Source organism: Capra hircus, chromosome 8, assembly GCF_001704415.2.
Source record: "Capra hircus breed San Clemente chromosome 8, ASM170441v1, whole genome shotgun sequence".
NCBI lineage: Eukaryota > Metazoa > Chordata > Mammalia > Artiodactyla > Bovidae > Capra > Capra hircus.
This window is the reverse complement of record NC_030815.1, coordinates 47,667,409-47,811,587: the sequence shown is the minus strand read 5'-3', so window position 1 is coordinate 47,811,587 and position 144,179 is coordinate 47,667,409. Positions and strand designations below refer to the sequence as shown.

General features: G+C 39.6%; 1 protein-coding gene and 1 pseudogene across 1 annotated transcript; both read left to right on the top strand.

Annotated features, from left to right (window-relative positions):
- On the top strand, window positions 22,437–22,718 carry LOC102169383 (annotated as a pseudogene).
- On the top strand, window positions 54,772–136,381 carry TMEM2 (transmembrane protein 2). Its single transcript, XM_005683745.3, has 24 exons — window positions 54,772–55,294; window positions 72,217–72,559; window positions 78,524–78,664; window positions 79,233–79,794; window positions 83,223–83,392; window positions 87,230–87,418; window positions 89,149–89,318; window positions 90,633–90,842; window positions 91,146–91,351; window positions 91,494–91,563; window positions 94,598–94,726; window positions 96,511–96,599; window positions 102,551–102,682; window positions 104,309–104,344; window positions 105,082–105,237; window positions 107,728–107,905; window positions 110,147–110,362; window positions 114,452–114,660; window positions 118,704–118,886; window positions 121,162–121,381; window positions 124,745–124,843; window positions 127,845–127,999; window positions 131,779–131,882; window positions 132,218–136,381. Exons 2-24 carry the CDS (start codon window positions 72,229–72,231, stop codon window positions 132,412–132,414), a joined length of 4,152 nt encoding a protein of 1,383 aa, XP_005683802.1. The 5' UTR covers window positions 54,772–55,294; window positions 72,217–72,228; the 3' UTR covers window positions 132,415–136,381.

Here is a 144,179-nt window from a genome sequence, read left to right as displayed (position 1 = left end):
CCATATCTAATTTTATTTCATAATTTGAAATAAATTTGTGGTCAAAAGCATTTCTTACTTTTTGGTATTTTGGGTTTAATTTTCTTCTATGTGAGCTGAAACTCTATTACCCATATATATATAATTTCAAGTATTACAAACATATAGAATTAATGTAATCTTTAGCATTCAAGGGCTCCCCTGATAGCTCAGTTAGTAAAGAATCTGCCTGCAATGCAGGAGACCCTGGTTCGATTCCTTGGTCGGGAAGATCTGCTGGAGAAGGGATAGGCTACCCACTCCCGTATTCTTGGGCTTCCCTTGTGGCCCAGCTGGTAAAGAATCTCCCTGCAATGCAGGAGACCTGGGTTCAATCCCTGGGTTGGAAAGATACCCTGTAGAAGGGAAAGGCTACCCACTCTAGTATTCTGGCCTGGAGAATTCCATGGACTGTATAGTCCATGGGGGTCCCAAAGAGGAGTTGGACATGACTGAGTGACTCTCGCTTTCACTTTCACTTTTCACGTTAGCATTTCTAAGCTAAGGTTGGAGGTTTAGAGAATGGCAAGCTATCTCCTGATGTTATTAAAGGATGAATATTCCAATTTTCTAAGATAGTCTCTTGACCCATGGCCTCCACATTTTTCTTGTTCTGTTCTTTTTTTAATTGCAGCATAATTGATTTACAATATTGTGTTAGTTTCTGATGTACAGTAGAGTGATTCAGTTTTACATATATATAGATAGATTATTTTTCCATTATAACAAAGATATTGAATATAAATACAATAAGATTACTATAAGATATTGAATACTGTTCCCTGTGTTATACAGTAAGTCCTATTATCTATTTTATACATAGTAGTTTATATCAATTAATCCTATAAATTAGAATATTATCCCTTCTCCCCTCCTTTTCCCCTTTGGAAACCATAAACTTTTTCACATGTCTGTGAGTCTGTTTCTGTTTTGTATGTAGATTCATTTGTATTATGATTTAGACTCCACATATAAGTGGTATTATATATTTGTCTTTGTCTGACTTCCTTCACTTAGTATAATATTATCTAGGTTCATCCTCATGGCTACAAATGGGAATATTTCATTTTTTATGACTGAGTAATATTTCACTGTGATTGCTCTCTGTCTTGGCAGCACCTCCACTATTTAGTTACCTGGATTCTATTCTTCCCTGTCCTTTAGAGAGAGACCTGGATTCTATTCTTTCCTGTTCTTCAGAGAGAGAGAGAGAATGATAGAGCAAATGGGACAAAATGTTAAGCATGAATCTGGTAAATGATATGCAGATGTTCTATGTAGTTTTCTTACTGTTGTTGCTACTTTTCTATAAGTTTGAAATAATTTTAAAAATGAAATTAAACAATCAAAGCAAAAACATCATTGGCTTCCTCAGAATGAAGTCCAAAGTCCTTACCTACTTCTTCAGGCTCACCTCCTGCTATTTTTCTCTCTGGTGTTTAAGCTTCAGTCATAATATATGTGTGCACTCAGTCGCTCAGTTGTGTCGGACTTTTCGTGACCCTATGGACTGTAAACCACCAGGCTCTTCTGTCCAGGGAATTTTCCAAGCAAGAATACTGAAATGGGTTGCCATTTCCTACTCCAGGGCATCTTCCTGATCCAGGGATTGAACCAGCATCTCTCACCTCTCCTGTAGTGGCAGGTGAATTCTTTACCACTGTGCCACCTGGGAAGCCCTTAACACATGATTTCAATTCATTATCTTTACACTTGCTGTTCTCTAAGTTAGAATGCTATGGTCTTCATCTACTTTCTACCTAGAAAACTCCTATTTATCCTTTCATACCCAGTATATAAACCCTCTTGAATGATGCCTATGTTATTTGACATACTTAATTACCTGACTTTCCTGGACTGTGTTTCTCATTTTGACTCTCGTGTCTGAGAAATGGAATATTTCCCACCGTATCAGTCAACAACAGATGTCACAGTCATCGACAACTGCAGCCACGACAGATGGTGAGCTGGCAGCCCTGAGGGATCTCAGGAAGGAAAGAACACTTGTCATCTAGCAAATATCATGGAGAAGACAATGGCACCCTACTCCAGTACTCTTGCCTGGAAAATCCCATGGACAGAGGAGCCTGGTAGGCTGCAGTCCATGGGGTCGCTAAGAGTCGGCCATGACCGAGCGACTTCACTTTCACTTTTCACTTTCATGCATTGGAGAAGGAAATGGCAACCCACTCCAGTGTTTTTGCCTGGAGAATTCCAGGGATGGAGGAGCCTGGTGGGCTGCCATCTCTGGGATCACACAGATTCGGACACGATTGAAGTGACGCAGCAGCAGCAGCAGCAAATATCAGATTACAGCCACTTCTCACAGTGAGCCCTAAGGAAACTGGCCCCAAATAGCTGAGAGGCAGATCAAATGAATGACTTCAATGACTGCAGACTCTTGCATCTTTCCATATATAGAAAAGTTCTAAATTCCTTAACTTGGGTTATCTGACTTTCTTTAATCTACAATAATCTTTTGACATTGGCTACCTGCCCTTTGTTGCAAAATTTCTACATGTAATCTGGCTCTTCCTCTTGCCTCCTCCCCTTGCTTCCTCAGAGCAGTTCTCTCAGAGTTGCTTGAGAAGCTGTTTCTTGGTCTTGAAGTCTTAAAAAAAATTCCTACCAAATAAAACATAACTGTCTGGCTTCCCTGGTGGCTCAGTGGTCCACCTGCCAATAGTCCACCTGCCAATGCAGGAGACATGGGTTCCATCCCTGATCTGGGAAGATCCCACATGCCACAGGGCAGCTAAGGCCGTGTGCCACAGCTATTGAGCCAGCACTCTAGGGCCTGGGAGCCAAAACTACTGAAGCCTGAGTGGCCTAGAGCCCATGTTTTGCAACTTTAGAAGCCGCTACAATGAGAAGCCTGCACACCACAACTAGAGAGTAGCCCCTGCCTGCCACAACGAGAGAAAGCCTGTACAGCAATGAAGACGGAGCACAGCCCAATATGAAATAAACAAAAAATGTTTAAAAGATCCTGTTTATATATATTAAAAAAAATAACTCTCAACTTTTAGGTCATAATTATTTTTTAAGTTTACATGCCCTTTTCTCACACGGTATCTCTGCTACTAGACTCAGAGTTCTTAGAGAACAGATTCCCCCCATGTCTTATTCATTATTGCACTCCAGATTCTGAAATCCTGATTTCTGTCTTCCTGTGCTCAGAGATACATATTTAGTTGCTAGGCCATGCCAGTTCCTCACCTTTTGCCTTTTGAAGTAGCCACAGTGACTCTTCATGCGCTGCTGCTTCTGTTGTTCCTAGCTAAAACTTGGCTCCTGGCTGCTGTCCATCTTTTGTTTTTTTTTTTCTTCCTCCACGAGAAGGAAGTGAAGCTTTACTGATGAGGAGCTGAAAGCCAGTGGTCATCATTTTACTGTAAAGATCTCCCCACCCTAGTGACGTCTGTCCTTTACTAGGAGACAGAAACTTTATCTCTTGGAAGTCTCAATTTCCCCATCTATAAAAAGGGTACACTTTAGTCTAACATCTCTTATAAAAGAATTAAATAAGGGAGAAAATAATTTTTCCTCTACCCTTCTGCTTTCTTGGCTGAGATTCCTGAAGGGGAGTAGAATATGCTACCCCAAAATATGCTTCTTTGGCATAAGGGTTATCTTGAGTAGGTGATTTCTAAGAAAGAGCAGACATAGGATAAACTCAGAAAACTAAGTATTAGAAGTTACATTTTTGCAAGAGACAATTATGTTTATAAGGGAAATATTCATTTGTGAGAATGTCTCCCTCTCAGGAAGAGAAAGATGAGATTCTAATCTCCAGAAACTATGAATGCAGAAGTTTCTGCTTAAATCTACACAATAAGTATACCCTTGTTTACCATGGTTTTCTTGGTAAACTCCCATAATCAGCCTCCTCCAACTCCTAACATCTTTGTTTTGTCTTTAGCAGAAGATGGTTTTTTAATGGGGGCTCTTGGCCAAGAATCTAGAAAGGTAGAAGGAAAATTATTTTTTCTTCCCTATAGCTTTCTGTAATAAAAGATTACAAAGACAAAAACAAAGAACATGAATAACATGTATACCTCCTGTATACATAGGAGAAACGCAGGAAATCTGATTAACTCTTCAAAATGGCCCAGTGCTAAGTCACTCAGTCATGTCCAACTCTTTGTGACCCCATGGACTGTAGCCCTCGAGGTTCCTCTGTCCATGAGATTTCCCAGGCAAGAATACTGGAGTGGGTTGCCATTTCCTTCCCCAGGGGATCTTCCTGACCCAGGGATCAAGCTGGCGTCTTCAGTGTCTGCTGTATTGCAGGTGGATTCTTTACCTGCTGAGCTATCAGGGAAGCCCATCTTAAATGCCATCTTCAGCTAGCGACATAAGAAAGACGTTTGGGGCTGAGTATTGTTTTTGTTGTTTAGTTGCTAAGTCATGTCAGACACTTTTGCAACCCTATGGACTGTAGCCCACCAGGCTCCTCTGTCCATGGGATTTCCCAGGCAAAAATACTGAAGTAGGTTGCCATTTCCTTCTTCAGGGGATCTTCCCAATGGAAGGATCAAACATGCATCTCCTGCTTTGTAGGGAGATTCTTTTACTGCTGAACCACCTGGGAAGCCCTGGGGGAGCCTGAAATGAAAGGTTACCAGGAAAACCACTGTAAACAAGAGTAAGAGTGAAAAAAGGAAAGAATTCCATTATTCATTTGGGAAAGAATGAAGAGGCTGGCAGAAGCGGCTGGCTCACTTGTGGATGTGTCTGGTGGTGAAAGTAAAGTCTAATGCTTTAGAGAACAGTATTACATCAGAAGCTGGAATGTTAGATCCATGATCAAGGTAAACTGGACATGGTCAAACAGGAGATGGCAAGAGTAAGCATCAACATCTTAGGAATCAGTGAACTAAATTGGACGGGAATGGGTCAATTTAATTCAGATAACCATTATATCTACTACTGTCGGCAAGAGTCTCTTAGAAGAAATGGAATAGCCCTCATAGTCAACAAAAGAGTCCAAAATGCAGTACTTCAGTGCAGTCTCAAAAATGACAGAATGATCTCTGTTCATCTCCAAGGCAAACCATTCAACAGCACAGTAATCCAAGTCTATACCCCAACCACTAAGGGCAAAGAAGCTAAAGTTGTCTGGTTCTACGAAGCTCTATAAGACCTTCTGGGCTTCCCTGGTGGTTCAGATGGTAAAGAATCTGCTACAATGCAAGAGATCCATGTTCCATCCCTGGGTCGGGAAGATCTCCTGGAGAAGGGAATGGCTACCCACTTCAGTAGTCTTGCCTGGAGAATTCTTTTGATAAAATAGTAAAAGATGATGCTGTTAACGTGCTGCACTCAATATGTCAACAAATTTGGAAAGCTCAGCAGTGGCCACAAGACTGGAAAAGGTCAGTTTTCATTCCAATGTCAAAGGATGCTCAAACTATCCTACAATTTCTCTCATTTCACATACTGGTAAGGTTATGCTCAGAATCCTTTAAGCTAGGCTTCAGCAGTACATGAACTGAGAACTTCCAGATGTACAAGCTGGGTTTGGAAAAGTCAGAAGAACCAGAGATCAAATTGCCAACGTTTGTTGGATCATAGAAAAAGCGATGGAATTTCAGAAAAATATCTACTTCTGCTTCATTGACTATGCAAAAGCCTTCAACTGTGTGGACCACAACAAACTGTGGACAATTCTTAAGGAAATTGGAAGAGCAGATCACCTTACCTGTCTCCTGAGAAACCTGCATACAGGTCAAGAAACAATAGTTAGAACTGGGCATGGCACAACGGACTGGTTAAAAATTGGGAAAGGAGTACATCAAGGCTGTATATTGTCACCCTGCTTATTTAACTTATATGCAGAGTACATCATGTGAAATGTAAGGCTGGATGAAGCACAGGCTGGAATCAAGATTGTAGGGAGAAATAGCAAGAACCTCACATACGCAGATGACATCACCCTTATGGCAGAAAGCAAAGAGGAACTAAAGAGCTTCTTAATGAAAGAGAAAGAAGGTGAAGGTGAAGTCACTCAGTTGTGTCTGATTCTTTGCGACCCCATGGTCTGTAGCCCACTAGGCTCCTCCATCCATGGAATTTTCTAGGCAAGAGTACTGGAGTGGGTTGCCATTTCCTTCTCCAGGGGATCTTCCAAACTCAGGGATCGAACTCGGGTCTCTTGCATTGTGGGCAGACGCTTTACCATTCTGAGCCACCAGGGAACCCCATGTTATCTCACAAAGAAGGAGAAAGAGGAGAGTGGAAAAGTTGGCTTAAAACTCAACATTCAAAAACTAAGATCATGGCATCTGGTCCCATCACTTCATGGCAAATAGAAGGGGAAAAATGGAAACAGTAGGAGATTTTATTTTCTTGGGCTCCAAAATCACTGTAGATGGTAACTGCAGCCATCTTTCAACATCTTTCAAAAAGTTGAAATTAAAAGATGCTTGCTCCTTGGAAGGAAAGCCATGACAACTCTAGACAGTATATTGAAAAACAGTGAGATCACTTTGCCAACAAAGGTCCATACAGTCAGAGCGATGGTCTTTCTAGTAGTCATCTACGGATGTGAAAAATAGCATAAAGCATGAGTTCTCAGTCATGTCCAACTCTCTGTGACCCCATTGATTGTAGCCCAGCAGGCTCCTCTGTCTGTGGGGTTTTCCAGGCAAGAATACTGGAGGTAAATAAAGACCACTAATTGCCGAAGAATTGATGCTTTTCTGGAGAAGACCCTTGAGAGTCCTTTGGACTGCAAAGAGATCAAACCAGTCAGTCCTAAAAGAAGTCAACCCTGAATATTCTTTGAAAGGACTGATGCTGAAGCTGAAGCTCTAATACTGATTCATTGGAAAAGGCCCTGATGCTGGGAAAGATTGAAGGCAAAAGGCGAAGGGGGCAACTGAAGATGAGATACATTGATAGCATCACTCACTCAATGGACATGAGTTTGAGCAAACTGTGAGATAGTGAAGGACAGGGAAGCCTGGAGTGCTGCAGTCCACAGGATTGCAAAAAGTTGGACATAGTTCTTGCTTAGTGCCTGAGCAAGAACAAAAGAAAAACACTGTAAACAAGAATGAGGTTGTTATGCAGATTTAAATGGAATCCTGTCTATTGGTAAAGAGTTTCTAGAGATTAGAAGTCTTATCCTTCTCTTCCTAGTAATAAAGCGAAAAATCCTTACAAATGGAGATTTCACTGTACATGTAAATATCCTTCACAAAAAGGCAACTTTTGCCCTGCTTTCAGAGATGCTCTGCTGTCTACAGCTTCTCAAGATAAGATAATCTTTATGCCAAAGAGGTATATTTTGGTGAGGCAAATTCTATTCCCTTTCAGTTATATGTTATTTTCTACTCCCTTTGCTTAGGCTTTCTATTAAAAGAGGTCATTTCATTTAGTCCTTTATGCTGATTTGTCAAAGTTCATCAGTTATCAGTAGAAAACTAAGTTAATTTTTGAGCATTATATGAGTCAAAGACCAGTGTGCTCCTTTGGATTCTTTGTGTTTTCATTCTATGGAGATTTTAGAGTAGGGTAAGCTTAGCACAGTTTACAGTGATAAATGACTCTTATTCTAAAAGTTCCATATTTTCATTTCTTGTCTTTATGACCTTTTAAGACAATATGTTTTGTGGCTAAAAAGTGCAGGGATCTCTTGAAGAAGAAAAACATGGACACAGGCAGTAAAAACACATTCTTTTTGAAATATCCTTGTGAAGATTGAGTAGTTTCTACATTGACAAAATAGATCACATGCTTAAACTTTGTCTGTTGGAAACGTAAGAGGTATGATTCTGGAATGAATGCCATGTCTTTCTTATTCAACGCTTGATTCTGGTGCCTCAGACAGTGCCTGACCGTGCTGTCCATGAATTTAAGATTCTTTCTTTGTCAGGAAAGAAACTGGAGATGAAGCAGGGAGATTAAGAAAGTAAAGTGAAGGTTTATTTAATAAGGATATATTTCAGGGGAAGAGTGGGCAAGCAGGTGCAGAGCTGCAGCCCCAGGCCTCCTTGACAAGCTGGCTGTAAGGAACATAGAGATGAAGGAAGGGGTGGAATAATTACTGGGGAAGGAGGAGTTTGGGGATCATATTCTCTGATTTTTCATCTCAGCTCCCATTTCTTGAGGAGAAGAGGGATCCTTGTCCTTATTCAGCTTAGATCAGAAGCCTCATGGCATTGGTACCTGATGGGTACTTGTTATCTGTAAGGCTAATTTTATTGCAATGAGAGCATAATGAACAATGGGTTACATTTGGACACAGGATATTCCCACCTTTCCCACCTTTCTCTGTCTGCCACTTGGTTCCTGCTTTCCTCTTTCAGTCCAGGGACCCCTGCTGTCCACAAGATGTATAATTTCCTGCCACCTGGCCCCTGCCCCCCTTTCTCTGCTCATACCTATCCACCCGCCTGTTTTAACAAACCTAGTAGGAGCTCAATAAATATTTGGTGAATGGATAAGTAAATGAGGTGAATAAGCTCATTTGCGGAAATGTCAGAATTTAAAGAACCTAAATGTATTAAGGCAAATGAAGGCACCTCTGAAGAGACAGGTTATTTGAAGTTCAAAATTTTCCCATTTGGAAACCACTTGATGGTTCTGCTTGATCTATAATAAAGATGATCAGTTGTAACTAGCACAGGGCTTTTCATTTGGATATTCTCCAAATGTTTCTGGAATTGAAGGTGGTAACAATATTTTTTGGTCCCTTTGTGTTCCTGCTGTTTGTTGCACACTATAATTTTTGAGTCAGGGTTTTCTAGAGTAGTTTTACTGTAATAAAAGGCTGAATTACTGACAGTCATCTTGTCTTTGTCAACATTATACAGTTCCCTGTCCTTGTCAGTGTTGGGAAAATGATACTGCTAACATTAGTATACATCGAGTAACTCAAAGTTATGTTGTATTAGTCTTCTGGTGCATATACTCTATTCACATTTTAAATAATTTGCAGTTATTTTCTTATTTTCTTGTCAAGTTCCTGTTTATCTGCTTGTCTTAGATTTTTTGAACACTTTTTTGTCTTTTTGCTTCTCTTCAGTCTGAAGAACTGACAAATGACAATGGGGGACGGGAAAAGTACTCTATAAATCATCAAAATGCAATGTACTACATATTCTTAGCATAAGCTGAAATGGAAAGTAAAAAAATTGCAAACAGAATCAATTCCTTTGGGCTTACACTGGATTGACTGCAACACAGATACTGCTGTGGGTTGAAGTCATCTTCTAATTTGGCATGACTATGTCCACGGGGAATGGTGGAGTCATGATACAGCAGCAAGGTTCTGGGAGCAGGCCAGCATCTACATCTGTTCTGAACTGTAAGTGGACTGGGAAAACGCTTTGAAAAAAAGCCAGAGAGGGAGGTGAAGGAAAACACAAAACCTTTGCCTTCAAAAGGCCATGGAAAATGATTCAATCAATTGGAGATTGAATTTAGAGAAAAAACTTTATAGAAATAAAATAGATACAATTCTATGTCTTTACCCATTAAGTCTCTTCTTTTACTATTAGAATCATAATACATAATATGAGCACATCTTATTAGAAAGGACCAAACAGTCATTCAGACTTCGGATAAGTCTTAGAGATTGAAGTACAATGCATTATAGTAACAACTTCTAGACCTTAAACATACTTTTAGTGGATCTCTTTCTCCCAAATATGTGACTATACCATCTTGCAGAGATCCTTTATTTATTTATCTATTTTTATTGTTTGCATTAAGAAATATTCTATCAATTGTATGTCATAAAGATCAGGGATAGAAGAGAATGTGGCTGATTTACTGGAAAGAGTTTGGAAACAGACTGGCCTCGGTTCAAATTTAGACTCCATCATTTCCTGTCTGAGTGACTTCATGCAAGTTGCTTTCTGGCCTTCAGGTTTTTCACCTGCAGTGGGGATAGTAATTCATAAGGTTGTTGTGAGGATTAAGTGAATCCCTGGGTGCATGGAAAGCATGGGATAAATGTTAGCTTGTTTTCTCTATTTTCTGTCAGCTCCCTTTTCTTTTATCTTATTGTCCTGCAGACACTGTTGAATATCCAGAGACTTGGTTTCCAGAGAAGGTCTTTTTGTCTGATGGGAGTCAATTAAACAAACACGGCTTATCTAAACCTGAAAATGTTTTTCTCTAACTAGTAAAGAGTGGCTAGAAAAACCAAGAGAGAAAACAGGCTGCATCAAAACACATACAGAGGGAGATTCTAAGTTTACATGGAGAAGCTGGGGCAAGGATCAAGTGCGCTATTTAGCCAAAATGCCAAATTCTTTTTGGAAAGACTTTCTGAAACAGCAGTTGAATTTCAATAAGCGGCAAATGGAAGCTTCAAAATAATAGAAATTATAGAAATAATTTCTGCATAATTTAGGAAACTTACTGTCACACAGGTGTATGTTCCTCGGTTCTTTGTCTCATCACAACAAAGATTTGCAGTGACGGACATTACAGCCCCTCGGCATGTCACAGCTCTCAGGTCTCGGATAGACTGTGTTATAGCTCTCAGGTCTTGAATGGACCATGTTATAGCTCTTAGACAAATCAGTGTTACAGCTCAGTGTTACAGCTCTATTTTATTTAGAAGATAGCAGGAAAATCCATCTCTGAGGCGTGAGGGCACGTAGATCCAAAGACACGAGGAGAAGAGCGCCCCAGCGCGGGGGAGAGAGAGAGAGAGAGAGAGCTGGCTTTGGCTCCTCGGTTTCTGTTTCTCTCTCCCTGGGCCTGTCCTATGTAAATTGGGCCAGCCAGGAGTGTTGTTTGTCTTACCTGAGGTCCTCACTCCCTGGTCCTCGGACCTTCTTTTGTTCTATTTTCGCAGGCTTTTCCCTTCCTTGTCTTTTAGCCACCACCATTTTGGACTCCTTTTCCCTATTCTACCTACCTAACACTTACGTTTCTTAAATAATTTGTGAGATGAATAAAGAGAGTAACAGGTCCAAGAGCCCTACTCAACTTCTTTGAGTTACTGTAAAATGAGAGAATTGAAATGAAGTTGATTACTTCTAAGGTTGCCTTTAATCTAAAATTCTAAAAATTTGAGGAAAGTAGTAGTTTCCTTCTTGAGGAAGCTGAAGAGAGTATTTATTTTTCCAAGGTCATCCAGTTAGCAAAAGGTAAAGCTTAGATTTAACTGGAATTCTGATTCTAGCTCATGCTTTTAACCCACATCTATATTGACTGCTAGTATATAGTAAACACATTGCTTACTGACAATGAAACAATATTCGATATAGTTCAGTCGCTCAGTCATGTCCCACTCTTTGCGACCCCATGGACTGCAGCACGCCAGGGTTTCCTGTCCATTACCAACTACCGGAGCCTACTCAAACTCGTGTCCGACTCATTGAGTCGGTGATGCCATCCAACCATCTCATCCTCTGTCGTCCCCTTCTCCTCCTGCCCTCAATCTTTCCCAGCATCAGGGTCTTTTCAAATGAGTCAGCTCTCTGCATCAGGTGGCCAAAATATTGGAGTTTCAGCTTCAGCATCAGTCCTTCCAGTGAATATTCAGGACTGATTTCCCTTAGGATTGACAGGTTGGAACTATATTAGCAACAGAGAAAATTAAATCTTTCTGAAAAATATTCTCTAAAATAAATGGTTTAGTGAATAACTGTACATATCAGAACTGGGAAACTTTTCAGTGCTCTGGACTGTGAACCCCAAGGGTAAGCAATTTGTCTTTTTTTTTTTTTTAACTTTGGCTCCTGCTTGCCTGGTATAATAGGCATTGAGTAAATTTTTATTGAATGAAATATATTGTATAACCACATTATAAATCATTATAAAGGTTTTTAGGCTAGTAGCAACTTTCTAGCTCATTTAATCTACCTACCTCCCACCCTGCTACTTTATAAAAGGAACTGAAATTTGAAGAGTGGAATAAGGAAGCAGTGACTAGCACCCAGGGCTCCTAAACAATCCAGAGCTGTTTCTACTTTGTTGCAATATGAATCATTTGCTTCCTGACAGTGTATTCAATGCCTGTCTCCTCAGCAGCTGAGATGCTCAGGTCTCAAGTTTATGGCCTCTACTTTTTTGCCCATTGTTCATCCTTGAAAAAAAGCTGAGGGCATAGCAGGAAATGCCAGCAGGCATGAAACAAAACTCTTTTGAGAGAGAACTAATTTTGCCTGGCGTTGGAGAATTTGCTTGCCTTTTTTCCAGCTGTGTCTGAACCAAGATGGCTGGATTTACAAGAGCCAAGAGGATGTTTCACCGTCTGCCTGTTAGTGGTGGAATTGCCCTTTCTGCTCCTCTAACAGGGTTTCGGAAGACTAGGTGGCTCAGGGCCAGTCCGCTGAGGCGTTCCTGCTCCTCCTGGATTGATCACATGTTGCTAATGGAAAGGAAATTCTGTGTTGAGCTCCAGAGCCACGGGTGACAAATGGCTCACATGCATGTTCAACAGGAAGTATGATCTGAACAAAATTGCACACTGTTGCAAACTTTCTCCTAAATACATGTCACCACATTGGGACAATCAACTGAGAAAGACCAGACTTTAAAGAAAAGAGACAATTTTTTTCTTAATTACGAAAGTACTACATCTTTATTATAGAAAATTTAGAAAGTGTAGACAAATACAAAGAATAAAATAAATGCCAACTATTAGATTATTATTCCAGGGGAGTAATCAGGAAGTGCTTTTTTAAAATGTAATTTATTTATTTATTTTTGGTCACACCACAGTTTGTGAGATCTTAGTTCCTCAATCGGGATTGAACCTAGGCCCTTGGCAGTGAGAGTACAGGGCCCTAACTACTGGATTGCCAGGGAATTCCATTTTATATATATTCTTTACAGATTTTAAAACATATATATATATGGATTCTACATGTAATATTATGTTCTTTTTTTCTTAAAATACATCATAAACATTTTTGTATAGCATTAAGTCTTATTTAACACTATTTTCAGCAGTTTTGCATAGTCATTTTATGCTGATAACCCTATTGCTGGGTATTTAAGTGCTCTTCAGCTTTTTTAAAAATGTAATGTGGTGATAAACCTTAACTGTGATTGTATTCAAACGCAGAGTCTTTAATTCAACAATTGTTGAATCATAGCATGACTAGTTTCTAGTTTTAAAGCTTTGGTATCTACTGCTGAATTGCCTTCCAGTAAGGTTATGCCAATTTACATTCCCACCAATGGTGTATTAGAGAGCCAGTTTTTCAGTGTCGCAACTAACACAGGGAGTTAGCTTGTACAATCTTTGCCGATAGGATAAGTGCAAAATGTTAGCCTTTCACCTTTACACTTAAATATAGATGGTTGACCACAATACAGTCCCTTAATTTAAACCAAGCTAAAGTTACAAAGAGGGCTTCCCTGGTGGCTCAGTGGTAAAGAATCTGCGGTGAAGGAGACGTAAATTTGATCCCTGGGTTGGGAAGATCCCTTGAAGAAGGAAATGGCAACCCACTCCAGTATTTTTTTTTTTTTTTGGCTGTGCCAGGCATTAGTTGTTACAAACATGAGCTTCAATCTTTGATGCAGCATGTGGAGTCTTTAGTTGTGCCATGTGAGATCTAGTTCCCCGACCAGGAATCGAACCCAGACCCCCTGCATTAGGAGTACAGAGTCTTAGCCACTGGACTACCAGGGAAGTCCCCCACTCCAGTATTCTCACCTGGGAAATCCCATGGACAGAGTTTAGGCGCTACAGTCTATGGTGTCGCAAAAGAGTCAGACACAATTCAATCACTAAACAACAACAAAAGTTACAAAGACTCATACACAGTCAGGTTTGTTCCCAAAGACAATCATAGCTGAGCCACTTCTGTATACATAATTTTTTATCTTGTTTCTTGTACAAAAGCCATGATGCCATCCCAGACACAGATTTTCAGCTTGCAGCTAATAGTACTCATCTTGGAGCATGTAAAGTTCTATTATCTTTTTTTTTTTTTTCAGAGAAGAAAAGTGGTTATTCTGCCTTTTGCAGTTATGATAAGGATATTCCAACAAATATTTATTTCATGAGTATGAAAAGTAGGCTGCCAGTAAAGTCGGGGTAAGTTCTTCTGTCTAACAATATTTTGATAAGAATGAAATGTTTCATACAGTAGAGGTATTGTTGGAGTAGACTTTTTTTCATTTTCTGGGAAGAAAAACTTTAAACATTTTTGTGGAATTATTTATAAGTTGTTAGAGAGGAACAAGTCATTCTGGTTGGTTGGACGGTTTCAATAGTCAGGAGTAAGTATGGCTAGGTTGTTGTGCTCAAGAGAATGACATACTCATCTTCATATTCCTAATGCCTATGGCTGTGCTGGAAAACATGTTCTCAGAATTCACTACTTCTCATGAAAGCCGGTACTTGAACTGAAAACAAAACCATCAATGGTAAAGGAGAAAAAAAGTTTATTGTATATCAAAGAAGAGGAGATGATTAAAGTTTTATTTTAAGTAAACGCATGTAATGTTATCTACCTTTGGTTTCCCCAATATTTGCAAAATCATCTTTTATAAAAATATATGCACTATATTTCCAAAGCATTTATAGTTTTTCACTTGGATGAAAAATGTTTGCAATTAATAAATACTTTATTTAATATTGAATGTTTACTCTCTGTATAGATAGAAAGGTTTTTCTATAATTGCAACAAGGGGAGAAAATGCTAAGAAAGATGATTTCGTTTGTTTTAAGATTTTGGCTTTTCTTGCGTTATGGAAGATCTCACTATAACACAAATGCTGTAGCTAAACACTTTGTTGTTGTTCTTCAGTCACTAAGTCGTGCCCGACTCTTCGCGACCCCATGGACTATATTCACCAGGCCTCCCTGTCCCTCACCACCTCCCAGAGTCTGCCCAAGTTCATATTCATTGCATCAGTGATGCCATCTGGCCACTTCATCCTCTGATGCCCTCTTCTCCTTCTGCCCTCAATCTTTCCCAGCATCAAGGACTTTTCCAGTTAGTCATCTGTTCGCATCAGATACCCAAAATACTGGAGCTTCAGCTTCAGCATCAGTCAGTCCAGTGAATATTCAAGGTTGATCTCCCTTAAGATTGACTGGTTTGATCTCCTTGCTGTCCAAGGGACTTTCAGGAGCCTTCTCCAGCACCACAGTTCGAAGGCATCAATATTTTGGCATTCTGCCTTTTTTACAGTCCAGCTCTCACAACCATATGTGACCAGTGGGAAGACCATCGTCTTGACTATACAGACCTTTGTCGACAAAGTGATGTCTCTTCTTTTCAACATACTGTCTAGGTTTGTAGTCACTTTCCAATCGTCTTCTGATTTCATGGCTGCAGTCACTGTCCACAGTGATTTTGGAGTCCAATAAGAGGAAATCTGTCACTACTTCCACCTTTCCCCCTTCTATTTGTCATGCAGTAATGAGGTTGGATGCCGTGATCTTAGATTTTTAATATTTAGTCTTAATCTGGCTCTTTCGCTCTCCTCCTTCACCCGTATCAAGAGGCTCTTTAGTTCCTCTTCGCCTTCTGCCATTAGAGTAGTATCATTCATTTGTTCACTTATCTGAGGTTGTTGACGTTTCTCCTGCCTATATTGATTCCAGCTTGTAACTCATCCAGCCCAGCATTTCCCATGATGTGCTCAGCATGTAGGTTAAACAAACAGAGTGACAGCAAACAGCCTTGTTGTACTCCTTTCTCTTAAACCAGTCAGTTGTTCCATATAGGGTTCTAACTGTTGCTTCTTGACACGCATACAGATTTCTCAGGAGACAGGTAAGATGGTCTGGTATTCCCATCTCTCTAAGAGCTTTCCACAGTTTGTCATGATCCACACAGCCAAAGGCTTTAGCATAGTTGATGGAATGTAGATAGATGTTTTCCTGAAATTCCTTTGCTTTCTCTATAATCCAGCGAATGTTGGCAATTCTTCACCTAAACCCTTAGCTGAAGAAAATATGTTGAAATGGACAAAAGAGGGAGGGATCAATGGATCTGAATTCTGATCCCACCTTTATGACCAGTGAGGGAATTTTGGACAACCCAATTCTGAGTCTCAGTTTCTGATCTGTAAAATGGTGGATTTGGAATTATTGATCTCTTCAGGTCAAGGAGTTCCTGACTCTATTTATGATTTGATAAAGCAGTTTAGCCAGGTGGTATCAAATTTGGCTGATGTCAAATCTAACTAAAGCAAACATCATTTTGCCAAGTATCTCTTTATAGAAGTAGTTTCTTTTTCTTCTGTTCTTTCCTTTCTCTTTTTGGCAGTATACTATTTCCATCTTTTTTTTTTTTGCTGCACCAAGCAGCTTGTTGGATCTTAAGCCCCCAACCATGGATCGAACCCATGCCCCATAATTATAACAGCAAAGTAAAAGAAATACGAGTCTTCATATTCCCTGTAGTGGAAGCACAGAGTCCCAACCACTGGACTACCAAGGGAATTCCCCCCATCACTTCTTAGGTGGTATAGATAGAAATACACTCTTTCCCTTTTCTTCGCTTCCCAAGGGACATCTTTTGCTGAGAGAGGGAATGGAAAAGATGAAAAAACTGAATTATTGCTATAGAAGCAAGCACAGGGAACTACTCAAAGAAAGAAAAAATAGGGAAGAGGAGAATTGAGAAGGAAGGCTGGAATGGTGAGTGTTTTAAGGAGAATGATTCAAGAAGTTTAAGCAACTGACACTGGGGAAAAGGAAGGAATAGGTGGGTGTTTACTAAGGAAAATGTTTGTAAAGGTTTGCTCTGTGTTGTGCAATGAGACCCAGAGTTAAGATCTGTATAACTCTTGGTTGCTCGCTGGAGCAAGATTGGTCTTTCTTTTAGACATGACAGTGTAATGAACAAGGACATGAGATAGTCCTATTGTTTTCAGGTTAGACTTATGAGCTAGAGAGAGTTACTTCAATTGCAGCCATCACTCATAAAATAATGTTATGAATAAATAGGAAGAAAATATTATTATTATTATGTACCAGCCCTTACATTTTGTCTAATATTTTGAACAATTCAACAATGTGGGTTTTTTCCCCTTCATATAAAATTCTGCCTCTGGAAATATGAGCATTTTTATCTTGAAGCATTGCATGCCTATTTTTAGGAGAGTCTCAAAGAAATATTGAATTGAATATGCACAAGTTTGCAAATTTCTGCAATATTCAGCCATTGTTGTCTGTCTTCTGCCAGATTAAAAATCAGTTAGGTAATTCTGTATTATATTAATATTACATTGTGAATGGTAGCTGTAGTTAAATCTATGAATAAAATGAATATAAAAAGTATGAATGCATTCTTCCATATCAAATATTTAATGAATATTTAAATGATAGAAATACAAATTTTCATAATTATAACAGCAAAGTAAAAAAAAAAAAAATGAGTCCTCACATTGAGCATGAATATTAAAAGCCAAGGCAAAGCTTCTAGTATATAGAACTTGGTTCCTTCACTTGTACAAAGTTATTCAGGAATTGGTCTAGCTTGAAAAGAGAACCAGGTCTCTTGACCCCCAGGCCTTGTCCGACTTTTGTTGCGTGACCTACTTCAAAGATATGTCCTCAACTCTCACTCTTTATCTATTTTGTCAGCAGCCCCTAAAAACAGTCATTCAATTATAATTATATTCTGTTTTCTCATCAGGGATAAGGCTGAACTCAGGATCTTCTAGGTGTTGAAAAGATCAGGGGCATTTTTAGAAGAGCTTGAAGTTCCACACAGGTGCTGTGGCAACCTACCCTCAATCATACCCACACTGGCTGGGTTATTACTTCAGAGAGAAAGAAACCAAGAGCTAGAAGCAGAAGTACTTAATAATAAGCCTTTGGCTCTCTTTGCCTGATAGGCAATGGTGCCCTCTCCTGGAGAGCAGAGCATTTCCAGAAAGGGGACAGAGAATCTGACTGCTGATGGCTTTGGGTACTCAAAGAAATCATTCTATAGCACCTAAGATCTTCCACCTACCTCTGTATTTATTATGAACTTTATTTGAGTTAGGTAGAAAGCAATATACTTATATTTGTAATTTAAAATACAAATTTCTATGGCAGTCTAAAATAGTTTACAATATTCCTTTTATGTATACTTCATCATATTATCCTTTTAGGCATTTTTCAACATAAAAAAGGAATAAAATTAATCATTATGAAGTTTAACAATAATCATAAATTTCTTCAGAAGAATTTGCTTCGTGTGATGTTAGTATAAAGCTCATAAAAACCAAGCTATTTATATTAAGGACACATTTCTTTTAAAAATGGTATTGGAGAAGGAAATAGCAACTCACTCCAGTATTCTTGCCTGGAAAAGTCCATGGACAGAGGAGCCTGTGGGCTGCAGTCCATGTACATGACTGAGCTTGCGTGCATGAGGGTGGAAGGGGATGGGTTGGTGGCAATAAACTGGTAGAACTAAAAAAAAAAAAGCTAAATAAGAAGATGAAGCCACATATGCACTTCAAAAGGACATAAACTATACTTTTAAGTATTATCTTCAGATTTCCCTTACCAACAATATATTCAATGTCCAAATGCCATTGTAGAAAAATGACTAAAGCAACTGTGTAGAAAAGGTTTGCGTATATTGTAGAGAAAATGTGAAGATTCATTCCAAAAGTCTGCAGTGATAGTTAATACCTGAAAGGCTTGGAGTGTCTACATATAATTTAAAATTATACACCTATTATATTATGCCACTGGAGTTATATCTTAAATAGTATTTGATGTACAGAATTTGTACCTTTAAGTTCAGTTCAGTTCAGTCACTCAGTCGTGTCCAACTCTTTGTGACCCCATGAATCGCAGCACGTCAGGCCTCCCTGTCCATCACCAACTCCCGGAATTCACTCAGATTCACATCCATCGAGTCAGTGATGCCATCCAGCCATCTCATTCTCAGTCGTCCCCTTCTCCTCCTGCCCCCAATCCGTCCCAGCATCAGAGTCTTTTCCAATGAATCAACTCTACACATGAGGTGGCCAAATTACTGGAGTTTCAGCTTTAGCATCATTCCTTCCAAAGAAATCCCAGGGCTGATCTCCTTCAGAATGGACTAGTTGGATCTCCTTGCAGTCCAAGGGACTCTCAAGAGTCTTCTCCAACACCACAGTTCAAACGCATAAATTCTTCGGCATTCAGCCTTCTTCACAGTCCAACTCTCACATCCATACATGACCACAGGAAAAACCATAGCCTTGACTAGACAGACCTTAGTCGGCAAACGCCCTAACCCTAAGATCCTAGCCTGCCTGCCTGCCTAACCCGCCTACCTAGCCTGCCTGCCTGGCCTGGGATTTGAACTCCTGACCTACGGACCCTAGCCTGCCTGCCTGCCTGCCGAACTGCTACACTACCGTGGCTTGCTGTACCTTTAAAGTGACTTTTAAAATTTATTATACTTCAGAAATTTCACTTCTGTGCTTTTTAATAGTCTCTGACTATGTGTAATAGCATTTATTTGTAATTAAGATATTTATTTATAATAAGAGCTTCCCTGGTGTCTCAGTGGTAAAGAATCCACCTGCCAACACAGGAGACTCAGGCTTGATCCCTGGATCAGGAAGATCCCCTAGAGAAGGAAATGGCAACCCACTCCAGTATTCTTACCTGGGAAATCCCATGGACAGAAGAGCCTGACAGGCTACAGTCCAGGGAGTCACCAACAGTCAGACATAACTTAGTGACTAAACAACAGTAACAACAATGTATAATAAATGTCTGATCAGTCATGAAAGCTAACTCATAAATACTAGTGTAAAATAGATACATTCTAAATACGCATTTGTTTAACATATGGATATTGGATTTTTAAAAATGACAGTTTTAGAAATCCCCCATGTTTCATCACACTCCCTCTCTGAACTTCATCTACTTCTTATAAAAAGTATTCTGCTTATTCAAGCAGAATTTTGCTCCAATCCCCTTCAAATTCTTTCTTTCATACGTATAGTGGATCCACAAGTTTATTGTGTACATGCATTAAACTTTTACAGTTTTAACTCAGTTCTAAAATAGCATCTTCATCATATACAAAAGTAGTTGAGAGATGCTGCTGGAAAGGTGAAACCATCCACATGTGCTAGAGTCCTCCTTCTATTCCTTTGTGCAGGACAAATGTTGGTGTGTATCTGTTAGGAGGGTCATGTCCTCCAAAATACAGGTCTATTGCTCCAGCTTCTTTATATTTTCTTTTCAAATGCATCACACTGTAATTATTCAGCACTCCCATCAAAAATATGAGTAATTCTTAAGATCTATGTCAATGTGTTTTTAAAAGTTATTCTACATGGGAGAATAGTAGTTTGGGGGGACTTCCCTGGTGGTACAGTGGTTAGGACCTTAGGCTTCCACTGCAGGGGTCTGGGATTCTATCCCTGGTCAGGAAAACTAAGATCTCACAAGCCAAGCAGCCAAAAAAAAAAAAAAAAAGAAAAAAGAAAGAAGGAAAGAAAGAAAGAAAAAAGTGGTAACTTTCAGTATGATTGCTGGGAAATCTTGCATATTCATGCATGTTCAATATCTTCACATATTTAAAAGGAAGGTATCTATTCTTGTAGTGTCTTATTAGTTCTTTTATAAGATATTGTAGGCATTTGGAACAGGCCTCTCCAAGATGTGCCACCTTAGCATGTGGATTATTTTGATCTAAAGGCAAAGAAGACTCTGTGAACTCGAGAGAAACTACTGCCCTTGATTTAACTGGGGATTTTTCCCAGAAAAAAAATGTTATTATCAGAAATGCATTTTATCTAAGTGGCCCCAGCTATATGGCAAAGTAAACATCTAACAAATACACGCTCTTTTTTTTGGCCAAGTGGCATGTGGGATCTTAGTTCCTCAATTAGGGATCAAAGCCATGCCTCCCTGCATTGGAAGGGCAGAGTCTTAACCGCTGGGCCACCAGGGAAGTTCCCATCTTGTCTTATCATTCCATGAATGATCTTCCTGGCTTTGGAAGCCCCAGGCCTCTATTCCATTCCTTGGCTCAGGATGGCAAATATACGTCATTTTACCTTTCTGTCTAAACACTCACGTGTGGAAATCTTTGATTCTCTTATGTATGTTGGATTTCCGTATGTACAAAATTAAATTTCATTTTCTTTTGTTAATCTGTCTCATGTCAATTTAATTAATTCTTAGACTATTTAGAAGAATCTAAAAGGAGAAAAGAAAGTGTTCTTCCTCCCAAACAATATTAATGATGTATATTATTAATACACCCAGTGAACCAACAGAATCTTGTGATGCTAGGGCAACAGGCACCCCAGACAGCTCTTTCAGAGAGAAAAGTCTCCTGCTTTAATCTGAGTTATTAGTTGACCATCTATACAACGCTAGCTTCTGAACCTGAAGTTATTTACAGAGTAACTTGAATGATGCTACAAATTAAGATGCAACTCAAACTATATTCTACACAAAAAAATAGATGCCATTTTCTATTTTTTTAAATTATTCTGTTCTTAATCTTGATGAATACCTAGGTCTTTTGTGCTGGTATAAACATGTATTAGCATAATAGCCAAAGTTGATAAATCATTTGACCAAGAACCAGATTTGAAGAGGCAATCTGTATGCCATTCATGACTAGACTGCAGCAAAATAACCATACCCACTTTGTATTTTCCTTTCATGCTATCATTGCCAACAGAGGCTGCCATGATCCCACAGCCCACCACTGACGACTACTGCATTTTGAGACATGAAGAATTTGCAGCAATTAGCCTGATATCACTGTGCGGGAAGAATTGCTTCCATCTCAGTTTTTAACTTCCCATACATGTCATAAAACATTTCCATACGAAAGGACTCTCTTTATCTAGTAAAATATTCTAATTCAAGGGCCTACCTGCCACAACAGTAGATGGCCTAGAAAGCAAGTGCAGTTTCAAACACTTGGAACTGGGGCAAGGCAACCTCTCTATTGGCACCCCTGCCAACCTTGCTGAAACACTACATTGAATTTCCTTAAAGCAAGAGAAAACAAAAGGCTTTTATATTGCCTTGTATTTTTACACTAACGGCTTCTTTTGTATAGTTCTATGTATTGCATAATTAAGAAAAAAAAAGGCTATTCACTCTGAGAAGAAAATTCTTTTAAAAATGTTGTTTATTTTTCTGGATTTCATTGTCCTCACTTTCAGATCTCATTCCCCTCCAAGTCCTTCAACTCTCCCCCAAATCACCTCAGTAAAATAGTTCGATTTCCCCAGAACATTTTTAATAAATAAGCAAAATGTTGCAAGCCTTGTAAAATATAGCATATGATGAAAAATACTGTTTTCTTTTCATGAGAAAAACATTTTTAAAAAAGATTAAAGCTTAATATAGACACTAATAATCTTACAAATCTATATATTAGGTGTCAATGAAGTGAAAAATATTTTACTGTGATGGAAATATGCTACACATTATACTTTCTTCATGCTCTGTACAAAGAATGTGGTATCTTCAAAAATAGAACAGATAGGTCTCCGCGGTGTTCAGGGCCTTGCGGCGTCCTCTTCGGTCCGAATTGTGCTTCCGGTGCGAGGGTCACGGACAAGATGGTTCCGCCGGTACAGGTCTCTCAGCTCAACAAGCTCGGCCGTTACTCCGCCCTGTTCCTCGGCATGGCCTACAGGGCCAAGCGCTACAATTACCTGAAACCTCGGGCAGAAGAGGAGAGGCGGCTTGCAGCCGAGGAGAAGAAGCGGATGAGCAGAAGCGCATCGAGCGGGAGCTGGCGGAAGCCCAAGAGGATACCATATTGAAGTGAGCCTGCCCTTCTCCGGAGCAGTGTGGATGAATAAAGTTTTCTGTGCTCTGTGGAAAAAAAAAAAAAAAGAACAGATAGAAAATGGAAGCGTATGTTTAAAAAAGTGATCTGAGGCAACTACAAGTATCACATATGCTGAAATTTGGCTTGCTCTACTCTTGTTAAAGTGCTCGGGCAAATTTAAACCCTCACAACATTTATATATCTCACATGGTTGCATAAATATTCAAAGACAAGCCACTAATAATATTAATAAAAATAAGTCTCTCTGTTCTAGCAAAGTGTTAGTCTCTCAGTCGTGTCTGACTCTTTGTAACCCCATGGACTGTAGCCAGCCAGGTTCCTCTGGCCATGGAATTTTCTAGGCAAGACTGTTGGCGTGGGTTGCCATTCCCTTCTCCAGGAGATTTTCCCAACCCAGGGATCAAACCTGGTCTTCTGCATAGCAGGCAGATTCTTTACCAGCTGAACCACTAGGGAAGCCCCTAATATCCTTATTTGAAAAAAAATCTCAAAGCTATTGGCATGTTATCAGAAATTATTAATGTTATTTAAAAAATTATTAATGTCATTAAAAATTGAAAGCCCAAGTACAAAACTGTTGAGCTTTGCCTGTTAACAACTTGGAACATGTACTGCAAAAAAACTGAGGCATAGCCTGTCAAACCTTTAAAAAAATCAGCTTGAAAAAAATATTTAGTGACCTAACCTATATTTCCCTTTCATAGAGGGAAGTCTAAGGGCTTACAGATACTACTATTATTTCTACAAATCCTATTTCAAACTGTCACTAAATTTCACAGCTTGATTCTTTCTGTTGAGGTAAGATATGAAGGGACTTGTATTCATTTCAATCTGTTTTATTTTTTTAACAAAGAAATGACCACACCATGACTAATTTTAAACATTATGAACTTCTAATTTTTATTTATTTATTTTTAAATTTTTTTTGCCATACCACGCAGCATGTGGGATCGTAGTTCCCCAACCAGAGATGAACCTTGTCCCCTGCAGTGGAGTCTTAATCATTGGACTTCCAGAGAATTCTCCCAGGTGAACTTTAATTTCTACAGTTTAATTTCAAATGTAATGTTTCCTACTGAGAGATTTTTGACAAGAGGTAAATAACAGGTTTAAAAGAAGTTATATTGAATGTAGTACTTTTCCACCATTCTCATTTAGGGTGCTCATAAATTGGGGGTTTGTTTAGGGAGTGTCATCTTCTAACTCAGTTTACTCAGCTCATTCTGGGAGGCAGAAAATTCCCTTCTCTGAAAAGACTGCAATAAACTTCACTCCATGGCTATCATTTAGATAGTGCTGTAATATTATTATAACGTGTGACAGTTTATGTGTCCACATTTGTTGATTCATTTAATTCTCTTAACAAGTCTAAAGTAGTGAAAACAGACACTATTGACCTGTTTTACAAGGTTCCAGAGGTAAGCTAACATATGCAAGGATACAGAGCTATTAAGAGGTAGAGGTAAGCTTTCAACTCCTAATTTTTGTGACTTCAAACCTCAAGCTCTTTCTACAACCTTAGAGTAAAACGTTCTACATTCCTTTTTTTTTTTTTTGTCACATCACGAGAGATTTTAGTTCCCAACCAGGGACTGAAATTGGGCTATGGTAGTAAAATCACAGAGTCCTAACCACTGGACTACCAGGTATCTCCCTGGATTGCTTTTTTAAACTTGAGATATAATTGACATATATTAGCAAATTTAGAAAACTCAGCAGTGGCCACAGGACTGGAAAAGGTCAGTTTTCATTCCAATCCCAAAGAAAGGCAATGCCAAAGAATGCTCAAACACCCACACAATTGCACTCATCTCACATGCTAGTAAAGTAATGCTCAAAATTCTCCAAGCCAGGCTTCAGCAATACATGAACCGTGAACTCCCTGATGTTCAAGCTGGTTTTAGAAAAGGCAGAGGAACCAGAGATCAAATTGCCAACATCCGCTGGATCATAGAAAAAGCAAGAGAGTTCCAGAAAAACATCTATTTCTGCTTTATTGACTATGCCAAAGCCTTTGACTGTGTGGATCACAATCAACTGTGGAAACTTCTGAAAGAGATGGGAATACCAGACCACCTAACCTGCCTCTTGAGAAATCTGTATTCAGGTCAGGAAGCAACAGTTAGAACTGGACATGGAACAATAGACTGGTTCCAAATAGGAAAAGGAGTATGTCAAGGCTGTATATTATCACCCTGCTTATTTAACTTATATGCAGAGTACATCATGAGAAATGCTGGGCTGGAAGAAACACAAGCTGGAATCAAGATTGCCGGGAGAAATATCAATAACCTCAGATATGCAGATGACACCACCCTTATGGCAGAAAGTGAAGAGGAACTAAAAAGCCTCTTGATGAAAGTGAAAGAGGAGAGCGAAAAAGTTGGGTTAAAGCTCAACATTCAGAAAACGAAGATCATGGCATCTGGTCCCATCACTCCATGGGAAATAGATGGGGAAACAGTGGAAACAGTGTCAGACTTTAGTTTTTTGGGCTCCAGAATCACTGCAGATGGTGATTGCAGCCATGAAATTAAAAGACGCTTACTCCTTGGAAGAAAAGTTATGACCAACCTAGACAGCATATTGAAAAGCAGAGACATTACTTAGCCGACTAAGGTCCGTCTAGTCAAGGCTATGGTTTTTCCTGTGGTCATGTATGGATGTGAGAGTTGGACTATGAAGAAGGCTGAGTGCCGAAGACTTGATGCTTTTGAACTGTGGTGTTGGAGAAGACTCTTGAGAGTCCCTTGGACTGCAAGGAGATCCAACCATTCCATTCTGAAGGAGATCAACCCTGGGATTTCTTTGGAAGGAATGATGCTAAAGCTGAAGCTCCAGTACTTTGGCCATCTCATGTGAAGAGTTGACTCATTGGAAAAGACTCTGATGCTAGGAGGGATTGGGGGCAGGAGGAGAAGGGGACAACAGAGGATGAGATGGCTGGATGGCATCACGGACTCGATGGACATGAGTCTGAGTGAACTCCGGGAGATGGTGATGGTCAGGGAGGCCTGGAGTGCTGTGATTCATGGGGTCGCAAAGAGTCAGACACGACTGAGCGACTGAACTGAACTGAACTGAGTTTTAGTTGTACAACACAATGATTTGATATTTATATACATTGTGAAATGATTCTCACAATAAAAAGCTAGAGACTTTCATAAGCAAACTCTTACTGCTGCCAACACCCATCACCCCCTCACTGAACCCTTCTAGTGGGCCTGAGTTGTGGCCTTCCTGGATCACAAGGAAAGGAAGGAGAGATAGAGGCAAGTGTAATCTCAGGATGCTCACTAAAATTTCGGCAGCTAGGTACGTGCTGTCACAGTTTCACCTCTAAGGAGTAAACGTTGGTAAGTTTAAATAGATTAGGACTGTCCATTGCACAACTCCTTCCTGTCATCCCATCACCATAGCAACCCACTTGACAAATAAACAAAAGTTTTATCAGGAAAGCTTGTAAGAAAGTGCCAGCAAATGGAACCTCCATTCCTAATTCCAAAATTATTTCCAGGATCTCAACTGGTGTTTAGTCTCCTTGCTTCCTGGCATCCTGTGACATTCAGCTGTCACCCATGAGCACTGGAAACGTCCCAGGTGGATCCCAATACTCCAGACATTTGGCACCAAAGGTGTCACATGGTTTTTCCCATGAATTTCCCAATATCCAGGCTCCATAGATAAGAATGATGCTAGCATTGCATAAATGCTTCCGGTTAAAAAGAAAAAAAAAATCTGTCCTAATAGATTACACACAGTTCAAAAAGGATTGTCATCTATCACTGAATGGCCCTTATGACAACAATGAAAAACAAAACTTACTGAGCATTTTTTATATGCTAAGAAGTATGCTGAGAGCTTAACATGCACTGTATTACTTAATCCTTACAGCCATGTCATGAGACAAATATTACTCTTATCCCCATTTTACAGATGAAGAAACTAAGTCCCAGAAAGTTAAAGTGACTTGCTAAAGCTCACTTCATTTGTAAATTAAGAAGCTGAAATTTTCAGCGAGACTTACAGCAGGATGTTGGTTATAAAAGCATTGTTTGGGGAGACAAAAGGAAGGACATAGGGGCTAAGAGGCAGTTGCAATAACCACTGACTTCCTTCCTTAAGTGTAAACTTGATTTCATTTATACAAAGCTTCTATAATTTGATGGGAAACAAGTGAGACTGAGATGAATCATGAATGGGCCCTAATTTTATTTGGATTGGTTAATTGATCAAATATTTTGTTGTACTGTTGTGTAAATAATGCTCTATGAGAACATCTTTTTCTGCCATGCAAATCAAATGCAAGAATCTTTCAGGATGTACTATGTAGACCGTGCTACAAAGTAGTTTCTTTGCACTTTAAAAGGAAGTAAGAGTAGATTGAACTTTTCTTTAAAATATGTTTATCCTTTTGTATTTGTGTTTTAATAGCCATGAAACAGTTCTTATAGGTGACCTTATTTTTGTGTCTTTTGTGTTATTTCTTCTTTCATTTCAACCTGAGAGCCGTTTCAGGGATTTTTCCCATGTGAAGCTACTAAAGTCAAAATAGTTGTTGGTCCTATAAACACTTAGTATGCTATGACTCGGAGGGAGACTCCTTCAATCCTGTGATGAAACTGAAAAAGAGTTGCCTTTCATACACAGGTTTCGATACATTACCTCCTTTCTTTTTCCTCTACTAAAAAGTAGCAAAGACATTTTAATGGAAAGCAGTGAAAGATACCCAATCTGGGAACTTTCATTTGGGTGCCTCTACTGGGTACTTTTTTTCATAGAAGAAAATAAAAACACAGAAGCAAAGAAACTAGCAAACAAAACTGTATAACTGAATTTCCTTACTTTTCTTTCATATATCATTTAAAAATTTTATAATTAGTTTATTGATATAACACATTCATTAAGCATACATTCACTCACTGATTTTTCTTTAGAGTATATATAGTAGACCTTATCTTTTAAAGCAGTTTTAGGTTCACAGTCAAATTGAGTAGCATGTACAGAGGTTTCTGATATACCCTCTGTCCCTACATGTTCATAGCCTCCAACATTATCAACATCCCCAACCGGAGTGATACATTTGTTATAATTAATGAACCTACACTGATACATCCTTATCACTCAAAGGCCAGTAGTGTTAGCTGTTGTTGCTCTACATTCCATGAGTTTGGACAAATGTATAAAGACACCTATTCACCTTTGTAGTGTCATACAAATTAGTTTTCCTGCCGTAAAAATTCTCTTTGCTTTTCCTTTTCATCCCTCCATCTCCCTTAACCTCTGGCAACCACTGATCTTTTTTACTATTTCCATGAATGTCATATAAAGTCGCATAATTGGAGTCATATAGTATATAGCCTTTCAGCTTGGCTTCTTCCACTTAACAACATGTGTTTAAGATTTTCCCATTTTTAATGACTTGATAGCTTAAGTATAAAAATAAAATATAAATATTTTAAATATATAAGTAAAATAGTATTTAAAAATAAAAGTTTGAAAATGCAGAATATATTTTTAAAAGGATAATAGTGCCTGAATACAGAAGAGTTAAAAGACATAGTATAGAACAGTGATCTCCAACTTTTTTGGTACCAAGGACTGGTTTTGTAGAAGACAGTCCCTCACCTCCTACTGTGTGGCTCAATTCCTAACAAACAGGCCACTGAACAGCATTGGTCTGTGTCTTAAAGGCTGGAGACCCCTGGTGTAGAATGACATAGAACTCCCAAGATAGTCATCTTTTGAAAGGCCTGCTTGCAAGGCTGGCCCATGGTTGACTCCTGGGAAATTGGATTTGGAGGGGAGTTCCACCATTCTTTTATAAGAGTGGCTCACTTTCCTTAAACTGCACACAATATGGTTTATACTGTATACCTGTTTTCCTTCTGAGGGTCTGGAATTTTAGTACATCCTAGGCAGAGAGAGCCTACATGAACAGCCTCAATAAAAATTCTTGTGGTTTCCTCCAAACTTCACCCCTTGCACCTTTTGCCTTTGCTGATTTTTCCTTATATTTACTTACTATGATAAATCACAGCCGTGAATATGACCATATGCTGAGTGTAGTGAGTCCCCTGAGCAAATCGCTGTACTTGGAAGTGGCCTTGTGGACCCCTCACACAGCCTCCTTTACTAGCTTTTTCCAAGTATTATGTGTATTTACACTCAGCACAAATTATGACAATAAATAATAATAACACAAATAAGTGATAGCTAGGAGTATTACTTATCTGGTGACAATCTGGTAGATTTGATCTTATGCTTAAAGGACATGGAACAGAAAAATGGCACTAACTACTCTTGAACTTCATGAATACTTTCCAAAGTGAATGCCCCTAAAATAACTGCAAATAAGTCCTGAACTTTTATTTATAATAGAACAATGCTGTATACTGCTTAGACCCTTCTAGCCGACTTGAGTCAATGCAAATTTACACATAACAGCCAGGTATATTCTCAGATATCTTTTGTGTGTTGGGGGCAGGGGAGGAACAACACCATTCTGGGCCTTTGAGAAAATGTGTTCTTGCCACTTCCTGTGTTTAAAGAATTGTAATGTATTAGTATCCGACAAGACCCCATTTGCGATAAAAAAAAGTGAAGACAACAGGATGTACTTTTTTCTTGTCAAGGTATAACTTTCACACCTGGCTAATCAACTAGAAAGTTTGATTTTTGCATGTCTTGGGAAGGAAAAAAAAAGGTCCTAGATGACTTTGGGGTTGTATTCTGTAGTTTTTACTTACTTTGGCTGGCTTCCTATATACAAATTGAAATTGTTCTGCTGGGTCCCCTGGTGTTCAACTACCTTCCCTGTCATGTTTATCAAAAACAGATGAATGCTTAGTTATCTCTCCAGCTCATATGCTCAGTGATGTGAAAGACTGCCAGGTGCATGTTGGGCTTTGGGGGCCTTGTGCAATAAATCACTTTGCAGCAGGTCCAGGTTGAGGTGTGAGCAGCCTTGTCACTTGGGCCCTATGACCCTACAGTCTCCATGGTTTTGGAGTTTTCAGCAGCAGGAAAAGAGGCTGTATGGATTTTGTGGCAAAGAATCACAATTCAGAGCCTTGGGAATTGGGAGCAAGTCCATGTTATTTGCAGTAGAGAATCACATGCCTTTAAAAAAGTATCCTGCCGTGCTTTCAGGCCCTAGTAAAGACAGAAAGTCTGTCAGTCGTCACTAAGTGAGCCCACAGCGAAACATCTTATCATGCGCTGCAGCTGATCAACCAAGTCATAAGAGAAGCAATACCTCACAAAAAAGGCACTACATCCAGGATTGAGCATAAGCAAGACCAGAGGGCACAAGTAAGCTGCATGAACAGTAGCCCAAACATCCCCACAGTACCTCCCACTGTTGCTTCCATACTGCCCTCCTAGCTCACACATAAAGCTGTATGGGGGATTTCGCATGACCAACTGAAGGAGGAGAAAAGAGTCTGGGTTTGCTTTGCATATGTGAATGCAAGCTGGAAATGGAGGGTGGCTTCTCTACAGTTCCCTCAGAAGTGGCCTTGAAAGACAATGTAAATAGAAGTGGAGTGCAGAGTGGTACACTTGAACATTCATTTGATACAGAAAGAAAAATAACCTGAGGTCAGAATATATATTAACTCAAGGGCAGTGGCAAATAGTGTAGCCAGTTGGCCAGTGATCTGGATGGAATGATAAATAAGTTAGGAAGTTTGCAGACAAAGAGGTCTGGAGTAGAGGCATATGGATAGACACAGGAGTGGGCATGAAGTGTATCAAATGTTAGCATCTACCAGAGAGAATCTACAGAACAGACACTTACCAGTCAGTGGTAGGAGATAAGATGCAATGATTAATCTTTTCAATTTGGAGGGAGATTCTGGCATATCCCTTACAGTTGGGCTCCTTGAAATTTTGTAGATATGGCAAGCCCTGAATCTTCACAGGTTTTTTTCCCCCCCCTCTGGAACACATGTATCTTACAAAGCCCTCTGAAGTGCTAGCCATTTCTCGCTCACCCAGTTCAATCAACACATCATCACCAGTAATAATGGATCAATGTGTTGTTCTGTGAGATGCTCAGGTTGTCCAGACTTCTTTGGACTATAATGTAACAGGAGAGTTAATATATCCCCAGGAAGAAACTGAAACTATGTATTTTTGCCTGTTACATAAGAATTGAAACTTTCTGTTTCTTCTTTTCCAATTGAGAGAAAAGAACACATTTGCAAAGTCAAAGTCAATTTCTGAATTGCCATTGTCCCAACTACTGAAGAAGCTTACAATAATGTACATAGAAATATTGTTTAAACACTTATTTATTTGGCTATGTTGGGTCTTAGTTGAGGCACAAGGGCTTAGGTGCCCTGCAGTATATGGGATCTTAGTTCCCTGACCAGAGACCGAACCTGTGTCCCCTGAATTGCAAGGAATGTTCTTACCCACTGGATCACCAGGGAAGTCCCCTGTTCATTTATTTGGCTATGCGAGGTGTTAGTTGTGGCCCTCAGGATCTTTGATCATTTTTTGTGGAATATAAACTCTTAATTGTGGCATGTGGGATATCGTTCCCTGACTAGGGATTGAACCCAACCCTCTTTCATTGGGAGCAAGGAGTCTTAGACATTGAACCACCAGAGAAATCTCACAAGTAGTGTTTTTCTCTGGGATATTTGCAGATAGCCAATATAACATATGTACATTCTAGCACAAGTTTTTGGGTATATAGCTGTCTTGGAAAAGTATGATAACTGTCTAGAAATTCAAGGGTTACAGATACTTGGTAACCACAGCCAAAGCTGAAGTAAAATGTGGACAGGAATATTTATGAAAGTAATATAAAAACAATCAAGCATTTAAGCTTGATCCACACAAAGATATTTTTATATTCTTCCAGACTGGAGGAAAAAAAGAGACTTTAGCTGCTGACTCAGCTATCATTCCAAAGTAAGGTTTTATTGGTTTAGACCTCAAAGGGCTTGTCTCAGCATCAAGCTAGATCATCATCTGTGCTCACAACTGATATTGCTGAGTACATGTGTCCAACAGAAGTGTCTACCAAAATCTATTGATAGGTCCTCTTCAGTCTGTATTCCTGAGTCCATATTATCTCCTCAATCAAAACTATCACATCTGGCCTGGCATCTGTGATTAGACTATTATTTAGTTGAGTTTTTAGTGTTCTACAGTTATCCTATTGGGTCCACTCTGCAAGTGACAGACCGATGAATTAATGAAATGTGATAAAGACTACAATCCTTAAATACTGTAGGGCCTAAGATGCAATATAGCTGTGTGTTAGTTGCACAGTGGTGTCCGACTTTTTGCGACCCCATGGAGTGTAGCCCACCAGGCTCCTCTGTCCACAGAATTCTTCAGGCAAGAATACTGGAGTGGGTTGTCATTCCCTTCTCCAGGGGATATTCCTGACCCAGGGATCGAACGCATGTCTCCTGCACTGCAGGCAGCTTCTTCACTGTCTGAGCCACCAGGGAAGCCCAAGATGCAATATTGTTTGTTTCTTAATAACAGGATATAGACAACATCTGCAGCCTGAGAAAGTTCAAAGAAATCTAAGGAATCAAAATCTTTGGGGATGTCTGCCCAGATGTTCCAGCTCATGTGTCAGAGTCCCTAGTTCCCCGAACAGAGCTCTGACCTTAGTGTAACAGAGTTTCTTTGGTTAGGCTTTTAATCATCTCTGATGTGCAAGTATTCTATTAAGACACGCTTGGACCCTGACTTTCTATACTTCCCAGCTTCAGGAGATAAGAACTTCTCTGCAAGAGGCCCTCCTCCTTTCACATCTGACTTCCAGTGCCTTGTTTCTTACCTTCAGTTATTCTGTCTTTCTATAGAACAATAGTTCTTAGCAATAGCTCTTCAATATGGCTACCCTTACAGCTTCTACTTCCTCCATGTGTCCCATATGCCTGGTTCATCACGTCTGCTAGTGTGTTCCTTTCTCGATTCACTACCAGTAAAAGTTTATGACAGAGATTATCTGTGCTCCACTGATGGAGTCCTTATCTCCAGTCTGGCCAATCTGGCCAGTGAGTGATCTGGCTCTAAATCCCATTTTATCATCTGTTCTTTCAGAACTTTCCTGGTACAGCCCAGGTTCTCCGGAAGCAGATGCTGAGACAGTTAGACTTGCAAGATATTTGTTGCCGTTAACACTTTTATAAGGAAGGGGAAGCAGAGGGAGAAATTTATCTTTGATGTAAGCCTGACAAAGTTTCCAGCAACTCAGTTGGCAATGTTGGAGTGAATTACTGTTACAGTTGTTCATCAGTGAGCAAAAATGGGTAGGCCTTTGTAACACTTGTCTGTCAGTCATCAGATGCAAGCTGCCCCTCAGATAAGGAGCCACTCAGATAAGGCTCTCTGCAGCCAAGGCAGACCCAGAGGGACTGATATTCAGAGGCTGTCTGCTGAATGCCAGACATGAAGGAAAATCTGAGCAGTGACTCTCTACTACACAGACTCACCTTTCTTCATGCACTGCCCCCAAACTTCTCTCTCTTCTATTCACTTTTTCTCTTTCCTTCTTACTCTGTAAAATCCTAACCTGTCCTCCAACACTCCTCTCCATGCCCCCAAGTCCCTCCTCCATCTCCAAGAGTGGAATCCAGGAGATAATGGGAGAACCATTTCTTTGTTTTGTCACGTCCTTCTTTTAGTGGCTTCTAAATCTAAGCTGGGTTAAGACTGAATTGGAGAGGAGTAAGGTTTTAAAAATGATTCCTTATATTTGCTTAGGATTCACAAAGCCCTTTCAAATACATTTTTGAATTTTACTTCTCATAACTGCTCTGTGAAGAAGCTAGCATTATTCTCATTTTACAGAGGAAGAATTTGAGGTCTAGAGAGATTATGTGACTTACAAACTATGCAGGTCCTATGAAGTATTGGACCCAGGTCTTCTGATCCCAAGTCCAGGACTTTGGATGCTGTGTCTTAGCTACCGTATCTCCCTTGCAGTGGGAAGTGCAAGTCGCTGAGTTGTGTCCAACTCTTTGCGACCCCATGGACTCTATATATCCGTGGATTTCTCCAGGCCAGAATACTGGAGTGGGTAGCCTTTCTCTCCTCCAGGGACTCTTCTCAACTCAGGGATTGAACCCAGGTCTCCTGCATTGTGGGTGGATTCTTTACCAGCTGAGCCACAAGGGAAGCCCTGTACAAGGGAAGACCAAGGAAATGACAAGGCATTATTTGCATAAAGAAGATAAGAGCTAACAGTATTCTGGTACCAATGCTGGAGACCAATGTCGGGAGTGGTTTCTCACATAGTACCAAGTACTTTTCAGACATGCTGACGTGGGTGTTCTGCAAGTCAACTCAACTCTGACACTATCTACCTAAAGATAATGTCATATTCCACAGGTTAAAAGTGCAATCCTACAAGACTGCCCATCCCCTGGGACCTCCCTGGTGGTCTAAGGGTTAAGACTCTGCACTCCCAAAGCAGGGGGCCCAGGTTTAATCCCTGGTCAGGGAACTTGATGCCACATGTTGCAACTAAATATCCTACATGTTGCAACTAAGACCTGGCACTGCCAAATAAACAAATAAAAATATATTTCTTTTTAAAAGCATTAAAAAGACTGCCCCACACCCTCCACTTCACATGCCAATGGCAGGTCCAGTTTGTCTTCAGAGCTTCTGACAGGCCAGCTATAGATGGGAGGTTCCCAAAACAACCCCCTTAGGTTGAGTCAATTTGCTAGAGGGGTTCACAGGACTCAGAGAAAATATTCTACTTACTAGGTTACTAGCTTATTATAAAAAAGCATGTTATTCAGGAACAGCCAGATGCAAGAAATGCATAAGGAAGGTGAGAGGAAGGGGTGCAGAACTCCCATGCTCTCCTCGAGCTAACCATGCTCCCTGAATCCCCATGTGTTCACAAACCTGATCCCTGCCTGTTTTTATGGACGCTTCATCACACAGACATGGTTGATTAAAGCATTAGTCATTGATGACTAATGATTCAACCTCCAGCCCCTCTTCCCTTCCCCAAGACAGGGAAGTTTCAACCCTCTAATCCTGTGGTTGGCTCTCCTTAGGTTTGGTCCCAAAGGCACCTCATTAACACACAAAAGATACTTAACTCTCATCACTTAGGAACTTTTAAGGGTTTTTGGAACTTTATGCTAGGCAAGAGGATAAAGACCAAATATTTATTTTTTATTATAAATCATAATATCACAGCTAATGTTAGGTGGGTGATTGCTGTCTCTCTCCTAGGACCCACCAGCTAGATGTTCATTCTACCCACATACTGGGTAGAATGAACTGGGCTCTTCCCAGGTGATTCTAGTGGTAAAAAATCCATCTGCCAATGCAAGAGACACAAGAGACATGGGTCAGGATGATCCTCTGGAGGAGAGCATGGTAACCCACTCCAGTATTCCTGCCTGGAGAATCCTATGGACAGAGGAGCCTGGCAGCCTACAGTCCATAGGGTTGCAAAGAGTCAGGCACAATCAAATCGACTTAGCACAGAAAGGATACAGTTTGACCCCAATAATCTTTGTACCTATGTTCTATTCCTAGGCACAAAATAAAACCCAGAGTACCATGTGGAATTGGCAAATAAGCATTTCCTTTCCTCTTCTCTGCCTTCACACTCATCCTCCTACTTTTCCTTTCCCACATAGCAGCTGGAGTGACCCATCATAAACTAAGTCAAATAATGATACTGCCTTCCTGAAAACCTTTCGATGGTGGCTTCCCACAACTTTTAGGACACAACTCAAAGTCCCTCCTGTGGCCCCCAAGCCTTTATGAAGTTTGACTACAGGATGCCTCCCAGACCCCCCTCCCTCCCTTACTCACCTCACAGTGGCCTCCAAGCTGTTTCTCAAACACATGGAGTGCATTCCCGCTCGGAGCCTTCGCATTTCCTGTTCTGTTTTCCTGGAAAACTCCCCAGATGCTTGTGTGGCTTGCTCCTTCACTCCACTCTGGCACTTGTTCAAGCGTTTCTTTCTCAGCCTTCCCTCACTGCCGTCTGCTAAACCAGCTCCCCACTGCTTTCTTTCTTTTGCTGCATGTTTCTTTCTGGTACTTATCGCAGTGTGACATTGTAGCATGAATTGTTTGTTTACTTGTTTACCGTCTCCCTCCCCCACCTCCACAAGAAAGCTAGTTCCACATGGCAGACACTTTTTCTATTTTGTTATGTCTCCAGCTCTTGGAACAAGGCCTAGCATATAGTGGGCACTCAATATAGATTTGTTGCATAAACGAATGCATCTTCAGTTTTCTTTCTTTTTCTTTGTAAGGAATCAGGAACTCTTGTCCTTAATTCACCACTTGGGACTATGGTGAATTATTTATTCTGAAAGGCATCATTTTAACTCAAAATATTAACCAGAAAAATGTATGAACTTCCATTTTCTTCCTTTTTAATTTTAAGGTCCAGTTGCTCTGGCTACATTTAAAACAACCTATTCCAAACAGAAACAAGGGCTTGACCTCCCAAGTTTTGCTGTCAATTCTGCCTATTCTTACCAGGTCTGGTCATCTCCAGCTACAACTTGGTTAAGGGACTCTTCACATGGAGTTGCTGAACCTCGATTAAGCTAATGGATGGGATTCTAGGGACTCAAGAATCTCCTGGAGTTAAGTCAGAATTGTGTGTGCATCTTTCTGGATTTTAAGAGAGGTCTAATGCCTCATACAGAGATTAAGAACTCCTCATATCATGACAGTTATCACCATACACCATGCCTTTATCCACTCTTTGTTGCCAATATAGGACTATTGCTTAGGCAGAGGCTTGAGGAATAGCAGAGGCCTGAATTTCTCCCTTTTCTTCCTAAAGAGAGTATGTGTGCGTGCATGCTAAGTTGCTTTAGTCGAGTTTGACTCTTTGTGGACATGTAGCTCGTCATGTACTGTAGTCCACCAGGTTCCTCTGTCCATGGGATTTTCCAAGCAAGAATATTGGAGTGGGTTGCCATTTCCTTCGCCAGGGAATCTTCCCGACCCAGGGATCAAACTCATGTTTCTTTTGTCTCCTGCATCATCAGACAGGTTCTTTACCACTAGTGCCACCTGGGAAGCCCAAAGAGAGTATCAGTTCAGTTCAGTCGCTCAGTCGTGTCCAACTCTTTATGACCCCATGGACTGCAGCACACCATGCTTCCCTGTCCATCACCAACTCCCGAAGTTTACTCAAACTCATGTCCATTGAGTCAGTGATGCCATCCAACCATCTGATCCTCTGTCGTCCCCTTCTCCTCCTGCCTTCGATCTTTCAAATGAGTCAGTTCTTCATATCAGGTGGCCAAAGTATTGGAGTTTCAGCTTCAGCATCAGTCCTTCCAATGAGTATTCAGTACTGATTTCCTTTAGGATGGACTGGTTGGATCTCCTTGCAGCCCATGGGACTCTCAAGAGTCTTCTCCAACACCACTGTTTAAAAACATCAATTCTTTGGTGCTCAGCTTTCTTTATAGTCCAACTCTCACATCCGTACATGACTACTGGAAAAACCATAGCTTTGACGACATGGACCTTTGTTGGCAACGTAATGTCTCTGCTTTTTAATATGCTGTCTAGGTTGGTCATAACTTTTCTTCCAAGGAGCAAGTGTCTTTTAATGTCATGGCTGCAGTCACGATCTGCAGTGACTTTGGAGCCCCTCAAAATAAAGTCTGTCACAGTTTCCACTGTTTCCCCATCTATTTGCCATGAAATGATGGAACCAGATGCCATGAAATTAGTTTTTTTAATGTTGAGTTTTAAGCCAACTTTTTCACTCTCCTCTTTCATTTTTATCAAGAGGCGCTTTAGTTCGTCTTTGCTTTCTGCCATAAGGGTGGTGTCATCTGCATATCTGAGGTTATTGATATTTCTCCCAGCAATCTTGATTCCAGCTTGTGCTTCATCCAGCCCAGCATTTCTCCTGATGTACTCTGCATACAAGTTAAATAAGCAGGGTGAGTGAGTGTAAAGTTGGCTATAAATACTAAAGTCCGAAAGCCTAGGATCAAATCTAGCAGTCCGTCTGTCCTCCCACTGACCTCTAGTTCTTTATGGAATGATATTCCATGCACATTTATGCATGTTGAAGTCCATCCATCCGTCCAAAATTCCCAAATGGCATGTCATTTCTCAACTGATACAGACACAGTCTGTTTTCTCTTCAGATTCTAACCCTAATGACATAATTCCATTTTCAAATACACTGTTGGTATGACTTTCTTCCCTGCTATCTTTTCTGATCTTGGACATTAAGAATAATGCCTCCAGTAAGAATTTTGTACATTGTTTAACACATTTTTGCTGGTGGTGAATGTTCACTAGTAAAAGTGAAAATGAAAAAAGATATTTGCTTCTTCCTGCAATGAAAATAACTTTATTTTACAAATAGTCACACTTTACTAAATATGAAAAAGTCAGTTGAAGTCAATTCTAGTGTTCCTTAGAGGCCATCACTAGTGATATTCTGGTATATTTATTTCCAGACATTTTCAACTCTCTCACAAAGAGAGAGTTGAAAACACACATACACATTTACTTTTACAAAAATGGAAATATACTACACATACTATTTTAGAGTTTGCTTTTCCATTTCATATACGATGGCCATCTTTCATTAAATATATATTTGCCTTATTATTTAATAGCTACAAAGAATCTAATGTATTGACAAAATAATTTTTAAAAAACAGCTCCTCATTGATAGACATTGAGATCATTTCCTTCCAGCATTCTCCTTATTCTAAACAGTACTGGATGCATATTCTTGTAAGACACCCATGTGCACTTGTCTGATTATTTCTGTTGGATATAGTTTTGGGTTTTAGTCTCCTTTTCTGTAAAACAAGAAGCTGAATTGGATGATCTCTAAGGTTCTTTTTAAGAATCCATATTCTGAGAGATATTTTAAGTTATAATGTGATTTCTTGCTTTTCCATAAACATTTCTTACACATATCAGGTAAGGAAATATTTACACTATTTTTAAAAGTAAGATAATTAAAATTGATTCAATTAAAAGAAAAGAAACCTCCACATTTAGAGATCACTAGAGATTCCCTAAGTAATATGTTTTAGTGCTGAATTATTATAGTCATTGGTTACCTTTTTGCCTAGTTTAAACCTGATATTACCATGTAAATTAAAAAAAAAAAATTATTTATCTGGCTGCACCAGGCCTTAGTCATGCCATGCAGGATCTTCGAAATTGATGAGGCCTGCGAACTCTTAGCTGTGGCATGTGGGGTCTGGTTCCCCATCTCATTTGCTATTTTATTGTGCTGAGCTGCTCAGTTGTGTCGAACTCTTTGCTACCCCACGGACTGTAACCTGCCAGGCTCCTCTGTCCATGTGATTTTCCCGGGCAAGCACACTGGAGTAGGTTGCCACTTCCTACTCCAGAGGCTCTTTCTGAGCCAGGGATTGAACCCAGGTCTCCTGCATTGGCAAACAGATTCTTCACCACTGCACCACATAAGGAAGCCCTGATCACGGATCAAACCAGGACCGGAGCATTGGGAGTGGAGTCAGCCACTGGACCACCAGGCAAGCCCCTATTGCCATGCAAATCAATTTAAATAAACTTATGCACCAGTGGAGCCTCTCAGAACCCTCTGTCAAAGAATAATGCTCATTATACATACTTCCAAGGTTTAACAGTTAAAACTTTCTCTTCTCTTATAAATGTAATTCTAGCTTTTCCTGGAGAAGATAGAGATTGAATTGATAGAATACTTGGTATCACAGTCAATGAGAGTTATTATTATTATTATTATTATTTTGCCTATATTAAGGGAGATTATACAAAACAGCTCACCTGTACTCTTCATTGTTCATAGCCAGAAAGGGGAATGAAAGACTAAAGGACTGTTCCAGAGTAGGAGAAACTAAAGAAACCAATGGCAAGCAGAGGCTATGGATGATCCTAGACTGGATCCTGGATTCAGATTGGGGGGAGTGGTGGGTGGAGTTCTGTAAATGACATTGTTTGGCTAGCTGGAGAAATTAGCATACAGACCCTATGCCAAAATTTCAAACTGTGGTGTTGGAGAAGACTCTTGAGAGTCCCTCGGACTGCAAGAAGATCCAACCAGTCCATCCTCAAGGAAATCAGTCCTGAATATTCACTGGAAGGACTGATGCTGAAGCTGAAACTCTAATGCTTTGGCCACCTGATGCGAAGAACTGACTCATTGGAAAAGACCCTGATGTTGGGAAATATTGAAGGAAGGAGGAGAAGGGGACAACAGAGGAAGAGATGGCTGGATGGCATCACCGACTCAATGGACATGAGCTTGAACACACTCCGGGAGCTGGTGATGGACAGGGAAGCCTGGCATGCCAGAGTCCCTGGGGTTGCAAAGAGTTGGACACGACTGAGCAACTGAACTGAACTGAACCGATGCCAAAATTTCTGAATTTGATCATTACACTGTTGTTCTGTAAAAAAAAGTCTCTGTTTCCGTGAGATATACAATGAAGTAGTTAGGGGTAAAAGGGCATGACACATGTCATTTATTTCAAATGGTTCAGAAAAAATACAGGGAATCTGTAGACAGAGAGATGAACAAATGTGGCAAAGTGTTAATAATTGAAGAACATAAATGAAGAATACACAGGGGTGGTTCCTAGCATTCTTGCAACTCCTGTAAGTTTGAAATTAAAAATGAAAAGCAAGAAAAAAACAACCCTTTAGAGGATCTTTTTTTTTTTTTTTCTTTTCTGAAAAATCTTTTTCACATTCAATGTATTAAGCTCCCACTTGTAATCTGGAATTCTGTGGGGTGGGATGTGTCCAAAGACAGTTATAATTGTAAAATTTCAGTCAAATATGAAGTCAGGCTTTTTCCTCCATTCAGGTGTCACACAGTTTTTATACACTGAAAGGGAGCCAAGGAAAAGGTGAAAGCACAGAAAAAACTCTTTAAAAAGATATTTACATGTAAAAGGAGAATGTGTCACTTTTCTCAACAGCTTTTCTTTTACTAGGAAAATGTGAGTCCAGAGAAAAATAGAATAAGTGAAATAAACGCCTATAAATCCATAAGCTAGCAAAATAGAATAAGTGAGATAAACGCCTATAAATCCATAAGCTAGCAAAATAGAATAAGTGAGATAAACGCCTATAAATCCATAAGCTAGAGTGAACAGTTGCAACTATAGTGTCATGTGTGCTTCATTATTATTTTTTGCTGAATTTTTAAGAGATGTCTCAACATTTAATGTCTAATCTTCAGTGAGAGACTCTAAAAATAAGAAAAATTTTCTTTATAACTACAGCACCACTAACACACCTCACAAAGTTAGCAAGAAATATCGCCTAATCTCTAGTCCATATTCCGATTTTCCCATTTACTCCCAAATGCGTCTTTCACTGATTTGTTCAAATCAGAATCCAGTCATTACACTTGCTTATTATTTAAGTCTCTTTTAATCTATAACTGTTTCTTTTCTTGCTCTGCATTGTAATCTTTTTCCTCTTGTGCCCAGCAGAGATAATCTTGGGGGGAGTGTTAATTAAGAAGTTTGAATAAGGCTGTCTTTGTATACAATATGGGCTAATCATAGAGACGTATTTAATTAAAAAACAAGCAAACAGGTGATATTTTTGTTTCTTAGAGACAAACTGATTACTGATTTGAGTAGTCTAATATTTGAACCTCACTTTTCTCATGTATATGATGGGGATGATAATCCTTGTCATGTCTATGTGGTGTGGTGAGGATCAAACAAGACAGAGTTTGTGAAAGCATTTTTTTCACAAGAATGTGCATGTAAGTCAGGATTATTATTATTATTATTTTATCCAGCATAATGACTTTTTTTAAAAAAATTTTATTTATTTATTTATTTGGCTTCTCTGGGTTATGGCACACAGGATCTTCAATCTTCACTGTGGGTTATGGCACACAGGATCTTCAATCTTCACTGTGGCATGTGGGATCTAGTTCCCTGACCAGGAATTAAACCCGGGCCCCTGCACTGGGAGCTCAGAGTCTTAGCCGCTGGACCACCAGGGAAATCCCAGCATAATGACTTTTTAACTTGAGAGTTAGCAGGAGATATTAATTCTAAATGCTGCCACAGGCAGAGGAGAACAAAAGAAGAAAAGTCCTGTTATGACCAATTAATCCTCCTGTTTCCTTATCCCTTCAGAATCCAAACCCCAAATCTAAATCCATGAAAATAACTCCCAACCATAGTTTCAAATATGTTATGTGGGCACCCCAGCTTCCCCTCCAAACAGCCTGAGCCTTGTAGGAGCAGCCAGCAGAAGTGGCCTGGGGCTGGAAGAGAGATGCAACTGAATCATGTCGGCACAAACCGCCTCTCTCTCACCTACTCCCTTTCCGCCCTGCGTGCGTCAGCGCCCCGCAGCACAAGCAGGAGCCACAGCGCTGCTGACAATGTTATTTTCCTGTGTGAACTGAAAAGTGCAAAAGAGTGGAAGGATGGCTGATCACCCTGTCACACGATAACACCTAGGGTTTCGCTTTAGGAAACACTCTTGGTTCACTGCCCTGTCTCCTAAAGCCTGAGCCAGAGTGAGTGGCATGCTCTCCCAAGCTTGGAAGATGTATGCTGCCTTTGGCCCCCACCACTGGGTGGGCATCCACTGCTTCTCATTTTAAACTCCTTTCTCCTGTCTGTCCAGGTTGACTCCCTTTAGCTGCTCACCCCATACTAAGATTAGGAGCTCCTGGGATCTCTGGGATGGAAGGAACGTCAAGGTCATTGATGCCAGCACCCACCCAATTAATAGTCAAAGGTCCATCATACAATTGCTTGTGTATACCTAGGTTGGAAGAGCAAGACTTCCTGAGTTCAAACTCCTGGCACCTACTAGCTGTATACTCATACAAATTACTGAGTTGCTCTTAGTCATTTCATCTTTAAAGTGTGGATAATAATAGCATTTACCTAGGGTTCTTATATGAAGATCACCAGAATTTATCTCTATATATATATATCTGTCTCTACCTATCTATACCTATAAAACATACACAGAAGTTCCTGGCTCATAGGAAGCATTATATGTGTTAACAATTTATATGAAACTGTCCAGCCTCTGCACAAACACCTCCAGGGATGGAGAACTCCCTACTTCATGAAGCAAGTCATTTAATTGTTGGTCTATTCCAACTATCTTGTACAAGCTCCTTATATTGTGGGGGGAGGAAGAGAAAGGTAGTGCCCAAAACGAACTAGGTCCTGTGGAATTATTTATCCTCATTTTACTGCTTTATATATGACTAAACCAAAGTACAGAGGATTTAAGAAATTTACTCAAACAATGATCCTGTCAGAATTTGAACTTGGAAAAAAAAAAAAAAAGAATTTGAACTTGGGCCTCTTAGAGGCTCCAATATCTTTAATTATTGGAAGGTAACTGCCTTTTTCCCATTGAGACTCTGGTTTTTCACAGAGGTTGGCACATAGTAAGTTCTCAAATGATAGGAGTTATCATTGTTAAGTTACATTAATACTTTATATGTTTGAACCATTCTTTCCCTCTTTTATTTTTCTTGCTGAGGTAGGCTGCTTACAACATCTACTTTACTAGATCTGTTTGTTTGCCACCCCTTTTGTTTCAACTGAAATAGAGTTGATTTACCATGTTGTGCCTTCTTTACTGGGCTTCCCTGGTGGCTCAGTGGTAAAGAATCTGCCTGTAATGCAGGAGACCCAGGGTGCTATCTTTGGGTGGGGAAGATACCCTGGAGAAGGGAATGGCAACCCACTCCAGTACTCTTGTGGAGAATCCCATGGACTGAGGAGCCTGGAGATCTACAGTCCATAGGGTCGCAAAGAGTTGGACATGACTGAAGTGATGGCATCACTGACTCAATGGACATGGCTTTGAGCGGACTCTGGGAGTCGGTGATGGACAGGGAGGCCTGGCGTGCTGCAGTTCATGGGCTTGCAAAGAGTTGGACATGACTGAGTGACTGAACTGAACTGAACTGAACTGAAGTGACTGAGCATGCACGCCTTCCTTACTAAGTTTTACCAATATAAATATCAGTAGCATAGTCCTGCCCCGGTCACCAGTGTCCACAGAGACAATGACTCACCAGATAGAGAAGTATTTGACAAGAATCCCTTTTCAAGTTGGTTTCTTCTGTTGTACAGAAACTTTTAAAGTCAAAAGTCAGTCCCTTAGTGGTTCTGAGAATAACTTCTTTTTCTTTGTTTGCACTAGGGTCATTTTTCTTCCTGAAGATTCAGCTAGAATAATTAGATGCGCTGTGCTATGCTTAGTTGCTCAGTTGTGTCCAACTCTTTTCGATCCCATGGACTGGGACCTGCCAGGCTCTTCTGTCCATGAGGATTCTCCAGGCAAGAATACTGGAGTAGTTTGCCAAGCTCTCCTCCAAGGGATATTCCCAGCCCTAGGAATCAAACCCAGGTCTCCCACATTGCAGGCAGATTCTTTACTGTCTGAGTTACCAGAGAAGCCCAAGAATCCTGGAGTGGGTAGCCTATCCCTTCTCCAGGGGAACTTCCCGACCTAGGATTCGAACTGGAGTCTCCTGCATTGCAGGCAAATTCTTTACCAGCTGAACTATCAGAGAAACCCAGGATAATTAGATACCAATAGGTTATTCTAACTCTCCATCAGATGCTTAGCTGTAGCTTCTTCTTACATGTGACCAGAATGGAGTGCTTCTGAGGTAGCCTGTTTCATTCTGAATACACTTACTATTTTATTCATTTATTTATTTATAAATATTTATTGAGAGCTGTTGCCAACCAGCTAGGGACTAGGGATACAATGGAAAGTCAGGACCGCAGTATCTTCATAAGACTGAACCAGATTCTGCACCCCTTGACTTTCTACCTGTTGATATATCACTTTCCCCTCTAGAGCAGCAAAACAACATTAATTTCTGGTCCTTACAGTAACCCTTCATATCCTTGAAGATAGTTTTCCAGTTGCTTGTGTAACTAAGACTTTTTTCTTCCATGTTTTCTTGTAAAGATACTACTTTCTTTAATATTGGCAGGTGATCCAAAGGTGATGAAGAAAAGTAGGTCTTATTTACTTTGTCCAAGCTTCAGTTTACTTATTTGTGAAATGAAGATAATTATCCACAAAAGGTGACTGAAATTTTGAGATATTGGGTTACTTATCTGAAATAGAGTGTGTGTGTATTTTAGTACATATTAATAGCATTAAATAACTTTAACTGTATGCCTATGTGCAGGTACCCTTCTAAATGCTTCACATTTATTATCTCATTTACTATCGTAACAGCTTTGTGGGGTGGATGTGATTGTTCCCATGTTACAGACAAGGAAACAGGCACAGAGAGCTTCAATACCTTGTCCAAACAGCTAGTAAGTGGTATTGCTAAGGATCTGAAACAGTATGACTGCAGACCCTTGTTTAAGGGTCCTCGGTTGGCAGCTATTTTTAAACTGGGAGGGGCTGGGGGAGGGCAAGAGTCAAATGGTCCAGAAGGTGAAGTGGAGCTGAGACTGAACTGATCTGTGGCTTGTGGTATCATCTACTGTTTTAAATGATTGCTTAGAATTTGAAATTTAGTCTTGGGTTCACAGTCTAGCCTCAGAGGAGGCTCCCTCCTTCCCTGAATGCAGATCCCTGTCCATTCAGCCCCCTGCTCATGTGTGCTGGTTCTTCTGTGCCCCATTGTGTGGTTCTTGGCAGCAAATGGTACTTTTCTTTCCTCAACACATCATTTGTTAGTTTCTGACACTGGTTAAACTGCAGCTTACAAACATATTTTTTCACTTAAGTGTGGTTTTTTGGTATTGTTTGGTTTTTAGCTATTTACCATTTCTTTTTTTTTTTTTAATTTTATTTTTACTTCATTTTACTTTACAATACTGTATTGGTTTTGCCATACATTGACATGAATCCACCACGGGTGTATACAAGCTCCCAATCCTGAATCCTCCTCCCACCTCTCACCCCGTATTTACCATTTCTAAATCAGTCTACTAAACTGGGAAATCATAGTTTCAACTCAAATAGCAAACAAAAGGATAATTTCCTTAATATTTATAGAGCTTTTACAAATTAATGACAAGAAGAGAAACAGCTAAAGAGAAATAAAAGCAAAGGATATGAACATAAAAGCCACAGACAAGGAACTACAAATGGCTCTCACATATGTGAAAAGACGCTAATCCATGGTTGAAGTGAAGCGAAGTGAAAGTCGCTCAGCCATGTCCGACTCTTTGAGACCCCATGGACCCAGGGAGTTCTCTAGGCCAGAAGACTGGAGTGGGTAGCCTTTCCCTTCTCCAGGGGATCTTCCCAAATCCATGGTTCAGTTCAGTTCAGTTCAGTTCAGTTCAGTTTAGTCGCTCAGTCGTGTCCGACTCTTTGCGACCCCATGAATCGCCGCACGCCAGGCCTCCCTGTCCATTACCATCTCCCAGAGTTCACTCAAACTCATGTCCATCGAGTTGGTGATGCCATCCAGCCATCTCATTCTCTGTCGTCCCCTTCTCCTCCTGCCCCCAATCCCTCCCAGCATCAAAGTCTATTCCAATAAGTCAACTCTTCGCATGAGGTGGCCAGAGTATTGGAGTTTCAGCTTTAGCATCAGTCCTTCCAAAGAAATCCCAGGGCTAATCTCCTTCAGAAAGGACTGGTTGGATCTCCTTGTAGTCCAAGGGACTCTCAAGAGTCTTCTCCAACACCACAGTTCAAAAGCATCAATTCTTCAGCACTCAGCTTTCTTTACAGTCCAACTCTCACATCCATACATGACTACTGGAAAAACCATAGCCTTGACTAGATGGATCTTTGTTGGCAAAGTAATGTCTCTGCTTTTGAATATGCTATCTAGGTTGGTCATGATTTTTCTTCCAAGGAGTAAGCGTCTTTTAATTTCATGGCTGCAATCACCATCTGCAGTGATTTTGGAGCCCCCTTAAAATTAGGTCTGACACTGTTTCCACTGTTTCCCCATCCATTTCCCATGAAGTGATGGGATCGGATGCCATGATCTTCGTTTTCTGAATGTTGAGCTTTAAGCCAACTTTTTCACTCTCCTCTTTCACTTTCATCAACAGGCTCTTTAGTTTTTCTTTTCTTTCTGCCATAAAGGTGATGTCATCTGCATATCTGAGGCTATTGCTATTTCTCCCGGAAATCTTGATTCCAGCTTGTGCTTCATCCAGCCCAGCATTTCTCCCTGGTGGCTCAGATGGTAAAGTGTCTGTCTATAATTCGGGAGACCCGGTTCAATCCCTGGGTTGGGAAGATCCCCTGGAGAAGGAAATGGCAATCCACTCCAGTACCATTGCCTGGAAAATCCCATGGACAGAGGAGCCTGGTAGGCTACAGGATCGCAAAGAGTCAGACAGGACTGAGTGACTTCACTTTCACTCTGCATACAAGTTAAATAAGCAGAGTGACAATATACAGCCTTGACGTTCTCCTTTTCCTATTTGGAACCAGTCTGTTGTTCCATGTCCAGTTCTAACTGTTGCTTCCTGACCTGCATATAGGTTTCTCAAGAGGCAGGTCAGGTGGTCTGGTATTCCCATCTCTTTCAGAATTTTCCACAGTTTATTGTGATCCACACAGCTATATATGAACTTAATTAAAAGGTGTTATATTTCTCATGTGCATTTTTCAGTTTACTTACATTATACAATCCTCATACGGCAGACATAAAATAGTGGTAGCAATACTGTATATATTTTAGACATTATATAAGAAAATTTTAATCCAAAACAGCAATAGCAACCCTTAAAAAAAAAAATTCTTTCTTTATTTGGGTGGGCCAGGTCTTAGTTAGGGCACATAAGATCTTTTGATTTTTGTTGTGGTATATGGGATCTTTAGTTGTGGCCTTTAGTTTTGGGATCTTAGTATGGCATATGGGCTCTAGTTCCCTGACCAGGAATCAAACCCAGGTCCCCTGCATTGGGAGTGTGGAGTCTTAGCCACCTGACCACCAGGGAAGTCCCAACAGTAGCAACTCTTGCAGTTTTAGCAACTTCATTCCAGCTGAGTGACTTCAGGCTACTCATTTCCTTTCTTAGGGGCAGTGTCCTCAATTGTGAAATAAGACAACTGGGGAAACGTCCATTCTAGTTCTTGGGTTTGGGTGCCAGCAACAAAGCAATATCAGTTATATAAAGATGCCTGTAAAGGCCTTAAAATAGAAAAATACTAAGGGCATATAACGTAAGAGGGTTTTGTGCAAAATCTGAAGGAATCAGGATGGGATATCATTTTTTTCCAGAGTAAAAAGTCATGTTATTTAATAGAAAAAAGAAAAGATAATTAATTCCTACTTAGCTAACAGAATTTAGAGGCTTAAAAGAAAATAAATATTTTTTTTTCCTTTCTCTGATATGACTGTCAGAATTTTAGCTACATCTGAATTGCTTACATCATATCGATACTTTAAAGTAAGAACCTAGGGGAATTCCCTGGAAGTCTAGTCCAGTGGCTAGGACTCTGCAGGGGACTCGGATACAATCCCTGGTCGGGGAATTAAGATCCTACATACTGCATGGTGGGGCCAAAAAAAAGAACAGGAAGAAATAAAGCAGGTATCCAGAGAGTTGAACTGAAAATATATATAGTCCTTATAACAAGCTGATGAACTGTGAGAATGAGGTTGGCTCGATGGAATGACATAAAGAAAGAAAAGATGGTTTTGTAGACACTCAGCTGTAATAGAGCAGAGAAAGTTTACACTAATATTCTGTAATGTTATTGCAATGGTTCACTGGGGGGAAAGTTCCTCTAAGACTTTTAATTACTGTGAGGATGGCAAACAGCATATCAATGCCTTCCTAGTGAAGCATGAGTCATCTGGAGAATCATTTCCATCCATATCTTCCACCAAAATGTAACTGGGAACAAGTATGGACAGAAAAACATGGTTTAAAAATGATCTGTTCAGACCCTCATAGAATGAAAGGCTGTTTGTAGGAATTAGTTTCTATAGCCTTGGGGAAAACAGAAAGGGAAAGAGTGGGTGATAGTCAAGAGAGGTTCTGTCTTAAAAGGGTTTGGAGCTGGAAAAGGCAGAGCAAGAAGAGGCACTGAAATGCTGAGCATGAAGCTGTACAGACTGTTTCCAAATCATGGTATTTGGTCCTCTGCTCTCCGGCCCTCTCTTGAAGGGCTCTGTGAACTTTGTCATCCACTCAGTGAGCAGCGTCACTCAACAACTGATGCTCTGAGGATTTAAAAATGAATAAAGATCAATCTCAAATCTCTGAATCTTCAGGTCCCCAATTTAGCAGCTGTGAGGGAATAGGTGGGATGGGAATAGCTGGGAGGGAGTCCTGTGTAATAATCACAGTGCATTGTGGTAAATGGTTGTAGCAGATGAGTGTGCAGAGCCATTGGAGCTGAGAGGAGGCCCTCACTGGTGACCCTAGAATGTTCTCAGAGAGGGTGACATTTGCTACAACTCAGGAGAGGGAAAAGGATAGTGGCAAGTATAGTATATGGTTGGGCCAGTCAAGGTACTAGCTTCCCAGGTGGCTCAGTTGGTAAAGAATCTGCCTGCAAGGCAGAAGACCTCCTGCAAGAAACCTGGGTTCAATCCCTGGGTCAGGAAGATCCCCTGGAGAAGGAAATGCCTAGAAAATCCTATGGAAGTCAAAATACAGAATAGGAGAACTGGCATTCCAGAGATACGTGAAGAGGGAAGCCAGAGAGATTTGCAAGAAAAAGACGTATTTGGAGTCTGACTGCTGTTTCTCATCATTTAAAAGAAGGTTGTAGTGTCCTTTAGATCAGCAGTCCCAATCTTTTTGGAACCATGGGGTGGGAGGGATGTTTTGGGGTTGATTCAAGTGCATTACATTTATTGTGTGCTTTATTTCTAATCCAAGACTGCTGCTGAGGTTGGGGACCACTGCTTTAGGTAATGTTCATTGCATGTATCTCATGGCCTTCACCTCCAGCCTGGATCCAAGAGCATTCAGTTTCCTAAGCGCAGGTTGTGATATAAGATTCCAATTTAGCAAATCATGGAAGGCTAAAGAAGAAATGACCAAAGACACCCATAAAGCAATTTGCTCAACACTTGTGAGGTGTGCAGCTAAACTCTTTGGAGCATTACCAGATTTAATTCTCATAATGATTCTATGGGCTAGGTACTGTTTGTTCAGTTGCTAGGTGGTGTCCCACTCACTTCGGCCCTGTGGACTGCAGCATGCCAGGCTTCCGTGTCCTTCACTATCTCCCAGAGTTTGCTTATGCTCATGTCCATTGAGTCAGTGATGCCATCCAATGATCTCATCCTCTGTTTATTCCCGTTTTTAAATAAAGAAACTGAGGCACAGAGGCATCACGTTCAGTTGAGCTATGCACTCTGCTTCTAACCCAGACAATCTGACTGCAGGGCCTCAAGGCTAAGCCAGTGTGCTACCCTTCCTCATGACTGTGAGCACTGCCACCACCAGGAATCAAAAAATATAGGATGAGTATCATCCCACTCATCCTGGGGCTTTCCCTCCTCACATGGGAAGGAGAGCACAATGGTGAGAATGAGGGTGTCACCATTGTGTGAGAGGGTGACATGGAGTTCATGGATCTGCCTTCAAGGGAGAACATGCTGTCCAGCTCTGAGTGCTGTCAACAGCTGGGCCTTTCAGGGACTGCCTCAGCTGCTGAGTCTCCTTCTCGAGGGCATGCTACTCCCCAGGATGTACCAGATCCAATGACTAATTCAGAAGGCTGTATAAAGGTCCAGACATGTAGGTCCAATACCTCCTATGAGTCAGGCTAGCTGCAGGCCTCAAAGGGAGGTCTGCTGAGCCTGTTGTTGGGTTTACGTTGACGCTCCACTTCTCCCTCTGTTCCATCCTGCTTCCTGTTCCACCCTCCACAGGTGTCAACCCCATGGGCATTCTTTAATGACCGTCCTGCCACTCTGTCTCAGAGCCTGCTTCCCTGGGGACCCAACTGGTGACAACATCAATTCCATTCTGTGACCCCTCACTTTGTTTTGTCTCCTTTGTAATGTCCTTTCACATTAGTTTCAAAACCATCCTTTTTTTGTTTGTTTGTTTTTTTAAGGACCTTTGATTTTTCATATTTCAGATAAATTTCCAAGAACAAAAGTTAATAAAAATCCTCAAAGGTAGTTTACACAAAGATTTAACCTGCTCCCCCCCACCACCACTTTTTTGTTTTTGTTAATTGAATTTATTTAGAGCACCATTAAGCTCACAACTTATTTAACTTATATGCAGAGTACATCATGAGAAATGCTGGATTGGAAGAAACACAAGCTGAAATCAAGATTGCCGGGAGAAATATCAATAACCTCAGATATGCAGATGACACCACCCTTATGGCAGAAAGTGAAGAGGAACTAAAAAGCCTCTTGATGAAAGTGAATGTGGAGAGTGAAAAAGTTGGCTTAAAGCTCAACATTCAGAAAACGAAGATCATGGCATCCAGTCCCATCACTTCATGGGAAATGGATGGGGAAACAGTGGAAACAGTGTCAGAGTTTATCTTTTTGGGCTCCAAAATCACTGCAGATGGTGATTGCAGCCATGAAATTAAAAGACGCTTACTCCTTGGAAGAAAAGTTATGACCAACCTAGATAGTATATTCAAAAGCAGAGACATTACTTTGCCGACTAAGGTCCGTCTAGTCAAGGCTATGGTTTTTCCTGTGGTCACGTATGGATGTGAGAGTTGGACTGTGAAGAAGGCTGAGTGCCGAAGACTTGATGCTTTTGAACTGTGGTGTTGGAGAAGACTCTTGAGAGTCCCTTGGACTGCAAGGAGATCCAACCAGTCCATTCTGAAGGAGATTAGCCCTGGGATTTCTTTGGAAGGACTGATTCCAAAGCTGAAGCTCCAGTACTTTGGCCACCTCATGCAAAGAGTTGACTCATTGGAAAAGACTCTGATGCTGGGAGGGATTGGGGGCAGGAGGAGAAGGGGACAACAGAGGATGAGATGGCTGGATGGCATCACTGATTCTATGGATGTGAGTCTGAGTGAACTCCGGGAGATGGTGATGGACAGGGAGGCCTGGCGTGCTGCAATTCATGGGGTCGCAAAGACTCGAACACAACTGAGCGACTGAACTGAACTGAGGCTCACAACACAAAGCAGAAAATGCCATGAGTCCCCCTATATCCCTTGCCTTCCTTTCACATGCACAGCCACCCTTATTGTCAAGATCCATTTTCTTTGGTTTTGGCAATATATATAGGTTATAGAGGGGCTTCCCAGGTGATACTAGTGGTAAAGAACCTGCCTGCAGTTGCAGGAGAGATGTAAGAGATGCGGGTTCACTCCCTGGATCTGGAAGATCCCCTGGAGGAGGGCATGGCAACCCACTCCAGTATTCTTGCGTGGAGAATATCATGGACAATGGAGTCTGGTAGGCTACGGTCCATAGTGCCACAAAGAATTGGACACGACTGAGCAAATGAGCGTGCATGCATATGTAGATTATAGAAATAAGATCTCTTTAAAACCAAAGCTGTCATTACAATAGTTTATGTAAACTTTTAATTACTGTTTTTGATTTTTGAGCTGTTGGCTGACTTTATTCCAATAGGCTCTTGCTGTGTGAACTTGGCAGGCTCCTTAAACTTTGAGTCTCACTATCTTCATCTCTAAAATTGGGAGGATTATATGAGGTGTCCCAACTTTAAACAAAGTGCTCGACACATAATAAAGATTCAGAAAATGAGCATTTTAATATAAAGTTGGCACTGGGTTATATTTGTTCCCTGTAGCTGCTATAATACATTACTACAAATGTGGGGGCTTAAGAGAACAGAAGTTTATTCTCTAAGGCTCCAGGCTTCTGGAGGCCAGAAGTCTGAAATCAAGGTGAGAGCAGGACTGCTATCCCTATGAAGGTTCCAGGGGAGAATCCTTCCTTGTCTCCTCCAGCTTCTGGTTACTGCTGGCATTCCTTGACTGCATCACTCCAATCCCTGCCTTCCTGGTCACATCGCCTTTTCCTCTCTGCCTTCCTTTTGTAAGGATACATGTGATTGCAGCTAGGGTTTACCCTGAAAACCCAGGATAATCTTTTAAACTCAGGATCCTTAATGTGTATAAACTCTGTTTCTATATAAGGGGACATTGCCAGGAATCTGATATTTTGGGGGACCATTTTTTAGCCTACCACACAGGGTGACACAGTTCCTGTCCTGTCTTTTCAAGGCATGGTTCTGGACATTTTACCTTTCAGTTCAGTTCAGTTGCTTAGTCATGTCCGACTCTTTGCAACCCCCATGGACTGCAGCACGCCAGGCTTCCCTGTCCATCACCAACTCCCAGAGTTTACTCAAACTCATGTCCGTCGAGTCGGTGATGCTATCCAACCATCTCATCTTCTGTTTTCCCTCACTCCTCCTGCCCTCAATCTTTTCCAGCATCAGGGTCTTTCCAAACGAGTCAGCTCTTCACATCAGGTGGCCAAAGTAGTGGAGTTTCAGCTTCAACATCAGTCCTTCTAATGAATATTCAGGACTGATTTCCTTTAGGATGGACTGGTTGGATCTCCTTGCAGTCCAAGGGACTCTCAAGAGTCTTCTCCAACACCACAGTTCAAAAGCACCAATTCTTTGGCTCTCAGCTTTCTTTGTAGTCCAATTCTCACATCCATTCATGACTACTGGAAAAACCATAGACAACTAAAATTGTCGTTTGTTCCCCCCAGTTTGTCCTTGGAAACCATCTGCCTTATTTTAAGAACCTTCCTCCCTCTGGTTTCCCTGGTGTCTCAGCTGGTAAAGAATCTTCCTGCAATGTGGAAGACCTGGATTCAGTTCCTGGGTTGGGAAGATCCTCTGGAGAAGGAAATGGCTACCCACGCCAGGGAGTTGGACACGACTGACTGAGCGACTTTCACTTACCCTTTGACAGAAAGGACCGTGGCCATCAAAGTTGGGTGGTTTCTTTAAGGTCTCAGCATTAGACAGTGTTGCTATTTTAGAGGCATCTTTCCAAGGTTTTAATTCCAGGATGCCCCCTAACGTTTTTTCTCAAACTTGCACATTCCCGGCACCTCTAACTCAGTAGGTGGTGCTAGGTCCCGGAATCCAAAATTTTCAGTGCCTCTTGGGAATCTTATCAGCCAAAATTTAGAAAGATTAATTCCAACAAATTTCTGAACCAAAACCCTCGAAATTGGGAATTCCCTTTCCCGCCTGCTGGATGTGTCATAGTTACATGACTGAGCTGTTATTAAAAGGGCGGAAGGAAAAAAAGGCAAGCCTGAAAACCGAACAGTCCTATCTGTACAGTATCCACTGAAAGAGTTCCCTAGAGGGAAAACTTCCAGTTCCGAATTAAGTGCCGGATGACGACAGCCTGGACTTGGCAGCCCTCCTGCTGTCATTAGCCCTGAACCTCATGGGTCTGACTGATCAAGCGCTGGCCGCGCCCTCAGCGGGAGCCAAGACTTTCCTTGATGCGAATAGCCCAGCTGTGGTGGCCTCAGGGTATCCCAGCCTTGGTATGGGTGTCCATAAGAGAGGTACAGCTTAGCTGGGGTGGGCCAGGGAGCGGTTTTCAGCGCCACTCCCGCAAGCGACAGCCGCTCCGGAGTGGTGCAGGCAAGGGGAGTGGGGGAGACGTAGGTATATTTATACCGAATTGGATGCCGCCGGAGGAGCTGTCCTGAGTTCTCCCGAAAAGGCTAAGAAACCAGCGCCAGTGATTGGCCAGGTGGGGGCAGCCTTGGTGCAGTGGCGGAGCGCCCAGAACATTTTCGGGAGTTGCGGAAGTCCCTTTGGGGATACTAGGCGCAGTTTGGCTCAGCCAGGAGCGATGAAGGAGCCTGTTCGGCTCAGCCTTGAGAGGCTGGGGCGCAAAGTCAGGCTCAGCCGGGAGGTGATGGGGTAAAATGTCCAGGTCAGCCGTGGAGTGATGGGTGGCTAAGTGTCGGGTCAGGTGCTGTTCCTGGGGGCCGCAGCGAGAGGCGCTAAGTGCTGGTGTCCGCAGCTGGAGCGAAGCTGCAACAGCGGGCGGAGCCCTGCGCGGCCACCACCTCCTCCGGCCGCAGGCTCCTCCTCTCCCCCGCCTTCTTCGTCTAGCCCGCCCGCTCGCCCAATCCGTAGCCCTCTGCCCCGCAGAGCCGGGCTGCTTGTCTGGCCGGCGGAGGCTGAGCGCGACTTTAGCGAGCCGCGGCGCCCGCCGACCAGGAACGAGCCCGACTCCCGGGACCCCGCTCTGCCCCCGCGCGGTCACCCCCTCCCTGTTGTCGCGGGGACACTCCAGCCGGAGCCACGATTCTCCTCCTCTTCCTCCCGAAGGGGAAGGGACGGCGAAAGCGGAGCGGCTGCACTGGAGAGAGCGAGCCGAGGCCCTTGCCCCGGAGGCTCGGGACTGGAGGAGGAGGCGGAGGCGGAGGGAAGTGCGCGTCACTCCCAGGAGGAGAGTGTTTCACCTCCAGGCAGAGGCTGCGGCTGCCAGTTGCGTAAAAGCAGCAGCGGCGGCGGCGGCGGCGGCGGTGGCAGCGGGCTCCGGGGCTGGAGGGGCTCCCTGGCCATGGAGGGAAGATCCGGACCCGGGGACGCCAGGAGCTCTGCTCGGTCTCCTCGGGCTGCTGTGTAGGCACCTGAATTAGCCAACGCTAAGCGGGGGAGGGGAAGGTAAGAAGCAACTGGGTCACCAGCCCCCTCTCCCTGCCTGGTCTCCTTTGCTCCCCGCTGGGGGCCACTGCCAGGACGCGGACGGTGGTCCTCCGGTCCTTCCTGGCTCCTAATAGTCGCATCTGGGCCTTTCTATTGAAGCGGCAAACATCCTCCCGCCCCCCAACAGCACCCTCCCGCCCTGCCCCCCCGCACCGCCTTTCCCCTCTTTGGATTAGGAGTAACAAGACTCCCCAGAGTAAGTCCTCTCCATAAGAAAGGGTCTTTGGGAACCGAGTCTTGATTTCTTTCTCTCCCTCTCTCTTTTCATTACTTTTACGGAGTAGGAAACAATGGACCTTTGAAAGTCGGTGTGAACAGCCTTAAACTTTTTGGAGAGGGCTGGTTTGGGGGAATAAACCCCACAGGAAGCAGACTACAGTGAAAGATTGGAGGAATGTGCGTTGCAGACTTTCGGCTTCAGTGCGCGCGCGCGTACGCGTTTGGGGTGATCTTTGTCTCTATTCCGCTGGGTTGGTTCCCACCCCCACTGTCCCCCACCCCAGTTTCTGTTAGTTAAGGTGGGGCGAGTCTTTAAGATCTCGTGCAGCTTTCTTTAAAGCTGGGGAAAGGCTTAGCACTGGATCCTCCACTTCTAGCTTTCCAATGCAAAGTTGGGAGGTCTTGGCAAAAGAAGGGGATCTGGTTCTGCGAGGACCCCTGAGTGCTGAAGTTAATGCTGATTGCTGCACTCTTTGCAGTAAAACTAAGGCTCTGACGTCCCTGGATGCTCTCTGCTGAGGGTTGATTTGTGTCACCAGATTTCCCGTGGAGCGGAAGCCACTCACTTAAATTCTCCGCATTAGGTTAGGAAAACAGACTTTGATATATGTCTCCTTTCATCAGCACTAGGGGTTACAAATAGAGTGCTTCATACTTTTAAGAACTTTCATTCTGCACAGGAGTCACTCACTGGTTTGTATTCAATCCCCTTCTTTAAGTGTGATTGTGATTCGATTTTGCATAATTTCATGTGTTGAGAGGGTACAGATGCTACTTTCTGTAGCTCTTCCCAGAACAAAGTGAGAATGATTCAGAGGAAGGGGGATGAAGGGAAGTTTCACTTGAGCTGAAGAAGGACTGAATCCTCAAAACAGCCTGCTTGCCTGTTGGAAACGTCTCTGTTTTAAAAACCAGTACATTTAAAATATTTAGCCTTATGGTTCTTTGATTGGCTAGAATGGAGCTATTAATGTTTGTTTGACCCTTGAAGGAAGCTTGCTATTTTCAGAATTGGTCGGCATCACACTTTGGTTGTTTCTGATTAGCTACTCAAAGTTCCAAAAGAGTTTGCATTTCTGGGCGAAATAGAAGATCGTGCATTTCTTCTGCTTAGTATGGGCTTCCCTTGTGGCTCAGCTGGTAAAGAATTTGCCTGCAATGTGGGAGACTTGGGTTCGATCCCTGGGTTGGGAAGATCCCCTGGAGGAGGGAAAGGCTACCCACTCCAGTATTCTGGCCTGGAGAATTCCATGGGCTGTATAGTCCATGGGGTGGCAAAGAGTCAGACACAACACAACACTCACTCACTCACTTTCTTAGTAAAGGTTGGGTAGCGCCTTCTGGTGCTTTATCCTATACAGTAAAATCACACCTCTCATCTCTGCAGGATGAGTGTGTATGTGTGTAACTTAAAGTCTTGTAGTTTTTTCAGTTCAGTCCACTTGATGCTGTTTTACCTTAATGTGTTTAGAGGCTCAGAAAAGTAATGTTAAAAGTGAGTTCTGAGTCATCACCTGTTCCTCTTTAACAGTCTGTGAATGAGCAAGCAGGCTGAGGACTGGGCACTGTGTATGTGGACAGGAAATTTGCATCAATAAATTCTTACATGGTACTTGTTTAGATTTCCTTTGTCACAGCTAATTGTCTGAGTAAAGTCTCTTTTCTTGATCTGGCCAGTAACCAACCCTTCAAATTTTCAAAAGTCTCAGATTTCACAACAGGAAACCAGAATGGGACACCTTATTCATGTTCCAATAGACATAATCAAGCCTGTTCTCAGCTAAGTTTGAAATGAAAAGGAAACAAAGCAAGAGAGCGAGGTAGGCTTGTGGGCAATTTCTGAAGTTGAAAAGTTACTACTTACTAGCTAGGTGCCTCTGGGCAGGTTTCTGCAATTGAGAATGATGAACCAGATGTCGGGTAAGAAAACTTTAATTTTCATTATCAAATTAACAGTTTTAGACTCACAGGAGATGCTGTATGTAAATGCAAACCTTGTAAAGTGCTGTAAAATACTTATAAGTATTGCATCATCCACCATCCACCCACCATCCCTTCAGCTAGCAATTGTTAACCACCTATTGTGTGTCAGGCTGTCTGGAAGCAATCTGATTACCCACTCTCTTGGTGGAGTGTTCTTTTTGGTAGAGAGAGGGAGTTAGATGAAATGGTTGAAATTTGAGAGGTCACTATCTATAAAGAAACATGGCCTCCATCTATAAGGGAGGTTTCCATCTATAAAGAAAGATAAAACAATCTCTGCTGTTGAAGAAATGAGTCTATTCAGGGGCAAAAGGAAGTGAACAATTAGAAGGCCCAGGAAGTGGAGAATTATGCATAGAATGCTTTAGGAACCCAGAGGAGGATCTGAACGGGAATGGGAGGAGGAAGCAATTTAGTGAAAAAATAAAATTCGCCAAATCAGACAAAATAGTAGGGGCTGGAAACTGATGTTAGAGTACCTTTATATTTCAAAATGGATTGGAGGACTTGTAGTCAGAATTGAGTTGAAAACAAGGCTCTGACAGTTAACCATTTGCTTATCAGGCAAATCCCCTGATTCTTCACATAATTGTCTCTTCATCTGTAAAATGACATTATGGAATTCTTTGAGGATTAACTTTGATTTAATTTGCTATATATATATGATCCCTGGTGGCTCAGACGGTAAAGCGTCTGCCTACAATGTGAGGGACCCCAGTTTGATCCCTGGGTCAGGAAGATCCCCTGGAGAAGGAAATGGCAACCCACTCCAGTACTCTTGCCTGGAAAATCCTGTGGACAGAGAATCCTGGTAGGCTACAGTTCATGGGGTCACAAAGAGTTGGAGACGACTGAGCGACTTTACTTACTTACTTACTTACCATATAAGCTAGTGCTGTTTGGTACTTTCAAAATATGTCTTGTTTTTAACAGCTGTAAATAGATACAGTTTATATCTTAGTGTAATTGGTCTCAGTCACAGATGTCTATGTTACTGGCCCATTCCTGAGGGATCTGAATCCCATCTTGAGTGTAAGTCTTCAGCTGTTGTCATATGGTGAAGCTCACTTGTTCCCACCATCTTCATCTCAGCCATAGGAAATCTTTTCATTGCGTTTGAGTTGTGAACGCTAATTAGAAGTAAAGGCTGTCTAGTACAGTACATCAAATGGGAGGGGCTTGTCTGGGTGTGTACTGTAAAACTTCCATGCTCTCCTCCCTGCCTCCCAAGCCAGGCTTGTTCTTCTCCTTTTCTTGATCCTAACAAAAAGCTATGCATCTGTGTTTCTGAGACCATGAAAATCACCCTTAATAGTTTTCTCCATTTGTAAAGAGGTATAATTTTCAACTACCCTGTTAAAGACTGTGCTCTCAATAGCAACAGCTGCTGTCTAGGTGAAACTTGAATCTGTAAACAGTACTTGCTTTAATATATGTGCCTTAATTCTCCACTTGAAATAGACTTAAGCTCATCTGACATTTTAATAAATTGCCTTTGATAGAAATCCATACTCAGCTATTTAAAACTGCCATGTTACATGTGACTTTTTAGGGGGAAGGGTGGCATGACTATGAATCAGTTCTCAGGACAGTTACATGCTGAGTCTTGACATGCAGTTTAATGGGCTTCAAAAATAATATTAAAATGAGGAAGTTGAGACCCACAGAGGCTAACTAATTAGGTAAGGTCATGTAGTAAATTAATGGCTGAGTGGGGACAAGAACCCCTTTGTCCCTATTTTCAGCCAGCATTTTTTCTTTTTCGCCAATATATTCTATTATGCTCCTGTTTGGTTTTGTTAGAACTTAGTTATTTTAATGCTTTAATAGTGAAATAACTTGCATTTGGGCTTAGAAACCCATTGCACCCAAGTTTAAGGCAGACACTATACCTTCTGTTTCATTTGCGAGAATCTAGATGTGGTATGGTGCACAGAGCGGGTGAAGCTAACTTGTAATAAATGTGTCAAAGAAGGAACTAAGTGTAAGAGTATGTTAACTTTACTTGCATTTTCCATAAATAGTATACCAACTTAAAGTATTGTTGAAGTGCACATTTTTAAAAAGAAGCAAGTTCCTGGGAACATTATTCAGATTTGTGTTTGAATCATATGATCAAAACACATTAGAAACAGGTTTGCATGTTCTTTTGTTTTCCCTGTACTTGCTTTGAGAAGGCTTTAATACTGCTTGTTAGAAACTATGTTCAGCAAATATCTGATTACATTCCTAAGATGTTCAAGACACTGGCAAGTTGCTGTGAATGATACAAAGATGTGTGAGGCATAGGGTCTTTAGTAAAATGTCTCTTTACAAAGAGTGAAGCAGTCTTGAAGCTGTGTATGACCTGAAACATAGAATTCCTATCCCAATAAATGAGTCCTGAATCTAGTAGGCAAATCTGCTCTGAAATTATTATTAGACTAATCAGGCTTATAACAAGATATTTCTTTTCGTTACATGATGACAAGTGATTAATCTTTTTCATTTATCAGTGCTTGATCTTCATTTGGACTAGAAATAAAACCTTGGCAGCATTTTATGGGATTTTATATTATGAAAAGTTTGCCTAGGAGAGCTTGTGGTGATATCAGCTTTGCTGTGCTTACTCGCTCAGTCGCGTCCAACTCTGTGACACCATGGACTGCAGCCTGCCAGGCTCCTCTTGACTTTAACATTGCATTTAGAAGTGTGGCTGGAAGCAACATTGTTGTTGCCTGAAAAGGTTGCAGTTTGAGACAATCCATATGGAGCAACCAAGAAAAGAATTGTCCTCATTGGCTCTGAGTTTGATGTAAGTATTAGAATATATGCATATTCTCCACAAACTAGATGTCCTAGTCATGTCTGAATACTAAGTGTCTCTGAAGAATAAAATTATTGATTTGGGGGCTCTTGCCTAATTACTGGTTTATAACTTAAGACTGCAAGCCTTCTCTTATAATGGTCTCTGTTTATAGTGACTCATTTTCCTGAAGAATAAATGAGCTTTTTTTTTAAACACACATCGAAGTTAGAAAGTTCATTTTAATATTTTAGGGATTGGAAAAATTAAGTGTAGCATAAGGACAAATGCCTGATTCCTGTTTCAGAAGGAATGAAAAAAAAATGAATCATCAAAAAAAAAATGTGGCTAAAACAAAACCCCCACACATATACCATCGTTTTTGCTTCCCCGGTGGCTCAGTGGTAAAGAATCTGCCTGCAATGCAAGAGACCTTCCCTGTGTTGGGAGGATCTCCTGGAGGAGGGCATGGCAAGTACTCTTGCCTGGAGAATCCCATGGACAGAGGAGCCTGGTGGGCTACAGTCCATAGAGCCACAAAGAGTCAGACACAACTGAACATACACACATGAGGATTTAAAAAATATTATCCTTCATTAATGCAAAAGATATGGCTTTGATTGTTTAATAGGTGCTTAGTGATAGCCATCCCCTAACCATCCAATGTCATAGAATGAAGTGCCAGTAATGCTGAGAAGCTAGCAATTTGGTGGGCAGTGGGCTGTGTATGAAGGTATAGGAGAAAAGGCCAAATGAGAGATGAATCGTCTTCTCTGCATGATTAATGGCATCTTTGGATGGATGTTAGTTGCTGTTTTCCCAAGTGCCTGCTGATTTAGACACTGTCCTTATGATATGGTCACCCTTCACAATATATGGTCAGTTCTTGGATAACTTTCCCCAGCTGCCTGGTTGCCATGTCATCTGAGCTTGGCCTTAGCCTTAAAGTATTTCTTCTTGCTCCTGGGCTGTGTTTGTGGCACGTGAGCTCAACACTCAGCCCCTGTTTGCCTCCTTCTGCTGGCTGTATTCTGTCCCTGTTCAGCCTTGCAGAGTCCAGTCTCTGCTCTAGCTCTGAGTAATTGCTCGTTCAGTGGAGGGCCTACCTTTTGACTCTCTGGTACTCTTGAATTCGACGAATGTCAAAGAGACTGTGGAGGAGGTGTAATATGGTCCCTATAGTAGGCCTAGTTTTCACAAGCCCTAGGAGGATAGGGACTGTAATTCTTTTGTGTTAATATTTTGGCCAGGAACTCACCTGTGGATGACACTCACCAGCCAGCCTGTCAGAGAATTCGAAAGCCCTCATGAGTTTGTTGTTTTCTCCCTATACTGGTTATTGCTGGACAACGTGTTGTCATTTTAGGGGCAAAATGCAGTGGTAAATTTTAGTTCACACATATGAAGGAAGCTATTAGTAGTAGTCTGATGGTATATGTTTGGGTAAGTAGGTTTGGAATTAAATAAAATCAGGCTATCACCTCTCTAGACACACCAGCCTAGTGTCTTTGCCTCAGTGTGTATTGTTATTACTTGTTTACCTGTGTCAGCCCTGACCCCCTGACCTCCAACTCTAGACTGTGAGCTCCTTCACTCCCCCCACCTCCAACACGAGAGTATGAGCTCCTTTAAGGTAGAGATCATGTATATTTTTTTGTATTACTGGATCCTAATCTTCACAAAATCTTTGTCTCATAAGTGATGCCCAAGCCCGTACACATTCCCTGTTTGATAAGGCTTTTCTCTTAGATAGACTGTGTTAAAAATAGGCCATGTTGTATAGGTAAAAAAATTCCACATTTGGATTATGGTCCTAGCCCTATCGTTACTAGGAAATTTGCTTTGTTGCTGAATTGAGTAGCCTGGATCACTTCAGTCTGGTCATCGCGTTATTCATCTGGAATATTTCTTCGTTTGAAAGGTGTGTCAAAACATACTTGGTACATGTTTCCTACTGTCTCTGCATTTTGATGTCTGTATATCACTGGATTGTAAACTTTTGGTACAGTTATGCTTGTTTATCAAACACATCTCTGTTGTCTTTTCTTTTTTCCCATCTTTCAACATTCTGCCACCACGACTTCCTTACATTTTTCTTCTGGAAGAGCATCTTAAAGCTTCGTCCCTGCTGCCCACAGGCAGCTCTGCCCTTTGCTGTGATCTTAATTAAATCGGCCTCCGTCAGGTCAGGCTTAGGCTTTGGTTCTTTCTTTCAAAGGCCAGCTGCAAGGCTGATGACATGCCTGCGCCTGCCATTGTGTGCCTCTGCATGGCCATCCTTCACTGTCAGCAGGTTGGGAGTCTCTCCACAAGAGTGAAGGGGGATGGTCTAAAGACTTGAGAGGGAGGAGAAGACAAGAGAACAGCTTTTCAGGAGGAAGAATTAAGGAGAAAGAGGAATCTGGGAAATAATAAGCAGAAGAAAGGAAACAGAAGTGAGGAGCGGAGGACTGGTAGGTAAAATGACCCTCTCATTGTCTTCAATTTTCCAAGTTGAAAAACAGTCATCCTCTAGTTTTATCCTTTAGGTTTTTTTTTTTTTTTTACTTCCAACCAGAGGCCTATGTACTTCGTTTTTTTTCTTCTGATTTTATTTTTGGTTGGGCGAGGAATGTTCGGTGTCCTCAGTTGTCACTCTTTCCTCCCCCTTGGTATGTAAATCTGTAGTTTTTGCTCCCTTTGCTTCTCTTTTGTTTCCCGGGATAACGTTCTCCAGCCTTTTCACTCTATCAGCCATCTTGGCTTTAGGGTCAAGGCTTGCTTTTCATGGATAGACTAACAGATTTGAAAAAAGACAGGATTAATGAGTATATTTGGTGGCAGACAAATCAGACATCTGCCTCCTATGTTTTGCATAAATGAGAGGAGTGAAATAATGAATTAAACTATTTCTTAAAGGGCCACTCAGCTTAGCTTTAGAGTGGGAAAGTGTTCACTGGGTTTACTTTGGGCATTAGATAGTATAAATACTCTTTGTTTTGAGAGATTCATATTTTAACAAGAGATTCCAATAGAATTTGCCAAGGATATAGACATGAAATTGTAACTAATGAGCTAATCTGAAATCCTTAAGTACAGGCCCCATAAGCATATATTGTTTTCTTGTTTTCCATGTAAGCAAACTCTTGGTATTTGTAGTTAATTTTTCCTTGCCAGGGATTTACTGTTTCCTGACTACAGTTTTCTAACAAAGAGAGTATAGCTTAAATGAAAAGTAAATTTCTAAACAGGGAAAAAAAAGGTCTTCTAACTTTAAATAATAATTGTTCCAATGCAAATGCTTGTGGCAAAACATTTTTTAAAGTAAATTTAGTCTTTTTAGGGCTATACATTTGAAATATTCCATATGATTTCTCTCTCTTGTAGTTTAATAGAGTTAATGTATTAAATAGAGAGTTATTTCCCTTGGAGGGGAGAGATGTGAGCAATATAGGATGCCAAACTAGAAGGCAAGTGTCTATTGATATTTACATAGTAGGTTAACTTTTGAGTATATCATTCATCATATGTGTCTAAATTGACCAAGTGGAGAAAGAATGAGATTAAAGAGTCTCAGTCCCTTATCCTCTCACTTCATAGGAAGCTGTTTATCATTAAGGTTTAGTGCATTCCCCTTCTGCTTCTGAGCATTGATTTGGGTAATTAGCAAAATGAACAGGAACCAGTGCAGGTAAATTAACTGTGCACAGTGTCTTATGTCTTGGGACTGTGACTCATCCTGATTTTGAGAGTTGAAGGAAAAAGACAGAAGGGTAGTGACAAGTGCTGGGCAGTGAGGGAGAATGTGAATGTGACAGAGTGAAGGCACTTGTTTAGGCATCTCAGAATATTCAGTTCTTTTAGATTCTGTTCACATAAAACCAAGCAGATCTCTGAATGAAAGTGAAGTCCCACCTTCTGTCTATTTTGTCTCAAATAGTTGTAGGAATAGACCTAGCATGTATGCTGAATTCCTTCACAGTCTTTGTTGTAGAAAAGTGTATTTATCTTGTGTGCTCTGATAATAGACTATGAAATAAAGTATATTCCGCTAAACTCTGTATAAGAGAATTCCCCCTTCTGAAACTCCTTGCTTTATTCTTTGCATTTGAAAATCATTATATGAGAATATTGATAACACTTAAAATTTGACCGTTTGTGAAATTAAAGATCCTAAAAGTCAGCTTTGCTAAGTTTGTTTCTTACTGAATAGTTTTTATATGATTGAGGTATTGAGCTCATTGTTTATCAGTGACATAACCTGAATCTAAAGCAAAACTAGATGAAACATCCTACTTCTCCCACACAAAGCCCAAACCTGAAAATCACCTTGATATTATTCTTTTTTGTCCTTTCCCTATAAATAGGAGATTGGAAGTTAGAACTATTAATTGAAAGCTCAAAGCCATCAGAAGATAGTTAAGACTTCTATTAGGTCATGGTTTGTTGTTCTTCAGTTGCTCAGTCATGTCCAACTCTCTGCGACCCCATGGACTGCAGGACTCCAGGCCTTTCTGTCCCTCACCATCTCTGGGAGCTTGCCCAAGTTCATGTCCATTGCATCGGTGATGCTATCCAGCCATCTCATCCTCTGTCGCCCTCTTCTTCTTTTCCAGCATCAGGGTCATTCCCCATCATTACTAGTAATTATAAACAAAATTATCATTTGTTTTCATGATAATTTATGAACACCTCTCTTTCCTGGTGTGTTTACTTTTACTTTTTTCTGTGACTGAGGGTACCAGTCAATCTGTTACAAAGACGTACTAAGGTATTAATAAAAGGAAAAGTTTACTTAACCAGGTTTTGGCTGGTTGTACTGAAACGGCTGGCAAGTTAGACTCACTTGTGAAACTGATCTTTAGCTTGAATACTGTTTCAAGAGTTGTGTCCTTGCTCCAAGAAAGATATGCTTGAGGAGATCATGCCAGCTTCTCAACTGTTCCTACAAGCCTGAATTTTCCATTCAAAACTAAGCTTTCATATCAAGTGTAGGCAGGATTTAGGAGAGCTTAAATCAGTCAAAAGTACTGCATTTTCATTAGGAGTTTAGTATGTTGGGGCTAAGGGCTTCCCAAGTGGTGCTAGTGTTTAAGAACACACCTGCCAATGCAGGAGACTTAAGAGACTCATGTTTGATCCCTGGGTGGGGAAGATCACTTGGAGGAGGGCATGGAAACCCACTGCAGCATTCTTGTCTGGAGAATCCAATGGAAAGAAGAGCCTGGTGGGCTATAGTTCATAAGGTTGCCCAGAGTCAGACACGACTGAAGCGACTTAGCACACATGCACATGTGATGGGGCCAATATGTATGGCGTAGCAGTGGGCTTTGGGACTCCCTCAGCATTGGGTTGGAGGGGCTGGATGATTCTGCTGACTATGGGGCAACTGTACTTAACCACTGAGTGATGAGCACTTGCGGTAGGCAGTTGGTCTTCTGTGTTAACAGCTCAACGGTAGAAAGAAAATGAAAACTCAACCTTTTTAAAGAAGGAATTTTCAATTAATTGCTGCTATCTCTGTATTGAGAAGACTTTTCCTCTGATAAAAGCTTACTTGCTGTCAGCATAACGATATAAAGTGAAATGGAGCATTTCCTTTTTCCTAAGTACCTACTGCATTTTATGGTGTGTGGTTAAAATTTACAAAATATTGTGAAAGGTTGAGCTTGTCTAGATAGTTGGCTGCTCTTTATCTTTAGAATTCCTATTTGCATTTGTTAATAATACTTTTTAGTCACCCACTGGGTTGCGTATTAGGGTTACATTTTATAAAAACTAATGTGCTGACTTTTTTGCTTGAAATGTTCTCAGCTTTCTCCAAATTAGGGCAACTAGTACAGAGATTAGACAGATTTCCCAGAGCCTCAAGGATGTTGAAAAAGGAGTCAATGGGAAATTCCAATCTGTGTGTGTAGGTATAAGAGTGTGTGTGTGTGTGTGTGTGTGTGTGTGTGTGTGTGTGTGTGTGTATGAGAAAGAGAGAGAGAGAGGAAAACTTTAAAGTTCTAAGTTCAGTAAGCACTTAACTGAGTTCCTATTGTGTGTAAGTTCCCATGAGAATGCCAAGAAGAGTAAGATGTACCTGCTCTCAAGAGGCTTCTGGTCAACTGCAGGAGAGGGATATGTACTTACATCAATTGAAACATAAGATAGAAAGCAAGGTGATTCAATAAGAGTTTTAAACAGAGTACAGGGAAGAACAAGCAGGATTGTGGATTTTCTTGACATCATGCACCTTTTTAATAAATCATATAAACCCAAAACTATGATATCCTGGACAGGGAGGCCTGGCGTGCTGCGATTCATGGGGTCGCAAAGAGTTGGACACGACTGAGTGACTGAACTGAACTGAACTGAATGTTATTGAAATTTCAAAATAAATTAATTGCTTTCTGAGATTATTTTAATTTATAACTAAATAAATTAATTGAATCCAATTAATTGAATGCTCTTGCCAACTGCATAAGCCCCTCCCACAGTTTCTGTTTGAGGGTATACTCTTTTTGTATAAGAAAAGAATTTTATTTTAAATAACAGCAAATTTTTAAGATTTTGTGTGTGTGTGTGTGAGGGCAGCTGAGAATTTGACAGAAGTACTAGGTTTTAAAATGCTTCCCTTATTTCTCAGCATTTACAGATCTTTAGGTTGATCTGATTTTTTTGTATTTTTAATAATTTCTTTCATTATCTACTTTAAATTTTGCCTAAATCCCCTGTGCAGATTTTTAATTGTGTGATTTTATTTTTAATTAATTATTACCAAGCTTTTGGGGCTACTAAGTTTTTTAATCATCCAGGAAATAAATACTCACAAGCTAATTCTTCCAAGGAACATCTAAATACCAAAAATTATGCTTCAGAACCTTTTTAAAGTGTATTTCCAAATTTTATATGAATGACTTGGATTATTGCTCATGATGGATTTTCTGCATTTAGAGGTTTAGCACAGTCTGTAATAACTCTTAAAATCTTGGTGTGTTCCTTCTGTAATCTGTGTGCTTTCCGCTAGAAATACAGTCCTTTAAAAAATGACAGGTGATATAAACAAATGAACAGTGTATTAAGTAGGAACTTCAGTCTGTAGTAAAAATTTTAAAATTACACCTCATGCTCACCTAGAATAAGGCTTGAAAGACTGGGGGAAACTCTTCATCCTCTTTCCCCTATTAGGTCTCTTTGTTTTGGGGACCCTATGCTCAAACTAACGCAACCAAAGATAACAGCCTTTTGGACTGAATGGCCTGGGTACCTCTCACAGTATTTCCGTGGTCAATTTCACTCTTCCTTCAAGCAAGGGATTTAAAAATTGGATTTAAGACTCTGTGTATAACATTGTTTAAAATTTTATACTGTTTCAGTTGTACAAATACTCAAAATAAATACTTGGGATAATTTTTAAAAGTAAATAAATAAAATTGAATTTAGGAGTTGCATTTCTTGGGGATGCTGTATATCTTTTGTCTTTTCACCCATAGTTCCTACCGCAATTCTCTAATAACAGCAAGAGCTCACAATTGTTTATTGAATGAGTGAAATGTCATTTTTTCCCATGAATTATTGAAATCTATAAAAAGCAATTAATATATTTTAAAGTAATTAATTTATAATACAAATCCTAAACTAAACTCGTAAATGTAAAGTGAAATCCTATAGCAATGTATTTGTCTTATATATTCTAAAATCATAATAGAGAGGATAATCTGCATATAATATGATTATTTTCTTGTAAATTTACTCTTAAATATAGTTGCAATAATTTATTATTTCGGAAAATAATTATTGTATTTATTACTATGTATTTTCATGTTTTTCAGTAAAATAGAGCTTATGGGCTCAGAATATATAGAAAAAATATATATTGTTTTGGGGAAGATTTATGGGGAAAACACATCATGATTTTTTCTGATTTATTGATCATGTCAGTTTGTGATTAACACCATGTGAAATTTCATGTTAGGATACCATTTTGTGAATGTGAAGACAACATTTTTTCAAGTGGGATGGTGATTTCATTGAGCCTCTCACTGCCTTTTTTGTTGTTGTTATCGGTACATCTGGAGACATTATCTTCCACAAAAGGGGCCTCCAGCCTGTTAAGTAATAACAGCCTTTCTCACCCTGAAACAATGAAGTTTCAGATGATTGCAGCTTCAAATAAAAGATTCCCACTCCCTTTCAGAGGAGATTATAGTCTGATTCCCCTCTCACCCTGGTGAGCCTGGCACTCAAGAATATCTAGTTTAGTCCTTTCTTTGTTAATGGATGATCATAAAGGGGTCTTTGTCATACTTTCTCATTTGTTCCAGCAGGATGTATCCATTATTTTGTTCTGCTGCTTGGCACAGGCAGCAGTTTCTTCAATAGCACCTTGAATCATGTTGTTTTCCCTTTGTTATGGAGCTTAAGTTTCATCTAAATAATTACTTTTGTCCAGAAATCAAACTCCACAAACCAAGTGCTTTTGACAGACACGCTGACTCTCAGAATGTTCTTTGCCCCATGTAAAATCAGCATCAATTCCTGATTAGATTCCCCTTCTGTCCCCATTAATTTCCAGGTCGTTTGGGTCTGGGAACACTTATTTGTGGCTTCTTTAATTGGTCACATTTTGTGTTTAGTGGATTTGCTGTAGTTTAGAGCAGTTTAGAGGTACCCTTTTTTGCTGTTTTGGCAGGGGATGAGGGGGATTAATTGTGAGAGTATTGAATGAAGTCAGGTGGCTCTGAGATGCTACAGTTGTTAAGGAGGGGAAGTAGTGAACATCATGTTTCTTATTTATCCACAGCTGTTGCAGTAAGAACATTAAATGACAATGCTTCTTTCCCTTTTTTCCCCTCCCTCCCTTCTTCTTCCATTCTTTCTCTTTTTCTCCCTCCTAGCCCCCTTCTCTTTCATTTGACAAAATTGGAGTCAGTTTCATTTAAAACTTATTATTTTATTCAAAAACTAAATGCTTAATATAAAGAATATAGAAAATAAGAAGGGCTGCCTTTTTGTGTTTGTGTCCGGTTCTCTTAGATTAGAAAGAATCATATATAGTCTGGTAAACTTCTGCACGAAGAAGTTCTGAGAATACTAAAGTGCCCTTTCAGACTCAGCACAGTTCTGGTTATACCCTTGCAGAATTGATTCTTTGAAATTACTGTCTCTCAAGTGTTTTGGAAGACACCTTAGTGTAACTGTTAGTCAACATTCTTGGGTTCCAGTCCTGGTTCTCTGTAGACTAGCTAATTAACTTTTCTAGTCCTCAGTTTTCTGGTGTGTAAAATGGGGATAATGGCACCTATTCATAGATTTGTTGTATTAAATGTGTTAGATGAGTTAACACATCTAAGGTGTTTAGAACAGGACCAGGTAGTAAGTGCTCTAGCAATGTTCAGTTCAGTTGCTCAGTCATGTCTGACTCTGCGACCCCATGAAACACAGCACGCCAGGCCTCCCTGTCTATCACCAACTCCTGGAGTTCACTATTTCTTAAAACCATCTTAAACATGATATTTGAATGCCTGCTATTTTTTAAAACAAAATGTCAGTATTTAAAAAGATAGTATAGATGTTCTCATTAAATGAATTCACAGTCTATTAAGTGATAGCAAGGTTAAAAATAAGTTGTATTACCAATAACAACAAGGGTGTAATCACTCACCTAAAGCCAGACATCCTACAGTGTGAAGTCAAGTGGGCCTTAGGAAGCATCACTACAAACAAAACTGTTGGAGGTGATAGAACTCCAGCAGAGCTAATTCAGATCCTTAAAAATGATGCTGTTAAAGTGCTACACTCAGTTGGCCAGCAAATTTGGAAAACTCAGCAGTGGCTACAGGACTGGAAAAGGTCAGTTTTCATGCCATTCTCAAAGAAAGACAATGCCAAAGAATGCTTAAACTACTGCCCAGTTGCACTCATCTCACACAAAATAATGCTCAAAATTGTCCAAGCCAGGCTTCAACAGTACATGAATCATGAACTTCCACATGTCCAAGCCAGATTTAGAAAAGGCAGAGATCAAGTTGCTAACATCCACCCACTGGATCATAGAAAAAGCAAGAGAATTCCAGAAAAACATCTGCTTCATTGATGACACTAAAGCCTTTGACACAACAAACTATGGAAAAATTCTTGAAGAGGTGGGTATACCAGACCACATTACCTATCTCCTGAGAAATGTGTATGCAGGTCAAGAAGCAATAGTTAGAATGGAACATGGAACAACAAGTGGTTCCAAATTGGGAAAGGAATATGTCAAGGCTGTATATTGTCACCCTGCTTATTTAACTTCTATGCAGAGTACATTATGCTAAATGCCAGGCTAGATGAAGCACAAGCTGGAATCAAGATTTCCAGGAGAAATATCAATAACCTCAGATACGCAGATGACACCACCCTTATGGCAGAAAGTGAAGAGGAACTAAAGAGCTTCTTGATAAAGGTAAAAGTGGAAAGTGAAAAAGCTGACTTAAAACTCAACATTCAGGAATATCATGGCATCCAGTCCCATCACTTCTGGCATCCAGTCCCATCACTTATGGCAAATAGATGGGGAAAAAATGGAAACAGTGACAGACTATTTTCTTGGGCTCCAAAATCACTGCAGATGGTGACTACAGCCATGACATTAAAAGGCACTTGCTCTTTGGAAGAAAAGTTATGACCAACCTAGATAGCATATTAAAAAGCAGAGACATTACTTTGCCAACAAATGTGCATCTGGTCAAAGCTTTGGTTTTTCCAGTGGTCATGTATGGATGTGAGAGTTGGACTATAAAGAAAGCTGAGCACCGAAGAATTGATGCTTTTGAACTGTGATGTTGGAGAAGACTCTTGAGAGTCCTTGGACTGCAAGGAGATCCAACCAGTCCTTCCTAAAGGAAATCAGTCCTGAATTTTTACTGAAAGGACTGATGCTGAAGCTGAAACTCCATTACTTTGGCCACCTGATGAGAAGAACTGACATGTGAAAAGACCCTGATGTTGGGAAAGATTGAAGGCAGGAGGAGAAGGGGACGACAGAGGATGAGTTGTTGGATGGCATCACCGACTCAATGGACATGAGTTTGAGCAAGCTCTAGGAGTTGGTGATGGACAGGAAGGCCTGGTGTGCTGCAGTCCATGGGGTTGCAAAGAGTTGGACACCACTGAGTGACTGAACTGAACTGAACTGAAACATGTATGCTTGCCTTTTGGAACTTGTTAGGACCACCTTGTGGCCCTCATATTACAGATAGACTTTAACTTCAATTTGAAAAGCTTTACAGTAATTATACTCAAGGGTGAAAACCTGATTCAGTGTCACCAAGGTACATTTTAAAAATATTAACTCCAGGGCCCTCTTTCCACCCACTGAGCCAGAATCAGTGGGGTGGAGAGCCTAGGAATATAAGCTTCCCTTGTGAATCTTATGCACAGTTGAGAAAAACTGCCCCAGAACAGTGGTTTTCAACCAAGATGCCCATTAGAAAATCTGTGTCATTTAAAAGATATGGTTGCTTGCCTCCTGACAATATTTGGGGTGTGGCATTGGGCATTAACATTATCAGGTGATTATAGTGTGTAGGGTGGAGAAGCAGTGGCATTAGAAGCAGATCACTGAAGGTGGTTGTTGACATAGTTTAATATATCAGGATGTAAGCTGACTTGATATTTTCAAAAAAGTCATTACAGTGGTGACTGGCGAGAAGGAGGGAAATGTTTTTGCTTCATGGGTACAGAGTTTCTGTTTGGGATGATGAAAATGCCCTGGAAATGGATGATTGTGATGGTTGTACAACATTGTGAATGGATTATACATTTATAAATGGTTAAAATGTTAAGTTTCGTGTTATATACATTTTACCACACTAAAAAAAAAGGCATTACAGTTCTCACATTTCTGAGCCTAAATTTTTGTTTGTTTGTTTGTTTCTTTTCACAGTGACGGTGTATCATGCATGCCACTAATTCCAGGGGACACTCCCCTGCTTTCCTGCAACCTCAGAATGGAAACAGCCATCGTTCATCTGGCTATGTTCCAGGGAAGGTTGTCCCACTGCGTCCCCCTCCTCCTCCAAAGAGCCAAGCTTCAGCCAAATTTACCTCCATCCGACAGGAAGCCCAGGCCAGCTTTGCTTTTTCATCTGAGGAACAGCAAGTCCAGAGAGAGCGCCGAAAGCAGAAGAGGCACAAAAATACTTTCATTTGCTTTGCTATTACTAGTTTTTCATTTTTTGTTGCCCTTGCAGTCATTTTAGGAATATCCTCAAAATATGCTCCAGATGGTGAGTGCATGTAGGAGAAGAAAGAAGGGAAGGAAATAGAATAAATCCTGAAATATCTTTTGTTATCTTAAGTTGGCCCTAGCTAACATATATAATTAGATAATAGGAGCTATAACTTCTTATGAATGAGAGCAATTGTTAAAGGAATCCATTGAAAATGATAAAAGATTGCTCTTCCTTTCCATTTTGCCACTTTGCTCCAGGGCTCAAGACCTTCTTGGAACATTTCTTTTCAAAATAGTAATTTTAAGAGTCTTTACTGAAATCTTGTGGTGGCACAATTTCATCTTTTGTAATAGGGATGATTTTCAGATTGCCACAAGTTTTTAGTAATAAGAATTACTAAATGCAGTGATAAAGTACATTTAATTGGGGAAAAAAGTGAAAGCGATAGGATTTGTGTTCTGCCATTTGAAACCAATTGAGGGGACAGTTCCAAAAGAGAAGCTCCCAGTATTTTTGAGGAATAATGTGTATCCTTAAAGGAAAATATCCATTAGTGGGTATAAGTTCTGATACACTTGTCTTCATAGTTAAACTTCATTTAAGGAGATTTTAATTTCTTAAATGGTTTTTGCTTTTTGAGTTGGTAACATAGCAGTAATTGGAATGATATTGTCGGTCAGCCTCAATCTAGTATTGCTAAAATGTGTGTGTGCTTAGTCATGCCTGACTCTTTACAACCCTATGGACTGTAGCCCACCAGGCTCCTCTGTCCATGCGATTTCCCAGGCAAGAATAACTGGAGTGGGTTGACATTTCCTCCTTCAGGGGATCGTCCCAACCCACGGATCGAACCTACAGCTCCAGCGTCTCCTTCATTGGCAGGCAAATTATTTGCCTCTGAGCCACTTGGGAAACCCCAGTACCAATGAAGACTGGCCTTATAATACACCCCATCCATCTCTAAAAATCAAAGGGCTCAAAGCTGTGGAGAAAGCAGACTAGGACACCAGGATTAGCACCATATTGGTCTGCACTTTTTATCGTCTGCAACAGATTTTTGTTGAATTCAGTTCAGTTCAGTTGCTCAGTCATGTCCGACTCTTTGCGACCCCGCAAATCACAGCCTCCCTGTCCATCACCAACTCCCGGAATTTACTCTAATTCATGTCCATCGAGTCAGTGATGCCATCCAGCCATCTCATCCTCTGTCGTCCCCTTCTCCTCCTGCCCCCAATCTCTCCCAGCATCAGTCTTTTCCAATGAGTCAACTCTTCGCATGAGGTGGCCAAAGTACTGGAGTTTCAGCTTTAGCATCATTCTTTCCAGTGAACACCCAGAACTGATCTCCTTTAGAATGGACTGGTTGGATCTCCTTGCAGTCCAAGGGACTCTCAAGAGTCTTCTCCAACACCACAGTTCAAAAGCATCAATTCTTTGGCACTCAGCTTTCTTCACAGTCCAACTCTCACATCCATACGTGACCACAGGAAAAACCATACATAGCCTTGACTAGATGGACCTTTGTTGGCAAATGTCTCTGCTTTTGAATATGCTATCTAGGTTGGTCATAACTTTTCTTCCAAGGAGTAAGCGTCTTTTAATTTCATGGCTGCAATCACCATCTGCAGTGATTTTGGAGCCCAAAAAGCTAAAGTCTGACACTGTTTCCACTGTTTCCCCATCTATTTCCCATGGAGTGATGGGACCAGATGCCATGATCTTCGTTTTCTGAATGTTGAGCTTTAAGCCAACTTTTTCACTCTCCTCTTTCACTTTCATCAAGAGGCTTTTTAGTTCCTCTTCACTTTCTGCCATAAGGGTGGTGTTATCTGCATATCTCAGGTTGTTGATATTTCTCCCGGCAATCTTGATTCCAGTTTGTGCTTCTTCCAGCCCAGCGTTTCTCATGATGTACTCTGCATATAAAGTTAAATACGCAGGGTAACAATATATAGCCTTGACGTACTCCTTTTCCTGTTTGGAACCAGTCTGTTGTTCCATGTCCAGTTCTAACTGTTGCTTCCTGACCTGCATATAGGTTTCTCAGGACCAGGTCAAGTGGTCTGGTATTCCCATCTCTTTAAGAATTTTCCACAGTTGATTGTGATCCACACAGTCAAAGGCTTTGGCATAGTCAATGAGGCAGAAATAGATGTTTTTCTGGAACTCTCTTGCTTTTTCCATGATCCAGCAGATGTTGGCAATTTGATCTCTGGTTCCTCTGCCTTTTCTAAAACCAGCTTGAACATCTGGAAGTTCACGGTTCACATATTGCTGAAGCCTGGCTTGGAGAATTTTGAGCATTACTTTACTAGCGTGTGAGATGAGTGCATTGTGCGGTAGTTTGAGCATTCTTTGGCATTGCCTTTCTTTGGGATTGGAATGAAAACTGACCTTTTCCAGTCCTGTGGCCACTGCTGAGTTTTCCAAATGTGCTGGCATATTGAGTGCAGCACTTTCACAGCATCATCTTTTAGGATTTGAAATAGCTCAACTGGAATTCCATCACCTCCACTAGCTTTGTTCATAGTGATGCTTTATAAGGCCCACTTGACTTTACTTTCCAGGATGTCTGGGTCTAGGTGAATTAGTGCCTTCTTAAATGGATGTAACATTTGAGAAGTATTTTACTGGTTATAGGCTTCCCTGGAATGAATCAGATGGTAACGAATCTGCTTGCTATGCAGGAGACCTGGGTTTGATCCCTGGGTTGAGAAGATCCCCTGGAGAAGTGAATGGCTACCCACTCCAGTATTCTTGCCTGGAGAATTCCATGGACAGGATCTTGGCGGGATACAGTCCATGGGGTTGCAAAGAGTTGAACATGACTGAGTCACTAACACGCTTTCACTTATGGGTTATGACTCAGAAACATTAGTCTATTTGGTTTTCATGGATGATTTAGGGGTCTTAGAGACTTTAAGGTTTAGGGGGAGGTAATTTCAATTCTTATAAAGAAGTAGACCTGAAGTAAGAGAGATGTTCTTTGACTTTTTTTTTTTTAATGTATATGTGTTTGTTTGTTTTTTCTTGAAGTGTAGTTGCTGTATAATGTGTTAGTTTCTGCTGTACAGCAAAGTGAATCAGCCGTACGTATACATGTATTTCCCTCTTCCTTGGATTTCCTTCCCATTTAGGTCACCATAGAGCATTAAGTAGAGTTCCTTTTGCTATACAGTTGGTTCTCATTAGTTATCTATTTTATACATAGTAATGTATGTATGTCAATCCCAATCTCCCAGTCCATCCCACCCTACCTTCCTTCCTTGGTATGTCTCTATTTCTGCTTTGCAAATAAGTTCCTCTATGCCATTTTTTCTAGATTCTAGGTTTTGTGTTAATATAAAATGTTGCTTTTATCTTTCTGACAGAGTGATGTGGAGGTGTCTCTCAACATCTTTGTTGGCCAAGCCAGTGGGCCGCATGAAGAACTTGCGACATTGCTTTTCATTGCACGTACCATTGACTTTCTTTCCTCTTTTCTCCAGAAAAATAACCAAGTTCGCTGCTGTTGATTCATTCTTTCCAAGCAATATACAGTAAATGGATGCTAGATTATGGAAAATCAGAGCTAAAATCTGTGGTTTTAATTGACATTTTCATATTCCAGCTAAGACAGTGAATTGGTGATGTGGTTCCTTGAATCAACATTTTTTAGTTTCACATTTTGGCAGTATAAGGGCAGAATATCAGTGGAAAGATCTGGCGCTGAAATATTTCAGAATCAGCCCTACTGTGGTTACTGCTGTTACATAACTTTAATAATGGATCCCACTATTCAATAAGTGGGTAGCCAAGAAGGTGGGGCTGGCTAAGCTATTTTTTGATGCTTTCTGCAGACTGCATGTTTTCTCATTAAATGTACTTTACTGGAAAAAAACAGATTGGAATTTTGGGTGATAAAAATTTTTTAGTGAATATAATATAAATATTTAAATATTTATAAACAAGAGGAATTATATAAGTATTATAGTAGGCTTTAGATCTTTTGAGATTAGTTTCCTTCTGGATTTTCTTCTCTAACTGGGTCCATTGCTTGTTTCTTGGGACCTACATTTGCTTGTGATATGATGGAGAATTCCAGTTAAATGTTTTATGGGTGGAGAGGGAGGAACAAGAAAAGCTCAAGAAATACTCAATATTAAGTCAGAATGAATTTAAGATGGTTCTTGTTTCTTTGAAAAGTTTGACTATTCTTAGTATATTAGTGATGATCATTGATTTATCAGAGTTAAATTTCAGTGATTATAAAGCTGCTAGGACAAAAATTAATTCCATGAAGTAATTGCCAAGGTCTTACCTAGTAGGACTAATTTTAATGGTAGTGGTTACTATCACCTCAAAGAGAAAGCATAAACCAACATGAATACTTAGAAATAGATGTTTGCATTAGTGGTGTGCAAGTTCAAAACAAGGAATCACAGTTTACTTCCTATAAAAAACTATGTCTTTGTGATGTACGCAGTATCTCTACTTTTTCTCACATTATCCTGTAGTATATACCTTCCACCTTCATACAAGTGTATCCTGTCCTTTCTAATCTTTGCTTAGTTTAAATGTAGGTGACATCTGGCTATTCTAAATGAGCAACGAAATGGACTTGGACCATAAGGGATATTTGCATCGCTAGCGTTCATATCTCCCCTTCATGCTCCTCTTATTTAAATTCTGTCCACTCTTTGGGGGTCTAGGTCTGCTCCACTGAAGCTGTCTCAGTTACTCTAGTGCCACCTCTCCTTTCTCTGAGCTTTTTTGCATCTAAAGAAACTACCATATTTTTCAGTATTATTTCATACAAAACTAGATTATATACTCTAAGGGCTGTGAGCTCATTCTAAATTTTATATATTATGAACTTCATGAATTTTACACTATCTAGTCCAGAGTGGACAAATTGGTCCTCCGTAACTACTTGGTCATTAATTGGTCAAAATTGATGTGATAATGGAGAGAGTAGCATGGAAACATATACACTAACATATGTAAAGTAGCCAGTGGGGATTTGTTGTATGATTCAGGAAACTCAAACCAGGGCTCTGTGACAATCTAGAGGAGTGGGATAGGGTGAGAGGTGGGAGGCAGGCTCCAGAGGAAGAGGACATATGTATATCTGTGGCTGATCTATGTTGCTGTATGGGAGAAATCAACACAATATTATAATTATCCTAACATTAAAAATAAATTTAAAAAAATTGGTGTGATATTTTTTTTCTCTCTCTTCCAAATTATAGCAGAAATGAAAGGTCTCATGCATTAAATAGCTTTGGCAATGCAAAATACTTTTTGTATTTTCATCATCATCTATTCAAGAGGCAAATTCTAGCAAAGGAACACTGCAAGGAAAGTAAACGTCATTTCTTAAAGGGGAACTTTCATATCAGTCAACTTGCCGAGTAGTCTTGGGTTTGGCTTCTCTAATCTGTAGTTTCCTCATCTCTGAAAATGAGAAGTCATGTTTTTGGCCATTTGCCTCTTGCAGTTTTGTTGGGGAAATGTACATGTCTGAAGATACCTCAATTTATCAGCAGCTGCCTTTGTGATAAAGGAAGTGCCATTATCACCTGCTTTATGATTCTCCAAGCATAGGAAGGAACCTGGGAAGACCTAATATACTTATTGCTTAGCAATTTTCCTGTTTTTTTTTTCTTTTTTTTTTTTAATCTATCAGTATTGTGAACTTATTTTCTTTTCTAAACACAATTCAGAGTTTTGCCTCTTACTGTTGATTTGTTTCCAGGGTAGATATTTCAGGGGAACTCTGTTTTTACTGGACTCTGACCCAAACTAGGTGGCAGCAACTTGCTTTTGTGGTGAAACCTTTTTTATGTTTTGAGGAAGTAAAGGATTTGACATAGCTCTGCTTGGTGGGATGGGATAGGAATTCCATCGTTATGGAAAGAAAATATGTCAGCCCATTACTTGCAAGTTGCAATAAACAACAGTAGTACTTGAATTTGGCTGAAGGTATTTTTGTGTCTTGTTGGTTTAATGGGGTATTGATGTTGCTTTGTTTTATAGAGAATTGCCCAGATCAAAACCCCCGTCTCAGGAACTGGGATCCAGGACAAGATTCTGCAAAACAAGTTGTTATCAAGGAAGGAGATATGTTTCGTCTGACCTCAGATGCCACAGTGAATTCTATAGTTATTCAGGATGGAGGTGAGGAACCGCCCCTGTCTATGGGAACAGCAACATTTGATGTTCTTTATGTAGAAAACTATTGTTGGCATTTAGAATGTGGTGTCACTCTAACTGTGGAGACAGGAAAGATTCCTAAGTTAGAACCGTAGAATTCAACAGCTAGAAGGGCCTTAGAAATCACTCAAGTCAAGACCATTGATTTATACAGAAAGAAAGAGCTCCAGAAGGTCATCTCTCATAGCTAAATCTTTGTTACAACTATGGAGAGTGATGAGAGAATTAAGGTAGGATATAGGTAAAAATGAGATTCAGATTTGTAGAGTCTTAGATATTTTTCTATAAATGATTTACCTTTAAAGTGAATGGATTGAAATTCTTACACATGGGCATGTTTAGCGTGTTGAGATACGAATTCTCCATTTCTTTGTTTTGAAAACAGATTCCATTTTCTAAGCAGACTTTTAGTAAATTCCTTCTCCCAACTTAACTGCGGAAGTGCTTTTTTCCCCTCTTAAGATGAAAGCTATTTCTCTGTATCTTAGAAAGATATTTCAGAAACTGGCTTACTTAGTGTTATTCCCTGCAGGACTGCTTGTATTTGGGGACGATAAAGATGGATCCAGAAATATTACTTTGAGGACTCGTTACATCCTGATCAAGGATGGTGGGGCGCTTCATATTGGAGCAGAAAAATGCCGCTATAAATCCAAAGCGACAATTGCCTTGTATGGCAAGTCAGATGAAGGTGAAAGTATGCCAACATTTGGCAAAAAATTTATTGGTGTGGAAGCTGGCGGGACACTGGAATTACATGGGACACAGAAGGCATCATGGACGTTGTTGGTGAGAACTCTGAATTCTTCAGGCTTGACCTTTGGCTCCTATGCCTTTAAAAAGGACTTTTCCAGGGGCCTCAATGTGAGGGTCATTGATCAAGACACAGCCAAAATTTTGGAAATTGAGAGATTTGATACCCATGAATTCCAAAATGAAAGTAGGCGACTTCAGAAATTCCTGAGAGACCAGGATCCAGGACGGATTGTTGCCATAGCTGTTGGAGATTCAGCTGTTAAAAGCCTCTTACAAGGAACCATACAAATGATCCAGGACCGGCTGGGAAGTAAGCTGATCCAAGGGCTGGGCTACAGGTGGGCATGCATATCTTTTTTTTTTTTTAGCATGAAGATATATTTTACAACTTTTAATTTTTTTTTTTGACCGTGCTGGGTCTTCCTTGCTGCAAGGGCTTTCTCTAGTTGTGGCGAGCTGAGGCTGCTCTCTAGCTGTGGTGCTTGGGTTTTGCGTTTTGGTGGCTTGTTGCGGAGCACGGACTCGAGGGCCCTCAGGCTCAGTAGTTGCCGCTTGAGGGCCCAGTTGCCCCTCAGCTGGTGGGATCCTCCTGGACCAGGGATCAAACCCATGTTCTCCTCATTGGCAGGTGGACTCCCAACCACTGGACTACCAGGGAAGCCCCAAACATATCTTTTTTTACTTTCCTTCCTGCTGCGTATTAGAATCTGTGTCTGTGTGAGAGGAGAGTGTGATGGAGAAAGTCAGGTGTCAGAATGGCCACTACAATTTGGAAGTCTGGTTGCCTCTTGCTTTGAATTGGAGTTGAAAGGTTAGGGCCTCATTCTGAGCTAAGGTGTAAAAATTGTCTTAAAAGCATGAGGAGGGGTGGAACATGAACAGGTTTCTTTTTCTTTTCTTTCTCTCTCTTTTTTTTCTTTTGTTTTTTGAATCCTTTCATTTGAATCTTGTTTGATTGGCACTGTCCTGTGAGACCCTGGCACAAGTTGGAGGGCTAGGAAGTTCATCCAAATAGTAGTATTCATGCCTACAATTTATTCTTGTGTTCTTGTGCCATATTCTGATTAATCATGATTTCCTGATGCAGTTCTGGGGAAGTAGCTGGCTCAACATTTACAAAGAAAACAGAAGTTTTCTGCTTACTTTTCACAATAAAGTCAGGGGATATCTGCAGTGAAGTTAGCGAACTTCAAAACTGGCATGTTGAAATGATCTAGTTTCTCTTTTTTTCCTTTGGTGGTTGATTTATCTAGTTTATTATTTTTTCCTTTGGTCAGTGTTGGAATGGATGTTATCTATAGAAGTGGTAGAGAAAGTTAAGAAGACAAAAATTAGTGAAGAAAAAAGGTCTGTAATGGTTTTAAAGCTTTTTACTCACACGGAATATTTGTGGTTCAGTCGCTAAGTCATGTCCCACTCTGTGATCCCATGAACTGCTGCATGCAGGCTTCCCTGTCCCTCACCATCTCCCAGAGTTTGCTCAAACTCATGTCCAGTGAGTGAGTGATGTCATCCAACCATCTCATCCTCTATCGCCCCCTTCTTTTCTTGCCCCCAGTCTTTCCCAGCAACAGTCTTTCCTAATGAGTCGACTCTTTGCATCAGGTGGCCAAAGTACTGGAGCTTCTCTTTATGCTCATGTGCAGGTATTTCTACAATTGATAGACCTAGGAGTGAAGGCATGGTCTGCTCAGACACCCACTCTATTTCATTATCCAGTAGTACCAGAGATAATAACTTTTGTTTCCTTATGTCATTATTGTTCTGGATTTGTGTGATCATTAGCTCTGAATGTTTTGTTTACCTTTTAGGGTAATATTCTCCCTATTGTTTTCAAATTCCTTTTAAAATATTGAGGCTGATTTGACGGAGAAATTAGAATTGTGATCCTTTGCCAATGTTCCTTTGCTTTGCCATTATCTCCAGGGTACATAAACATGCCCCTTTGAAGATAATGTTCTGGCACGTTGAAATTTTCCTCAAGTGGAGGAGGGAAGTAGGAGTGTTTTGGAGATAGTGTCAGTAGAATAGAACATTGTTTTGCAGTTGCTGAGGCAGTTCTGGTAAATAAAGAAAGCCTCTGATAGTCTTTCTCTCCTTCCCTCATATAGGAGATAATAAACTGAAGCATTCTTCATTTGATTCTTTCTGCTGTATCAAAGAATATAAATAGAGCTATAAAGCACAGTCAGCCAAAGAGTAGCTAATCCATGCAGGGGCGGGTGTGGGATTTGTAAGGATGTAGGCATGCATTGGTTAACTTTCATCTGTGAATATCCAGCCATCTGTCTAGCATAGATTATATTTGGCATTTTTTCCCTCTACAATAGGAAGCTGAGATTTTTCTTTTCATGTTTTAAACCAGGAGTCTTAAGGCTAATTTTCTGATGTTTTGTCTTTGTTCTTTCTTTCTTTTTTTTTTGAATTGACTTTGATCATAAGCTTGAGCAAAGTTCCTGGAATGTTTATCACAGTATCACAGTAATAAAATGGTGTTTTTCAAGTGTGTTGCTTTCAACAAATAGATATAAAGCATATAAAATTAAAAACCTGTCGAATAGTGATTCTATAGCTTTAATAATAGTAAACTAATAACCCAGTGGTCTCAGCTTTGTTTGCACACCTGAGATCTTAAAAAAACCCATGCCCAGGGCCCACTGTACATCATTTACATCCGGATCTCTGAAGCGTAGCACATCCTCCCCACTCCCCACTGGCAGTGTGTGCAGTCAAAGATGACACTTACTGCTTTAACCTCTGACCTGTGACTCAGGTTCTCAGTGTGGTTCCCAGCAGCATCAGCATCACCTGGGAACTTGTCAGTAATTCTATGACCCCACGTCAAACAGTCAGAAGGTGGGGCCCAGCAGTCTGGTTTAACAAGCCTTACATTTAATTCTGATACCAATGAAGTTTGAGAACCGCTGGTCTTAACTTGGTGGTTCTCCAGTGTGGCTGCACAGTCAGAGCATCTGGGAAACTTTAAAACAGACTAATTCTAGGCCCCACCTGTAGAGATGTTGGTTGCATTGGTGTGGGCTGGGTCTAAGCTTGGATATGTTTCTAAAGCTCCCATATGATTCTATTATCTAGTTAGATTTGAGAGCATTGCAGAGATAAGAGTGGAAAAGAGACCAGGCAATAATCGTTTAGAAAGAAATGGGGGCTTCCCTGGTGGCTCAGATGGTAAAGAATTTGCTTGCAATGCAGGAGACCCGGGTTCAGTCCCTGGGTCGGGAAGATCCCCCGGAGAAGGGAGTTGCAATCCATTCCAGTATTCTTGCCTGGAGAATTCAATGGCCAGAGGAGCCTGGTGGGCTACAGTCCTTGGGGTCGCAGAGAATCGGACACAACTGAGTGACTAACACACACTGTCCTCTAATGCAAGGGATGCGGGTTTCATATCTGGTTGGAAACTGACACCCCACATGTTGAGTGGCCAGAAGATTAGAAAAAAAATTAATAAAAAATAATGTGAATGAAAAGAGTATGAACTGAGGAAGTCAATGATTGATTGAAATCATAGTAATCAGTGTTTCACCTGTTACAGAACTGGACAAACAGGGATTTAAAATCCAGGTGCATTTCCTTCTGTGATGTCAGTTTTTTCAGTCAAGTTTGGGCTTGCAACCACATGGTGGAAGAAGAGTTGGAGGGATTGACAAAAATGAAATAGAATTAATAGCACCTGTCATAACATCTGTGTTGGGGATTTGGGTCAGTACCATGACAAATAATCAGTTGCACCTGCTCTTTTTCCTTCTAGGCAAGCTTGGGCTTTGGTTGGTGTCATTGACGGTGGCAGTACTTCTTGCAATGAGTCTGTAAGAAACTATGAGAATCATAGTAGTGGAGGGAAGGCTCTCGCCCAAAGAGAATTTTATACTGTGGATGGTCAGAAGTTCTCTGTGACAGCGTATAGTGAATGGATTGAAGGTAGGCAAGCACAGTTTATACTCTTGTTAATACGTTGGTAAGTATTGTGGCAGATGTTTTTTAAAGTGGCATTATATTCAAATGATAGTCTATTTTGATTTCTCAACTGGTTGAAGATGAAACCTATAGTTTTCCAACTTTAGTTGATCTTTTAGGCCGAAACAAAACTTTTTTTTTCTGGATTAGAAAATGATCTAGTTTAGGCATCCTCAGTTGGACATTGTTCTTCACTCTTGAGTCATTAGGTGTGGTTAATGGATTTCCTAGATTTAGATCCTAGATTTAGTTTCCTAGACTTACTATCAGTTGAACCAATCTGGATGTGATAGGGTGAGCTGTCTTTGATTATGTTCTGTGATAGTGAACTGGTTTTGTATGTTGGATCTTATTGTTATATAGCTCTATCGACAAATATTACCTTTGAACACATGCTGTGTAAACAAATTACTCATTTTCTTAGCAATGTTTCCTTGATAATTCAGCTACTATGTTTATCTTATAGTCAAACTGGAAAAAGTATAAAGTTAAAATTAATGTTTCACCCTATCATTCAGAGTTAATTAGCATTTAAAATCTATGTTCCCTCCCCTAGTGTTCATTTTGTTTAAACCTGCTTTCCTTTCCTTAAATAATATATTATAAAGTTATCTTAGGCCTTTACTTTTCTTCAGCATATTCTGAAAATTAGAATCCACCTTTCAGAAGAACTATCGTGTATAACAATGGTACTCTTTTTTTTTTTTTTTTAAAGGAAATTCACTGAAGAATTTCTGTGTTTTGCTGCTAGATTTTTTTGGCTCCAGGTGAATTGGCAGCCTCCTGTCTGTGCTTGCCCACCACCTTTCTTTTCCAACCCAGTATTATACCAAAATTAATGTGAAATGAGTAATTAAAAGGTGCTTTATTACATCTGTAATTACCCAGAAAGGTTTATTTTAGGCTGGGCACATACTTCTGTTTTTAGCAGTACTGTAGTAAAGTATTCACTGAAATGGATTTCTGGAGACAGAATGCCTGGGTTCATGTCCCAGCCTTTTGCTTACTATATGATGATGGCATATGACTTCAACTTCCTAACCCTTAGTTTCCTCATCTGAAAATGGGGATAATAATGGAAACTACCACATAGGGCTGCTGTGAATATCAAACATGAAGAATATGAAGTTTTTAGCACAGAGTATATAATAAGCACTCAATAAAGGTTAGCTGTTTTAACAGTAATGCAAACATGACTTGGGATATAACTGTATTTTGTATCCTTGTAATTAAAAAAAGAGTCTTTTGCTTTAAAACAAACAGATAAACCGTTCCTGGTATGTAATAAGACTTCCACATGCTCCATTTAAGCAGCCTTCTGAGTTTGAGGTGAGGAGATGGTATCTATTATGGATGAGGAGACTGGAATCAAGGCTAAGTTTCCTGCCTCCAAGACTATTGCTCTTTCAACCACATCATGGTTGCCTCTGGCAAAAAACATAGGTAGATGAGAAATATTTCTGAGCAGGAATTTGGACTTGCATGAAGAGTTTAGTGGAACTTCTTTCAGTAAGATTCCAGGCAGAGGATGACAAACTTGGAGTCAACATTTCCTTTTGAGAAATTTTGCTTACATTTTCACATTACCAATGACTGCTCATTTCTGGGAAAGTACACATTCTAGCTATCTATTGTAGGATATTGTTTGTGTTCTGTGTTAGTGTTTCCTATTTTCTGGAAGAGGTAGAAAGTCACTACAGGAAGCTAGGATGATGAACATATTTTCTTTCATACTTCAAGTTCATTAGTGCCAGTAGGAGATATCTCAGAAAGGATTTTCATCTACATCCAGAAAAGAGTGAAGAATTGTTGAATAATACAGATTTTCCTCTATGTAACCTTGCTTTTTTTTTTTAAAACAGAAACAAATTCCAATGATCTTTTAAGTTAAAACTTATTTATCTACAAATTTTTTAAAAAGCATCATTGAAATTTTTTATGAAAATAATTTAATGTTTCTTAGTTTCCCTTTTTTAGATAAATCTTTTTGGTTAAATCTGAAATTTGGGGTAGTGATTATCATTGCTACCATGATATTTTGGCTTATCTTTACTCTTATCCTGCCTGTTTTAGTTTTTAGGAAGGAAGAATGGTATCGAGGTTAGGAAAATTGGACTCTGAAATTAAATTAGCATTCATTGTGGGCTTTTTTTTAGCTATTAGATAGACTATCTTCTTTCAGCTATTAGTCAGATTCCCTGACCTTTGCTTCTTTTATCTCTAATGCATATAATAGTTCCTCTATCTCAAAGCTGTTTTGATGAAAGGTTATTATGTATGTGAAATTCCAACAATTGTTAGCTATCATTGATAGTTATTATCTTTATTTAGACAAAATTCCATTATGGGCTTTAGTATTTATGTGAAAGAAACATAATGAAAAATGCTTTACATTTATTAGGTTCCTTCCTTTTTTTTTTTTTTTCTTCTGTTTTGTTTTGGTGCTTTGTAGAAACAGGAAAGCATGGTAGATCAGTCTAGTGGAGGAGATTTCAGAACTTGCTCAGGTTAGATATTATCAAGTATCCCTAAGACTGTAAGAATATTTGTATTATTCTTTGTGTCTTGCCTAAATATCCTGCATTTTGATTCCTCTAACTTAAGTAAATGAGTTTTTTTTATTCCTATCATTGACTATTATTTTTTTTAAATTAAAAAAAATATATTTGTTTATTTGGCTGCACCAACTCTTAGTTGTGGTGTGCGGGACTTCAGTTATGGCATGCAGGATATGTTGTCCCGACCAGGGATCGAATCTGGGTCCCCAAGCGCTGTAAACTTGGAGTCTTAGCCACTGGACCACCAGGGAAGTCCCTCATCGACTTTTAGGGTCAGTATCTTCAAGTAGCCCCAGAGTAGTTTGTCAGTTAATTGGAAAGGTGATACTGAAATACAGATAGTAAACAGATATCTTTGAAATATGGTGTTTCCCCACATTTCCATATTTTCCATAGCTTCCATCTATTCCATATTCATTTGCATTAAATCAGGTTTTGGACCATGACAGATTATATCATGGACACTTTGAGAAGCAGGGAACAGTGTAGAAGCAGTGCAGAAGCTTCTGCTCTTGGTTGCATGTTAAAGAGTACAAGTTAGAGAGATGTTGGGTCAGCTTTTCAGTTTCCATCTGCCTAGTTGGGAACCAACTGTGAGTTTCAGAAGGGGGTCTCAGGAAAGATCAGAAATTAGTAGTTCCTGGATTGCAAGTCTGATGTTATCCCAGGAAAGGTGCTGTGTTGGACTGGGGCACTATCATGTGGCCTTTAGGTCACTTTGCAGATGATAGAGGGGATACTCATCCCTTCAGTAGGCATTTTATGAGTCTGCACTGTGAGACAGCAGTCAATACATGGTGGCTGTGCTTTGCTCTCTTCACTGATGTAGCTTCCAGGAAGGTGAGCTGTCTTCCCATTGGAATGACACTAATCACACCAGAGAAAAATAACAGAATAAGAATACTGGAGAGAATGGTTACTTCCAAGAGGATGTTTGGGAAGTCCAGAAAGATTTGCCTGAACTTTATAAGATGAATAGTATCTTGGTTGGTAAATTTAAGAGTGGATGGACACTGTAGACAGAGACTAAGTGATGAGCAAAGGTCTAGAAGTGAGAAATCACCTAAGGCCAGCTTTTATTCTTAATGTTAAGATTATGTGTGTTCATGTCCTATCTTTTCCTGTGCATGGGTCAGATTGAAGCATTGCTGACTTACATTTATCTTTTGATTTGTGAATTGGTGAAGGGGTTGATTTTAGAAAAAAAAAAAAAAATCACTTTCTTTCTTGCTTTTTGGTCTAGGTATTTCTTTTTCAGGTTTCAGGGTAGAGGCCATAGATGGAGTAAAACTGCACCTGCTGGATGATGTTAGTAGCTGGGAACCCGGAGATCAGATTGTGGTCGCAAGCACGGACTATTCCATGTACCAAGCAGAGGAGTTTACTCTTCTCCCCTGTCCTGAGTGCAGCCGCTTCCAGGTCAAAGTCAAAGGTATCAGACTGCTCAGAAGGCTTCTTGGGAAACACTCTTCTTGAGATATGATCCTTGGGATTCTTTGTTTTTCCTTCTATCGTCATTGTCATCATCATCGTCATCAATATTGAAGGTCTTAGCAGTGGGGTGCTTTGAACACTAGAGTCCCGGAGGATGTGAGATAAAAGTAGTCATTGAGCAATAATGTTGTTGTTAATGATGTATTATAGACAAATCAGTGTTTTTATGCCAGTTTCTATGTTTTAAAAAAAAAGAGATACAAACTAGATGGATTGAATTTTTTTTTCAAGATGCTTTCAAACTTTTTTATTAAATTTCTGCTATTAGATAATAGTAAACTAGATTTATTTTTTAAATAGAAGTGTCTCTTTTTTATGTAAAAAAATGAAACTCATGGTCTTTAAGTGTCTGCTTTCTTGGCCAGAAGTAGATCTCGAAAATATTTAAAATGAAACCAAAAAGATATTTTCATAATACTACATTTCCTAATAAAAATACATTGATGAATGTATTTTTTGAGAGAGAGCAATATACAATGAGATCCTTACTGTAAACTCTGTTTAGAAAGGATGACCGACATTTACCAGTTACTTATTTTGAGGCTGGTGATAGGCAAAGCTGCTTCCTTCATTGCCTCAGTTATGGGATTCATTGTGCATTCATTATATTGCTTTCCTTGCTTCTGTAATAAAAATTATGCATTACACATTTATGATACAAAACAAATGAATTTAGAGTAGCTATTTAATAAGTACTCACTCAATGGGTAATTTAGAACTTTCAAGGTTAAAGGAAACTTTTTTGCTTTAAAAAATGAAATTGACTCACTTGGCAGTTTTTCCTGCTTCACTCAGTGTTGTACATTTCCTTCTTGACCAGACAGGCCATAAGCAGAAAACTAAAAACTAAAAAATCATCATACCATCTGGCATTAATTTTGTTTGGAAATTCCCATTGTTGTTAACAAGTATACATGATAATGAATCGCCATTATTTGGTTTATTTGTGTCTTTCCTTCCTGAGTTTGTATAGTTAAGATCAGATAAAAGCTTGTTGGTAAAGTGTTTCTAAGTTTTTAGTAAAGGTAGGGATTTAAAAGTGCATAATAATATTAAAAGAAGAAGTGGAAAGAAAAGGTGGTTATTTCTGGAATGTTAATGTCCAAATGCAGGTTACTTTAGTTTTGAAGGAGAAGCAAAAAAAACTTTCCACCCTATTATCAACATCTACAAAACCATTAGCTTTCCTAGGTGCTGGCATGCACTTGGGTATTCATGTGTCCTCAGGGGAGTGGAACAGGAGCACATGGACAGGAAGCAGAGAGAGACAGCATGGATTCTTAGTTGGGGTCCAGATTATTGGTGCTGCTCAAGAGAAGACTGAGCTATTGGCTTGGCCAAAAAGTTTGTTTGAGTTTTTATGTAACATCTTCTGGAAAAACCCAAATGGAACTTTTTAGCTGACCCAGTACTTTAGGGAGGGGTAAGCTCTCTGTGTGTGGGTTTGATAGTTGGGAGTGAGGGTTAAGGGCATTGAGTGTGGGTGATTAGAGTAGAAAATCCATAAAATCCCTGCTTCCTGGGATTCTTTTGTTCTGAGGTATTGAAGAATGGAAACAAATAATAAATTTAATAATGTCTTGAAGTTATAAAGATTACTGTCTTTTTGATGTAAGTTTTATATTTTCTTTGTTCTGATGTTATTTTTGCCTTGCCCTCGTCAATCAGAAACGCCTCAGTTCCTGCACACGGGTGAGATTATAGATGGTGTAGACATGAGAGCTGAGGTTGGAATTCTTACCCAGAATATTGTTATCCGAGGAGAAATGGAAGACTCATGCTATGCTGAAAATCAATGTCAGTTCTTTGATTATGATACCTTTGGAGGACATGTCATGGTAGGCAAAAGGATTTGATGAATTCTTTGAAACTGTGACTGCTAAGTACATGTTTGACAAAGCTTTCAAGTTTTGGAATGACATCTTTATGGCTATTGATATCACATTTTATTTATCTTTCCAATGACAAGGAGATTTTAGATGATTAAAAGATAACATTATATCTTCATTTAGTTGATCTGGACTCTTAGTTAAATCATTTAAGAATTGTCCTGTGAAGAATGAAATCAGTTTATATTGGGAAGAATCAGTTATACAGACCGAAAAAAAAAAAAAAAAAAAATCTCAGTATCATGCAAGCAATCTCTGAAAGGATCTTTTTTTTTTTTTAAACATGATATTCTGAAAGGGTAAGCAGTAGTGATGTACAAATTCAAGATATGTTTCTGTAAAGATATTTTTTATATGCAGATTTTTTATTCTGTAAAGGTACCGAGCACTTATTATATACGAAATGTTGCTCTGTGTACTAATCTATTGGACTCTTGGGCTGCATTTTGGCTACATGAGTCTTAAAATCAGTTTTGTGTGTTGAGTAGGATATTCTTTTTGGCTATGTTTCTGTTACACTGATTTCTGAAATGTTGGTCAGTGTCATGACTTTGTTTTTAGTAGTATGATTGAAAATCCAGATTTATAAATATTGAGACTGCTTAAGTTGTGGATCATAGAGGCATTTTTTAAAAAGAACAGAAGTAAACAGCGTTATATGCTAACTAAATCATTGAAGGAGGATTTAGAAATAATTATTTATCAAACAAAAGTGGAGACTATAGAAATGAAAGAACAAACTGGATAGGAAATGACCAAAATATTTGAACAAACCCGCACATATATACAAAAATCATTTTTATAGCCTTCCTGGTTACCTTTCCTTGATTCCTAATAAGAGGCTATTTTTTTTTATTACTCTTTAAAGTATTCATTTATGTAAAGAAGCGTTTGCTAAATTCTGAGCTGGAGATCCAAGAAAACAGAATGTGAAAGAAAAATGCTTTCATGTCTGGTCTCCTTCAGATATTTTCTATTAAAACAATATTTTGGGGGAATTTCCTTGGTGATCCAGTGGTTGAGAGTCTGCCTTCAAATGCAGGGGACTCAGATTCGATCCCTGGTCAGAGAACTAAGATCCCACATACCACAGGGCAACTAGAGAGCCCATGCACCCAACAAATATCCTGCACGCTGCAACTAAGACCTGATACAGCCAAATAAATATTTTAAAAAAAAATGTATTTTGTTACTTTGCTTCTGAGCTACTTTACCCTAAGCTACTTTGCTTATGTGTTAGTTTGATTTTTGGTTATCTTATAGATAAGGAAAAATTTTACTTCAGTCCATCTTTCTCATGTGGAATTGAAACACATGGGTCAGCAGCACCTGGGGCGGTACCCTGTTCATTTTCATCTGTGTGGAGATGTGGATTACAAAGGAGGGTACAGACATGCAACATTTGTGGATGGCCTATCTATTCATCACAGCTTCTCAAGGTGCATCACTGTGCATGGGACAAATGGCTTGCTGGTAAGTAACCTCATATTGTGCTGATACATTTTATGAAAACAGTCACCTCTCCTTCATTCCCATGACTTGGCAATTTTATACAAGTAAGCTGTTGGACCACAGGTCTTATTCTGTCCTGCTTTCCTGAGAATTCTGCTGTTTTTCTCTGTTCTCTTAAGAGGTCAGTGAACCTTGACATTTGACTTTGCCCCATCAGCTAAGATGAAAATTTTTTGCTTTTGTACTTAGCATGCTTCATGAATAGCACTTGTCAACCACAGCCAGTCTTGTTACCAATGACATTATACACTTGTATTTTGGCAGATAAAAGACACCATCGGATTTGACACACTGGGTCATTGTTTCTTTCTGGAAGATGGTATTGAACAGAGAAATACTTTGTTCCACAATCTGGGACTCCTTACCAAACCAGGCACACTCCTTCCCACGGATCGGAATAACTCCATGTGCATCACCATGCGGGAAAAAGTATTTGGAAATTATATCCCTGTGCCTGCCACTGACTGTATGTGAGTAATTGGTGGAGTGAAAAGCTCACGTGTGATGGCTTAGGCCTGTTGGCTTTTGGGGGATATGTTTAGTGGGAGGTTTTTAGAAGATGGGATTTTTCCTGACGAATATTTAAATCACCTTAAAAAAAATGCCTTTCAGGGCTGTTTCAACTTTCTGGATTGCTCATCCCAACAATAATCTGATTAATAATGCAGCTGCAGGCTCACAGGTAAATAACACTAAAGTGCATCGGTGTTTTTTTGCATTCTTGTTTGTAAGTGTCCTGGTTTATATGTCTATGCAACAGAGTATGTGGTAGTCTAACTCAAGCACCTTGCTTTCTGGCACTGCTTATTTTAGCCTGCTCTCAGAGCAGGCTGTGGTTGAAATGGTTCTTCTGTTTCTTCACATCATTTGCGCCAGTTAGTATTTATGAGTGTACAAAGACAGATGCTAAATGGAAGAAAAGAGGGAGCTAGTATATCGGGTTATCATGTCATCTCCAGAGTGTATTTTTAGTGTATTATGTACAATCCTTCTGGCTTCTCCTATTTCAATCATATGTTCATGAGTAAAAAAAGCCTTATGAGACTGGGTTGTTCTGTAGAATATTATGACAATGGTCATTCTGGTCAAAGGGGCATATCCTTTTTGTTAAATATGACGATTTTATACACTTGGAAAATCCACCTCCTTAGTAGAGCAAGGACTCAACTGTGGGCCTTTATTTTATTTATTAATTTATTTTTGGCTGCACTGGGTCTTCGTTGCTTTTCTATGGCTTTCTCTGGTTGGAGAAAGTAGCCCCGCTCTTTATTGTGGTGAGTGGGCTTCTCACTGTGGTGGCTTCTCTTGCTGTGGAGCACAGGCTCCAGACACACGGGTTTCGGCAGTTGCACCATGTGGGCTTGGTAGTTACTGCGCGTGGGACTGTGGAGCACAGACTCAGTAGTTGTGGCACACAGGCTTAATTGCTCTGGGATGTGTGGCATCCTCCTGAATGAGGGGTCGAACCTGTGACCTGTGCATTGGCGGGGGGATTCTTAGCCACTGCACCACCAGGGAAGTTCAGCTGTGTGCCATGTACTAGTTATGTGCCTTAAATTGTTTCACATACACAGGGATAATTTAAGAGAATAAATGAACTATTTTTGGATGACAGAAATGTCTCCTGGATAAACTTGGAGAAATTTACATCTGTAATTGAGTGTTTTTATAATACAGCTGCTAATTTATAATGTACAAATGAATCTTTAAGACATAATACTATTATGATTATATCTGTGCTGAAAACTACAGCACAGAAATATGAGCTTTGCAGCAAAACCTGAATATTCATACACATACATCATGGCTATTAACATTTTAAAAAGGGAAGGAATATCTATCATTGTTTTCCAGAATAAAGGAAAAAATTACCTGAAGGGAGTATTTCTTCAAGATAGCAAGAAAGCAGGTATCACTGGGTGATGGTAGAATTTATATCTGTGGTTTTTCTTAAAAACATAAAGCATAGGAGTCTTACTTGACAGGGCAGAGACCTGGACATTCAGTCATTGCAGTCTTCTATTCATTCATGTTTCATCAAATATTTGTTGAGCCCATATAGGATTTGTACTGAGAGTTTCTAGTTGGAAGATGAGATTTTGGGTAGAGGTGGCCAAGGATTTGATGTGCAGTCTTACCCCAGGATCATCTGACCTACATTACATTACAAATGAACACAGGGCAGAGACTCCTTTCAGCTATTTTCAGAAGTCATGGCTTGCAGATCAAAGTAATTGCAAAGAGTCCATGAAAAACGTAAGTTGAGGTTGCCAGACACCCTTATGAGGGCTCATTTGAGAAAAGAAGAAAGCAGGTGTTTCTCTAGTCCCATCTCTTATATGTTCTTCTCCCTTTTCATTCTGTGAGTTCTTTTTTTTCTGTCTAGAAAAACTGCTCCTGTAAAGCTCATGTTTTGGCAAGGGTTTTCCTCCCAAAGTAAGTCAAACCCTTTTTTCTTGTACCTTTCCACTGCCTTTTACAAAGCTCCCTTTATCTGTCTTGACACCACAGTGTTTTAACAGGAAACAGCTGCTGCCTCCTTATCCCCCTTTTTCCATCCCCCAGCCCCAAACTCTACTGCGTCTTGGGAGGGTTCACTGCCCTTAGTTTATAAGGCTATGGTGTGGAGCCTTCTTCATAGCCCACTGAGTCTGTTTTGTGCCCAAAAGCATAGAGGTGGCAGACACATTCTTCAGAGGAGTTTGTTTTTACTGAGACCTATCTGTAAAGTTTTATCCTGGAAAAATGCCAAATACTGCTTTCATTTTGCTGATATGTTTTCCACAATTCATCTATGTTCCTAAAGGACTTTGTCAAAACTAGTATAGTACTTATTGCCTCTATGTTTCCCATTACACTATGAATTCTTTGAGAATAGGCTATTGTATACCTGGCACTAAATGAATGTCTGCTAAATCTGAATCGATACTGTAATTTTGGACTATACATTTGAGTTTTAGCAATCTGCTTAATCAGTGTTGATGTGAAGTTGTCCTTCACACTGGGCTGATTTTTAATTGTAAAATAAAAAATTGTCACAGAGATTAAGAACATTTCATTTTAATTTATTTCCCATTTTGAGTGTCAGAAAATTTCAAACTCTTCCGCTGCTCCAGTAAAGGTAAGTAACACTGAGACTGAACAGACAGGACCCAGACTGAGACAGCATCCTGATTCATGCATGTGGTGGTTTTTTCTCTTTGGCAAAAATTTGCCTCAGGATAGGAATGGCATTGGAGTTGTTTGAAAGAAGTCAGTGATTTCTGTGTGTTGATGGATAGTTGTTTAATAGGTATGACTCATCTATTGATCAGGTTTGGAAGTAAATAGAAAAAAAACCCCATATTGCTAAAAGGCTATCCTGTCCTGGTCATGTGAAAGGAAGGGAGGCTTGTTTGGTTCTAGTTCTGCATGACTTTTTAAAGTTAATGATAGGAAAGTTACTTTGAATAAAATTTTGGTATCAGCCAGTTTTTTTGTCCCATCTTAAAAGCAAAATTAAATTTGCTTTAAAAAAAAATCAAACCTGATACACTGCTTTGAGAGTTGGCTACATGAGTGCACAACTTTTTAAAGTCAACTCTGAACCTGAAACAATGAATAATTCGTGTTAAAAAGATTAAACTTGTTTGTGAAATGCTTAGTTTACGTGAGGGTGTTTCATAGAGTGGTTTTATAAAAGGATGCCTTTAATGACCTTGCCCTTTTAATTATAGGATGCTGGAATATGGTATTTATTCCACAAGGAACCTACGGGGGAATCCAGTGGATTGCAGCTCTTAGCAAAACCAGAACTCACTCCACTGGGAATATTTTATAATAACAGGGTCCATTCAAGTTTTAAGGTAGGTTCCTAAGTTTTAACAATTGGTATGTGTAATTTACAGGGTAAAGGATGGACTACTGTGATTACAACTGAGAGATGTTAATACTAGTTAGAACTTGTCATCAGAGAAAGTAATTTGTGATTAAAAAAGCTGACTCTTAATCCTGCCACATTCAGGATGTATAGACAGCTTTCTGTTTATATACAGACAGAAATAAATGCTGCGGCACACATGTGCATGCAATCTGAATAATTATAATAGTGGACTTGAACCATGAGTCCTCATCCTCTTTCCTTCCGCTCACTTTCCTTCCAATCTTTAATATCATTGCATGTTTCTAAGGATGTACACATTAGTATATTGTATGCTTCTGGGGCTTAAAAGGCATATTTTCTCTTCTCTCAGTGCTGATGGAATGTCCTATTGGACATTTAATATAGTTATGTAAACAGTGAAATATTGTTTAAGAGTATTTGACCTAATTTAAAATGATATGTAGGTCAAATATATGAAAGGCCATTTAGGAACTCTGATTTTCATGGTGTTTGACACTTAACCTCCTTGGAGATAAAATGCATCTGGTTCATTTTGTACTCTTGAGGCATCTTGATATTTTTATTATGTGAACAGTGCCCAAATTCTTTCCTCTGATGTGATCCATGTCAAAGTTCAATGAATAATTTCCCTTTATGAAACTCAGAGGATCCTTTAAAAACCTAAGTGTGACATAATTTGAAGAACTTAGAATCACTTGATGAAGACTTAAGAGAGGAAAAAGCTTTACACAGAATTGTGATATTTAGGAACTGAATAGTTGATTAAGAGTGGTAATAATTGAAAACAGCACTTCCAAGTAGAAGTCCTCAAAATTTTGAAATTATTGGTGGTATTACAAAAAACACCTTATTCTAATTAATTTTGTAATATCATGTACCATGAGGAAATGTAGTATTCCACTATATCAATTTAAAATAAAAGATATTAGATCTGAACAAAGGGTGGATTGTTAGATTTTAAATTTAAATTTGTTAAATTTGAGACTACAGTATTCTTTCTTAAAATGCAGTGGATTGCACACCCTTTATTAGAATCCCATTGCCTTGACTTTTAAGCATACTGACTCCGCATCGTCGGGCATTTGCTTCTCCTTAGTCTTCTTCCTCCCTCCATATATTTCCTGATAATCCATCTAAGATTGTTTTTTCCCCTCAGATGTGCCATGCTGTCTCTCATCCCCAGAGGTTTTGTACAAATGATTCCCTGGAGCGCTTTCCTCGGGGTTCCTTAGATGTTTCCCACCCACTCCCTGCCCTTCAGTCTCTGACCTGGTCTTCTGTGTGGCTGGTTCCTTCAAGTGTCAGCTTTTGAATTCAGGACATTCCCTGGATTCTCTCTCTTGCCTGCAGAGAAGGTCTCATCTTGGTGCCTTTCTTATGTGCTGCCAAAGCATCATCTATTTCCTTCGTTATATGCTTGCTATATTGTGTTGTAATTGTTTAGTTAATTGCATATCTTCCTCCTCGTTTATGGGGTAACAGCAAAGACCCTGGTTTTCTGGGTGACAAATAATTCTTGGTGACCCCCAAGGTGGGCACTAAAGAAAGGTTTGACCAAATGGGTAAAATTATTAAAAAAAAAAAAACCAATAAAGTAGCCATTTTTGTAATACTTTTGTTTGGCTGTTTACCTCTTCTCCCTCCTTTTTTGGTAGATGTGATAAGTTAAAACTTATTTTCATGTATCCTATATGTCATTATAACTTGGGATTTATATTCATTTCAGTCCATTATTATGTTTTCCAGGCTGGCTTATTTATTGACAAAGGTGTCAAAACAACCAATGCTAGTGCTGCTGACCCAAGGGAGTACCTCTGTTTGGATAACAGCGCAAGGTAGAACTGGTCCTTTTGAGTCACACTCGAGCCATATCTTGTCAAAGTAAAACTTTCTGAGTTGAGCCATTGCCCTCTTTTCCAGTAACAAACATAGTTAAACTGAAGTTTTTAAGGTTTGTAGGAGGGTTTTGAAAAATCATTTATTTTGCTGTTCTAGGTACTGTGGCTGGGCTTTTTATCTTAGTGAGATGCCAAAGAAATGGATGCTTCTTCTCTTTTTGACAGTTGCAAATTGATGTTAGAAGGAGTTGTAGAAAGAGAAATAAAAAGAAGAGAGATATGTTGAAAGAGGGTCCAGATTTGGCCTACAGTAAAATATGATTCATTGAAAAACAAGCTAAGATGTTTTAATATAATCCCTGAAAACCAAGGAATATGTAATTTATTGTTAGTGGTCAAAATGGAATGTTACATTAAATCTATTTCAAAGGGAAAAGTCTCAAACTTGATCAAGCTAGTTCTGGTTCAGTTGTTTGTAGTCTCAGATTCACGTCATAGTTGGGCTCTTTGTTACTCTCCTTTATAACCACAAAATGTAATTGGAATATGGATCAACATTTCAACAAAGTGTTTTTTTTTTTTTTCAACATCCTGTAAATGAGCCAAAATAAATAAAATGTCTCCAATGGAAACAAAATTTTCCGGAAGATGGCAACTTAAGGTCATATTCAGTAGAAACTGTGTATGACCTTAAGTTGCCATTTTTTTCTGGGAAATTTTGTTTCTATTGGAGACATTTAATTTATTTTGGCTTATATAGTGCATGTTAAAAACAAAAACAAAAAACAAAACTTTGTTGAAATGCTGATCTATATCCCAGTCATTTTCCAGGTGGCTCAGTGGTAAAGAATCTGCCTGCCAATGTAGGAGACGTAGGAGATGGGTTCAATCCCTGAATCAGAAAGATCCCTTGGAAGAGGAAACGGCAACCTACTCCAGTATTCTTTCCTGGGAAATCCCTTGGACAGATGAGCCTGGTGGGCTACAGTCCATAGGGTTGCAAGAGTCAGACATAACTGAATGATTGAGCATGAGCATGATATGAGCCAAAATAAATAAAATGTCTCCAGTGGAAACAAAATTTTCTGGAAAAGATGGCAACTTAAGGTCATATTCAGTAGAAGCTGTGTGTATGCTATTTTTCTATACTTCAGATGGATTGACCAACTAAAGGATTTGAAACGGTGCTAGGTTTAATAGACTCTGTTTACAGTCATTTAAGAAAAGGATGCCAGGTGCCGTTGTTCACAAAGGAATAAAGTAGGAGCCACACTGTAGGTTGGTGAAGCAGAATCATTGTGTCACAGTAATAAAAGGTCCAGAGAAGACATGAATGTGTTAGTCACTCAGTCATGTCCTACTTTTTGTAACCCCACGGACTGTAGCCCGCCAGGCTCCCCTGTCCTTGGAATTCTCCAAGCAGGAATACTGGAGTGGATGCCATTCCCTTCTCCAGAGGATCTTCCCAACCCAAGGATTGAACCCAGGCCTCTTGCAATGCAGGCAAATTCTTTACCATTTGAGCCACCAGGGGTGGCACTTAAAGAAAAGAATGCCAGGTGTTGTTCACAAGGGAATAAAGTAGGAGCCACACTTAGGTCAGTGAAGCAGAATCCTTGTGACACAGTAAAACTGGGGAAATAAGTTAGTAAAACTACTCATTATGAAAGATCAAGTTCAGCCTGAAAAATATTAAAGCAATAATCAGATGATGTTTGAGAAGTGGAGAAATTGTGAGTATTGTTTAAATAAATTGAGTGGTAGACACTTAATAGCTGAGCAAGATATGACGTAGAAAAACAGGAGATAAACTTGAGATGAAAAAGGAGCATATAGATGGCAATAAATTATGAACCAAGAAGAGAATATTAACTGACAAAACAAAGGAATCTTGCTAGAAGATTGCTACTGTTTTTTGAGAGTTTGTTATAACTGGTAGAACTAGTAATGTGTGTTTTGCTAAGTTATTAATAGTATTAATCAAAAAATCTTAACATAAAACACCATCGACTCTTATCTGCCTTAAAAATTGTATGTGTGTATATGAAGGTATGAATGAAGAAAATATATTTCAGAATCTTGATATTTTCATTATACTTGATAATAAAACAACCTATTCATAATGGCCTAAGAAGCTCCTTACCCTGTGTATGCATGTCTGATACCATGATAATGATAATCTTTTCTGTGCTCTCTATACTTTTCTCACTAGTTTATAAAGCATACGTGTTGGTAAGGAGTTAGACTCCATTTGGAAGTTGTTATTGAGAAGAACTGATTGTAGAAGAGTAACAAGACATTTGGCAGCTAGTATATACGTTTAATTTTGTATAAACTGATGAATAAAATATGCCACATGCATTCATGCAGTCTAGACATGACTAAAAATGATGAAACTCAAACACAAATGAGTAATAAGTCAGCCCATGAATTAAACATCCAGTTCATGGGATTCAGAAGGTATTTAATGTGTTCATCAAAGGGGAAGTTGACTTAATCAGATGAGTCTTTCCTTGTATCTTCAAGATGTGAAACTATAGGAATCCAAAGATAGAATATTTTAACTCCAGAAAGCTCTCAGGTGGAGACAGGGAAGTTTCATCTAAGAGAGTAAAAGAACATGAAAACCGACTAGTACATTTAAAGCAGAAGACAAGTGAGAGTTGGGAAGTGTGCTAAAGGCTCATAAATTGAAGGGGATGGAAAATTAGCTGCATTTTCTACAGACTAAGTGGAAAGGAAGATGAAAAATAAAGGGTATTTAAGTAAGTGGTCAACGATTTATATGGATAGGAATTTCAGAAAAAATGAGATGGCTACAGCAGAAAATTAGATGTTGCTTTATTGGGTTTTTTTTTTTTTTTTTGGCTTTCTTTTAGAACATTGTGTAGTTTCCTTTCCGAAACTGTTCCATCTGCTTGATATTATGTAATGACCACAGAGCTGTTTGGCAGCAGCTACAATGCCAGGAGAGTGGGCGACGGCTCAGTCTTTTTACCCCTTAGGTCAGAGCTATTTAGTGTACGGGGTCACATACACAGTCTTGAGGGTGGGTGGAGCGCTTTCTAGAGTGCTGTCCTTATTATCTGTTCTCCATGATCCTGTCACCAAGTAGCAGCTAGTGACCAGTTAAAAAGTGAAATTCAGTATATCTTTGCTCTGACTCCATGTTTCTGACAACTTTCCATCACACTTATTGACCCACCTACTTTATTCAGGTATGATTGACATGTAAAAAGCTGTGCATATATAGTGTCAAGAACTCAATAAGTTTGGAAATAAGTACACACCTATGAACTATCAAGGGCAAAGTTTCCTTCTGTCTCCTTTATAGACGTTATTTTATGAAGTGAAAAATTAGTTTTTTGTCAAAAGACCTATAGACTAGCTCTCTAGAATTTATTTATCTTATAAAACTAAAGCTATTATACCCTTTGACCATCACCTTCCCATTTCTTCCTCCCTCCAGCCCCTGGCACTGCCATTCTACTTTTCCCTTTGCATTTAGAATAAAGAACCACGTCCTTGCCTGAAACACGCCTTCCTCTCTGTCCTCTTCCTCTTGCTTTGTACTTACCAGCCAACCTGCTTGTTGTTCTTGAGCATGCCAAGCTCGCTCATGCCTTTGCACTTGCTGCTTTCTCTGCATAGCTGCCTCTCCCATCGTAACATACGTACATCTTTGGTGGGCACTACCATGTCCCAGCAACTTTCATAATAGCAGTTTTTGCAAATGATACTTCATGGTTATATGGTTGAAGCATCTCAACTTGCTGAATGGATTTTTGTAAAGCTCTCTAGTTTTTCTCTCTCCACCTCCCCAGCTTTGTAAGATTATGATGGAAGCGATCTTATTTTAAATTAGGAAGCCTTCTGGAATTATTTGATCTGTTACACTGAACATTTTTTGACACCAGTATTTTTCCTTGGTCTTTTCATTAAGATCCTTGTAAACGTTTTTGGAAGAGAAAGAAAAAGTAAAATTAAGTCTTTATAACTAATAAGTTGATGAAATACAGTCTACTTTTTAAAGTGCTGATATTTTATTTTTTATATTTTTATTATAATAGATTTATAGTATATTAGTGTCAAATGTTGGAGAAGGCAATGGCAACGCACTCCTGCCTGGAAAATCCTATGGACGGAGGAGCCTGGTAGGCTGCAGTCCATGGGGTCGCTAAGAGTCAGAGATGACTGAATGACTTCACTTTCACTTTTCACTTTCATGCACTGGAGAAGGAAATAGCAACCCACTCCAGTGTTCTTGCCTGGAGAATCCCAGGGATGGGGAAACCTGGTGGGCTGCCGTCTATGGGGTCGCACAGAGTCGGACACGAGTGAAGTGACTTAGCAGCAGCAGCAGTGTCAAATGTATAACAATGATTCAGTGTTTTTATAGATTATACTTCATTTAAAGCTCAGTTGTTCAGTCGTGTCCGACTCTTTGTGACCCCATGAATCGCAGCACGCCAGGCCTCCCTGTCTATCACCAACTCTTGGAGTTCATTCAGACTCATGTCCATCGAGTCGTTGATGCCATCCAGCCATCTCATCCTCTGTCGTCCCCCTCTCCTCCTGCCCCCAATCCCTCCCAGCATCAGAGTCTTTTCCAATGAGTCAACTCTTTGCATGAGGTGGCCAGAGTACTAGAGTTTCAGCTTTAGCATCATTCCTTCCAAAGAACACCCGGGACTGATCTCCTTCAGAATGGACTGGTTGGATCTCCTTGCAGTCCAAGGGACTCTCAAGAGTCTTCTCCAACACCACAGTTCAAAAGCATCAATCCTTCGGTGCTCAGCCTTCTTCACAGTCCAACTCTCACATCCATACCTGACCACAGGAAAAACCATAGCCTTGACTAGACGGACCTTTGATGGCAAAGTAATGACTCTGCTTTTGAATATGCTATCTAGGTTGGTCATAACTTTCCTTCCAAGGAGTAAGTGTCTCTTAATTTAAAGTTATTATAAAATAATGGCTTCATTTCCCTGTGCTGTATGGCATATCCTTGTTGCCTGGGTTGCCATTTCCTCCTCCAGAGCACCTTCCCCACCCAGGGACTGAGCCTGTGTTGCTTATGTCAGCTGCACTGCCATGCGGGCTCTTCACCACTAGCACCACTTGGGAAGCCCTGTTTATTTAATACATGGTAGTGTATATCTCTTAATCCCATACCACCATCTGCTCCCTCCTCCCTTCTCTCCACACTGGTAACTACTCTGATAACTACTTGTTTGTTCTCTGTATCTGTGAATCTGTTTCTTTTTTTGTTATATTCATTTGTTTCATTTTTTAGATTACACATATAAGTGATAATGTGGAGCATTTATTTGTGTTTATTTGTCTGACTTATTTCACTAAGCAGACTACCTTCTAGGTCCATCTGTATCACAGATGGCAAAATTTCATTTTTTATGGCTGAGTAATATTCTATAAATATAATCTCTTTTAAATTTAGGCATTTTAGAGACATGGAACCCAGATTTCCCTCTATATCTAAAACATTTCACTAGCACACAACTAAAATAATACTCTGGTTCACAGATATGTATGTTGAAATATATGATTAATTTACTCAGTAAGTTTATTTTAATATCATGTAACTTAAGAATTTATGAAGACATGCTATATTTCTTAATTTGAGGTTTTTGTTTATTTTTGAAATGCTTTTAATGCTTAGAATGTTCTGTAATGTCCACTCTATAAGATAAATTGATGAAAAACAAACTGAAATATGAAATCAGTTCTCTGCAAATTTGTAATTTTTTTTTCTTGTATTTTAAATGAAGATATTAAGTTGTGTCTTGGTTTTTTGGTCTTGTTTTGGTCAAGACAAAAATCTTGAATCTTGTTTTTTGACACTTAAGCTTATAATTTTAAATAGCTGATTCCCATTGCCTTTTTATTACTCTTTAAAAGTCTCTTTTTTTTTTCCTCCCAACCCTAAGGTTTCGGCCTCATCAGGATGCAGACCCTGAAAAGCCACGTGTTGCTGCTTTAATTGACAGGCTCATTGCTTTTAAAAATAACGACAACGGAGCTTGGGTTAGAGGAGGAGACATTGTTGTTCAGAATTCAGCGTGGGTATTCTCTATGAAGTTACTATCTGATGACACCGATGTATTTATTTTTTAGGCTATTTTTAAAAACTCAGTAGACCGAAAGTACAGTGGTGGTTTCTGGAATCATAGTATCATTACTAATAGACAGGACGAGCTCTGAGGAAATATGTTAACCGACTGCAAATGTTTGGAATCGTCTCATTCTGCTGCTGTTATTGGAACTGAACTTGTCTGGTGACATGAGAGCTTTTTGATGAGATTAAACAGAAACTGGGACTTTTTATATAACAAACATGGTCTATGTCAGAGAACTAAATAAAGATTTCGAAACTACCTGCACTTTTTTCCTTCCTCTTGGAAACTCAGTTTCATGATGCTCTTCCACTGCCATTCAAAACAAAAGTTGAATTCCACCTTAATAAGTCTGTTGACTTATGTTTTAACATGACTTGAGGCAATAAGCCTCTCACTTCTTTTCCATTTGTATACTTTTAGGAGGAGCCTGAGGTATGTCAAGCTAAGATTTGGTGTTCAGGAGTTTAGAAAATTGTTTTTTTCTGGCTGATACTGATGTTAATTGCTTGGCATTTATCATGAAAAAACTGACACTGTATAAAATCTGTAGAAATAATTTGGAATTAATATTGAAAAGTTTTGAAGAGAATACTATGATCTAATTGATAAAAATGAGTCATTCCTTGGTATTCATGGGGGATCAGTTTCAGGACCCCATTGAGTACTAAAATCTTGACGCTCAAGATCCTTATATAAAATGTCATAGTATTCAGTATTTTCATATAACCTATACACATCCTTCTGTATACTTTAAATCATCTCTAGAGTACTTGTTATACTCAAGACTGTAAATGTTACCTAAATAGTTGTAAATACAATGTAAATGCTATGTAAATAGTTCCCAGCACTGGACAAAATTTTGCTTTTTGGAGTTTTCTGGAATTTAAAAAAATATTTCTTATCCACAGTTGGTTGAATCTGTGGATGCAGAACACACAGATATGGGAGCCAACCTAATGATAAAAATTGTAAATATAGGTTTTTGACACACATTCTCTTTGGGCTTCCCTGGTGGCTCAGACAGTAAAGAATCTGCTTGTAATGCCGGAGACCTGGGTTTGATCCCTGGATTGGGAAGATCCCCTGGAGAAAGGGATGGCTACCCACTTCAGTATTTTTACCTGGAAAATTCCATGGACCGAGGAGCCTGGCGGGCTACAGTCCATGAGGTTGCAAAGAGTCAGACACGACTGAATGACTAACACTTTCACTTTTCATGTGCTCTTTACTCTGTGCCAGATGCTGTTCTAAACAGTTGAAATGAATTAGCATTTTAATGCTTTCAGATATCCTATGAGGAAGCTTATAGTGTTATTTCAGCCTTTAGGTGAGAAAACTGAGGGACATACAAGCAACTTGCCCAAGGTCACACAGCTAGTAATTGGCAAAGCTGAGATTCAAACCAGGTGCCTTTACTATGGAGACTATGCTTTTAGTTATTGGAGAGTGAAGTTTTTGTGTGGTCTTGAAGAGTATTATTGGAACTTCTTGGATTTTATGACAATTAAATATTGAGAGAATTACCTCTTACATGATGTGATAAATTAAAATGTTCCTCATTCTCTTTAGATTTGCAGACAATGGAATAGGACTGACCTTTGCCAGGTTTGTAATTACTTAAAAAATATTTATCTGTTTATTTTGAAGTTGTAAGGTAAAATAACCTTGATTTTTTTTTTTTTTGATAGCACAGGAATGCTGTATCATTTATTAACATTAAAAAAATAACACTCACTTCTTGATGCCACTAGAGGGCCAAAAATACATTTTTATTGATTAATTGAATTCACACCAAAGTAGGAGGTTGCTCTAGCTGGAACTGCACAGAAGGATAGGCCCATCATATTTTTTGCTTAGAAGAAAACCCTTGAGCTTTCGATTAAAGATCTTAAAAAGTAGGGGAATAAAGAGGAAGGGAGTAAAAGTTGGCAGCAAATTAAATATTTTCTTTCTTAAAAGTTGGTCTCGTTTCACAGTGGTCCTTAAGAACTGAACTTTTTATGTTACATATTTTTCCCCAGATAACAGTTACTCTCATGCCCATCTTAAACATGTCTGTCATCTCATTGTTGTATTTAGGGCAAGTTTATTCTCCTCATTTGCAATATTATTGTGTGAGACTAAAATAATTAATTGTTGCTGCTAAATTAAATCTCATTTGTTTAAGTCTAATTTGCAAACCACATATTAATTTATAAGAGGTATACTCACAATTTAGAGGCACCTTTTGATGACTGACTAATATGCATTTAAGAAGCTGCTGGCTACTTTGAAAATTTTTAGGTTTTTAAAGTTATAGCTTGCCTTCCTGTGTGATTAATGATTATTCTTAATTTTAACAGTGATGGAAGCTTCCCAAGTGATGAAGGTTCCAGCCAAGAGGTATCTGAATCTCTCTTTGTGGGGGAGAGCAGGAATTACGGCTTTCAGGGTGGTCAGAACAAGTATGTAGGCACTGGAGGGATAGACCTGAAGCCTCGGACATTACCTAGGAACAGGTGAGCATTGCTCTATCAGAGGAATGTTACCTTTAAACAATAAATGAAGCTCTAACCCTTACAAAAGTTTCCATAATAAACCTGAATAGATTCCCACCGTGACACTTTTCCCACCATATTTATTATTATTAAAATGATTCATTATCATTGCTATTTCTATTGTATGTATTATCCTCTGGGATTCTGAAACATTAACTATTAAACATTATATATAGATGTCATTATCAATTTTATGGGGCTTCCCTCAGTGGTAAAGAATCCACCTGCAATGTAAGAGCCCTGGGTGTGATCCCTGGATCAGGAAGATCCCCTGAAGAAGGGAATAGCTACCCACTCCAGTATTCCTTCCCGGGAAATTCCTTGGACAGAGAAGCCTGACCGGCTATAGTCCATGGGGTCACAAGGGTCGGATATGACGTAGCAGCTAAACCAGCACATGAGTTTTATAATGAAGGAAACTATCCTGTTTATCCTTCTTGGATAAAGTCTTATGTAAGCTGGTAGGTTTTTTTTTTTTTTTCCTTTCCTGAGCCACAGAAAGTCACCAAACCATAAACTATGGACATCAAATCAGTTTTTCCTTAATATGGTGATGTTAGTTTTAAGAAATAGCCACTGGAAAAAAGAAATTACTTATTGAAAAGAGTCCTAGAAAATCAGTTGATAGATGCCAAAGCTGACTCAAAACCTAACTAGCTGTATAATTAACAATGTTTCAGATGTTGAAAGGGTATGGGGTAGACTTTTGGCATGTTTTTTGTCAAAATAATCACAGTCATTAAAATAGTACTTAGCACTATAAAGATTCTTCAGAACTTTTGGGAAACTATTACCTAATTAATCTGTACCTCAGCTCTGAGACACAGTTTAGAGTTGTCGTCATTTTACTTGTAAGAAAACCAGGTAGAGAAAAATTAGTGTTCTAAAGTCCTTACATCAGAGCTAATGTCAGATCTCATTAAGCATCAGTCCCCTTAAAGCTATCCACTGTGTCTGGATTTTGGGCTAGGACAGGTCAGCGGGGTAAGGCAAACAGAGAGATGACTTTAAGGGACAGGTGGTAAATATTGGCCGAAGGGCTTAACTAGCTTCTAGCAAAGGGCAGCCTATCCTTGGCCTGTCTCCCCTGCTTATTGTTGGGAAATACTAAACGTCTTTACTACATGCTACACGATGTGTAGAACTTCTTTTATTTAGACCATGGAAGCAACTAGGAAAGGAACTTCATGGATTTTTAATAGTTAACATTTACTAAATATTTATTATGTATCAGGCCCTGTTCTAAGTATTTTATTATTCAGTTAATCCTTGTAAGCCTGGTGAGGTAGGTGTTGTCATTGTCCTGCTTTATAAATGAGTAACTTACTAAAAGTAGCTAATGTGGGACTCAAAACCTGTTAGTTTGGCTTCAGTGCTCTGCTCTTCGCAATTAAGCCAAAGCCGTTTCTTCTAATATGTAAATTAAAGGGAAAAAAAAAGCTGTATTAGTTGGGTATGGGCTGCAGTAAAATGGTGGGCAATTCAATTTCATTATTTTTATTTTACATTGGCCTCCAGTGTAAAATACTTCAAAATGCTGTTGCTTCTGTGCTAGCTAGCAAGGAATTTTTTAAACAAAGATTGCTGGTTGGTCAATGGGCCTAATTTTTATTTTACTGTATCTTTGCAGCCTTTTCTATGGCAGAGGACCGTTTTGTGATATATTCTTGGATACACAAGATAGGCATAGATTTTTAACCAGATTATTTGACTTTCTTGCTAGTGTATATGATTTTTTATTGTAAAACACTGCCAAGTCATAAACTAATTAGGTGCTGTAGAAGTCCTCTGCAATGCCATTAAAAAACTTAATAGGGGAAAAACCTAAGGGATCCAGAATATTATGGGTTTTGTACATTAATTATGGTTAATAACATATGATTAGTAAGTTAAGGACCTTATGTTTAGACAGAACAGAGTAAAATGAATAAAATGAATTTCTCAATCTAGCTATAGTAAGCCTTGCAAACTTATACTTTTGTACTTTTAAGTATATCATTTCTCCTTATTAATGTTATTTAGTGGCTTGAAAGAAGGTCTGTCTGATTAAGCACAGATTTGTCTTCTTGTGCTAGAGATTTCGGAATTAAAGCTAAATGGTATGAGTTATCAAAGAAAAGATCTTAACTGAGTTGATTCAAGGAAGCAAAGTCACCTCTTGGAGAGGCCTTCACTGTATCTGAAATAGCATCTCTGTCCTACTCAATTCTATTCTATTACTATGTCTTTTGTTATGCTCTTATCTGAAATTACCCATTATGTTTTTGTTTGCCTTTCTCACTGCAGTATAGGTTTCATTAGATTGGAGATCTTGCTTTATTAGCACTGTATCCTAGAATTGTACTTAGTGTATATGGGATATTTAACAGTATTTATGAAACAAATATGTAAGTGAAATGCTGTTAAACAGATGGGCCCATATGCATTAAACAAAATTTTGTATTTCAACAGGACATTTCCAATTAGAGGCTTTCAAATCTATGATGGGCCCATTCATCTCACCAGGTGCACTTTCAAAAAATATGTGCCAACTTTAGATAGATATACCAGTGCTATTGGCTTCCTCATGAAGAATTCCTGGCAGATAACCCCTAGAAATAACATCTCCTTCGTAAAGTTTGGTCCACATGTAAGTATGTTCTTATGGCTCCTATACAGTGGCTATGGGTACCAAGCGGAGGGATGGCACATTTCCAGAGAAAGAAACACAGAGATGGGATTTGCACTGAGTTTTTAGGCTTGGGAGGTGAATTCTGTGCAAGGGTAACTCCTGATTTCAGGTACTCTGTCCTGCTGAGTTTAGGGTGAGAACAGAAGTCCCATGTGACCTAGAGTATTTTTGATATTCTGGTGATATCATCAAAGGGAAAATGACTTAATGTGATGATACAGTGGTGGGAATTGTAGAATTCCGTAGGAATAAGAGGACATATGATTTTGGGGAATTCAGTATAATAATCCATAAAGAGATTTGGGTTTTACCTGGTATTTTACTTTTCTGAGATCTATCCTGGGGAGCTGGAGAATAAAAATTGGGAAAGAAGAGAAATACTGGGGTGATAGGAAACAAATTGGGTTATTTCAGATATAAACTATTGGAGTATTTTTATGAAGATTGCAAAAAAGACTAAGAAATAATTGTTTATGAAACAGTAGGCCGCAGAAATCATTTTCTCAGTAGTTTCACCAGTGCCCTCCTTACCATCAATACATAGGCCAATCTGGTTATATACCCCCGGCCTCTTCCCATCTTGCCACTTCTAAGAAGACAGCGGTGTAGAGATGGAGTCTCAGACCATCTTGCTTTCTGCTCCCACAGGCAGCCACAATTGTAAAGTGACTCCTAGTTTTGTCATTCATGTCCATAGGCAAACTGTGGTTCCCCAGTTTAAAAGAGAACTTAGGTTAGTTTACCAAAGTCTATAACTGGTTTTTGTGAATAGCCGAGGCATGGAACAGAGGCACAGGTGCAAACTGATTGACTGGTTCTCGTCTAGACTGCATTACTCCAGGGGAAGAGGAAGAGCTACACTGTGGACAGGGCTGCATGTACATAGGGTGGGTCTTGGATTGCCTCTCCATTGTGGAGGTTGGCAGCTCACTTACAGCCTGGATGTTCTCTCCATACATAGAGTTTAGTGATCACTGACATGGTCATACTGAAAAAACAGTTTTTAGATGTTGCATTTGTTGCAGAGTTAGAGTTCTCACAGCCTAAGAGAATCCATGCTGTTTAAGGCCAGTATTTCATCAGCTTGGAATTTTCTAAGGTGCTGATGCTCTGGAACCATTTGTGAAGGGTATGTTCCTCAAATTTGTTCTTTCTAAAAAGATGGAGAGTATGTCCTAGACTTTAAGATTTAACCGTGGGAGGTATAAGTGAAGAGAGAAAAGAGTTTAGAACTAAGAACTTAGACCCATTTGTCCCACACATCACTGAGTTTCCATTGAGTTGCTTATCATTTAGATGTTCAGTTGATTTAAAAACTTGCCAGGGCAACGAGTGCATAAAAGCATCGTAAGGTGTATCTGCATGGTTTGAATAACATTAGCCTGGTGGGCTACAGTCCATAGGGTCGCAAAGAGTCAGACACAACTGAAGCAACTTAGCACGCACCGAAAGATTATAAATGATGTAACCTGTAGCCTGCTTTGTAGCTAGCTATGTACTATGTGTTTGATAAAGGTATTGAATTAATGTTATCTGACATGAAAATTGCTGAGCTGGACTTATTCTGTGTTGAGGAGAGAAAAAAATAACAGACACCTTTCAACAGGTTCTAAAGAGTCCAGTGGTCAGGCAACCATACCAAAACAACATTTAGACTGTTTCAGTTTGGAACTGTACTTATTTTTTGGTGACAGGAGTCATTCACAAGTTAACTAAAACATTTGAAGTAAAATGAAATGATTAGCTCAGGAGATCGAACTTGTAATATATTTTAATTTAACTGAGGTATAATTTGCGGACAGGGAAATGCAGAGATCTTAAGTGAAAAGGTTTTAAGTTTTAACAAATACATATGACTACATCGTTCCTCTTTCCACAACTATTCTGGTTTCTGTTACCATGAATTTGTTTTATCTGGGGAACAGGTAATCGTTTTTAAGTTGAAAAAAGGGAAAACATCAAAGATGAAGTTGAACGCTTGCTGCCGAAACTAAGGCTTCAGGAAGTATTTTTTTCCCATTCATGTCATAATTAATCAAAAATGTTGGTTGACAACTATGCTGTGACTCAGAACTGCATAGTCTTCAAGGAACTGTAATGCATTGTAATGAACATGAAGTTGGATTCTTGCAGGGGACACTGGGGAACATGGCAGGGGAGCCCTCACTGTGGGATGTCCTTGTTTTTCACTTCTGTCAGGTCTCTCTTAATGTATTCTTTGGAAAGCCTGGCCCCTGGTTTGAAGACTGTGAGCTAGATGGTGATAAGAACTCCATATTCCATGACATTGATGGCTCTGTGACGGGATACAAGGATGCTTATGTGGGAAGAATGGACAACTACCTGATCCGCCATCCAAGCTGTATAAACGTGACCAAATGGAATGCAGTGGTGTGCAGTGGGAGCTATGCCCAGGTAGGCCAAAGTGCATCGTGATACCTGATCCCCCCCAGCTCCTGACAGCACTGTTTCTGTGAGGAGTACTCTTCAGGTCTTCGGGCTGATGGCTACTTCTCAAAGCATGTTTTTTTTTTGTTTTTTTTTTAAGCAGTAAAAAAAAGAAAAATTTCATTAGAAATCATAGACTCATAGAATTTTATTTAAAGTTCCCCCACTACAAACCAATTTAAAAGTGGAAAAGTGAACCCAAGAGAAGTAGGATTAATTTGTACTTGGTTAAGTATGGTTGGGAGATAGTTGGGGTGAGAAACCATATTTCCTGAGTCTTAGGCCAGGTTTTCTGGCTGTGCTACAGCTGTGCCCCCTGAGAAGCCATTTTATTCTTTGCTTTTAGGGTTACTGAGTGCTGAGTTGCTTCAGTTGTGTCCAACTCTTTGAGACCCTATGGACTGTAGCCCATCAGGCTCCTCTGTCCATGGGATTCTCCAGGCAAGAATATTGGAGTGGGTTGCCATTCTCTCCTCCAGGGGATCTTCCCAACCCAGGGATTGAACCCATGTCTCTTACAGCTCCTGTATTGGCAGGTGGGTTCTTGACCACAAGTGCTGCCTGGGAAGCCCTTTAGGGTTATTATCTCTATTTATCTCTAAATTAGGGAATCTAACTTGTGAGGCAGAATATCAGTAGGTCACATGGAAAGTAGTATATTCTCAGAAACAGAGTTGGGAATTGGAAATGAGTGAACAAGGAAGAAATTCAAGGAAATTCTGCAAATCATAATATATCTATGAAAATATGAAGGAGATGCTATAGATTGGGAAACACTTCTTTGAAAACATAAAGCTAGTGTGCATTTATTAACTGGATGCCAAGTATAAGAGGATGGAATACTTGGGAGGTATAATGTTCAGAAAATAGATGCTGGAACTAGACCACATGGCTTTGAATCCTGGCTTTGCTATTTTCTTAATACGAGATGTGTAAGTTAATTAGCTGCTCTGTGCCTGTGCACAGTGAGGATAATATTAGATTCTTTCATATGTGGCTGTTGCGAAGATAGAATGCATGAGTACTGATAATACATTTCACCCGTGGCCTGGCACATAGTGAAGTGCTTGCTGCAATTAGTATTATTTGAAGAGCAAGGCTCTAAGTTGCAAAGATGATTTTAATAGTGATATTTTGGATGGATAGAAGATTGCAGAATGAAGGTACCAGTTGCCCAGAATTTTGAAGAGAGCAGAATTTTGTTTCCATATTTTAGACAATTACATGGTCATATTTAGAAATAAATGTTGAGGGAGATAAAAGAATAAAGGAAAAGGATAACTGGAGCGTGAAGAGGAGAATTAGAGGAAGAGCAAGGTATTCTCCAAGGCAGACTGAGCTCTAATAGTCTCAAAGGCAAGAAAGAAGCCTCACTTGCTGATGTGCTGCTGAATTCTCTTATTTGTAGGATGGGTTTTTCCTGGGGAAGGACCAGTTTGGTGATGGAGTACCTTTGCTGAACTCTGGCTACTTAAACCATCAAGTGTGTGTTTGTGGCTCCTGCTTTTCAATTTCTTGAGCCCCTGGGGTCTTATCGTTTCTGCCATTTAATAAGCCTTCTGTATTGGGAGCTTCCTGAAGCAGATTTCTTTATTACTCTTCAGACTTTGAATCATCATTGTTAAAGAATGCTATGATTCTTAAGTTTAAAAAAAAAAAAAAACAGCTTCAAAAAGATTCTCATCAATAGACAAGACAAAGGGCTTAAGAGGGATAAAGATTAGAGAGATTTTTCTGGCTTCTTTTAGTGGAATACTGGCCTCTTTGTTGTGGGATTTCTCATCCCCATGGGAGCAAGAAGAATCATACTTGCCTGAGTTCCAGGAAGGACCAGGAAAGGATGGAGAATTAATTATAGTAAAAAATAAAGAAGAAAAGAATGTGGTTAAAAATGTGATTTATTTTTTCATTCATTTTATTCTTAACCAGAATTGCCCTCTAAAATTAAGTAGACTCATTAATGCCTAAGAAGATGTAGAAATTCGAGAATTGAAACAAAAATAAGAAGCTTTTAAATTCTTTAATAGCTACAGTTGTAGGTAAATTGCTAGCCATGTGTATTCAAAGGAACGTGTATCTGTTTGTCTTTCTTAATGTGGTATGTATTCACTAATGAAGACTTTATATTTTATATGTCTCTGTAATCTGGATTTCATATACTTGAGAATGTGAACCTGATACTTCTGTCTTACAAAGCAAAGTAGTAATTCTATTTTTTTGTTTGTTTGTTTTTGTTTGTTTAATCCTGCCCACGAGGCTCTGGGAATGGTAAGATAGAAATTTTCTCCTGAGGATTTGAAATTTGGGTTGGGAGCCCAGATCTACAGCCATTTGTTGTTCCTTGGATGATATATAATACTGTAAGTTTTTAGCAAAAATTAGAAACAACTGGATCTCAAGATATTAGCTATTTGTAAATATTTTTAATGGAATGTCTGCTTTTTGCTGACCCAAGGATAAAGGTACTCAAGAAGAAAGGTGGTATCATAAGGAGCATGCTGTGCTGTGCTTAGCCGCTCAGCCGTGTCCGACTCTTTGCGACCCCATGAACTGTAGCCCACCAGGCACCTCTGTCCATGGGGATTCTCCAGGCAAGAAGACTGAAGTGGGTTGCCATGCCCTCCTCCAGGGGATCTTCCCAACCCAGGGATCGAACCCAGGTCTCCCACATTGCAGGCAGATTCTTCACTGACTGAGCCACCAGGGAAGCCCAGGAATACTAGAGTGGGTAGTCTACCCTTTCTCCAGGGGATCTTCCTGACCCAGAAATTGAACCAGGGTCTCCTGCACTGCAGGTGAATTCTTTACCAGCTGAGCTACTAGGGAAGCCCTCATAAGGAGCATGTGCCACCTCAAATCCTTGGATTTGTGAAAAGGCAGGTTATAGATAGGTGTTTGGGGTGGGGTGTGTATTTTATTATATTTTATATATAACTTTTATATAACCTATTATTGGGTTGGCCAAAAAGTTCATTTGTGTTTTTCTGTTGCCATGTAATGAAAAAATCCTGAAAGAACTTTTTGGTCAACCCAATGTAATGAAGTACAGGTCACATATAAACATTTTAATAAACAATAAGTAAATATAATATATTAAACATATATATTTAAATGAAGACAATCAGTCTCAAACTATATATTTCCTATCTGTATTTTAATCTTTACATGGTGTCAGTATAGAAGAGTTATATCAAAATAGTCAAACACAAATGAAAGTTAAGACTTCCTGGCTCAAAGAATTTATAATTAAGAAATCACTATGGACAAAACTGTGTAATAGAGAAACAGAAAACAGAGAAGTCGTGTGGATTACGTGCAGCATTCTGCAGACGCTTCGATACTTCTGGGGAATTCTGTTACAGATGCTGTTTTGTTTTAGGAAATTGTTCTGAGGTTTGTTCCTTGGAGGATGCATTTGGGGAAGATTTTGTTTTGGTGTAGCATGGGGCCCAAATGCTACTGGAATAAACTCAGGGCTTTCAAATTTGCCTCAGTTTAATATGTTTTTCCAGTTTTTGCAGAACACTTTATAACTTTTTTGTTTTTAATGGGTGAAAAATGACTTCTTGGGCTGATGCAGGTCATGGAAAATCGAAAGCCAAAGCTCTAAGATATTTTAAATTTCCACCTCTTATTTCAGAGGAAAGCCTTTCAGATTTAACTAGAGGGTATCAGTTTTCACATTAATTTACTAATTTTTTATATGTGTGTACTTCAGAGGGATTTTTTTGTATGTGTGTACTTGAGGGATTTCTTTGACAAGCTATGTAAGCCACAGAGGTTTTATATTCTGATGAATAAGCTGGCCTGTTGTGGAAGAGATGATGAAGATCTTGGCTAGCAGAGCACATGGTCTGTTTTTACCATTTCAGCTTAAGTAGGCTTCATTGTAAGTGGAGCTTAGGATGAAGTTGGCTACTACTCATTTTTGTCTGGCACAGATCATAGAATCTCTCTTTTGAAAGTAGAGACACTTGACTTTTGCTGGAAATGTTTTTTCTTTTAGCTATTTAAATTTTCATTCTCTTTTCTTTAATTCTTAATTATTTTTTGAAGGTCTATGTGCAGACATGGAGCACTCCGAATCTGACTATGACCATCACACGAGATGAGTATCCAGACTATCCTATGGTGCTCCGAGGAATTAACCAGAAGGCAGCTTTCTCACAGTACCAGCCTGTGATCATGCTGGAGAAGGGCTACACCATCCACTGGAATGGGCCAGCACCCAAGATTGCTTTTCTATACCTCATAAACTTCAACAAGTATGTTTCTGTTACTGTTATTTCAAATAGTTGAGCAAGTAGTAATGTAGTGGAGACAAATAACAACCTATCTCCTTTGTAGCAAGTAAAGAATGCCGGCTTTACGTACTTTGTTCCTGCTGTGGAAAGGCTATATGTTATATTGATGGAATTAAGGGATAATAGAGGTTAAATCCTCTCCTTTTAAAAGCATGTGTTTTTCTCTATGGCCAAGGTATTGCAGAAAGCCATTTAGCAGTAGGATTCTTTTTTGTTTTTTTTAGCTCTGCCATGTGGCTTGTATGTGGAAGTGTGAGATCTTAGTTCCCCGGCCAGGGACCAAACCTGGGCCCTCAGCAGTGAAAGCACCAGTCTTCACCACTGGCCTGGCAGAGAATTCCCCAACAGTAGATTTTAATACTGTATGCTGAATACTTTAATTCTCCAGAGCTGGGATAGGAAGACATTTTAATCTGGTGTTCCAGCTGAGCACTTGGTTACCTAGAAAGTAAAAAGGTTTTTGAGGCCAAGTTTAGACTTGACAGAAGAGAGTGGTATGATTGATTATTCATGTCATCAGTGGGCATGGAGTGGAAAATTGTGGCCTGAATGCCAAATATTTTGCACCGCTGCCTGTATGTGAAAGCATCTTTCTATTCCCTCTTGACTTCTCAATTGTCTGCTCTCATGGTATTACTTTTAATCAAAACCTCTTTATTTACTTAATTAATTTATTATTTAATTTATTTAAATGTTTACTGTGTGCCAGTTGATGTAAGGATGACCGAGAGAAATATTTGTCCTTTAGGAGCTCACAGTATACAGGTAGAACAAAATTTAAGTAAATAAGCCAGTACTACTTTTTTAATGGACAAAGGATAAGAGCAATTATCCTGCATAAGGGAGTTGGGCCAGGCTACACTGAGGAAGTGACAGTAAGTGATCATTTTGTTACAAAAGCAGCAGAGTTGGTAAAGGGCTAGTTCTGCTCGAAGACTGAGACTGATGTATTGATTGCCATGGTGAGCCTAGGTTAGGGAAGTGACAGAGGAGAGACTAGAAACCAGAACTGGGACTATCTAGATATGTGTGGTGGTTAAACCATGGGACTCCATGAAACTGCTCAGATATGTCCCTGCAAAATTGAAATGGTTTGTTCACCTGATTGGTCATAAACCTTGACTTGTCAGAACTCTCTTAAAGTACTAACTGAAATGAACAGAAATGGACATAGATCATATTTGCCTCTAAGTAGGCTGGGGAAACAGTAGAAACTGTGTCAGACTTTATTTTTTTGGGCTCCAAAATCACTGCAGATGGTGACTGCAGCCATGAAATTAAAAGACACTTACTCCTTGGAAGAAAAGTTATGAACAACCTAGATAGCATATTCAAAAGCAGAGACATTACTTTGCCGACTAAGGTCCGTCTAGTCAAGGCTATGGTTTTTCCAGTGGTCATGTATGGATGTGAGAGTTGGACTGTGAAGAAGGCTGAGTGCCGAAGAATTGATGCTTTTGAACTGTGGTGTTGGAGAAGACTCTTGAGAGTCCCTTGGACTGCAAGGAGATCCAACCAGTCCATTCTGAAGGAGATCAACCCTGGGATTTCTTTGGAAGGAATGATGCTAAAGCTGAAACTCCAGTACTTTGGCCACCTCATGCGAAGAGCTGACTCATTGGAAAAGACTCATGCTGGGAGGGATTGGGGGCAGGAGGAGAAGGGGACGACAGAGGATGAGATGGCTGGATGGCATCATGGACTTGATGGACATAAGTCTGAGTGAACTCCAGGAGATGGTGATGAACAGGGAGGCCTGGCGTGCTGCGGTTCATGGGGTCGCAAAGTCGGACACGGCTGAGCGACTGAACTGAACTGAGGCCACTTTTAAGAATGGCTGAACATATGGTAGATGCTCTTATTCTGAGATGTTAGGTCTCTGGCATATGCTCTAAACTGAACTATTACTGTTTTCCTGTAACACTTTTTGCTGCCAAAGAACTGCACCTTCACTTACTGAGTCAACCAAGTCAAAAAAAGAAAACAAACTCAGGACTCATCTTTGGCTCTTTCTATTCTCTCATTTCTCCATCCTATTAGTGGCCAAGCCCGGTTGGTCCTGTCTCCTTAATATTGTTCAAATCCCTTCACTCTTGCCACCCTCACTGCTTGTGACTAAGTCATTATCATCTCACCTAGATCCCTGCAGCAGCCTCCTACTCGGTCTCCCCGCCTCCCCCCACTTCCAATCCTTGGCCCACATTGTGGCCAGGGTGTAGTTCTTTTTAAAAGCCAGTCTGATCATATGACTCCCATCTGTGAGCTACCTAGAAGTCAATGAAAGAACAAATGATTGTCAGAGAGGGTGGCGGAGACATGCCAAAGAGTGATCAGCAGTCCAAAAAGTTATAGCTGGCAGGTTGTGAACCTGAGGGTGAGATATTACAGTCAAAAGGTAAATGGTTCTGTACATACCAAACATAATTTTTTGAATAAATACTGAGCAAGTAAAAAACATTTTAAAGTGAAAAAAGGGCTGAGCCAGAAGTTTCAAAACTCTGTATGGGCTTGAAATTCAGTCAGAGTTTCCTTGTTTAATCATCTAAAAGTTTGTAAAAATTATATCATGGGCAGAGGCAGGAGGAGATGTAAGTTTTTTTTCTCATGTTTAAGATAATTATAGAGAGATCATGGATTTTGTGGCACTTTTGAAAATAACAGTTTAAAAGTTATAAATCTATACTTATTGCACAAACTAAGAAAATGCAGAAAAACATAAAGAAAACTGCAAAAGCCTATAATTCTTCTAATCAAAGTAAGGCATTATAAATGTGTATAGGGTTCTCGTCTCTTTCCACCCTCAAAGGTTCTCTGAGTATATCTTATACCAAAATGTATTTAACTATTCCATTCCCCCATGAACATTTAGACTGTTTTTCTCCTGTCCCTCCTCCCCTTTTGCTATTACAAATAATACCAGATAGAACATTTTTCTTATTTATTTTTAGTCTGTGCTTCTAATTCTTTAGTGGGATTACTGAATGAAATTTGTGTGAACAGTTTTAAACCCTCATTACATATTGTGTTAAAATTCTTTAGAATGATTAAAAAGTTCTGGAAATGAATAGTGGTGATGGTTGTACAACCTTGTGAATGTACGTAATGCCACTAAACTGTAAAGTTAAAAATGTCAAACATGGCAAATTTTGTATTTTACCACAATTTAAAGAACATCAGAAAAAAGCAAATGATAAAAAAAGGAGAAATATTTTTAATGGTTTTTTGAAGAGTATTAATTTTATATCCAAGAACATTAGGTAAGAAAGAACACTATTGCAATTTGGTAATATTATCAAAGACTTTAAAAATGCATATACCTTTATCTCTAGCAATTCTAGGGCTTCCCTGGCGGCTCAGTGGGAAAGAATCTGCCTGCTGAGCAGGAAATGTGGGTTTGATCCCTGGGTTGGGAAGATCCTCTGGAGAAGGAAATGGCAACCCACTCCAGTATTCTTGCCTGCAAAATCCCACGGACAGAGGAGCCTGGTGGGTTACGGATACAACTTAGTGACTGAACAACAATAACAGCAACTGGCAGTTTTGCCACTAGGAATTTTTCCTGGGGTTATTATAAAAGATGCAAATATATTTATGAATAAAAAAATCCTTTGGGAAACTCTTGGCAGTGTACATTTCTACAATCAGGCTATTAGTGTTTATTCCATCTTAGTGTACCCATTCCCAGCCATCTCATTTAATTTTATTATCTGCTTACAGTATCTGAGTACGTTTTATCCAACGTCTATTCACATTCTCTGAAATCTTGTTGCAAACAAGATTTTTCTAAGCCATATCATTGTAAATACATGATGAGAGAAATCTGGGTAACATGGAAAGGTGGATAACTTATGTGTGTTAGGGTTCAGGACTTTCATTGTTAGTGGCTCCATACACAGTAGAAATTTAGGAAGGAGAATATCATGGCTAAAATTGACATATGCTGTAATACTCAGAAGATATTGGCTCAAATGTGGACTTGTGTTTTTTTTGTCTCTCCTTTATAGGAATGACTGGATTCGAGTTGGTCTCTGCTATCCATCAAACACAAGTTTTCAGGTTACCTTTGGCTTTTTACAGCGGCATAATGGCTCGTTATCCAAAATGGAAGAGTATGAGCCTGTGCATTCGCTGGAGGAACTGCAGAAGAAGCAGTCTGAGAGGAAATTCTATTTTGACTCCAGCACGGGGTAATTCAGGGCAACCAGTGAACGAAAATTTTTGCTTTTCTTTAATGGTGAAATTACTAGTTCTTCAGTGTAACTAAGAATAGGCTGTGATGTGATGGCTAGTTAGAAAAGCAGCTGATGTGGGTAATTCTCTGCTCATCACCATTAGAGGTTTAAGGAGAACTAGAATGACTCATAATTACAGTTGGCAATAGGAATCGAGTGAGATGTTTGCCGTATACCTATTAAGGCAATTTAGAGAGAGAAATTATTCTTGTCAATAAAGAACCAGTAGGCCCAGTTGAAAATTAAAATAATGTTTTCCATAACAACTCTGAAGATGATTATTTCCATATGATATAGTTCATATTTTAGCAAAAGCTCATTTTTCTCTTCCTTTAAGACTATCTCTCAAGTTGACCTTGGGTTAAAAAAAAACAAAAAACCACTGTGTAACCATGGCATATTTGCTTTCAACTTTCTCTAGGCTGCATCTTTCCACTTTTTAATTCTAATCCTGTTCACCTGGGGTCCTGTTGGCTTTGTCTGCTTTTATCCAGTTACAGTCTCTCAGCCTTTGGGTTATGGTAGGCTTGATCTCCTGTACTCTTCCAGAAAGTAGCATGCTCCTCCAATATCCATTCCTTAAGCTGACATTTCTACTCCACACCATTGTCTAGATACTATAAAGATACTCATGTAAATAAGATGCATTTCTTCTGCAAACTCACTGTCCACTGAAGGATATGGGCATGTAAAGCAAGTAATTGGAGGGTGAAAGGTTTAAATGCTGTAAGTCCTATAGTGTGCCTTTTGAGATAATCCGCAAGTTCAGCCTTGGGTGGTCAGTGACAACCCACGAGGGTGACACTGGGGCTAACTCTTGAGGAGTGAGTAGGAGATGAGTAAGTGTTCCAAGAACAGTATGGATAAATGCATGGAGGCATGAAAAACATGGCATGGCATGTTTGGGGAAAGAAAATTTTGGATTTAAGAGAAGGGTGGCCGGACTGACTGTGGGGAAATGAGGTTGGAGTTCACTCAATTGCCTTGTTAACCTTTGGGTAAGAAGCAACTCATTTGCCCCCCAGGGCTGGTGCAGCAGCCCGCATGATTAGCTTAAATCCTTTCGTATCACTTTCTCTTATGTTTAACTTCTAATTTTAAAACCTATTTGGACTTTTAAAACCTTTTAAAACCTAGTTGGACTTTTATTCCATAGATGACAGAACAGCCACATTCCCAGTTGATTTTCTGCAAAAATAAATGTACGGCCCAAATTTGTAAGGACATTCTGGTGATCACAAATTAATGATTAATATGTACAATGATAAGGAAATATTGCTTCATCTGGGTATTTCTAGAACCTTTCAGCCTTAGAGGTTCAAATTTTTTAATTCTGTTCATTTTGATGATTTTAATTATATACCAAAAGGCACATGCCTAATTAGATCCCTGTCATTCCTTATGTATATGTTAAAATTACTAGATGTTGGAACAGTGGCTGATTTTCACCTCATAGTCTCAACTTTGTATTGTTTGTTGACTTCATTTTAAAATGTGAACTTGTGAACTCCAGTAATCAATCACAGTTGATCAAGTCATTTTTAGAGTCTTGACTTCTTTTGGTTTAGAAGGCCTAGGTTTGCTGACAAGACATTGGGCTGCTGCCTAGAAGTTGCTTTTCCATTCATTTTGGAGGAGAATTCAGACTGGGTGGGACTGATCATTTCACTTGATTTTGGCCAAAGTGTAGACAGAAGGACTCCAGGCCCATCTGCTCTTAGTATACATCACAGGAATTGATTTGAGACCATATCTTAGCCTTAAACAAACAAGTCTCAAAGTTGCTGTTTTTATTATTCCAGTTTTGTGCCTTAAAACAAAATAATGTATGAACTAAAAGAAAAAGAAAGAAAGAATAAACCACCCTAATTTACCAAATTCTAAACTCAACATAAGTATTAAGTTTTCCAAGGAATTTTTGAGCCAAGCCAAATTCCATCTTCCCAAATTACCTATTGAGGTTATTCAAACCAGAAATTTACTTTGATACTGTCCATAATGATGGAATCAGATTTTCATGATATTTTCTAAAGTGGTATTGTGTTTGACTTAGAACCCTATGAGGACAGAAAGGAAAGAGAAACAACTTTATTAGTTTTATAAGTTATTTTTCTTTTGAGAAAAAATTATTGGAGGAATATCCCCACTGGCCATGAGTTAATTTGAGGAACTTTTGTAAGTTTTTGAAAGTCAAAATCTAATACCCTTTGGACTGGTCTGTTCTGTGCAGGTTGCTGTTTCTGTATCTTAAAGCCAAAAGCCACAGGGATGGTCACAGTTACTGTTCATCTCAGGGATGCGAAAGAGTCAAGATCCAGGCAGCAACAGACTCAAAAGACATCAGTAACTGCATGGCCAAAGCGTATCCCCAGTATTACAGAAAGCCATCAGCCCTCAAGTCGATGCCATCCATGCTCAAAGGACTCTGTCAAGGCTGTGGAACCCGTCAGGTAAAACAAGGAGTAAAAGTGGGCTTTAGTTCAAGAGAAAAAGTCAAAAGGTTCTGTGTAGTCAGCACATTTTTCCCCCCCCGAAACATCTGTGCTGCCCATTTATTTTATTTTTTAAATTTATTTTTAATTGGAGAGTAATTGTTTTACAATATTGTGTTGGTTTCTGCCATATATCAGTGTGAATCAGCCATAGGTATATACATGTCCCCTTCCTCCTGAACCTTCCTCCCACCTTTCACCCCATCTCACCCCCTGGGTTGTCACAGAGCACCTGATTTGAGCTACCTACATCATATAGCAAATTCCCACTGGCTATCTATTTTACATATGGTAATTTATGTTGCCATCCTACTGTCTATTTGTCCTCCTTCCCCCAGTGTCCACAAATCTGTTTTCTGTGTCTACATCTCCGTTGTTGCTCTGCAGATGGATTCATCAATACCATCTTTCCAGATTCCACATATATGCGTTAATATACAACATTTGTTTTTCTCTTTCTGACTTCATTCTGTATAATAGGCTGTAGGTTCATCTACTTCATTAGAACTGACTCAAATGCATTCCTTTTTATGACTAAAATTCCATTGTATATATGTACCACAGCTTCTTTATCCATTCATGTCGATGGACATCTAGGTTGCTTCCATGTCCTAGTTACAGTAAATAGTGCTGCAATGAACATTGTGGTACATGTGTCTTTTTCAGTTATGGTTTCCTCAGGGTATATGCCCAGTAGTGGAATTGTTGGGTCATGTGGTGGTTTTATTTCTAGTTTTTAAGGAGCCTGCACACTCTTCTCCGCAGTGGCTGTATCAGTTTACATTCTCACCAGCAGTGCAGGCACCAGGCCTTCCTTTGTGGCTCAGATGTTGAAGCATCTGCCTGCAATGTGGGAGACCTTGGTTCGATCCCTGGATTGGGAAGATCCCCTGGAGAAGGGCATGGTAATCCTCTCCAGAATTCTTGCCTGGGAAATCCCCATGGACAGAGAAGCCTGGCGGCCTACAGTCCATGGGGTTGCAGAGAGTCGGACACAGCTGAGTGGCTAAGCACAGCACAACAATGCAAGAGGATTCCCTTTTCTCCACACCCCCAGCATTTGTTTGTAAATTTTTTGATCATGTTTGCTGCCAGTTTATAAATATTGAAAGATTTCTCCTGAATTTTGGCCCACTCTAGAATTTAATGATCATAAGAAGCAAACCAGTCCAAATTTATAATAAAATCAGTCAAAATGTATTTACACATCAGTTTGCCCTGGGTCACTGTGGATTTATTGGTTGTCACCGTTTTTTTCTCAGCTGTGATTCCATTACAATATCACTATTATGTGTACATGTCAGTGACGTGGAAATATCTGTTTTCTTGGCAGTGAGGAATTTATCTTTAGAAAAGGCACTCATGAATATTGTTTCCATTAAGATGAAAAACCATTAATTTGAAGCATATGCTATTATGTTTACCTATAATTAAAAGTACAAACTGACTTTGGCTGGAAGTGAAATGTATATCCAAAGTATGAGCTAAAATCAGGCATGGAAAACCCCATAGGAAGTCACATTGATTCCAGAAGAAAAAGAAGTACAGAATCAATATTGCCCTAATTAATATTTAACCTATATATAAACAAATATGGGTCAAGAGGAATGGTTCTCAACTTGTGGTCCCCAGACCAGCAGCATCAGCGTCACCTGGGAACTCGGGAAAATTCGAACTCTTGGGCCCCACCCAGTTCTACCCAGTCAGAAACTTAAGGAGTGGGGCTTATGGTCTTTGCTTTAACAGACCCTGCAGGTGATTCTGATAAACATTCGCATTTTAGTTTCATGGGCCTGGAGGAGTTTTAAAAAAAAGTTCTTACTGCCACAGAAGTGCATACTGTAATAAGAGGGAGAAAACCTCTACATATTTCTTTTTATTTCTTATTTCTAATTTGTCTTGTTTCTGTCCATTGGTGGCAGTAAGAACAGGGAAAGGAAGGGGGATTTATGCTTCCTGTTGTGATATATGATGATTATTTTTCTGATGACAACTCACTATCACAGTCTTGGTCTCTTATACCCTTGAGCCACCTCTATACTCCGGTTCAACTAAACTAACCAACAGACCAGAAAATAAACCAGGTACAGAAATAAGCTTATATGAATCCTTGCCTGTCCTGTGTAATGTCTTGACTGTTAAAGTGAAATTGTCAGATAATCTTTGTGGAGAAGTAAATTTTCCAGCCTAATTCTCAAGTTGAATTTGTTAAGAAAGTCCTTCATTACTGAGAAGACTTCAAATAATTTATACTTAAGAAATGCTAGAATTTGTAAAGATAATTTAATCATCTGATAAGTAGGAAAATTCACAAGAATTTTTGACTTCAGACCTGAGACTTCAAACAAATGTTCAGCTTCTGGATACTTAACATCATGATTATCTGCTCTTGCTATGATTATTTGTTCTTGTTGGCATTGATTTATAAGAATATACATACATACATACGTATATATATATATTTTTTTTTTATTTTTTTGACCGTACCACATGGCTTGTTGGATCTTAGTTCCCTGACCAGGAATTGAACTCAGTCCGAGGTAGTAAAAGTGCTAAGTCCTAACCACTAGACTACCAGGGAATTCCTCGGTACATATCCTTTCAAGTGTTAAATTGTGTGAAGAGTTGAGTGCTTTTGATTGAGAAGATAGCCTTTAGGGAGGAGGTAGATGGTGGGATTTGGAGGTTGGAAGTGGTTTGAAGTAGAAGGGAAAATGGAAGGGCGTTCTGGGGGAAGGAACAGCATCTGAAAAGGCAAGTGGCAGAAGAGTGGTAAACTGAGGGAAATCCCCTACATGTTGAATGTGGATAGAATATGGGAAATAGAACAGTGGCTCTGTTTGTGGAACATTTTGCAGGTCAGGTAGAGGAATTTAAACAAAATTGGTGATGTACAAGGCCCCTAAAAGTTTTTAAACAGAGTAATCCTTGTCATCTATACTTCTTTCCTCAATCCTGGAGTGACTGAATCACAGTTGAGGATAACTGGTCTGAAAAGAGCCTTCAAAAAGATTTGTGACATTTTTGCATGAAATGTTTACAAAGATTTAGATAAAAGCATATTTATATAGTCATTTAGAGAGCTGATCTTATTAACAAGATTGCAATGACTTGAAACTGGGATTGCTCTAGAAAATGAGGAACATACCATTCTCCTATTAAAGCTTGTATCAAAAAATAAAATTCCAGGTCATGAAATATGTACAGAAAGTTCAGAGAAAAAACCCCAAAAAACCATTCACTGGCTTTGATATAGTTGAGTTTATTTTGAAGGATCTTTTTGGAAGGTTAACATAGATATGGAACTTCTTCCCCATGTAGGCGGTGTTTACAAGTGATCCTCATACAAGCTACCTCCCTGTGCAATTCCGGTCACCCAGTCAAGCAGAGACTCAGCGTGGAGATGTGTCTGTTATTTCTGTGAGTACCATCTGCTGTGTGCACTGCCTCAGCTTCTCACTTTTTCATTCTATCCTGGTAACATAAATTATCTCTGACAACATTCACTTGTTTCTAATCACATTTTTATTGTTGGTAGTGAGCTATACAACAGAGGTATAAATAATCCTAAACATATGTATTTTTAAATAAATGAAATTTATTAAAATTTTTTTCTCAGTTTATTGATTACTTTTAGGCAAATGTTAAAATTATTCAGGTGACCCAGATTCCTTTTCTATAGAAGAAAAGGTATTTTTGGTTTAAAAAATTGTCATTGGTAATTAATATGTAGGAAATTGTTTTTAACCTCAGTTTTTGAAACTTTAAAGAAGCTCCCCAGTTATTTGTTTAAAATATGGAAGGTGAAGGTTTTAAAATCTCTTCAGCCTCTTATTTTGAGATTGCTTGGCTCCCAGTTTTTCAGATGAGGAAGGTGACAATGCAAAGTGTTAGTTGTCTTTAAGTAGGTTAATGAAAGTATAAGTGTTAGCCTGAGTGTCAGTATTGGAATTTGGCCTAAAAGCCAAGTTTGCCAGCAAGGTTAATCAGCTCTAGGAGTGAAAGTGAAAGTCAGTCGTGTCCGACTCTTTGTAACCCCACGGACTATACAGTCCATGGAATTCTCCAGGCCAGAATGCTGGAGTGGGTAGCCTTTCCCTTTTCCAGGGGATCTTCCGAACCCAGGGATCAAACCCAGGTCTCCTGCATTGCAAGCGGATTCTTTACCAGCTGAGCCACCAAGGAAGCCTATCCCTTCTCCAGCAGATCTTTGCAACCCAGGAATCGGGGTCTCCTTCATTTTAGGCGGATTCTTTACCAACTTAGCTATCAGGGAAGCCCGCTGTAGGCATGTGGCCTGTCCAAAACTGAGTTGACCAGAGTGCATCTATATAAAGGGCTCTTTGGGTAGGAGGTACCTAGCCAACTGATACCCAGCCAGGGCCTGGGCTCAGTCTCATGTGGTCTCTTTGGGAGCTGTTTTTTTTTTTTTTTTTTTTTTTTTTAAATTTTTAAAGTGGTGGACAACACATTTACAAATTCACATATATGTGAAGAAACTTAAATCTTTTTTTTTTCTTCCTCTCTCAATCTCTTTTATTTGTGGCCGTCACCATTATCCACTGCCAGAACTTAACTCTGAATTAAGAACTTTTAAATAATTTTGAATTAAAAATACCCCTACTTAAGATGAGGAGGGTGAAATGCAGAGTTATTAATCATCAGGCGTAAAGTTTCAGTTGAATAAAATACATAAACTCTCAAATCTGCTTTACAGCATTTTCCCTGTAATCAGTAATAATATATTGTCCACTTAAAATATTTAAGAGGATGGATTTCATGTTAGTGTTCTTACCGCAATTAGAAAGAAAGGAGGGAAGGAAGGAAAAGAAAGAAAGACCCCTACTTAAATATAACTCCAAGGTTTCTCACGTATATATACCTATTGCTTTATGTTAGCATGTCTTCATTTTGTAGTATATTCATGATGTAGGAAGTTTGTTAGCTCAACATCTCAGTAAAGTCAGCAGTGTGAAGAACCCATCCCAGCTTCCTTGTGTGGAATCTGGTGGATGTCAGTTGCAAAGAGATGCAACTGGGTGCTGAGTCTCTGCTCCAGTAGCTTACTAGGTAATTAAACAAGATACTGTATTGCCCAGACAATCTCAGGTAGGGTATTCCTTGGGGTCTGCAGACATTGTTTGACTCCATTGCTGGAGTCACTGCGTGCCTGGGACCGTAAAGAGGTCACAGAGGACTGTGTTTTGTCATGTTTACCTCCAACACTTTCCACGTGTATTACCTGAAAAGTCTTTGCTGGATGTGGCCTTACTTTAGTTTTTATGGAAAATTCTGTGTTTCTTTTAAACAGCAGGTTTTCAAGGGGGCAGTTTGAGTGTGTTAAAGATCATGATTTTTTTTTTTTTAATCAAATGTGTCTCAGTTCTAAGTATTCAGGTTTAAAAAAATGAGTCACTTTCAATCTTTCTAAATATAGAATGGCACTATATATTAAGCACTTCTAGAATTATTCTCTGGACTAGAGCAGTTTAAATACAGGCAAAAAGCCATTTTGAATTCCTGTGAGATCATTAGTGATTAGAAATAAAATTTAAGTATAACTTCTCCAAGTGAGGACAGGTATAATGAAGAGAGCATCTCTCATTTGTTAACTTTTAAGATAGTTTATAATTTTACACGTTTTAAAGAGAAACAGTGCCTATGGCTTAGTGGTAAATCATTTTTTCAGTCAAGATTTTTTTTCCTTTTTTGGTTGAGGAATTTATGAGATTTGGGTATATCTGGAATTCCTTTTTCTTGAAAATGTCTCGAGCCATTAATTTAAAGAGAACGACCGGAACTTTCAGTTCACAGTAATTGTTTGAACAAGATATCACTACTCGTGGCTTAAATTCTGGTAAAATTTCCTGTTTTCCATTTTGATTTTAAGGGAGACCTATATATGGAACAAAGCAGATGAAACTGTCTGCCTCCTCTGATGTTTCAAACCTAAGCTCTGACGGGGCAGGAGTTTATGTGGGTTAAGGAAGTCTCTCTCTCTACTTACCTACCTATGTGACTAGATACCTATTGTATACAGTTTATACAATGTTTTTTTCCTGAACGATGTGACAACATCTGAGCTTCAGTATAGAGGCCGTTACCTGATCACTGAGTTGGAAACTGACCCCAGTGTGAGAGTATGTATGTAGGAATGAAACCCCTGAACCTGCAGAGTCACCCTGCTCAGCTGAGTGTAGGCTGCCATGCCTTGCTTAGAGCAATCAGTAAAGACCAGTCAAGGTAAAAGCCTGTGAAAACACGGACTCAGTTTCAAATGTTGGCAGAGGAAGAGTGATGGAACATGCAGTTTGAATCTTGGGATTATTGTTTTTGATTCATGGGTTTAGAAGACAGAGGGAAAGGGGCTGGAAAGATACTCAAATGGTAATGACAGCAGAGGACGATCTTGTATTCTCAGATCAACGGCACCGACTTTCCCTTCCGAAGTGTGGGCGTCCTCCTCCTGATTGTGGATGCCTGCAGTGTTCCCTTCCGGTTGACAGAAAAAAAGGTTTTCTCTTTCACTGATGTCAGTCGCATGGAAGAATACTTAAAAACAGGCATCCCTCCAAGGTAGGTGAAGCTTGCCCTCTATAAAGGATAAAGTACCTTAAAGATGACACCTGGCTAACTCTGAGTTTTGGCTTCTCTACTTATCTTTTTTACTCTGGGTATTTAGGATTCTTGAAGGATGGACACTCATTCCTTTTCCAGTTTCAGGTTGATGCCTGTGTGATCTAAGTTGCTTATCATTGATAAGTGAGGACTTGGATGTTAGAAGAGTTTGCAAATGATGGGAAGGTTCTTGGAAGGAGAAAAGCTCAACATTTTGGATCGTTCCTATCCCACTTCTTAGTATTAAGCTGATCTACATTGTACCCAACTCTCTCAGAAGGCTCATTATCATTTTAAAACAATTTTATTGAGTTTTTCCTTTGTAACAGTGTATCCTGCTGATGAACCCTTGGACAGCATTGTGCTATGACTCTGGTGTAGGAAGTTGCCACCTGGGTCACTTGGAATTGACTGGAAAGGACTAAATTGATTTTTTAAGTGGATGAGTGTGTGATCTCTTTTTTAAGAGCCCTAGCATGATTCATTTTTCTTTGTTATTATCTGAACAAAGGTGCACCATGCTGTATTTGTGTTGGGCAGACCCTGACTGGAGGCAAGAAGATAAATTCAGTCCCCTTCCTGCCCCCTTTGCTTTCCTGTGGGCATTGATTTTACACACAGGCTTTCATTTAATGAAGCCCCAAAGGGAGGAACATAGGCTTCCCAGGGAGCAAAGTCCTATGTAGCTTTTGAATCATCATCAACTGATCTGGTCACTTACGCTCCTTAAACTTTAAAGAACCAGATCTCAACAAGTCCGTAAAGTCATGATAGTCTTTGAGTATAACATTCTTTGTGTGCATAATAGCTCTGTCTTCTGGTTTAATACATTTCTAGGTATTTACTTTGCAAGGCCTCAATTTTCTTTATGTATCTAAAGATTTTTTTCCTAATGTTGGAAAATAAACACAGTCAGTCACTTCACCTAAAACAATCTGGAACATAAAGCTCACCACAGATGTTTAGAGCAACACAGTAGTCATGCAAGGCACCCAATATATTAAGAAAAGAAATGCTTTATTAAAGGAGATATGATAAGAGTAAAAGGAAAGGCTCTCCCTGCTTCTGGATGGAAAAGTTAATTCTGTAAAGTTGTCAGTTCAGTTCAGTCCCTTAGTCATGTCCGGCTCTTTGCGACCCCATGAATTGCAGCACCCCAGGCCTCCCTGTCCATCACCAACTCCCAGATTTCACTCAAACTCAACGTCCATCAAGTTGGTGATGCTATCCAGCCATCTCATCCTGTCATCCCCTTCTCCTCCTACCCCCAATCCCTCCCAGCATCAGGGTCTTTTCCAATGAGTCAGCTCGTCACATGAGGTGGCCAAAGTACTGGAGTTTCAGTTTTAGCATCATTCCTTCCAAAGAACACCCAGGACCAATCTCCTTCAGAATGGACTGGTTGGATCTCCTTGCAGTCCAAGGGACTCTCAACAGTCTTTTCCAACACCACAGTTCAAAAGCATCAATTCTTCAGCACCCAGCTTTCTTCACAGTCCGACTCTCACATCCATACATGACCACTGGAAAAACCATAGCCTTGACTAGACAGACCTTTGTTGGCAAAGTAATGTCTCTGCTTTTTAATACGCTATCAAGGTTGGTCATAACTTTCCTTCCAAGGAGTAAGTGTTTTAATTTCATGGCTGCTCATTGGGAAAAGACTCTGATGCTGGGAGGGATTGGGGGCAGGAGAAGAAGGGGACGATCGAGGATGAGATGGCTGGCTGGCATCTCTGACTCGATGGACGCAAGTCTGGGTAAACTCCGGGAGTTGGTGATAGACAGGGAGGCCTGGCTTGCTGTGATTCATGGGGTCCCAAAGAGTCGGACACGACTGAGCAACTGAACTGAACTGAACTGAACTGAATCACCATCTGCAGTGATTTTGGAGCCCAAAAAATAAAGTCTGACACTGTTTCCACTGTTTGCCCATCTATTTCCCATGAAGTGATAGGACCAGATGCCATGATCTTCGTTTTCTGAATGTTGAGCTTTAAGCCAACTTTTTCACTCTCCTCTTTCACTTTCATCAAAAGGCTTTTTAGTTCCTCTTCACTTTCTACCATAAGGGTGGTGTCATCTGCATATTTGAGGTTATTGATATTTCTCCCGGCAATCTTGATTCCAGCCTGTGCTTCTTCTAGCCCCTTGTTTCTCATAATGTACTCTGCATATAAGTTAAATAAGCAGGGTGACAATATACAGCCTTGATGTACTCCTTTTCCTATTTTGAACCAGTCTGTTATTCCATGTCCAGTTCTAACTGTTGCTTCCTATTCTGCATACAGATTTCTCAAGAGGCAGGTCAGGTGGTCTGGTATTCCCATCTCTCTCCGAATTTTCCACAGTTGATTGTGATCCACACAGTCAAAGGCTTTGGCATAGTCATGTTACTCTATCTAAATTAAAATTTAAATCTAATACATTTCCGTTAGTGTACCAGTAGGTTACTTTTCTATTGTATTTGACAGTTGATGATGAAGTTCATCTGGAAAAATAAATAAGGGAGTCATAAAACTTTTTAAAACTAATTACAATAATACAAGGGGCTTATTTTATCAGATATTAAAACAAACCATAAAGTGAAAGTCTCTCAGTCATGTCCAACTCTTTGTGACCCCATGGACTATACAGTCCATGGAATTCTCCAGGCCAGAATACTGGAGGGGGTAGCTGTTCCCTTCTCCAGGGGATCTTCCCAACCCAGGGATCAAACCCAGGTCTCCCACATTGCAGGTGGATTCTTTACCATCTGAGCCACCAGGGAAGCCCAAACCATAAAGCCATAGTAATTATGTGTAGTAGTGGCAAAGGAGAGAGAGATCAGAAGAGAAAATCCACAAACAGATATGATTGTATGTGGTGATATACTCATAATAAAAGTAGCACTTTAAACCAAGCCATGGGAAATATTTTCTTTCTTTTTTTTTTAAGGATTGGCGTTTATCCATTTACTTGGTAAATAGATAGTAGAACATAAGTAGATGTATAGAACGTATGAAACAAACAAAACGAACCTCTTCTGTTAAAATAGTTTGCTCCATGAAGGAGCTGTGTCCCAAGACATCCACTAGGTCAACTGATGTATATGACTTTCAGTTCAGTTCAGTTCAGTTCAGTCGCTCAGTTGTGTCTGACTCTTTGCAACCCCATGAATCGCAGCACGCCAGGCCTCCCTGTCCATCACCAACACCCAGAGTTCACACAAACTTATGTGTATCGAGTCGGTGATGCCATCTAGCCATCTCATCCTCTGTCATCCCCTTCTCCTCCTGCCCCCAATCCCTCCCAGCATCAGAGTCTTTTCCAATGAGTCAACTCTTCGCATGAGGTGGCCAAAGTATTGGAGTTTCAGCCTCAGCATCAGTCCTTCCAATGAACACCCAGGACTGATTTCCTTTAGGATGGACTGGTTGGATCTCCTTGCAGTCCAAGGGACTCTCAAGAGTCTTCTCCAACACCACAGTTCAAAAGCATCAATTCTTCGGCACTCAGCTTTCTTCACAGTCCGACTCTCACTAGTTTTCCCTATATTTAGAGACCTCCTTGTAATAGAAACATTAAGTTCCAGGTGTGGAATTGAAGTAGACCCTTGTAACAGCAAGGATGAAAAGGCACGTGGAATGCTTTTTGTTTTTGAGTTCTGCTTTTATCTGGTATTTACTTCAGAAAGGTACTCAGTAAATACATGTTGAATTATTGAAACTTACTCTGATTTTCTAACTTTTTTACAGGTCAGTTGTCCTGTTGAGCACAAGGGGACAGATAAAGCAGTTGAATATTTCGGATTCATTAGTACCTCTGGGATTAGCCAAGCCAGCCAATCTTTATAACAAAGGTTTGTATCTGTATTTTTCCATAAAGTTTTTAGGAGAGCAGCAACATATGCATTTTTATGGTAGAGTGTAGCTACCAGCCTGCTTTCATGAGCTTGTTAGGCTGGGGTGGGTATTATGAAGATAATTTCTAAATCAGGAGACAGTGTTAGAGGAAGTGTGTTGGGATGTAGTTTGTTATTTGGGGCAGGAGGTGGGTGCTAAGAGTTCATTCTCTGACGTAAGGAAGTATAGTTTTTTTGTTGTTTTTGTTTCGCTCACCTCCACCTCACCTTTCACATTATCTTGCCTGAAACTAGTAGAGATACAAATTGAACTTTTTTTTTTTTTTTTTTAGGAAGTACCATATTTTTGGGATTCAATGGAAACTTTAAACCATCATGGACTAAGCTGTATACCAGCCCTGCTAGACAGGGCCTCGGGCTGCTTGAACAATTCATACCTTTGCAGCTGGACGAATATGGTTGTCACAGAGCTGACACTATCCGCCGAAGAGACCTGGAGCTGTTGAAGCAAACTTCAAAGGCACATTAGAGACTTAACTGTAACTTAAGTGCTGGGGGATAAAATGTGAACTAACTTATTTAATTTATGGCATTTTAAAATGACACTGTTAACCCAACGGAAGCATTTTCCTGTTTGAGGCAGAAAGGGGAGAAAAGTAAGAGTTTAAAGAGATTGCTTGAATACCAGCTTATGCACCTTCTAGTTGTACAAAGTGGTAAAGAATTTATTTGTATTTGTTAGGCTGGTATATTTCAGAGATCAGTTCTCTTATCCCTCACGTCCCACTCCTGTGTTTTGTAGTGACCGTAAACAGTGCTTTACCTTTTGTACAAAATGGGATGTTGTGAGGGAAGGGGAGCTTCTGAGAGTCAGCCTGAGGAGAGTCAGTCCTTGAGAGGACCAGCTCTTGTAGCACCTTGGATACTTGAAGTCTGATGTTCACTTGTGTCGTTGACTTTGCGTCAGCAGTTGACCTGGGTGGCTGGCATGTCCAGGAATGCCTTGGGCCCTGATTCCAGGCAGCCTTTGAGGATTTTGTATGATACTGAATGATGGAGTTTTAAGTGGCAACTCAGGCCCAGCTCATGCCCTTTTTTGCTTGGACATGTGCTATTTTTATTCATTTGTATATTGATTCCTTCTAAGGATTCAACTTTCAAACAGCAAGTATTATTGGGGGAAAAAAAAGGGCTTTTATGGGTTCGACATCCCTTTAATCTGTGACCATTGGGCAAAAATTGGACCCGCACCTTGGTCTGATGTTGGTGGGACCATTTTTGCAGCTTTAATCCTTAGCCTGTTTGACTGTATATTTGTATTTAAAATGCAAGAGCTGAGCTAAATATTTACATTTTTTAAAAAAAGGAGCAGGCCATTTTCCTGAACTATTAACTTGTGTCATTTCAGCTTGCACAGAGGAAGTCTGTTCTTGGAGTTACTCCTGCACCCGTTTTTTAGATTTGTTTTTTGTGTGGATTTTTTTAAAAAAGCTTCTCTGCTCACCAACCTGGCAGGACAATTGCAAAAAACTTAATGATACCCCGAAATATTGTACTCAGGGAGAGGAAAAACAGGAGAACCTTTTAAGGGCCAGAATCAAGGAGAGAATATTCAGAAACAAACCTCTTTTTAGCCTTAGAGGAGTCCATCACTCTTAAGTAAATCGTTAGAGCCCACTGAAAAAAAGGTACTGTAATGCCCTATTTTTCTTCTTACTGGGTGTGTACATCTCCTGCCAGTGAGGACTGCATGTGGCTAAAGGAGATTGATGCCACAGCCAGGATGTCACTACACCAAGAGGAAAGAGGTGTTGAAATGCTTTTATCTTTTCCTAAACCCACAATGTATGAAGTGTAACGTGGGGATGGCCACAGCAAGGGATATGGTCAGGCTGACTTTGGCAATGAGTACAGACAAATTCACTCTTCTCTATCAAGAGCAACAGCTAACAGCCTGTCCTTTTGTGTCCAAAAGAAACTGCAGAGCAGCTCTGTGACTTTATTTCCATTACTTTTCAAAATATGCTACCTCAAAGTGCTACCGATAAACCTTTCTAACTGTAAGTACTCTAGTTAAAAGAGTACGTGTCTTAATCAAAGTTTAGGTTTTGGGGTGTTTTTTTGTATATTGATGAATGAAATCTTACCTATTAAATATGTTATTGGATCATGGTTCCTCAAGGTGATTAAAGTTTGTGTGTGTGTGTGTTTTTATGACAAATATCTTATATGTGTGATTTTTAGAGTTTGGCTCTTTAAAGATTTGAAGAGGATATATAAGTTCTAAAGCACTCAGTTTCTCTGATTTATATGCTAATGGTCAGGGCCCAATTTAAATAAAATAAAAATATGTGTGCATGTATTTTTTCATGTATGTGTGTGACTATCTATCTAGCAAGCAGTCAATTTTTTTTTTTCATTCCATATCCCGTCTGCAAAGAAGCTATGGGCAGAAATAACGAGGAAATTTTCATCCACTAGGTAGATTTTGTAAGACTAAGTAACTGCAGAAGGCTGGTGCAGAGGTTCTTAGCTTTGACTGCACATTGGAGAAAGCTTGGGAGCTTTAAAACCTGTGATGGCCTGGTCTGTTCCCTCCACTCCAGCTGCTGCTTCACATTTAATTGGTGTGGGGTGCAGCCTGGCCATTGGAATTTTTTAAAAGCTCTCTGGGTGATGCTAATAACATGTAGCCAGGGTTAGGTATCACTGTACTAATATAATAGGCCCACTGTTTAACCTCAGTCTATAATTTTTTGTGTGATAAAAACAAAATTATAATTATCTATTTTTATTTGTGATTCCTATATTGCTTATGGAACTCCCAGCCCTAAACAAAACATTTTGCTATTGTCTGAACTTTCAGATAGGTTTTTTTTTTTTTTTTCCAGATAGGTTTTTAGTTCTTAGTTGTTTCAAATTGTTAAATTGGTTATCAAAGCTGATATACACATTTCAGGCTATTGGGAGCTTGCAGTCTGTTTTATTTCTACTGGGAAAATGTGTTCAAAGGTGATTTATAAGTTTATAAGCATTTTCCATCAGGTGAGGCAGTTGGTTGAGTTCCAGAAATGTGGCCGTCCACGAATTGGCCAGCTGATGAGAAACACAGGGCCTTCTCATATATCGACAGACTTGGGTTTTAAGTCTTTCCTGTGAGATTTCTCCCTCTCCACCTGAATCAGCATGTTGTATATTATCTTCAGAGGCTGGAAGAGAGTGCATGTGAGAAGATGAAAGGCAGGCTCATGGTCTTACAGAATAGGACTCCAAAGCAGCCACTAAACTGATGTTTAGACCTGCGAGTGGGGAGAAGGTTTATGACTCCTTTGTTCTCCAGCTCCATCAGAAGAGAACATATCCTTGTACCATTAGATGGAATATTTGGTTTGGAGGAGGGGTAGGCAATGCAGTGATGGATAGAGGCTTGAATGCTTCAGATAACTTAAGTTTTCAATCCTTAAGGGATGAAGTAATGTTTGGATAAGCCCAGTTGAAAGGCATTTCAGTAAGCAGGTATGCACTTAATTTAAGTATGTGTTTTTTTTTTTTTTTTTTTTTTTTTTAAGTTGGTTGTAGTAGGTAAGTGCTTAAATTCCACTGTGACAGTGTTTGTTGATTTCATGATGCGTGGTTGGAGTTTACCCTCCAGAATTCTTGTTTGGCTTTCAGATACTTGTGAAATCAAGTTTAATAACCTGAGAAATTCCCCTAGAAGTGAATACCATGAATGGGAGTAATTGGGTAACAGTTTGGTATATTTATAGTTAGTCTTAACTTAGTAATAATCCAGACTTTTAGAAATATGAATGCACACTCTGGACTGGAGCTCATTTTCAACAAAAGGGAGGGAAAAAAGTTAAGAAAAGGCATCACCAGCCCCTTGCTCACAAATAACAAAATGCTGTTTATTTCTTGCTGGACTCTTGGCATCATTTGTAAGACTGAAAGTTTTACTCACATTTATCTTCGATAAGAGAGAGAAGCTGAAAAACAGGATGCTAGTTAGGCCTAGGTGTTGTAGGGAAGGGCACACAACACTTTGCTTTTATGATAAAATTAAAGAATGACTGATTGAACTATGAAGATTTCTGAATGAGGAACTGTGCCCCACAGGGCATCCAAAAATATCAGCCATAGCAATATCTGAAAATCCAACAAATAGTGGGTCTGAAAACAACTTCATAGATTCATTTAAAATTTTTTTTCTAAGATGAACATTGTAATTAGTCTGGTTATGAAAGTAATAACAGATTTAAGATTCGTCCTCAGAAAAGCTTAGATTTTTTTCATCAAAATTGGTAAGTCAAGAATTGGAAAACTAACCTGTCGAACAAACCTGTCCCCTTGACTGGTTTTGTGCTAATTTTGAGCTAAGAATGGTTTCATATCTTCAAATATAAAACGTTAGAAAAAGTCAAAAGAGTGATATTTTATGATGTGAAATTATGTATAATTTATATTTTGATATCCATTAATAAAGTTTTATTGGAGGACAGTCATGCTCATTTTGTTACATATTGACTATAGCTTGCACTTGGCAATGGCATGTTTGAGTAGTTGCCTGAAGACCATGGCCTGCAAAGCTGAAAATATTTACAGGCATGCTTTGTTTTATTGTGCTTCACTTTATTGCATTTCCTACATATGGGTTGTTAATTGAAGGTGTGTGGCAGTACTGCGTGGGGCAAGTCGATTGGTACCATTTTTCTGTAGCATTTACTCACTTGGGTTTCACATTTTGGTAATTCTTGCAACATTTCTAACTTTTTCTAACAAATTATATTTGTTATGATCTGTGATCAGTGATCTTTGTTGTTACCACTGGAAAAGGATTAAAGCCTTCTCACTGAAGGCTCAGAGGTTGATTAGCATTTTTTTAGCAATAAAGTTTTTAAATTAATAAATGAACATAGTTTTAGACATGGGCTGTTGCCCACTTAATATGCTACAGTATAGTGTAAACTTTTATATCCACTAGTAAAAAAATTTGTGTGACTTGCTTAATGGTGATATTGTTTTATCACAATGATCTGGAACCAGATTGGAAGTGTCTCTGAGGTATGTCTGAACTGTGTTTCTTTACTGAAAGAGTTTGCTGACCCTTGATCTTGGTGTAGAGTATACTGGTGTTCATTGTACTATTCTTGGAATCTTCCTAAGGCTTGAGAATTTTTTAAAACAAAATTAAGGGAAAAATCTTCATCAGAATCACCTGAGGTACTCGATGAACCTGCAAAATCCCAGGCTCCAACTCAGACTGGAGAATTGGCATTTCTGGGAATTGCAGCTGGAAATATAATTGTATAACAAACTTCTCAGGGAACTTCTCTGGCGGTCCAGTGATTGAGACTCTGAGCTTCCAGTGCAAGGGGCACTGGTTCAATCCCTAGTTGAGGAACTGGAACCCCACATGCTGCGCAGCACAGCCAAAAAATTAAATATAATAGTAACAATAAAAACAAACTCCCCAGGTGTTTCTTATGAGCACTAACACTTGAGAACCCCATAACAAGTAGTAGGCCCCTGTTACCGCTGTCTCTCTTTTCCTTTAATAGAGGATACAGCTGAACAATTTTTTCTTTTTTTAAACTCTTAACAGCTTCATCTACACTGTCTTCCCCACAATGTTTGGTGACAAATACAGGGCAGAACTGGTCCACAACACAGTATGTGGTGGTTTCTGGGGCAAAGGTTTGGAGCCTGTGATAAAGTCTCTTCACTGTCTGAAATTCTCAGTTAGAATTATTCCTTTGACTAAAATTACTTCTAGAAAGAAATCCCAGCCACCCTTGAAAGTTCTTTTTATTATTTTAAGGAGTCTAAAGGGAAGTGTACAATAAGCTACAATCAGGCTGCATGACTAACAAACACCTAAGTTTCTTTGCTTTTGGATGGAACTGTATTCATCCTAGTTATCCCACATTTATCAAAGTGTTGATCGGCAATTGCAGGTCTATTTTTTTTTAAAGGTAGAATGAGTTATTTCTTATAAGCAAGTTGCTTTGTACACAAAAGCCTCTTAATACATGAGCTTCATGGAGAGGTTTTGGAGAAGGCTGGATGGATTTGAGGGGTCCTTACCAGGAAGGAGGGTAATATACTCTCTGGGAGGGCATGGAAGTTTTATTTTGTTCCACCTTCTCCCACCAGCTTTCATTGATCATAACACCCAGTTCCTGAGGGAGGAAGGCTTTGGTCAGATAGGTTTCTGATGTGGGAGAATTTAAGATCTTCATGCTTGGGAGACAAGGGGCATCATTAGTTCCAATAGGGGTGAGAGAAGAAGGGAGTTCTGACGGGAAAGACCACGCCAGAACTTGTTGCCTCTTTCAAAATTATGCATGTGAGCAGTCTTCTTCTCAGGAAAATAGCTCAGTGAATAATGGATTCCAGACAGAGTGACATGCCTGATAGGGTTCATTGTTGAAGGTATGGTGGGTGTTTTATCTGATGCCACTAAGGCATTTACCAGCAGTGTTTCTTCAAACTGTTTCTTAATCCTGATCCTCAGCCTTTCGGAGAAGGCAATGGCACCCCACTCCAGTACTCTTGCCTGGAAAATCCCAAGGACAGAGGAGCCTGGTGGGCTTCAGTCCGTGGGGTCACGAAGACATGACTGAGTGACTTCACTTTCACTTTTCACTTTCCCGCATTGGAGAAGGAAATGGCAACCCACTCCAGTGTTCCTTCCTGCCTGGAGAATCCCAGGGCTGGTGGAGCCTGGTGGGCTGCCATCTATGGGGTCGCACAGAGTCAGACACGACTGAAGCGACTTAGCAGCAGCAGCAGCAGCAGCCTTTTCATCTATTAAGTGGAATTACTAATAGTTTTGTAAAATTACAGAGGGGATCAAATAAGAATAGTGAACAAACCCAGGTGTTTTATTTACAAAGAAAATCAGATTTCCAGACGATTTGTTATCCAAAAACTAGGTTTGCCTCTTGTTGGGTATTAAGCTGAAGGACACAACCAAGCTACAGATTGGGAGAAGGAAAATTTATTACAAGTGATGAGTAAGAAGAACACCAGGGGTCTTTCCCAAAGCAGTGTCTCCTGGAACAGCAAAACTGAAGTTTTAAGCTAACGGTACAAGCACAGTCATGAAGGGGCTTGGCTGCAGACAGAATCCAAGCTTTTGTTGACTGAGGTCAGAAAAGGTCAACATTGTTGTCCTGTTTGTTGTTGGTCAGTCACTAAGATGTGTCCGACTCTTGGCAACTCTGAACTGCAAGTCAGGCTTCCCTGACTTCACAATCTCCCAGAATTTGCTCAAACTCACGTCCATTGAGTCAGTGATGCCATGCAACTATCTCATCCTCTGCTGCCACCTTCTTTTGTTTTCAATATTTCCCAGCATCAGGGTCTTTTCCAGGGCTCTTCACATCAGGTGTCCAAAGTATTGAAACTTTAGCTTTAGCATCAGTCCTTCCAGTGAATATTCAAGGTTGACTTCTTTTAGGATTGGCTGGTTTAATCTTCTTGCAGTCCAAGGGACTCTCAAGAGTCTTTTCCAGCACCACTGTTCAAATGCATCAATTCTTTGGTGCTCAGCCTTCTTTATGGTCCAACTCTCACATCTGTACGTGACTACTGGGAAAACCATAGATTTGAGTATAAAAATCTTTGTTGGCAAAGTGATGTCTCTGCTTTTAAATACACTGTCTAGGTTTGTCATAGCTTTCCTTCCAAGGAGCAAGCTCTTTTAATTTCACCGCAGCAGTCACCATCTGCAGTGATTTTGGGGCCCAAGAAAATAAAATCTGTCATTGCTCCCACTTGAACCCCTTCTATCTGCCATGAAGTGATGGGACCAGATGCCATGATCTTAGTTTTCTGAATGTTGCGTTTTAAGTCAGCTTTTTCACTCTCCTCTTTCACCCTCATCAAGAGGCTCTTTAGTTCCTCTTCACTTTCTGCCATTAGAGTGGTATCATCTGCATATCTGAGGTTGTTGATATTTCTCCCAGAAATCTTGATTCCAGCTTGTAATTCATCTAGCCCAGCATTTTCGATGATGTACTCTGCATAGAAGTTAAATAAGCAAGGTGATGATATACAGCCTTGAAATACTGTTTTCCCAATTTTGAACCAGTCTGTTGTTTCATGTCCAGTTCTAACTGTTGCTGCTTGACCTGCATACAGGTTTCTCAGGAGACAGGTAAGGTGGTCTGGTGTTCCCATCTTTTAAAGAATTTTCCACAGTTTGCTGTGATCCACACAGTCAAAGGTTTAGCATAGTCAATGAAGCAGAAGTAGTTTTTGTCTGGAATTCCCATGCTTTCTCCATGATTCAACAAATGTTGGCAATGATCTCTGGTTTCTCTGCCTTTTCTAAATCCAGCTTATAAATCTGTACGTTCTTAGTTCACGTACTGCTGAAGTCTGTCTTGAAGGATTTTGAGCATTACCTTGCTTTTGCATGTGAAATGAGTGCAACTGTACTATAGTTTGATCATTCTTTGGCATTGCCCTTCTGTGGAATTGTAATGAAAACTGACCTTTTGCAATCCTGTGGCCATTGCTTAGTTTTCCAAATTTGCTGACATATTGAGTGCAGCACTCATGTATTCTAATTTAGTCTTTTTTTTTTTTTTTTTTTTTGAGGACTAAGGATTAGGGAATCTGTATTTTTTAAATTAATTTTTATTGGAATGTTGTTGATTTACAGTGTTGTGTTAGTTTCTGCTGTCGGGAATCCGGAATCTGTATTTTTTAAACAAACTTCAGAGATACTGTGAGATTTGGGAACCACTGAGAGCTCAGTAAGAAAGCCCCTGCCCTAGTTTTAACACACTTCCTGTACTCAGTTGTTTGTATCTAGAAAAGAGGCCCTCAGGGCAGGCAATTGGTTTGCACATCCAGAATGAGGTTTGCATTTAGGCCCTTCCTTGGACTGGCACCATAACTCAGCAAACCAGCTGTGTTCAGACTGCAGCTATGAAACGTGGAAAGACACCTGTGAAGTGGAAACACGCGGCTGCACCCCGCTCTGTAGCTGCGTGTGCCGTTTCCTGCTGTCCACTCTCACAAGTGAAATCTGCCGTTAATGGCTTGCCTCTTCTAATCCCTTTCACCATAAACTAACATGGAATGCAAAAAACTCACTTCTGATTCTTTTCCAATACTTTATCCACATTTCACTCCTTCTTATCAAGTAGGAAAAATGCTATTGTGCAGTGAAATGGTTCAGAGGGAAGGCTTATGTGATGAGCTGAAGCTGAGTTAGAGGACTTGGAAAGTGAGTGCCTTTGGCAACAAATCTTACTATGTTTACGGTACCCCATTTCTTTCTAGCACAACTCCACCTCCATCTCCTCTTCACTGCCCAGGGTCCACTGCTATGGCCTTGTCACACTAGGCAAGACCATGTTCCCAAACCTCTTTGTACCTTTGATTCCCCATCATTACTCACATGTCCCATGTTCAACCCTCAGCATCCTTAGCCCTTTGTAAACTAGTTCGAAGTCAGACTGGTTCATGTGTCTAAAACAAATTCCCTCTCAGGCAAAAAACCCATTTTCATGTCTGCCCACTGTGCCTATAATGCTAAAAGTAGTGTGTGTTGCTTGAAGTTTTATCTGATTTGGTTGGTTTTTAAGACAATTTTGCCCTCCTACATACTTCACCTGCACATGAGGCTGATTCCACTGAAGCCTGGAGGAAGTTTACAAATCTGGAAAATTTACAAACCGGATAATCATTCATTAGGTACTGGAGTCACTACCATCTACAGGATATGAATAGTTGTATTTGAACGGAGTCCCTTCCGACGAGCTTCAGGAAGGTTATGGATAATACTGTGATTTTCCTCCTGCTTAAGCAATGTTCTCAGAACATGGAGACTAGATGAGTAACTCTACCTGGCTCTGAAACATATAATCTATTTGGATTGCAGGCCCAGGGTCTTGGCCACAAAAAAGTGTATTTATTCCAACATCTTCCTGGAAGCTGTGCTCTATGAGCCCTGGAAAATCCCCTTTGTTTATGGTATCCTGCATTTCTGTAAATCATCTTATTTCAATAGCTGAGAGGAAGAGATTTGGTAATTATAGCTTTCCTTTGTTGCAGCTCTATATTGAAAACATATGCCAACAAGGTTAGGTAAGAATCCAAGTAGATAGATGATACATAAACAAGATTAGGAATCATGAGGATTAGGGGCTTCCTGTGCAGTTTTATCCAGAAGAAAAAGGTCAATTATAATACAAACCCCAAATTATTATTCTTATTATTATTTTTTGCTGGAGGGTGTATGGTTTTATTAAACCAATAGTCTATGCTTTCTGTCTCTTGCTTACAATTCCTTGAAATGAGTTAGTGTATTTCAGTTATAAATTTTTAACATGGTATCTACAAATATTACATTTAAAATCTATTAAGTATAACTGTTGGGTAGTCAACTTCTAACTTGTCAACTTACCACCTATAGTGCAGCTACTTACCAGATTACAATAATGAGAGTTTCTTTAAATTTTATTTAGTTCTTTATCTGTTTACAGAAGGTAAATGCTAAATATGAAGCATAAAGGTAACCAATGAAAGACTTGGAAATAAAGGATGAGGAGGGAGAAGAATGACTCTACCCTGGCTTTCTTTAACATTTTGCTGAAGCTCTCTCTGTACTTGAGTTAACCAGCCAGAGCCAGTTGAATCTGTCTAGTCACTCTGAGTTTGCTTAGTGAGATAATACTATTTTAAACAAATCCTGCCCTCCTCCTTCGTGTGTGTGTTTTGCCCTCACATGTCTGAAAGTTTAGTCATTGAACCAGTATCATCATTTTGGTGAGAGCTACAAATAGAAAATTACACTGGTGACTATGATGCTAAAGGAAAAATATTCAAGACACTTGTTAAAGATGGTAAGGCAGACTTTATTCCAAGGGGCTATGACAATGGAGTTTTGCAGTAGGGGAGAGAGATGGAGTGCAACTCCAAATATTACAACGACATGTGAAGAATTATACCCAAGGAGCAGGGTGGGGACTGGTGGATGTAAAATGACTAAGAAAAAGCAGCAGGCGTTAGGGGATTCTGGCCCAGCAGGAGCTTTGCTGAAGCTGGCAGGTGATGAAATACTAAAGAGTGGGGAGGGGGAATGAGAAATTTGATTAGATATTAAGGATGGGGAGTTTTCAGTACATTGGAGTTTTGCTAAAACTGGATTAAAAAGGCCAAGGACAGAGCCCAAGGTCAGGAACCTCGTCAGAAAAAACCCAGAGGAGCCTGGTTCAAGTTTGGTCATGGAAAGAGCCTTTGTCAGTGGTTCAAGAGTGAAGGTAAGTCTACTGTTAATTACTATGGGGAAGTTAGCTATTTATATGTACTCACCTCCTTGGTATTAAACTGAAAGCTAGATAAAGAGGGTTTAGACTTTCTCTCTGATTAGATTTCTGTGAGTCAAACTGCCTTGAAATGGGCTGTTGAATTATGAATGATAAAAGTTTCAGATACCACACGGAAAAAGAACAGGTTTTAGAGATGGAGGAATCTTGATTATGGATTCTCCCATTATCTATTGTTTCTCAAAGTACAGGATTGTCCTTCTTAAAATGTAGTTTGTGGGCCGGTTCCATCAGAACCATGCAGTTTACTGTCAGAACTGTGGATTCATAGGTTCCATTCTAAATGGGTTGAATTAGAATCTTTGGTTAAATCCCAGAAGTCTGCATTTAAACAAGCAACCTAACCAGTGAAGTGAACCAAAGAACCCAGAAGCAGATTTGTAACAAAGATGGCATTACAACCAATGGGTAAAAGACACACTGTGTCAAAACACACTCTCACAATACATGTGAGAAAGGTTGATTTTCCGCATAGAAAAAAACGGTTAGATCCCTACCTCATAGTATGAAAAAAAATAAAGTCCATGTAATTGGAATATTTAAATGTAGAAAGTAGTACTATTAAAACTTCCTGAAGTGAAGTGAAACTTACTCAGTAGTGTCCAACTCTTTGCAACCCTAAGGACTGTCCATGGAATTCTCCAGGCCAGAATACTAGAGTGGGTAGCCTTTCCCTTCTCCAGGGGATCTTCCCAAGCCAGGGATCAAACCCAGGTCTCCTGCACTGCAGGCAGATTCTTCACCAGCTGATCCACAAGGGAAACCCATTAAAACTTCTAGAGAGTGGGAATTCCCTGGAAGTCCAGGGATTAGGACTCAGCGTTCACTGCCATGGGCTGAGATTCAATCCACAGCCACCCAGTGCAGCCAATAAATAAATACATAAAACATTTAGAGAAAATATAGAAGAATATAATTTTGATATTGGAATGACTTAAATACATGAAAC

Coding starts and splice junctions, on each gene's coding strand:
- TMEM2 (XM_005683745.3), top strand. CDS start 72,229: ATGCATGCCACTAATTCCAGGGGACACTCCCCTGCTTTCCTGCAACCT. Junction 121,382..124,744: donor AAGGCTGTGGAACCCGTCAG/GTAAAACAAGGA, acceptor TTCCCCATGTAG/GCGGTGTTTACAAGTGATCC. Junction 131,883..132,217: donor AGCCAATCTTTATAACAAAG/GTTTGTATCTGT, acceptor TTTTTTTTTTAG/GAAGTACCATATTTTTGGGA.